The sequence below is a fragment of the Oncorhynchus masou genome, chromosome 3 (assembly GCF_036934945.1).
Source record: "Oncorhynchus masou masou isolate Uvic2021 chromosome 3, UVic_Omas_1.1, whole genome shotgun sequence".
NCBI classification, from domain to species: Eukaryota; Metazoa; Chordata; class Actinopteri; order Salmoniformes; family Salmonidae; genus Oncorhynchus; species Oncorhynchus masou.
The window spans coordinates 31,909,020-32,047,481 of NC_088214.1; the positions used below are offsets into that span (position 1 = coordinate 31,909,020).

The 138,462-nt window shown below is 42.7% G+C and overlaps 4 protein-coding genes and 1 non-coding gene across 10 annotated transcripts; 3 read left to right on the top strand and 2 right to left on the bottom strand.

Moving 5' to 3' along the window:
• Window positions 1–770: 770 nt before the first annotated feature.
• On the bottom strand, window positions 771–24,604 carry LOC135514714 (la-related protein 4B-like). Of its 4 annotated transcripts, none has more exons than XM_064938268.1 (17): window positions 24,145–24,604; window positions 21,119–21,252; window positions 12,810–12,969; window positions 11,955–12,122; window positions 11,547–11,625; window positions 10,773–10,909; window positions 10,404–10,507; window positions 6,469–6,579; window positions 6,182–6,235; window positions 5,618–5,854; window positions 5,183–5,292; window positions 4,707–4,979; window positions 4,388–4,415; window positions 3,888–4,055; window positions 3,460–3,638; window positions 3,095–3,206; window positions 771–2,892 (listed from the first exon to the last, which is right to left on the bottom strand). In XM_064938268.1, exons 2-17 carry the CDS (start codon window positions 21,197–21,199, stop codon window positions 2,569–2,571), a joined length of 2,325 nt encoding a protein of 774 aa, XP_064794340.1. In that variant the 5' UTR covers window positions 21,200–21,252; window positions 24,145–24,604; the 3' UTR covers window positions 771–2,568. The 4 variants fall into 4 exon arrangements, with proteins under 4 accessions (XP_064794340.1, XP_064794333.1, XP_064794327.1 ...); XM_064938261.1 differs by having other exon boundaries at window positions 3,894–4,055; window positions 4,388–4,436; XM_064938255.1 differs by having other exon boundaries at window positions 4,388–4,436.
• Window positions 24,605–40,144: 15,540 nt separating this feature from the next.
• Window positions 40,145–50,855, top strand: gtpbp4 (GTP binding protein 4). The gene is made up of 17 exons (XM_064938290.1): window positions 40,145–40,264; window positions 40,574–40,744; window positions 40,834–40,937; window positions 41,037–41,173; window positions 41,960–42,060; window positions 43,253–43,345; window positions 43,632–43,823; window positions 47,828–47,893; window positions 48,029–48,118; window positions 48,216–48,326; window positions 48,512–48,589; window positions 48,747–48,798; window positions 48,919–49,019; window positions 49,260–49,457; window positions 49,560–49,625; window positions 49,729–49,878; window positions 50,145–50,855. The coding sequence occupies exons 1-17, from the start codon at window positions 40,217–40,219 to the stop codon at window positions 50,295–50,297; spliced, it is 1,911 nt and encodes a 636-aa protein (XP_064794362.1). The 5' UTR covers window positions 40,145–40,216; the 3' UTR covers window positions 50,298–50,855.
• LOC135519075 (small nucleolar RNA SNORA81) lies at window positions 44,045–44,226 on the top strand. The gene has a single exon (XR_010452262.1). It is a non-coding gene; the product is annotated as a small nucleolar RNA SNORA81 (small nucleolar RNA).
• A 2,714-nt stretch (window positions 50,856–53,569) lies between the features above and the next one.
• On the top strand, window positions 53,570–76,047 carry LOC135514743 (WD repeat-containing protein 37-like). Of its 3 annotated transcripts, none has more exons than XM_064938318.1 (15): window positions 53,570–53,786; window positions 54,723–54,895; window positions 56,747–56,843; window positions 57,038–57,133; window positions 57,326–57,390; window positions 64,304–64,439; window positions 65,593–65,664; window positions 65,871–65,915; window positions 66,045–66,121; window positions 66,239–66,473; window positions 66,756–66,897; window positions 69,494–69,628; window positions 69,885–69,999; window positions 72,124–72,270; window positions 72,683–76,047. In XM_064938318.1, the coding sequence occupies exons 2-14, from the start codon at window positions 54,758–54,760 to the stop codon at window positions 72,253–72,255; spliced, it is 1,485 nt and encodes a 494-aa protein (XP_064794390.1). In that variant the 5' UTR covers window positions 53,570–53,786; window positions 54,723–54,757; the 3' UTR covers window positions 72,256–72,270; window positions 72,683–76,047. The 3 variants fall into 3 exon arrangements, with proteins under 3 accessions (XP_064794390.1, XP_064794372.1, XP_064794382.1); XM_064938300.1 differs by having other exon boundaries at window positions 53,573–53,786; window positions 66,236–66,473; XM_064938310.1 differs by lacking the exon at window positions 53,570–53,786 and adding an exon at window positions 54,483–54,621 and having other exon boundaries at window positions 66,236–66,473.
• A 3,363-nt stretch (window positions 76,048–79,410) lies between these two features.
• On the bottom strand, window positions 79,411–121,262 carry LOC135507124 (double-stranded RNA-specific editase B2-like). Its single transcript, XM_064926692.1, has 11 exons — window positions 121,160–121,262; window positions 89,846–89,935; window positions 88,971–89,623; window positions 88,464–88,871; window positions 85,715–85,832; window positions 84,178–84,346; window positions 82,062–82,213; window positions 81,700–81,868; window positions 81,253–81,434; window positions 80,656–80,894; window positions 79,411–79,593 (listed from the first exon to the last, which is right to left on the bottom strand). Exons 1-11 carry the CDS (start codon window positions 121,260–121,262, stop codon window positions 79,411–79,413), a joined length of 2,466 nt encoding a protein of 821 aa, XP_064782764.1.
• Between the last annotated feature and the right edge of the window lie 17,200 nt (window positions 121,263–138,462).

Sequence of the window (138,462 nt, forward strand, 5' to 3'; positions counted from 1 at the left end):
CCGAATTAAGTCCTCTTTTCTAAGCAGAGTACTCCAGGGTAGCTCCTTGTTGCAGGAAGACGTCAATGAGACACTAAAGAAGCACACAGGTTCCACTTTTTTTCTACTTAGAGATTTATACAAAGCACAGAGGGGAATTTGGAAGCTATATGGTTGTTGTATGGAGAGCCAGGTGAAATCTCCAGAAGAAAACCATGCTAAAATAAACTGGGCATTTCTACTGTATGGAGGGGAAGGTGTTGGAACAACCCAACAGTGCTGCCTGCTCGGCCTAACATTTGTCCAAACTGAAAGGACTCAGTGGCTGCTCAGGTTTACAGCATCCAAAACAGGTCAAAGGGAATACTCTGCCTGCTCACAGGGTGCAGTTTACTACTCACATTTTCTGAGTGTCACCCAATGACTAAAGCTATACCTTCATTCTAAAAGGGCTGCCTCATCTTTTACCTTAATATCTAACATTTGTAGTGAAGGAAAAACCCCACTTCTTCCTTTCAACCAATTCTACTTAATTGTAAATGTTTTGGAGCCACCAGGATTTCCTAAACTCAGTCCTGGGTCCCCTCTCCTGGGTGCACATTTAGTTTTTTGCCCTAGCACTACATAGCTAATCCAAATCAGCTGTGTAGTCCTAGGGCAAAAACAAAAACGTGCACCCGGGGGGGGGGAGGGGAGAACAGGACATAGTTTGGGAACCTTTGATCTAAGGTGTAAACCCACATTACAATTTGCTACTGTAATACTGAATAAACAAACCGCTTTATAAAAAAAAAATGAAAAAAACACCACATACCAGTGGTTTCATAATTCACTACCTAAAATGGAAAACAAAATCAAATAAAACACCACTGCAAAAATAAGCCATTGTTAGTGGAACTCCACAGGTTTAAATCAATGAAAGTGAGCACAAAAGAAAATAACTAAAGACTAAAGTTATTTTTATCCTGCACGGAAGTATGTCTAGTAGGCATTTACATGGCAGTAAACAAACAGTTTAACTCGTGTGAATTTCTCCATGTAGAGGTTAAATCAAATTAGTCAACATTTAGATCTTCTGAAACTGATTACCCTGCCACAACATTTAATAATAATGCACAAGTCAAATGAAAAGAAAAGTTGAATTCCAAGAGGGAGAAAACAACTACATTTGTTGTAGAACTGATATTTTAAAGGGCTTATAATGTGACATTCAGCAGTTTCAATATTCCTCTTTACATTTCAGACAATATGAAACTAGATTCACATGTTCCCTTTTTGCTTCTGTATGTCCAGAATCAAAACAAATAGTGCAAAGTTTAGTTGACGACATGTATCAAGTATTATTTTCTAAGTACAGTACCAGATTCATTGAAGTAACACGTTCCAGGTTCATCCTCTAGCACCATAGCTATCTGAAATAATGAAGTCACTGCACCCTGCCAAAACCCTACTGCCTACTCCTTATAGTAGCCCAGCCACCTCCACTGCCAACATGTGCCCGCTGAACTAGTCTTTGACATGCTCGTTTCACAGCTAAATTTAGAAGGAGTAGAGTCACCAATAGCCACCACGTGATGAATTTATGCTTTTTTTTCTGAGATGAAAATACATGTAGATTTCTAATGACACTGATAGTACCTCTCTCTAATAGGCCTAACTATCAATGTGCTTTATACGGCTAGGAAACAGACTCCTGTGAATGGGATAGCAGAAAACTACATTTTATTGTTTACCACAAGAAATACCAGATAAAGACTTTGGCGCTCTTAAAACCACCAGCACGCAACAACTAGAGGTACTTGTACCAACAATCAAAACCAGTATGCAAATAAATGTATTCTCCTCATATGCTGGTGTTACAATGACAAAGAGTTCCGTGTTGGCAAAAAGAATCTCAGAAATCCTTCAGAAAGTAAGTCTTCTGTGGATTTCAGTGAAGTCTAAAATGACACTAGACTAGTTGACCTTGCATATGAATGTAAATATGTAAAAACAATTATGGCTACGTCCCACATGGCGCCTTATTCCGTATGTCGTGCACTACTTTTGACCGAGAGTAGTACGCTACTTAGGGAATAGGGTGTCATTTGGGACGCCAATCTGATGACTGACTGATCATCTCATCCTGCAATGGAATCACATTACATCTTAGGACTGCATACAACATACAGAAACACCCCCCACAACTAACAAGATCTAAACCGCTATTCCGTTACTCATCCACTTCCTTTCATTCACTCACTGGGTGGCTTCCAGTCTACCTACTCTCACAATATTATCTTGGAAGGCAGTTTGGACATATGAATTTATCCCACTAATCTGAACAAGAGTTCATTTGACTGATTGACACAAAATAATGCAAAAAAAATCCAAATGAAATAAACCTCCCAAAAAATAAATAAGATGAACGGTTCTCTACATGCACACTGAGGTGCTATTGTCAGTAAGCCCTGATCCAGAAACACATCCTCTCTATGCTGTGACTGACTGATAATTTTGGGATAGGTTGTATTTCAATAGCCCTGACTTTTTCCAGATGTTTTTCCTCTCACACATTTGTTTTGAAATTGACTTTATTGCAGTTGGGGGTTACTGCAGGTACTTTGGGGGGGTGTTGAGATCTTTGCTGCTGGGACCCTTCCCTGGGTGGTGGGGAGGTGGTGAGGGCCACCGGCCGGTTGGTCTCCGGACCTCTCGGGGTCTGCCTGGGTTAGCAGGTTTGGAGGAGCCTGGGTATGTCTCTCGGGGGGCCTTGGGCTCGCCCCTGTCCCCTGGAGCTGCGTCAGGGCACTTCCTCTCCTCTCCTGCGGAGGCAGCGCTGCTGGCTGGCTTGGCCTCTTTAGGGGCCTGTAGTGTCGGAGCGTGGTCTTTAATCCTCTGACAGATCTCAGCGTAAGAGGGTTTTCGCAGTTCCTGAACACACAAAAAAAAGATAGATTGTAGATGATTAATTTCATAGGACATTGACTACGCACCCTGGTTTGACATGCATTAAAATAAGAAACACAGTCCTTACCAACCACAAGTCAGCATCTATACCTATCAAAAGATCTAGATCAGCTAATATCAATAATTGCACCTGGTTGTTTAAATGCTTTGGTGAACCAGCACTTACTGTAGCAGCCCCATTGACTTGAACAGATTTGCTAGCAGTGTATAGGGTGTCAGTGACCAGCTCCACAGAGACCCGGTTCTCCTTCTGCTTCGCCTCCGGAACTTTCACTTCCCTGAAACACACACAGTATCTCACAATTCATTCACAAAGACGAGTAGGGCATGAAATGCTGCTAAGTCAGTTCTGTTCATTTTTTTTCTACACCAAGCTACTGTATCTATCGTGTTTGGCATGTTTGATGAGGAAATAGAGACAAGTGTGAGAGAAAAGATACTGTATGATATGAAAAATAAAATAAGTTATGTTTTTGTAAATAGAAATAGTGTGTGTGTGGGGGGGTTGAAACACACGTGTCATATACTCACTCTGCGGGTTGGGAGGGAGTGGGGATAGGGGCAAGGCCCGAGGCTGGTGCTAGGGTCAGGGCTTGGGGAGCAGCAGTAAGGAGGCTCGGGGGCTGTGGAGATGTGAAAGTCCTCAGTGGCTCTTTGGGTCCTCCTGAAGGGAGGAGGGCGCCTGCACCGCTGGCATCAACACATACATTCTGGAACGGGGTGAGAAAAACAACACATCAGGTTCCTACTGACAGCAAAGCTGAAATGTTGAGCTAAGTGATTCACTACGTTGGCTTGGAGATGAGAGCTTGGCTGCATCCCAGATGGCACCATATTCCCTGGCCAGAAGTCTATGGGCCCTGGTCAAAAGTAGAGCACTACATAGGGAATAAGGTGCCATTTGGGACGCACAGAGTACGGTGGCCTGGAGATGACAGCTTGTGGTGGTAAATACTGACCCTGACCTTTGTGGCTCCTATTACCATGCTGGCCAGTCTGTTTTCAAACATGTTGTCAGGGGTCTTGAGGTGGCCTGCGGCCCCAGGCAGGGGGGGGAAGCTGGAGAGCCCCAGCTCAAAGCTGGGGGACGGGGGCTTTTGAGGAGGGGGTGACTGGGTGGCCACTCTCTATACAACAAAACAGCATCAAACACCGTCAGACAGGGTGGCCACTCCCTAAGCAACACCGGAGTCGGCACAATGCAGTGAGTCAGAGAAAACAACCTCTGCACCCTACTCCCTTCATAGAGCACTACTTTTTACCAGAACCTATATGGCGGGTCAAAAGGAGCGCAATATGTAGGCCAGGGTGCTAAAGCCAGCCTGGCAACCATACCTACAACATCCCTGCAATACAAACATTCAGTCAGGAGAGGTCAGTCTTCAGCATCAGTACTGATGGATCTTTCTCAAAGTCAAAGACTAATTTAAGAGGAGATATTAAAAAAATATGTACTTACTGTAAACTTGTTGTCATCCCTCTTTTTCCTAGAACCATAAATATTTGTCCTTTAAGAGAAAGAACATTTGAAAGATTCACTGACTTTTTTTATCTATTTGAAGCACAATTTAGCCTTAGATTTCAATTCCAAAACATGAGCTCCATGCTCCCTCTCGTAAAATTATAATACGTCCCAAATAGCACCATATTCAGCGCACTGGGTCCCATGGGCACTGGTCAAAAGTAGTGCACTAAATAACAAATATAGTACCATTTGGGACACAAACTATGGATGTCTATGGTGGTGAAGCTCATGCAGATAGTGGATGATCACTTACCTTCCACGGCCCATGCCCAGTGAGTAGTCGGTGCTGACGGGCTCCACCCGACCCGTACCGATGTCCCTCCTAGGGTAGGTCATGGTGGAGGGGGGTAACCTGGTTCTGTTCTGGCTCAGGAGCCGCGTCGTCTGGGGGGAACCCCGGGGCACCCCGTTCAGGATGCGCTCTGTGGGGAAGTTGAAGATGGTGGGGTTGTCCAGGAGCCCTGTGCCACGCTGATCTGCATTGGGTATTGTGGGCCTCAGGTGAGGTTTATTGTGAGTGTGATTCCTGAAAAATGCCACAAGAAACACTGATCAATAATGTTTAAAGATCCTACATCATTCCATAGAATTGGAATGAGCACACATTATGGAATTATTGACTTGAATGAGTAGAACAGGTATCCCCATTCACTTTCTATAATACAAGCACAGTCATGTGGACATTCTTGGTAGTATCGTGTACATTAGATGGAATGTCAGTGTACCCACCTATTCCTGGGAGAGTAGTGCCTAACACCAGCAAGAGGAGACGTCGCTGGTTTAAAACTATGGGATGTTGTAAATCCATTGATGAATTGGGTGTTGTGAAATGATGTAACCTGTTGAATATAGAAGGAAACACTAAATCAATTACTTTTATAGGAGTTCTAGTAGCATATCATACAGTGAAGTTATGAAATCTCTCATTTGATGTCTTGTAGGTTTGTGGGTGGTAGGTTTGAAAAATCCTGGTAATTTCTCAAACATTTTTAATTTGTATCTAAAATTCCCAGGTTTTCCAGAAACACCGGTGAGAAGATTCACAGAATCAGGAGAGAAAAGGCATAAAATCCATTAATTTCCCAATCAGAATTTTGGGGATTCTGCAACCCTAGTCTGTATTGTAGGTTTGTAGGTGGGTGTGTGCATGACTGTTGTCCTCACCAGTGAAGGGTCTATGAAGCTGTGGGTGGCTGACCAGGCCTGTGGAGTGATAAGGCTGTAGAGGGGGAACTGTTGCTGAGGGCTGTACACTGGAGGAATGTAGTACGAGGTGTAACGCTGTTGTTGTTGTTGCTGCTGCTGCTGCTGCTGTTGAGCATATGGGTTGACCTCCACCGGGCGGTAGCCATTCTTTGGCATAAAAGTGTTGATAGCAATTGCCTTCGCCTTTATCCGTGCCTGATTGGGGTTTAGAATTTAGAGTTCCTTAGAAAATTGATTTTTCCTCAAAAACAAATATTCAAAGTAGGCATGTTTCAAAGCAGTACACAGAGATTTGAATAAATTAGCCACATTTCTCCAGGGTATTATTTCACGTCAACTCTAAATGAACCCACACAAACACTGTAGATTGAATTGTTGTTATCATCCACTGGAAGTCGTTTGGGGGAAAGCATTAGTTGCTTTTATGTAGACAGAAAAAGGTTCTGAAGCCCCATACTCCAGAAAGTACAGTAAATGGGTGAAGTTAAGGTTAATTAACACAAAAAACACGAATTAGCTTACCTTAATAGGCTTCCCTTGGAAGGTTTTCACTTCTTCACGAAGATACTGATATGCCTAGAAAAAAAAAGGTTAAATGAACACTTCAGAAACAGCACAAAATATATCTTCAGTTTGAGAAGGACGTAAGCTCAAGGCCAGTATAAAACCCTGTATGGCCACAACTAGCGGTTGTAAACCAAACACAGACCAGCCCTACCATCCTAAAACATGCTATGACGTGCAGGGGAAAAGTACAAAATCAAGAGCTATGATCATGCAATGGTGCGACATTCCAGAATGTTCCTTACCTGTTGTGCATCTGCTTCTGATTCAAAGGTGATGAACCAGTTGTCGTTGTAGGCAAACTCAGAATTTATGAATTTGGGTAAGTTCTTTCCTTTAAAAAGAGCCTCGACCTCCTGCAAAACAAGAGCAAATGTCAAGTTTAAAAAGGGATAGTTCAGGATTTAAGTCTTCGGGTACAGCTAGCATATGCTAAGATAGTTAGCATTGGCTGGCAAAACTAACTTCTTTCATACTGGACACAGAGACATACAAAAATGTTATCCACGAGTTAATCTGCCTCTGGAGAAGCAGATAAAGGACTTCATTGTCAAAATCCTGATCTATCCCTTTAGTAATGCCAAAACGCCACAGAGGAAATGTGAGCAAGTTCCTGGTTTCGATTGAAAAGCTTAGGGCGGTCTAAGCCACTGCCTCTGGAGCACATTGCTCGAGCATTGGTTCCAATCTGGCACACTGCTTTTTCAACACTCTTGTATGTATCTGTATCCAAACAAACAAAAAACAAAATTGGCCCTATCAATGTCAAATATTGTCAATATTCCCCAATGGGAGTACAGTTCAGACTGAAATAACACCATTCAAATGTTCAGAATTATAAACAGCTAAAAACATCACCCTTTAATTTGTCACACTGCATTAATTTTGATAACCACCCACTTGCACAATAGCTGAAACCTCTAAACACTGTTTAAACAATGTGTCATTGTGTTCGGATACTCATACTAACTGTACTATTTGCGACGTGAATTGAGTATATAGTATGCTTATTTGTCATAGTATGGATATAGTTAGTATGCCAAAAGTTCCAGGATGTCGTACTAAATTCGCCAAAATATCAAGTACACAAGCAGAGGACACTATTTCCATACTTTAGGGACCATAATGCATTTCAGGAAATGGGCGTAGCTTCACATCATTTTCAGATTTGAAGAAATTGGTGGAAAATATGCTGCCAAAGTACAACGAGAGTGGATACAAATTCATTGCTTTAACTAATTATGACAAATGTTAAGAAAATGTTGAGCAAAGTAATGACTTTTCAAATAAGTTACCTTGCACATTATGTTGGCTGGCAATTTGTTAGTTACACGCTTACGAACCACAGTACATATCATTACAGCAGTATGTACCGGTATGTTGTTAACTAGTTACCTAACGTTAGTTGGCTACTAATACATCAAACTAGCCAGTATATTAACTATAGGCTAACTACCCAACGTTTATTGACTTGATTATTCCCATTATTCTTAGCTTAGCTAAATTGTATAGTCGTTCTCAATGGACATTCGGGTGCATTTGTAAATTCGTTCTGGCTATCTACTCCGATTTCAGAGCACTCTCGTCTGAGTGTACCAGAGAGCAGAATAATGCATTTTCGAGCGCTCAACACCTGTTGAATATGGCCGGTGTCAGTAAACGTCTGCAAAAAAAGCATAATTAAATTGTTGCCATGTGCATAGTTAGTCACCAACGTTCTGGTTAACCAGCTCTGCTCGGGCGAGTAAAATGGTCAGAGTGGTCTCATTTGTGTCGAAGTAGCTAGCAAGCAAGCCAACGTTAGCTTGGGTGCTTGACTGCCGTTGTAAGTAGAGGTTGACCGATTAATCAGGGCCGATTTCAAGTTTTCATAATTGGTATTTTTGGACACCGATTACATTGCAAACCACAAGGAAACTGCGTGGCAGGCTGACCACCTGTTACACAAGCGCAGCGTCAAAAGAAGCCAAGGTAAGTTGCTAGCTAGCATTAAACTTATATAAAAAACAATCAATCTTCACATAATCACTAGTTAACAACACATGGTTGATGATATTACTCGGTTAACTAGCTTGTCCAGCGTTGCATATAATCAATGCCGTGCCTGTTAATTTATCATCGAATCACAGCCTACTTCATCGTCGCCAAAATCGCATTTGCGGTGGGAAAAAAAAGCACATTTGTGGCACAAATGTACCCAACCATAAACATTAATGCCTTCCTTAAAATTAATACACAGAAGTATATATTTTTTAAACCTGCATATTTCATTAAATGCATGTTAGCAGGCAATATTAACTAGGGAAATTGTGTCCCTTCTCTTACATTCAGTGCAAGCAGAGTCAAGGTACAAGTTTGGGCAGCCTGGCTTGTTGCGAACTGTGTTTCCTCCTAACAAAGACCGTAATTAATTTGCCAGAATATAAAATTATGACATAACATTGAAGGTTGTGCAATGTAACAGCAATATTTAGACTTAGGGTTGCCACCCGTTCGATAAAATAAGGAACGGTTCTGTATTTCCCTGAAAGAATAAACGTTTTGTTTTCGAAATGATAGTTTCCAGATTTCACCATATTAATGACCTACGGCTCATATTTCTGTGTTTATTATATTATAATTAAGTCTGATTTGATAGAGGAGAATGACTGAGCAATGGTAGGCAGCAGCAGGCTTATAAGCATTCATTCATTCATTCTTTACTGCGTTTGTGAGCAGCTCTTAGCAATGCTTGATGACTTCAAGCCTATCACCTCCCGAGATTAAGCTGGCAATACTAAAGTGCCTATAAGAACATCCAATAGTCAAAGGCATATGAAATACAAATGGTAGTGAGAGAAATAGTCGACGCATCAGAATTCCTATAATAACTACAACTTCTTAACTGGGAATATTGAACCACCAGCTTTCATATGTTCTCATGTTCTGAGCAAGGAACTTAAACGTTAGCTTTTTTTACATGGCACATATTGCACTTTTACCTTCTTCTCCAACACTGCTCTTGCATTATTTAAACCAAATTGAACATTTTTCATTATCTATTTGAGACTAAATAGATGTTATTTGTGTGTTATATTAAGTTAAAATAAAAGGGTTAATTGTTCATTCAGTATTATTTGTATTATTACAAATAATAAAAAAGTAAAAATAAAAAAAGTTTTTTTTTTATAATTTAAAGAGATTTTTTTATTCATTATTTATTTATTTATTTTTAAATGGGCCTATTAAATCGGTATCGACTTTTTTTTGTTCTCCAATAATCGATATCGGTAAAGGCATGGAAAAATCATAATCGGTCAATCTCTAGTTGTAACGTCCAATGTGCCCCCCGAGAAGGAAACACTGAATTATAAACTGACAACGCTCTGAATTTACGAGCGCACTTTGGCACTCCAGATTGAATTTAAAAACACACCCGAAGTAGTAAAATGTCTTACTAGGAATTTGTTATGCTAACTAGCTAGTTAGAAGTCACATAGCAACAGCATCAACTTCCGGTAGACAGGCGAAAAGCTAGTATGCTCAACTGGAAGGATACTGTTAGTTTACAGTGTACTAAAATTAACTAATAGTATATACTCATTAAGTATGTAAGTGTATGGGTACTCGAACACAGCTCATAACATATTCAACAGGGTGTCAACATCGCAAGATGGAAGATGAGTAAAGAAATAAATTGACGGACATATACACCAGAATTACTTATGATTCCAAGAAAACGACTCAGGGTTGTAATCATTATTACAAACAGCTGCAAAATGAAATCTACTGTTTCGATTGGACAGGTTCAGCAAATGGAGGGACCTACCTGAATCTGCCCAATAGAAAGCTTTCGTTTGGAGTAATGATTACACCGCAGGTAGTGTGCTGTGCACTCAACAGGAAATTACCTACAAGGCCTTGGTTAATACACACATATAGCCTAGTCACATAAGAGCTTGCACGAAAATTACCTAGTCTTGCTGAAACTTGACTGATTTCTTTCCACTGTCTGCCATACTGGATACAGTCAGTCGAAGGTAAGTCATTGTTTTCTTTTAAAATGGTCCAGACAGAATGTCCCAAATGACACCGTTTCCTATGTGGTGCACAACCCTTAGTGTTCTGGTCTAAAGTAGTGCACTACATAGGAAATAAGGTACCATTTGGGACTCAAACGGAGGCTAGCCAGTGAACATACCTCTACAGGAGTGCTCTCAGGGACCTCTCTGAGGATGACGATGCAGCGGTTCTGGTTGGGTCTCACTTTCTCCCCCTTCTCATCTACCTGGACCAACGGCAGAGCTACAGGGGCAGGGCAATATTCAAGTCCAGTGAATTTATAATGAAAATCTGAGAACTTTATTGCCATGTAACAAATGTTGCTAGGAATTGGTGTTGTAGAAAGAAGGTTAACTAATACAACTGAAATCCATATGAAACCAATCCAAATGAAACATCTATTCCCAGCAATGTCTCTTTAGTCTCAATAACAAAAATTGCTGTTAGTATCAAGTTAATCAGAAAAAGTTCAGTGAACGATAGTTTCAAATAGAAGGGTATCACTTACATCGTAGGATATCAACGATTAACTCCACGTCCGTGCTGAGTTTCTTGACGTGGTCCAGGTTAGCTACTGTAACGATTGGCACATACTGGTCACTATCCATCTGAGAGATAAGGTACATGTCGCTGGCCAGGTTCTCCCTGTAAGTGAAAAGAGACAAGACAAAACGGTAAGTCACTCCCTGTAGCCTAAATCACTCCTCCCTCCTCACAGCACCCACCAGGGAATTCTTGACAGCATGAAATAAAGCTTTCATTTAGAACACGCCTCCCACAAAGGGCCAAAGAGAACTAATGAGTATGCGGCCATTGTGCAGCATCACAGTGACATATTTCACTGGCTGTATTCTAGCATGGGCAGCACTTGATTACTATCAACAAAAACTATGGCCCAGCATCGACACATACTGTATGGGGAACAGCATAATAAATGGAACAGTAGTGGTGTACATTACTCCCCTAGCTACCTCCCCTAAGAGCCAATTAAAGTTTGGTCAGGCGGGTTCTGTATTCTGTAATGGCAGAGCTGTGCCTCTGTGCTGCACGGCTGTAGATTATATGGTTTCTGCAGCACAGTGTGCCTAGTGCATTATTGGCTGTATTATAGTAGGCAATGTCTATGTCCCAAATGGCACCCTATTCCCTATATAGTGCACTACCTTTTCCCCAGGGCCAATTGACCAGAGTAGGACTGGTCAATTGTCGAAAGTTGTGCATTATATAGGGAATAGGGTGTAATTTGTGACACAATCAGTGTGTAGTATTGACTGTTACTCACCGGGACAGACAGAACTCCAGAGTCTTCTTCAGGTGTTCCCGGAGGTCCTCCTGACGGCTCTCCTGCTGGAGCTCACTGTCTGCTCATCGGGGGAACAGACAACACAACATTCACTTTCATGCCGAGACCCTTCATTTCATTCAACTCACAGGCCTTGTCCCAAATGGCACCCTATTCCCTATATAGTGCACTCTAATGACATTAGACCATTCATTATATTACACGCAGTCCCCTTTAGGTACAGGTTGTTTAAGTTAAAACAAACTCATTTATGCATACATTTCTAATATTCTAAAACACAATGTTGCAGTGCAATGAGAATACCATTTATATAATTGTGTATCACTTTCATAGACGCTTTGCTCAACTCAAGTGAATGGTCTCCACTCCAGTGGATGAGGATCCCACCTGTGTGAGTTGCCTCCTGGCCAGACTCTGGGTATGCAGCAGGGTCGGAGCCCTCCAGGGTGACGGTTGCGGCCATGGGGGCTGGCTCTGCCATCATCACCGGTGGAGGCTCATCTGGGTCGGCCAACAGGGGCTCCTCAAACACTTTGTCTTTGCTGGCTTCATAGCCTGGACAGAGCAAAACAGGAAACAACCATCCAAGCAGTTAACACCAAGCCACAATCTTCACTGGCTTCATAGTCTGGACAGACATAAAGGGACAACCAAGAAAGCCGTTAACACTAGCTAGTAATACCGCTATGGCTTAAGTTGAAGAAACAATAGGCCTACATGTTATGTAGTACTAGTAATACATTGATCTATACAAGGGGAAAGTGAGGTAAGTATCAAGATGTTAAAATGGATACCATGAACGTGACTACTTTAATCACCACAAATAACTTCACATAATGAGCTAGGAGTAAAATGTAGATGTATCAATCTGAATAAAACTGGTCCTAATTGATCACCTTCATGTCCCCACCAGTCCCTTGTTAACTGCCACGACGGCTAAACTTGGCTAATCTTAACGTCTGCACATAAAATGATTCTGCTTATTATGTGTTAGAAGGAAGGATGGGTTGGTAATATTTATAGCTCTCCCTCAAACTAAATTGAGTATAAATGATTCAACCCATGGCTGCGCCATGATGACAGGGGTCATGTCCCAAATGGCACTCCAATCCCTACATAGTGCACTACTTTTGACCAGGACTCTGGTCAATAGTAGGGCACTATGTGGGGAGTAGGGTGCCATTTGGGACACGACCCCTCTGTTACCGTGGCTATCTCCAGCCGGTACTTAAAATGGCTGACCTTCTGGCCCAGGGTCAGCCGAGCTGCTATCGCAGCCATCCTTCCATGGCTGGAGAGCAGGTGTGTTCGCAGTCCCAGTCGCAGTGGCGGTGTCCAGGTTAAGCATGTGATTGGCCCATGCTTTTGCATTGGGGTTCAGGTCAGAAAACTTGGCAGATTCCTGTGGCAGGACACAAGACAGGAGAGTATTATACAGTGCCTTGCGAAAGTATTCGGCCCCCTTGAACTTTGCGACCTTTTGCCACATTTCAGGCTTCAAACATAAAGATAAAACTGTATTTTTTTATGAAGAATCAACAACAAGTGGGACACAATCATGAAGTGGAACGACATTTATTGGATATTTCAAACTTTTTTAACAATTCAAAAACTGAAAAATTGGGCGTGCAAAATTATTCAGCCCCTTTACTTTCAGTGCAGCAAACTCTCTCCAGAAGTTCAGTGAGGATCTCTGAATGATCCAATGTTGACCTAAATGACTAATGATGATAAATACAATCCACCTGTGTGTAAGCAAGTCTCCGTATAAATGCACCTGCAATGTGATAGTCTCAGAGGTCCGTTAAAAGCGCAGAGAGCATCATGAAGAACAAGGAACACACCAGGCAGGTCCGAGATACTGTTGTGAAGAAGTTTAAAGCCGGATTTGGATACAAAAAGATTTCCCAAGCTTTAAACATCCCAAGGAGCACTGTGCAAGCGATAATATTGAAATGGAAGGAGTATCAGACCACTGCAAATCTACCAAGACCTGGCCGTCCCTCTAAACTTTCAGCTCATACAAGGAGAAGACTGATCAGAGATGTAGCCAAGAGGCCCATGATCACTCTGGATGAACTGCAGAGATCTACAGCTGAGGTGGGAGACTCTGTCCATAGGACAACAATCAGTCGTATATTGCACAAATCTGGCCTTTATGGAAGAGTGGCAAGAAGAAAGCCATTTCTTAAAGATATCCATAAAAAGTGTTGTTTAAAGTTTGCCACAAGCCACCTGGGAGACACACCAAACATGTGGAAGAAGGTGCTCTGGTCAGATGAAACCAAAATTGAACTTTTTGGCAACAATGCAAAACGTTATGTTTGGCGTAAAAGCAACACAGCTCATCACCCTGACCACACCATCCCCACTGTCAAACATGGTGGTGGCAGCATCATGGTTTGGGCCTGCTTTTCTTCAGCAGGGACAGGGAAGATGGTTAAAATTGATGGGAAGAGGGATGGAGCCAAATACAGGACCATTCTGGAAGAAAACCTAATGGAGTCTGCAAAAGACCTGAGACTGGGACGGAGATTTGTCTTCCAACAAGACAATGATCCAAAACATAAAGCAAAATCTACAATGGAATGGTTCAAAAATAAACATATCCACGTGATTGACTTGGCCATTCTAAGTCCAGACCTGAATCCAATCGAGAATCTGTGGAAAGAACTGAAAACTGCTGTTCAACAATGCTCTCCATCCAACCTCGCTGAGCTCGAGCTGTTTGCAAGGAGGAATGGGAAAAAATTTCAGTCTCTCGATGTGCAAAACTGATAGAGACATACCCCAAGCGACTTACAGCTGTAATCGCAGCAAAAGGTGGCCCTACAAAGTATTAACTTAAGGGGGCTGAATAATTTTGCACGCCCAATTTTTCAGTTTTTGATTTGTTAAAAAAGTTTGAAATATCCAATAAATGTCATTCCACTTCATGATTGTGTCCCACTTGTTGTTGATTCTTCATTAAAAAAAATACAGTTTTATCTTTATGTTTGAAGCCTGAAATGTGGCAAAAGTTCGCAAAGTTCAAGGGGGCCAAATACTTTCGCAAGGCACTGTATACATGAGTTCAGGTAGGCCTCCAGACTTCAGCAGACAAAAGAAAGGAGGGGTACTCAACAACAATAACAGGAGTACAGATGTATAAGAATACTATCAGTATCGCAGAATATAGGCTAAATCAAGGAATGAGAAGGTACTCTCCAAGAATTTGACAATAGTCATTATTTTTAAGGCTCTGCCATTAAACCTTGCGTACTGTTCATATATCCATCTATGTTACCCCTTGGCAGCGTTATCAGAAAGCATGGCATTGATTTTCACTGCTACGCAGAAGATACACAACTTCGTATTTGTGTCAGAGGATTTCAGCTGTATTAGTGATTTAAATACTTGGATGCTCACGACTTCCTCCAGCTAAATCAAGGTAAGACAGAGGTACCTATTGTTGGAGCCAAAGCACAGAGCGAATCTAATCACCCATTTTAATTCATGGGCAATAAAGCCAACACCAGGTAAAAATAAACAAACTAGGTGTTATTGTAGATTCTGAACTCAATTTTGAATCGCACACTTGGAACGTGACCAAAAAAGCTTTTTTACCACCTGAGGAACATTGCAAAGGTGCGGCCGTTTCTCTCAGGCTGATACAGAGAGACTCTTCCATGCTTTTATTACAAGCAGGCATGACTACTGTAATGCTCTCCTGTCTGGTCTACCCAAGAAAGCCAATGGTCAACTGCAAAACATGCAGAGTGCTGCAGCACGGATACTGACCAAGACCAGACGGAGAGCACATATTACACCGGTTTTAAGGTCTCTGCACTGTGAGCTTTAGAATACATTTTAAGATTCTTCTATTGGTTTTTAAAATCAATCCACGATTGTACACCTCAATACATGTCAGACATGCTTTTAAGTTATATACACCCAGTAGGTCCCTCAGGTCCTCTGGCACTGGCCTTTTAACTATCCCAAAGCCTAGCACCAAGAGGCATTCTTTCATGATTATGCCCCCAGCCTTTGGAATAGCCTACCAGAGAACCTGATGGAGGCTGAAACTGAGGACATATTTAAAAGATATCTTAAAACACATATTTTAGATTATTTTCCTTGGGGTGCTTTTTAGTCATTTAGTTTGTCACTCTTATGTTTATCTTATGTTTGTGTGTAGTAAATATTTCAACTTTTATTTTCATTGTTTGTTTGTTTTTTCCTGTAAAGCACATTGCATACCAATTCTGAAGTGAGCAGTATAAATAAAGCTGGTTTTGACTTGTGGTGTGATCATACAAATACCAAATGTGCAAATAGCAATGGCCAGTGGTCACAAATGTGTGTTCATCTCAGTACAGCAAAGCTGATAGCCAGTATGAAGAAACTACTATGCATGCAGACAATGATTGATGATATAGGCTACTTCATCTTGTCACACAGCAAGCAGACCATCCCTTCTGGGATTACTAGTTATCCCAGAAGTTGAATAGCCTAAATGTCTTTGAGTTGGCCTAGTCTTTGAGTTGAGGCAACAGACTCAGTGAGAAAATGCTTGTGTAACCTAAATGTTTCCCTGTCAGTTCCACAGAAGAAATCAAGGAAAATATACACAAAATGTTGTCAGAAAAAGGTTGACAAAGAACAAACTGTTTTATATAGCCATAGCTACATCATTGAGAAACTGGAGTTTATGATAAATGCATTAAGTAAAATCAACAATGATAGATATCTGGCATAAGAGATATCAAGACAACATACTTCAGACTGCAAAAATGACAGATTGAGCACCACTGCTTTGGGCAAAGAGAAGTCTGGACATACTCACAAGAGATAAGTAATTGTTCTGCCAATTCCTTACACAAGACTCACAAGCTACACGGCTGTAGCGAAGGGCTTTGGTAAAAGCCATACTAGAGTCCTGAGGCAAAGCGGCATGTCTGTAACAGTTACTCTCTGCTGCCTACAGTAAGAAAAGAGTCCAGGAGCGCATACAATCATGCCCTGCACACTCCGGGCTCACAGTCATTGCACCTGCTGCACACAGTGACAGTCCATATGGCACCTCAACCACATTCAGAGCCAAGCACAACACAGACTACTTGTATCACCTCTTGGATATTCCCAGAGCTTTCCGAGCACACCAACCAAGAGTCTATTATCCCCTGGTTATTTCCAGAGGTTTCTGATTCCCAGGCATCACACAGCGTATTCAGCATGCCCTCCTCGGGCTTCTGACTCCCATAGTCTTCACTGCTCTTTGATGCTTGTGAGGCTGTGGCTGCTTCTGTGGTCCGTCTGTGCTGTCAAACTGCCTCTGGGTCACGAGCAGCGACAGGTTGTCGGGGGAAGAGAGAAAATAAAAAAATGAGACACACTGCTGCCGAGGTGTCCGACGTGGCAGCCGCTGATTCGTCGCTGTCACTCATTCCCATTTAATGGAGCTTTGGTTTCATCACTGCTGCGGCTACCCTCTGAGTCATGCTCTTTCCATCAAAACATCAAACCCACGTCACCAACGAACAGACATACTGATGGCTAAGGTGGGTTATTGTTAAATCCACCTGAGCCAAAGAAAGAAGCTGCCTGAGGAATGGATTATCCAGTGTGTACACTAGGCTTCTCCTTTTGCCATCCACACCCAATAGGCCTTTAGGTTCATCTGACACCTGTGTTTAAGTAACATACCAATATCCATAACCTACATACAAGTGTCAGGGGTCACACTAGCTTTTAGAAATCAGCATTTTCAAAATGCAGACCATCCAAAAATGTGCATTTTAAACCATTTCACCAGAGTTGTATATTGAAAGTCAAGTGGTGGTTTGCGGTCAATAGTGGTCAGGTTCGTGAAACTATACATTTTCTTCACACAAAATAAATGAAAGCAAATATAATAAAAAAATTGCTTCGTTTTTAATCTGATGACAAAAGTGCAACACTATTTGGCTAGCAGCCACACAATTAGCTAATAATTAAAAAGCCAGGGCCTTTTGCATGTTCATCATAGAAAGAACGAAGCGAGCGACATTTCCTAATGTTTTGTATCATAGAAAGAATAAAGCGAGCTACATTTCCTCATGTTTTGCTTCAAGTTCATCTTGCATTTTAACTTGCTAACAGAGATCAGTCAGAATGCTGTCTGCCAATCCAATGTCGTTTGTGTATGAGGGAATCTGATTTCGCATGATAGCAAATATTTGTCATTGAGTGGAGAAGTGAAACTGAAAGACAACAGTCCTTTTACATTCATGATTTGGAACTGTGACTGAACCAGAGCAGAAATAACAATTAGATTTTTTTCTGCGTGAAAAATGCAGAATTCTGCATTAACATGACATCGTTGGTACAAAAAGCCTTAATGGAAAACTTGGATAGTTATGATTCTCTGCTGTGGGAAATTCAAGAGGCTGAGTATCCAAAGGGGAGACAAAGTAAATCCAGCTTTCTTCAGAGTGATATAATACATTGATGGAACAGCAACAAGGCCCTTTGCTTTTCACTGGGAGCTTCTGTCTATTTGCCCAGGTCTATTTATAAAAATTTAAAAAACTTTAAAAACACTGCATTAGGCTATAAACCCAATGGGCTGTCTGGTCAAGCTTACAACACACACCAAGACAAAACGCTACATCAAAACCAGAGAGCCACAATGAGACCACGGCAGGAGAAACAAAGAGCCTATAATCCAGTCATGCAATAATGTAATACCCTCCCACTCCCACATCTGACCTGGCTGCTATAGAAACTGGCCTGACATAACTGACTACCATGTCCAAAGCATTTCAGGTCCGCTTGACCTTTCCCAATAAAATGCCTTGGTGCTTCCATCCCTCACTGAGGGGAGTGATTCACCTTTCCCCAGTAGCCTGATTGGAAATTTTATTTTTGGGAAGCTGTTATTCATTATGAACTATAGACATTGGGGTCTGGGGACATTGTCATCGAGTGCACAGCATGTTTTCATTGCTCCTTTAGTCAGTCAGACAGCCAGGGAAGTGTTCATTTGTAAACAGGGATAGGTTAAAGTCCCTGAAAAGGATACTAAACAAAACACACAATTTGGACTGGTCCGTCTGGGAGGCTTCTGCCACGTTGAGCTCCAGACCCAGGGCAGACAAACAGTGGACTGGCAATGTGTTGAGCACCCCGGATTCAAACGACGGGGGAATGCTGTGTCCACAGGAAATGTTATACTTGTGCATCCTCACAAGCCTACAGGTTCTGGCATATAGCCTAGGTTACAACTAAAATGGACGTCTCATGGACTGCCAGATCCTGAAAACAATTATCTCCAACCTGACATAGAGCATTAACTAGTACTATACTAGAACCAACGACAGGCAGATTCCAGTGAGTGGCAGCAGCATTGGAGTCATTAATGTAACAGCTTTCACATTTGGATAAGATATGGCCAACACATAGCTTTAAATAGGTCATATGTGCTATTCATGAATGTTCATATGCCACAACATATGGCACAGTAGCGCTGAGCAGAGCAGCATAGAATAAGATGCTTAACATCACACACTACATGTTAACAAGGAACACATGGAAGTAAAGGTCATTCTTTAATAAGGCGAGTGGCAGGAGGCATACATAATTACCTTAACAACAAAAGTCCCTGGATTGAGACGTGAAAACGGCATACCTCAAGAATCCATTGGGGACTTTTTCCTGAAACCAATCTAGTTTCCAAACGTATGCCATGTGTTTAGCCTAAATGAAACTGGAAAAAGACAGTGTCTTTCCATTTCCTAATTTGGGAGAATAAGCTTTCCCTTTGGCCCTCATTTAGGCTATTCAACTTAACATTCTTTCCAACTCAAGAGATTGACGAAGCGGAATTGCAATATGTGTAGCCTACCTGCGTCCACACGCTTCTTAACAAAATGTAGCCTCCTACAGCATGCAAAGACAACATGCTCTTCATCTAATAAAACATACAAGCCTTATGACAAATCTATTGAGCGAGACTGCCAGCCACATAGCTGCACCATGCAAGGAGAGCACAGCACTCATGTGTTAAAATGAGGACTCCTCATGAGTGCTGTGCTCTCCTTGCATGGTGCAGCTATGTGGCTGGCAGTCTCGCTCAATAGATTTGTCATAAGGCTTGTATGTTTTATTAGATTTGTTAAGAAGCATGTGGTCGCAGGTAGGCTACACAAATGGCAACCTATGTAGGAAATAGGTTGCCATTTGGGATGTGACCCCAGAGACACACACATCTCCATTGTGTGAAAGAAGCGAGGAGTGTGTAGGGATACCAGTACAGGAGTATCTTGGAAACAGAAAAGACATGAAAGCTTGCAGCAGAACTATGACTGAGGTGTTAAAATGCCAACTAAAGAATGTCTGTCCCTATAAATATTGTATACTTAATTTTAAAAAATACACTTAGTGATGAAAGCAGCAGCAGGTAGCCTAGCGGTAAGAGTGTTGGGCCAGTAAGTGAAAAGCTGCTAGCCAACAAGTTGAGAGAAAAAACGGACGATGTGCCCTTGAGCAAGGCACGTAACCATAATTGCTTGAGGGTCGACGTTGATAATGACAGACCCTGGCTGTGACCACATTCTCCGGGGGCATCTCAGGGGGAGTTGGGACTTGCAAAAAATAAAACAATTCCAATTCACATGTGTATTAATACACACCTGTACATGTGTGAACTAGGACAAATATAAGCACCCACCAAAGTATTATTATATAAATGACCTCGGCGCCAAACAGCAACAGCAGTTCGCATTGAGGAAAAGTCAGCGCTTGAAATTGAGGAAAAGTTGGAGTACATGAAGCTACAATGAGTCAAAAAATTGGGTTACAAACACAATTACAAATAGGCCTAAGGAACTCACTAAGTGTCAGAAAACATGAAATCAACTCTTGCAGCGATAAAACATGCATTAAGTGGGAGAATATAGCCAATTACACAGGAGAGCAACCAACATCTTTTTTAAATAGAATTAGGCTACATCAGTGGGGAGGTAAGCTATGTTTACCAAACCAGTTCAGAGAAGAGAGGTTTCGCCTACTTTTGTAAAGCATACGATGAGAAAACACTGGTTCAGATGATCGAGAAGTATAGTTTTAGTTAAAAAGGCATGTGTTTTTTGCCTGGTTTCGTTTAGATTTCCCCGAAATTCAGTTTCTCCGTTTGATTTTGAGAGGGAACCTGAGAAAACCACACTTTAATAGAAAAACAACATTGAATGTTCGAAGTCCTCAACAATGTTTAAACCACCTTTGAGTTCGGAGAAAATTGAGAAATGTTGATTTGAGTGCAGTTGCCCTTTAATTATACTGTGCACCGAGCAAGAGGCTGTTGTTTAGCAGTGTTTTTGCAGCGCACATGTGATGGTAAAGTTAGCCAAACCAATACGAATCACTGATGCATCCTGTTAATGCCATGATAAACGTGTGCAAATTAATACATTTGTTACATTTAGTTGATTCCCTACATTTTGAATATTGTTGAAATCCGTTTTAAATGTACGGATTCCATCCGTGTTCTCCGCATTGGTGGAAATTCTAGTAGGCTAATACTCAGTACCTACCAGATGAGAGCTCTCTTTTGCTTCTTGTACTTGCTGCACCTGTGGTTCAGCTACAACTTTTGTATCCTGGTCAGAAGTCATGAGCCGTCTACTTCTTGGCTCCTCAGGGAGAAGTCTCTTTGTCACCAAGTAAGCTGCGGATAGAGAAACAAATATGTTTACCAGGGTTGTATTCATTAGTGCACCCCATAGCGGAACGTTTTGCAACGGAAAACAAAACCAAGTGTTTCATATTGGACAAATTCAGGTAGGTGGCTCCATTTCGTCACATTTGATTCCTTGTGAATATGCACAGAGAAAACACTGCAGCAACCAATGCTGCAGCTCACCATGGAAGTGCAAAAAAATATTTCATTAGTGATGTGTCAACAAAACATACATGCAATCTATAAGTATGAACACGATTGGAAATGTCCCTTTTCTATCCAGTAGGTCCAATTTGTAAAGAAGTGATAATCCCCCAACAATCGAATGCCTGTCTAACATGAGCTCTCGTTGTGTTCGTTGTGTTCGCAAACAAAGCAGAAAAATAATGGCATGGCTGTAAAGCTCACGACCTTTGACCTACATACTCATTACCACAGACAGTGTGAGTTGGGCTTAACAGACCATTGTAAAGAATTAAACAGATGCTTTTCCATCAAGCAAGGCACAACTAACTACAGTTATCAAAGCAATTGTTTCAACAAGTCAACAATTGTGCTCATTTCTTGCACAACTAATTCAGAGATCATAGCCAACAGTTAGAGGGTTCCCACACTAATCTTTAACTGTCATGTTTAATATTGTGTCATGGACCTATTTGACATATGGGCATAAATCGTTATTATTTAAGTGTTAACCCTGTATGTAATTGTCTATTCGTGCATTTCTGCCTATTCTTTGAGAAACAGAAGATGGAAAGCCCTGGCATAATCTAGCCCTGTTCCTGGAGAGCTCCCATCCTGTAGGTTCACTTCAACTCTAATCTAGCACACCTGATTGTAATAATTAGCTGGTTGATAAACTGAACCAGGTTAGTTACAACTGGGGTTGGAGCAAAAACATACAGGAAGGTAGCGCTCCAGGAACAGGGTTGGACACCCCAGAAATACGCCAAATATCGAAAAGTATTTTTGGAAATTTTGCAAACATTCAAATCCACTGCGGATTGGACAAACTAACAGTTTGTATTGACATAAACCTGTTGCAATTTTGCATTGTCACTTGAGGACTGTGCGGTTGTACAGGATGCAAGCAAAGTTCTGGTCTCCACAAAAATGGCAATTTAAGCAGAGTTCCAATAACTGTTCACTACAAGTGGTGACTGCAATACATGCCATCAGTGATAAATTACATGATAGGTTTGATATAGCCCACCAATGGCTGTCAACAGTTGACATGTTCCTATTGAATAGTCCCTACCTCAGCCAACTTGACAAATAGACAATTTTACTATTTCCATTGGTACTGCCCAACTTGTTTGCACTATGCATTATCATTTTTAATTTAGATATTCTTGGCACATTTCAGGAAAATTACTGTGGATAATATAGTAAGACACAGAGCAGGCCTGTTACTTCAGTCTCCAGCTGACAAGTTCGGCAGTGACCATGCGATGAGGTAAAGCCTGCAAGGAGCATTTCCATTGTGTGTGTTTTTTTATTTGTGAGGACAGGACAATGGTTAACCTAGCTACCAGATTAAGCTAGCTAGTCAAAACTTGCCAACTAGACAGTAGATAGTGGTCGATAGTGGCAGTCTGTTTCTGCTCTTTTGCTAACTAGCTATCTATGGAATTGTGGTAAGAGCCCAAACAGATCTGAGAGAAGGCTAGAATCATGGTGGTATGTGACTGCCATTTACAGTGATTCTGGCTAGTAAAATACTATAAAGTAATGCTGTGTAAAGCCCGTACAACTACAAAGTAAACCCAAACTGCTGGAAAAAGCAGAGTATCATCAGCATTCAGTGAAAGATGGTGACCTCCAGCATGATTCACCTCAATCAATCAAATGTATTTATAGACCCCTTTTTACAACAGCAATTGTTGATGGCAACTATTCCAAAGGCCAGCCAGCAGATCCTACCCGCTTGCTTACAGCTGCACTAGGGTCGGACAGGAATCCTTTGTATATTAAGACACTGGAGCCGGCGCGAGAAATTGCTCAAAACATACCTCAATCCAGGGATGCGAAATGCATTGTACCCTGAACTGCCCCAGTATTCCAACTATTACATCGAGAAGATTGCTAAACAACTAGCAGTTGTTCAATCATTGAATCTTCTTGGTGTAACAGTTGGGATAATGGGGCAATTCTGAGTACAACGTATTTCCCATCCCTGGATTGAGGTACGTTTTTCGAGCCGTATCTAGTTCTGCAGAGTCTTAATATACACAGGAATGTTGTCTGACCCTAGTGCTGCTGTAAGCAAGCAAGTAGGACCTGCTGGCTATTCCAAAGGCTAGACACCAATTATTATGTGCACCTGACGCTCCAGACAAGGCCATTCATAGCTCGCCAATTTAGCAAGTAACCTAGGTGGTAGTTAGATAGCAACGTCTGTAGCTACCTAACTCGGACGTCACTGCGGTGGCACATTGATTTGCTGACGAACAAAGTCACGAAACATTTAGCAACTAGCTATCTGTGCCAACGTTACCTGTCGAATAGTGAATACTGAGCTCGATAGCTGACTAGTTACCAATCAATCACGAGCTAAGTAGCTAACGTTAGCAAACGCAGCCACTTCCATATTCGTGTAGTTAAAGTTACGTAGCTAAAAGTAGCAAGATAACGTGGGGAGCTTACTAGCTAACGTTAGCTAGCTATGTATTTGCTAAAAACAACGCACAACAAGCAAACCGCGTTAGTTGGCTAACTTGCTAAATTAGTTTGACAGCCGCTTCAGTAAACTTGAATTTAAACCTTGCTATCGTATAGCTAGTTATACGATATTGTTATAGTTCTAGGCAGCTCCCGAACGACAGTTAGCAACAACGAATAAGCGAGCTGGCTCGTTACTAAGCAATGGGCGCTACTCACCTGTCAGCTCTCACTGCACGACGATGCAAAGACTTGTGGTAAGCAAGGCCTTGAATTGGCTTCCTGGCTGAATACGCACGATATTATCAAGCTAACGAGCACGCTAGCTACGATTTACTACAGTCTTCGAATGAGCAATAACAAGCTGCTGGGGGCTGGGATGGCAAAAACAAAAAGAATACCCGCCCTTTTAGCCAAATCTCAGAAAACAAAATACCGTAACGTTAGCTTTCCTAACTAGCAATGCTAGCAAATTAGCTTAAAAGTAGCTATTAACTTTGCACTTGTTTTGTGCAGTAGAATTAAAATAATCTGTATTATTCTTCGAATTTTACCAAGCGGGGGTTCTACTAGTAGGAAAGAAAATATGGAACATCAACCCAGAACTCTCAATGTGAAGCGTTCGTTAGCTAGCTGGATCACTCGAGGTAGCTACCAGTTGGGAATGGAGAAATTGCTGTTCCAGTTGTGTGAAGATAGCCACAATAGAGGATTCGTCGGTTCGCCTTCAAATTAACAGTCCGCCATTGAAACTGATACAAATAGTGGAAATAATGCCCTATTTGGAAGATATAATGCTAAACAAGTTTGGAATGTTGTTACATAACTTACAAATGAATGAATGCAATAATACATTAATTTGCCAATAAACAGTCAAACAAAAACAGAAATGGATGTATAAAAATTGTCACAGACTCTCGCCACCCAAGTTATACACGGTTCTTTCTGCTACCGCACAGCAAGCGGTACCGGAGTAGGACCAAAAGGTTCCTGAACAGCTTCTACCCCCAAGCCATAACATGCTGAACATTTAATCAAATAGCTACCTTGACTATTTTCATTGACGCACACATGCATATTGACACCACATACACACTCTCACATAGACACTCTCTCATACTCTTCACAAACGTTGCTGCTCCTCTGTTTATCTATCCTGATTGCCTTGTCACTTTTCCCCTACCTACTGTACATGTACACATTAGTCTACACCTGTTGTATTCGGCGCATGTGACAATTAACATTTGATTTGATTAGACTGCATAATTGCATTGGGGGCATACAGTACATACCGGTATACACTGTACATCCTTATCTATTGTATGGAGTGGGCACCCATGAAATGGGGTATCAGCCAACTCAGTGACATCCACAGATTACATTTCTGTAGAATTTACACAAATATTAGCATCATAGCTCTTATTGAAAGACTTTGACTTTGGGAAATCACCTCCATTGTCAGTCTATTGTGTGTATTGGACATTCATATTGGATTATAGCCTTGCCTATGGAGTGTGAGTAACAGGGTTATAAATGTCCCTGCTGAGTTGTCGTCCCTAGTTACCAAAGCCACAAAGTCAATAATTATGGATAAACCCTGCCTATTTCTACAATTTATTTTCTTAAAATCTCATTTTAAACCTAACCTTAACCACTCTGCTAAATAAAATTAAATCAAGTTTATTGGTCGCGTATACACAGATTTGCAGATATTTTTGTAGGTACAGTGAAATGCTTGTGTTTCTAGCTCCAATAGTACAGTAAAACCTAGCAATAAAAAACTATACAAACGTAGTTCCTAAACATAAAAAAATAAGTTAAATAGGATGAGCCATGACTAGAATAATATATATACATACAGTTGAAGTCGGAAGTTTACATACACTTAGGTTGGAGTCATAAAAACTAATTTTTGAACCATTCCACAAATTTCTTGTTAACAAACTATAGTTTTGGCAAGTCGGTTAGGACATCTACTTTGTGCATGACACAAGTAATTTTAACAACAATTATTTCACTTATAATTCACTGTATCACAATTCCATTGGGTCAGAAGTTTACATGCACTAAGTTGACTGTGCCTTTAAACAGCTTGGAAAATTCCAGAAAATGATGTCATGGCTTTGAAGCTTCTATTAGGCTAATTGACATAATTTGAGTGAATTTGAGGTGTACCTGTGGATGTATTTCAAGGCCTACCTTCAAACTCAGGGCCTCTTTGCTTGACAACATGGGAAAATCAAAAGAAATCAGCCAAGACCTCAGAAAACAAATTGTAGACCTCCAGAAGTCTGGTTCATCCTTTGGAGCAATTTTCAAATGCGAGATCAGTACAGGTGCATAAAATCTGGGACTGAGAGACTGAAAAACAGTTTCTATCTCAAGGCCATCAGACTATAAAACAGCAATCACTAACTCAGAGAGGCTGCTGCCTACATTGAGACCCAATCACTGGCCAATTTAGTAAATGTATCACTAGTCACTTTATACAATGAAATCTAAATAATGCCACTTTAATAATGTTTACATATCTTACATTACTCATATCACATGTATATACTGTATTTTATACCATCTATTGCACCTTGCCTATGCCGCTCGGCCATCGTTCATCCATGTACTTACATGTACATACAGTTGAAGTCGGAAGTTTACATACACTTAGGTTGTAGTCATTAAAACTTGTTTTTCAACCACTCCACAAATTTCTTGTTAACAAGCTATAGTTTTGGCAAGTCGGTTAGGACATCTACTTTGTGCATGATACAAGTCATTTTTCCAACAATTGTTTACAGGCAGATTATTTCACTTAAAATTCACTGTATCACAATTCCAGTGGGTCAGAAGTTTACATATACTAAGTTGACTGTGCCTTTAAACAACTTGGAAAATTCAAGAAAATTATGCCATGGCTTTAGAAGCTTCTGATAGGCTAATTGACATCATTTGAGTTAATTGGAGGTGTACCTGTGGATGTATTTCAAGGCCTACCTTCAAACTCAGTTCCACTTTGCTGACATCATGGGGAAATCAGCCAAGACCTCAGAAAAAAAAATGGTCGACCTCCACAAGTCTGGTTCATCCTTGGGAGCAATTTCCAAACGCCTGAAGGTAACGCGTTCATCTGTACAAACAATAGTACGCTAGTATAAACACCATGGGACCAAGCAGCTGTCATACCGCTCAGGAAGGAGACGCGTTCGGTCTCCTAGAGATGAACCTACTTTGGTGCAAAAAGTGCAAATCAATCCCAGAACAACAGCAAAGGACCTTGTGAAGATGCTGGAGGAAACAGGAAACAAAAATACCTATATCCACAGTAAAACAAGTCCTATATCAACATAAACTGAAAGGCCGCTCAGCAAAGAAGAAGCCACTGCTCCAAAACTGCCATAAAAAGCCAGACAACGGTTTGCAACTGCACTTGGGGACAAAGATTGTACTTTTTGGACAACTGTCCTCTGGTCTGATGAAACAAAAATAGAACTGTTTGGCCATAATGACCATTGTTATGTTTGGAGGAAAAAGGGGGAGGCTTGCAAGCCGAAGTACACCATCCCAACCGTGAGGTATGGGGGTGGCAGCATCATGTTTTGGGGGTGCTTTGCAGCAGGAGGGACTGGTGCACTTCACAAAATAGATGGCATCATTTTTTTTATTTTTTTATTTTTTTTTACCTTTATTTAACCAGGCAAGTCAGTTAAGAACAAATTCTTATTGTCAATGACGGCCTGGGAACAGTCATAAATTCACCCAACTTATTGTGTGAAGCTTGTGGAAGACTACCTGAAATGTTTGACACAAATTAAACAGTTTAAAGGCAATGCTACCAAATACTCATTGAGTGTATGTAAACTTCTGACCACTGAGACTGTGATGAATGAAATAAAAGCTGAAATAAATCATCCTCAACTATTATTCTGACATTTCACATTCTTAAAATTAAGTGGTGTTCCTAACTGACCTAAGACAGGGAATTTTAACTAGGATTAAGTGTCAGGAATTGTGCAAAACTGAGTTTAAATGTATTTGGCTAAGATGTATGTAAACTTCGGACTTCAACTGTATTCTCATTCACCCCTTTAGATTTGTGTGTGTATTAGGTAGTTGGGGAATTGTTAGATATTACTCCACTGTCAGAACTAGAAGCACAAGCATTTTGCTACACTCGCATTAACATCTGCTAACCATGTGTATGTGACAAATTAAATGTGTTTATTTTATTCCACCATTTGTACCCTTTTGGATCAGTAGCATTGGGGACTTTTATTTTGAAGGCAAGCTGCAAATTCCACTATTGTGGCTAGCTTCACACAGGTGCATTTTCCTTTTCGGAGGAAAGTGACCATTGAACTCAAAGCTGTCAGAAGAAAGGAACTCCCGCCTCCTACCACAATAAACAGGCTCCTCAGTTGGTCGAAATTCACAGTGGGCTCACGGATCCACTCGTGATCAACATTGTGGGTGTGTATCACAGGCCACGTGTGAATTGCTTGATTTTAGGGTTTGTACCTCACAATAAGGTTTTTGGACTTTATGAAAGATGTCCACAATCTTGTAAAAAAAACATATAGTCTAATGTATTGGTAAAAAAATAATATAACAGGACCCTATTAATTATTATATTTTTTATTTATCTAGGAAAGTCAGTTATGGACAAATTCTGAATCAATTGTGCGCCGCCCTATGGGACTCCAAATCACTAACGGTTGTGATACAGCCTGTATGAATGAGGTTATTGTGGTTGTGAAGTGTCTTCAACAACTGTCAGTATGGATTTAATAACAAGTATTATACCGGACATGCCTATCTTTTGTGACATGTTGTTACACATTCCCAACCTTACATATACACAATGTATGTAAGTTGATGCTTAGACGTTTTATTTATCCCTAATTTTACCAGGTAAATTGACTGAGAACACATTCTCATTTACAGCAACAACCTGGGGAGTAGTTACACGGAATGAATGAGCCAATTATAAGCTGGGGATGATTAGGTGACCATGATGGTATGAGGGCCAGATTGGGAATTTAGCCAGGACACCCCTAATACACCCCAACTCTTACTTGTAGTGCCATATAATCTTTAGTAACCACAGAGTCATGACACCAGTTAAATGTTCTATCCAAAAGACAGCACCCTACACAGGGCAATGTCCCCAATCACTGCCCTGGGGTATTGGGATATTTTTTAAATATTTTTTTTATACCAGAGGAAATTGTGCTTCCAACTGGCCCTCCAACACCACCTTCAGCAGCATCTCGTCTCCCATCCATGGACTGACCAGGGTAAACCTTGCTTAGCTTCAGAAGCAAGCCAGCAGTGGGATGCAGGGTGGTATGCTGCTGGATGCAGGGTGGTATGCTGCTGGATGCAGGATGGTATGCTGCTGGATGCAGGGTGGTATGCTGCTGGATGCAGGGTGGTATGCTGCTGGCTACAGGGTGGTATGCTGCTGGATGCAGAGTGGTATGCTGCTGGATGCAGGGTGGTATGCTGCTGGATTCAGGGTGGTATGCTGCTGGATGCAGGGTGGTATGCTGCTGGATGCAGGGTGGTATGCTGCTGGATGCAGGGTGGTATGCTGCTGGATGCAGGGTGGTATGCTGCTGGCTACAGGGTGGTATGCTGCTGGATGCAGAGTGGTATGCTGCTGGATGCAGGGTGGTATGCTGCTGGATTCAGGGTGGTATGCTGCTGGATGCAGGGTGGTATGCTGCTGGATGCAGAGTGGTATGCTGCTGGATGCAGGGTGGTATGCTGCTGGATGCAGGGTGGTATGCTGCTGGATGCAGGGTGGTATGCTGCTGGATGCAGAGTGGTATGCTGCTGGATGCAGAGTGGTATGCTGCTGGATGCAGGGTGGTATGCTGCTGGATGCAGGGTGGTATGCTGCTGGCTATTATGAAATTATCTGATTAGGGATTAGATAATGACCAAAAAGTCAATGTAAGTAGTATGTGCAAAGTATGATTTCACAAATGGACACAATTGACATTTGAGTAAGGCTCTCTCAGAAACAATGGTTAAATGGTTCTGTCTCTGATAAAAACATTGAAGTAAATTATTATAATGTATTTAGATGTGACAGATTGCAGAACGGGGGGGGGGGGGCATATGTAAAATATAATTTCATTGCACCCCACATGCCCATTGTTGTGGGGAGCTGCTATAGACCACCAAGTGCTAACAGTATCTGGATAATGTGTGTGAAATGCTTGTTAATGTGTGTGATATCAACAGAGATTTTTTTTTCTGGTTGAGTTAAATATTGACTGGATAGATGGAAATCTGTCTTTTAAAAACATATTGATGAGTTACTGTAGTTAAAAATGGGCTTATTTTATAGTAGAAAGCAGATTATTCAGTCGATGTTCCTACCGATCCTAGACTGTTGATATCATCTTTGTGAACGCAGCTACCACTTTATTAAAGCCATTAGATATTGCGCTATATTACAGGTGACAGGTTTCGTACTCATCAACCAGAAAGTTGGTTGGCCCTCTGATGTCACACAGGTTGATACATTGGTACGATTTCATTTATAAAGCCCTTTTACAAAAACTCCCACTGTACCTAACATCATTACTAACCTTTAGACATATGAGTTACCACAGCCTGTCTCATAGATGATTAACTCTGGAAATTCCTTTGGTCTCTACTGAGTTAGGTAAATTTCCTTCTCATTTTTTTGCACCATATTTGTAGAACACGCTTCAAAATGTTCTTAAATGTGATGTTTTGGTGACTTTCGGCAATCCAGTACCTTATTACTGATGAATGTGTTTGTTTTTTATGACCGTGTTTTCTTTCTGTTGCATTTTGTATTTATATTTTGATGTGTGTATTTCTATCATTTCTGTAATTCAGGGCTCATCTGTAAGAGACCTTGGTCTCAGTATGACTCACTGATAAAAAAAAGGTGAAATAAAAAGAAACAAGTGTGTATTATAAAGCACACATAAACATCCGTGGTTCCATCAGCCCCATGAAGTTGTGGGAGGATGATATGATGCCAATAGACTGCAGTATTCTAACATGGGGACCCAGAGGGAATGACAGTCAGCCTGTCTTTGTTATCTCAAATCAAATCAAAGTTAATTGGTCACTTACACATATTTGCAGATGTTATTTCAGGTGCTGCGAAATGCTTGTGTTTCTAGCTCCAACAGTGCAGTAATAATACCTAATATATGCAGTAATAATACCTTGTCTGCTTGAATCATTCAGGTTTAATATACTGTGTAGATGCAAACCGCCAGTGCTTTCTTCAATACTTTTCTATGGGACTCTAAAGTACTGGAGGCCTACTGTAATCGACAGTTGAAGTCGGAAGTTTACATACACCTTAGCCAAATACATTTAAACTCATTTTTTCACCATTCCTGAATTTTAATCCTAGTACAAATTCCCTGTCTTAGGTCAGTTAGGATCACCACTTTATTTTAAGAATGTGAAATGTAAGAATAATAGTAGAGAGGATTATTTATTTAAGCTTTTATTTCTTTCATCAGTCTATAAAAAGTGGTCAGATGAAGCAGATGCTAAACTAAAGGTGTCACACCCTGACCATAGTTTACTTTGTATGTTTCTATGTTTTGGTTGGTCAGGGTGTGATCTGAGTGGGCATTCTATGTTGGATGTCTTGTTTGTCTATGTCTGGCCTGATATGGTTCTCAATCAGAGGCAGGTGTTAGTCATTGTCTCTGATTGGGAACCATATTTAGGTAGCCTGGGTTTCACTGTGTGTTTGTGGGTGATTGTTCCTGTCTCTGTGTTTATTGACACCAGATAGGCTGTATAGATTTTCACGTTCCGTATTGTTGTTTTTGTATTGTTCGTTTTTTTCTTTATAAACATGTCTCAAGAATACCACGCTGCATTTTGGTCCGCTTCTCCTTCACAACACGAGAATCGTTACAAAAGGACTGTTTTGCTATCACAGACTGGAACATGTTAGAAGAGAGAATTATTTATTTAAACTTTTATTGCTTTCATTGTTCTATAAAAAAAGTGGTCAGATGAAGCAGATGCTAAACTACAGGACTGTTTTGCTATCACAGACTGGAACATGTTCTGGGATTCTTCCGGCGGCATTGAGGAATACACCACATCAGTCCCTCGCTTTATCAATAAGTGCATCGAGGACGTCGTCCCCACAGTGACTGTATGTACATACCCCAACCAGAAGCCATGGATTACAGGCAACATTCGCACTGAGCTAAAGGGAGAGCTGCCGCTTTCAAGGTGCAGGACTCTAACCCAGAAGCTTACAAGAAATCTTGCTATGCCCTGTGATGAACCATCAAACAGGCAAAGTGTCAATACAGGGCTAAGATTGAATCATACTACACCGGCCCCGATGCTCTTCTAATTTGACAGGGCTTGCAAACTATTACAGACTACAAAGGGAAGCACAGCCGCGAGCTGCCCAGTGACACGAGCCTACCAGACGAGCTAAATCATTTCAAATCAAATTTATTTATATTGCCCTTCGTACATCAGCTGATATCTCAAGGTGCTGTACAGAAACCCAGCCTAAAACCCCAAACAGCAAGCAATGCAGGTGTAGAAGCACAGTGGCTAGGAAAAACTCCCTAGAAAGGCCAAAACCTCGGAAGAAACCTAGAGAGGAACCAGGCTATGTGGGGTGGCCAGTCCTCTTCTGGCTGTGCCAGGTGGAGATTATAACAGAACATGGCCAAGATGTTCAAATGTTCATAAATGACCAGCATGGTCCAATAATAATAAGGTAGAACAGTTGAAACTGGAGCAGCAGCACGGCCAGGTGGACTGGGGACAGAAAGGAGTCATCATGTCAGGTGGTCCAAGGGTTCAGGTCCTCCGAGAGAGAGAAAGAAAGAGACAATTAGAGAGAACACACTTAAATTCACACAGGTCACCGAATAGGACAGTAGAAGTACTCCAGATATAACAAACTGACCCCAGCCCCCCGACACATAAACTACTGCAGCATAACTACTGGAGGCTGAGACAGGAGGGGTCAGGAGACACTGTGGCCCCATCCGAGGACACCCCCGGACAGGGCCAAACAGGAAGGATATAACCCCACCCACTTTGCCAAAGCACAGCCCTCACACCACTAGAGGGATATCTTCAACCACCAACTTACCATCCTGAGACAAGGCTGTGTATAGCCCACAAAGATCTCCGCCACGGCACAACCCAAGGGGGGGGGGGGCGTCAACCCAGACAGGATGATCACATCAGTGACTCAACCCACTCAGGGATGGTATGAGAGAGCCCCAGTAAGCCAGTGACTCAGCCCCTGTAATAGGGATAGAGGCAGAGAATCCCAGTGGAAAGAGGGGAACCAGCCAGGCAGAGACAGCAAGGGCGGTTCGTTGCTCCAGAGCCTTTCCGTTCACCTTCCCAGTCCTTGGCCAGACTACACTCAATCATATGACCCACTGAAGAGACGAGTCTTCAGTAAAGACTTAAAGGTTGAGACCGAGTTTGCGTCTCTGACATGGGTAGGCAGACCGTTCCATAAAAATGGAGCTCTATAGGAGAAAGCCCTGCCTCCAGCTGTTTGTTTAGAAATTCTAGGGACAATTAGGAGGCCTGCGTCTTGTGACCGTAGCGTACGTGTAGGTATGTACGGCAGGACCAAATCGGAAAGATAGGTAGGAGCAAGCCCATGTAATGCTTTGTAGGTTAGCAGTAAAACTTTGAAATCAGCCCTTGCTTTGACAGGAAGCCAGTGTAGGGAGGCTTGCACTGGAATAATATGATAAAAAAATGTTGGTTCTAGTCAGGATTCTAAGCAGCCGTATTTAGCACTAACTGAAGTTTATTTAGTGCTTTATCCGGGTAGCCGGAAAGTAGATCATTGCAGTAGTCTAACCTAGAAGTGACAAAAGCATGGATTAATTTTTCTGCATCATTTTTGGACAGAAAGTTTCTGATTTTTGCAATGTTACGTAGATGGAAAAAAGCTGTCCTTGAAACAGTCTTGATATGTTTGTCAAAAGAGAGATCAGGGTCCAGAGTAATGCAGAGGTCCTTCAGTTTTTTTTGAGATGACTGTACAACCATTAAGATTAATTGTCAGATTCAACAGAAGATCTCTTGGTTTCTTGGGACCTAGAACAAGCATCTCTGTTTTGTCCGAGTTTAAAAGTAGAAAGTTTGCAGCCATCCACTTTCTTATGTCTGAAACACGTGCTTCTAGCGAGGGCAATTTTGGGGCTTCACCATGTTTCATTGAAATGTACAGCTGTGTGTCATCTGCATAGCAGTGAAAGTTAACATTATGTTTTCGAATGACATCCCCAGGAGGTAAAATATATAGTGAAAACAATAGTGGTCCTAAAACGGAACCTTGAGGAACCCCGAAATTTACAGTTGATTTGTCAGAGGACAAACCATTCACAGAGACAAACTGATATCTTTCCAACGGATAAGATCTAAACCAGGCCAGAACTTGTCCGTATAGACCAATTTGGGTTTCCAATCTCTCCAAAAGAATGTGGTGATCGATGGTATCAAATGCAGCACTAAGGTCTAGGAGCACGAGGACAGATGCAGAGCCTCGGTCTGATGCCATTAAAAGGTAATTTACCACCTTCACAAGTGCAGTCTCAGTGCTATGATGGGGTCTAAAACCAGACTGAAGCATTTTGTATACATTTTTTGTCTTCAGGAAGGCAGTGAGTTGCTGCGCAACAGCCTTTTCAAAAAGAATTGAGAGGAATCGAAGATTCGATATAGGCCGATAGTTTTTTATATTTTCTGGGTCAAGGTTTGGCTTTTTCAAGAGAGGCTTTATTACTGCCACTTTTAGTGAGTTTGGTACACATCCGGTGGATAGAGAGCCGTTTATTATGTTTAACATAGGAGGGCCAAGCACAGGAAGCAGCTCTTTCAGGAGTTTAGTTGGAATAGGATCCAGTATGCAGCTTGAAGGTTTAGAGACCATGATTATTTTCATCATTGTGTCAAGAGATATAGTACTAAAACACTTGAGCGTCTCTCTTGATCCTAGGTCCTGGCAGAGTTGTGCAGACTCAGGACAACTGAGCTTTGAAGGAATACGCAGATTTAAAGAGGAGTCCATAATTTGCTTTCTAATAATCATGATCTTTTCCTCAAAGAAGTTCATGAATTTATCACCGCTAAAGTGAAAGCCATCCTCTCTTGGGGAATGCTGCTTTTTAGTTAGCTTTGCGACAGTATCAAAAAGGAATTTCGGATTTTTCTTATTTTCCTCAATTAAGTTAGACAAATAGGATGATCGAGCAGCAGTAAGGGCTCTTTGGTACTGCACGGTACTGTCTTTCCAAGCTAGTCGGAAGACTTCCAGTTTGGTGTGGCGACATTTCCGTTCCAATTTTCTTGAAGCTTGCTTCAGAGCTCGGATATTCTCTGTGTACCAGGGAGCTAGTTTCTTATGAGAAATGTTTTTAGTTTTTAGGGGTGCAACTGCATCTAGGGTATTGCGCAAGGTTAAATTGAGTTCCTCAGTTAGGTGGTTAACTGATTTTTGTCCTCTGGCGTCCATGGGTAGACAGAGGGAATCTGGAAGGACATCAAGGAATCTTTGTGTTGTCTGTGAATTTATAGCACGACTTTTGATGTTCCTTGGTTGGAGTCTGAGCTGATTATTTGTTGCAATTGCAAACGTAATAAAATGGTGGTCCGATAGTCCAGGATTATGAGGAAAAACATTAAGATCCACAACATTTATTCCATGGGACAAAACTTGGTCCAGAGTATGACTGTGACAGTGAGTGGGTCCAGAGACATGTTGGACAAAACCCACTGAGTCGATGATGGCTCCGAAAGCCTTTTGGAGTGGGTCTGTGAACTTTTCCATGTGAAAAGTCACCAAAGATTAGAATATTATCTACTATGATTACAAGGTCCGATAGGAATTCAGGGAACTCAATGAGGAACGCTGTATATGGCTCAGGAGGCCTGTAAACAGTAGCTATAAAAAGTGATTGAGTAGGCTGCATAGATTTCATGGCTAGAAGCTCAAAAGACGAAAACGTATTTTTTGCTATCGTAAATGTTAGCAACACCCCCGCCTTTGCGGGATGCACGGGGGATATGGGGTCAATAGTGTAGCCAAGAGGTGAGGCCTCATTTAACACGGTAAATTCATCAGTCTTAAGTCATGTTTCAGTCAGGCAAATCACATCAAGATTATGATCAGTGATTAGTTCATTGACTATAATTGCCTTTGAAGTAAGGGATCTAACATTAAGTAGCCCTATTTTGAGATGTGAGGTATTATCTCTTTCAATAATGACAGGAATGGAGGTCTTTATCCTAGTGAGATTGCTAAGGCGAACACCGCCATGTTTAGTTTTGCCCAACCTAGGTCGAGGCACAGACACGGTCTCAATGGTGATAGCTGAGCTGACTACACTGACTGTGCTAGTGGCAGACTCCACTATGCTGTCAGGCTGGCTAACAGCCTGCTGCCTGGCCTGCACCCTATTTCATTGTGGAGCTAGGAGTTAGAGCCCTGTCTATGTTGGTAGATAAGATGAGATCACCCCTCCAGCTAGGATGGAGTCCGTCACTCCTCAGCAGGTCAGGCTTGGTCCTGTCCCAGAAAGAGGGCCAATTATCTACAAATTATATATTTTGGGAGGGGCAGAAAACATTTTTCAACCAGCGATTGAGTTGTGAGACTCTGCTGTAGAGCTCATCACTCCCCCTTACTGGGAGGGGGCCAGAGACGATTACTCGATGCCGACATATTTCTAGCTGATTTACATGCAGAAGCTATGTTGCGCTTGGTGATCTCTGACTGTTTCATCCTAACATCGTTGGTGCCGCCGTGGATAACAATATCTCTATACTCTCTACACTCGCCAGTTTTACCTATAGCAAGCACCATCTTCAGATTAGCCTTAACGTCGGTAGCCCTGCCCCTTGGTAAACAGTGTATGATCGCTGGATGATTAGTTTTAAGTCTAATACTGCGGGTAATAGAGTTGCCAATGACTAGAGTTTTCAATTTGTCAGAGCTAATGGTGGGAAGCTTCGGCGTCTCAGACCCCGTAACGGGAGGAGTAGAGACCAGAGAAGGCTCGGCCTCTGACTCCGACTTGCTGCTTAATGGGGAAAACCGGTTGAAAGTTTCTGTCGGCTGAATGAGCGACACCGGTTGAGCGTTCCTACAGCATTTCCTTCAAGAAACCGTGAGAAAGTTGTCCGGCTGCGGGGACTGTGCCAGTGGATTTATACTACTATATGTACTTACTGGTGGCACAGACGCTGTTTCATCCTTTCCTACACTGAAATTACCCTTGCATAACGATTGTGTCTGAAGCTGGGCCTGTTGCACAGCTATCCTCGCCGTAAGGCGATCGTTCTCCTGTATATTATGAGTACAGCGACTGCAATTAGAAGGCATCATGTTAATGTTACTACTTAGCTTCGGCTGTTGGAGGTCCTGACGAATCATGTCCAGATAAAGCGTCCGGTGTGAAAAAGTTGAGGGGGAAAAAAACAAAAATATAAACGGTAATTAAAAAGTAAAAACCGTAAAGTTGTCAGGTAGCAAAATAGGTTGGCAACAAAACGCACAGCAACACATAAACAAGTCTGCAAGTTGTGACCGGAAATGACGTGTTCAAGCACCTGAACTCAATTTCACTTATATGCTCGCGTCGAGGTAAGCAACACTGAGGACGTGTGCTCTGGCATGTGCTGACCAACTGGCAGGTGTCTTCACTGACATTTTCAACACGTCCCTGATTGAGTCTGTAATATCAACATGTTTCAAGCAGACCACCATAGGCAAAGGCAACCTGCCTAAATGACTACAGACCCGTAGCACTCACGTCCGTAGCCATGAAGGGCTTTGAAAGGTTGGTAACGGCTCACATCAACATCATTATCCCAGAAACCCTAGACCCACTCCAATTTGCATACCGCCCAAACAGATCCACAGATGATGCATTCTCTATTGCACTCCACACTACCCTTTTCCACATGGACAAAAGGAACACTTATGTGAGAATGCTATTCATTGACTACAGCTCAGCGTTCAACACCATAGTACCCTCAAAGCTCATCACTAAGCTAAGGATCCTGGGACTAAACACCTCCCTCTGCAACTGGATCCTGGACTTCCCGATGGGCCGCCCCCAAGTGGTGAGGGTAGGTAGCAACACATCTGCCACACTGATCCTCAACACTGGAGCTCCCCAGGGGTGCGTGCTCAGTCCCCTCCTGTACACCCATGACTGCATGACCAGGCACGACTCCAACACCATCATTAAGTTTGCAGACGACACAACAGTGGTAGGCCTGATCACCGACAACGATGAGACAGCCTATAGGGAGGAGGTCAGAGACCTGGCCGGGTGGTGCCAGAATAACAACCTATCCTTCAACATAACCAAGACAAAGGAGATGATTGTGGACCACAGGAAAAGGAGGCCCGAGCACGCCCCCATTCTCATCGACAGGGCTGTAGTGGAGCAGGTTGAGAGCTTCAAGTTCCTTGGTGTCCACATCAACAACAAACTAGAATGGTCCAAACACACCAAGACAGTCATGAAGAGGGCACGATAAAGCCTTTTCCCCCTCAAGACCCTAAAAAGATTTGGCATGGGTCTTGAGATCCTCAAAATGTTCTACAGCTGCAACATCGAGAGCTCCCTGACTGGTTGCATGACTGCCTGGTACGGCAATTGTTCTGCCTCTGACCGCAAGGCACTACAGAGGGTAGTGCGTACGGCTGGGTCAAAGCTGCCTGCCATCCAGGTCCTCTACCCCAGGCGGTGTCAGAGGAAGGCCCTAAAAATTGTCAAAGACCCCAGCCACCTCAGTCATAGACTGTTCTCTCTACTACCAGTACCGGAGTGCCAAGTCTATGACTAAAAGGCTTCTCAACAGTTTTTACCCCAAGTCAAAATGACCCCTTGAACAGGTACCTGGACTATTTGCATTGTGTGCGCCCCCCAACCCCTCTTTTTACGCTGCTGCTACTCTCTGTTTACTCTCTGTTTATCATATATGCATAATCACTTTAACTATACATTCATGTACATACTACCTCAATTGGGCCGACCAACCAGTGCTCCCGCACATTAGCTAACCGGGCTATCTGCATTGTGTCCCACCACCCGCCAACCCCTCTTTTACGTTACTGCTACTCTCTGTTCATTATATATGCATAGTCACTTTAACCATATCTACATGTACATACGACCTCAATCAGCCTGACTAACCAGTGTCTGTAAGTATCTTCGCTACTTTTATAGCCTCGCTACTGTATATAGCTGTTGTTTTATTTATTTACCTACCTATTGTTCACCTAATACCTTTTTTGCATTATTAGTTAGAGCCTGTAAGTAAACATTTCACTGTAAGGTCTACACCTGTTTTATCCGGCGCACGTGACAAATAAACTTTGATTTGATTTCATCACATTCACAGTGGTTCAGAAGTTTACATACACTCAATTAGTATTTGGTAACATTGTCTTTAAATTGTTTAACTTGCGTCAAACGTTTAGGGTAGCCTTCCACAAGCTTTGGCCCATTCCTCCTGACAGAGCTGGTGTAACTGCATCAGGTTTGTAGGCATCCTTCCTAACATAATACCTGTTCAGTTCTGCCCACAAATGTTCCATAGGATTGAGGTCAGGGCTTTGTGATGGCCACTCCAATTCTCTTTGTTTTCCTTAAGCCATTTTGCCACAACTTTGGAAGTATGCTTGGTGTCATTGTCCATTTGGAAGACCCATTTGCGACCAAGCTTTAACTTCCTGACTGATGTCTTGAGTTGTTGCTTCAATATATTGTGGCAAACCTCTTCAAGGTTAGGAGCGTTTGTCACAAACTAAGTGGTAAACTGTCACCAAATCACCCAAGAATGAGAGTTCTTTTGAACAGGACAGTACCTGTGTGTTTGTTTCTCTGTCCTGGTCCACCCAGGCCGTAGCCTATCAGAAGCTTCTAAAGCCATGACATCAACCATGACATCTAAAGCTGTTTAAAGGCACAGTCAATTTAGTGTATGTAAACTTCTGACACACTGGAATTGTAATACATTGAATTGTATTGTAAAAATTGACTCCAACCTAAGTGTATGTAAACTTTCGACTTCAACTGTATGTAATTTTTGCATCCCTGACTTCATATGAGCACTAGAGGGCAGTGTAAAGAAAAGTGAGGACATGTATTTTCTCACGTGGAGTTCCTCTTGATGTAACAGCTTCACTTCCTCATCTTTGTTGTTTCGATCCGGTTTGGGTCCTTTCCGCTTTGCAGTCAGTGTCCAAACGTGTTCCGAAAAAATGGCACTTTATAATTTTAAGAAGATTATGGTGGTTCCCACCTCAAAGGTACGTTTTTACACGTTTTACAAGTTATTGATGTGTTTCTCCGGAAAATACCGAAACTACATTACGAAAACCTGCTGTTTATCTGGTTGGAATTAAATGTCTGCTTCTGGAGAGAGACACGTGTTGTGCTTGGGAAGGGAGAGAAGCCACGCATGACATTTATTTTTGGGGGGTCAACAGTATACATACAAATGCGTGTCGAACGATGTGAATTGTTTGTTATTGTGAAACACATAGTATTGACAAATACATTTTGTTTAAATTGTCCTCATTCAATGTGCTGATTGCCGTTCCCAATTTATTTCACAGGAATTCATTGACATCACTTTATCGAAAACCCAAAGGAAGACTCCGACAGTAGTACACAAGCATTATCAAATTCACCGCATCAGGCATTTCTACATGCGCAAGGTGAAATTCACCCAACAGAACTATCATGATCGGCTCTCCCAGATTTTGACAGACTTTCCCAAATTGGACGTAAGTAATGTTATTGCTTTGAAAGTCTTGTAATATTCAGACATTATCAAGTTCCACTTTGTGCTAATGAATAATATGGTCTTCCACAGGATATCCATCCTTTCTATGCAGATTTGATGAATGTCTTGTATGACAAAGACCATTACAAGTTGGCTTTGGGACAGATCAACATCGCAAAGAATTTGATTGACAAGTATGAAGCTTACTCTTCCCACTTATTTGTTGATGCTTACACTGATCATATATGTTGGTCAATTTGGAGTGGTCCCACTCAATTGTGTTCTTGTTGCAGTGTTTCCAAAGACTATGTTCGACTGATGAAGTATGGAGATTCCCTGTACCGCTGTAAACAATTGAAGCGTGCTGCTCTGGGTCGGATGTGCACCATCATGAAGCGACAGAAGCAAAGCTTGGAATACCTGGAACAAGGTGATCTTTTAGTTATTTACTTTGTTTGATGAAAGGCAAAGTATACTCTTAGATATGCGTCAATTCGAATCTGGTATCAGGATAAATATGACAATTAGTTACAGATTGTATACTATGTATTTTTTATTAGCTAAGCAATAAGTGGTAAATGCAATTTTCGTATATACGGGCTCTCTGTCCCACCTCGCAGGGCAAACAGAGAACTGACTTGTTCTTGACAAAGATATTATAAATATACCCTGACAGAAAAAGTTCCTGCTTCCGAGCCGGCCTGTCAGAGTAGAGACTGGGCGTGGTTAAACCAACCCAGCCTATCGTTGATTGTTGTCGTACAAGCTGGTACCAGCCCCCGGGCGCTCCAGTTGATAGATGTAACTTGCTGTGTCGAGTATCTATGCGCTCATGCTCGATACCGTTATCTCGCACCTGGCTCCTGTTATCTAACAAAAGACCGTTTGTTCTCGCAACACTACGTTCTGAATGTGCCTCCCTCCATCTCCTTGCACAGTTCATGTCTTCATGTTATTCTGTACTTTTCCATCATGAGAAAGGCCCATGGCTCTGAAAATGTTAACAATGTTTCAAAGTCAGCTATGTTGCAAAACACATGCATACATCCACACAAGCCAACAGCAGATAATATTCAATCACATATATGTTAACGGGCTATAGTGCATAACACAGAATCCTCATAATGCATGCCTGTAAATGGCTCTGGTGTACATATACTAAAGACATTAGCCTCCAGCTGTTGTTGTTGTTTACATTTTGTTATTGTTTTTACAGTGCGCCAGCATCTTTCCCGTTTACCAACGATTGATCCCAACACTCGAACTCTACTGCTTTGTGGATATCCTAATGTGGGCAAGTCTAGTTTCATCAACAAGGTATGCATTCCTGTTGTTATTCTTTGTCAGTTCAATGGTTGGTAGAACCTTTAGTGTCCAAATAAAATTGTATTGCTCACATGCGCAGAATACAACAAGTGTAGACTTTACAGTGAAATGCTTACTTACGAGCCCATTCCCAACAATGCAGATTTAACGCAGACAATTATCTGCCAAAATAAAAATAAAAGCCTATGGTAACACAATAACAAGGCTATATTCAAAGAGTACCAGTACCGAGTCAATTTGCAGAGGTGCAAGGTAATTGAGGTAATACTGTATGTACATGTAGGTAGGGGTAAAAGTGACTAGGCAATCCGGATATATAATTAACAGAGTAGCAGCAGCATGTTTGTGTTGTAGTATGTGTGGTAGAGTCTAGTGAGTGTGCATAGAGCCAGTGCAAGAGAGTCTGTGCAAAACAATTAAGATGAATAACTAATAATGGGGTCATTGTAAATAATCTGGGTAGCCAATCGATTAACTGTTCGGCAGTCTGATGGTAGGAGCCTTTTGGTCCCAGACTTGGCGCTCCGGTACCACTTGCCGTGCAGTAGCAGAGAGAACAGTCTGTGACCTGGGGGCTGGAGTCTGACTACATTTAGGGCCTAACTCTGACTTGGCCTGGTATATAGTCCTGTATTTGTCCTATATCCCAGCCCCCGTCCCCGCATAAGGCCTTTTGGTAGGCTGTCATTGTGAATAATAATTTGTTCTTAACTGACTTGCCAAGTTAAAGGCTAAATAAAAAATGAGGTCCTGGGTGGCAGGAAGTTCAGCCCCAGTGATGTACTGGGCCTCATGCACTACCCTCTGTAGTGCCAAGCAGTTGCCATACCAAGCGGGGATGCAGCCAGTCAAGATGCTCTCAATGGTGCAGCTGTAGAACTTTGAGGATCTGATGGCCAATGCCAAATCCATTAGTTTGGTGTGTTTTTACATAAAGTTTAAGCACCCATTGTTAGAGGCATTGTTTCTTGTCTGTATTGCTGCACGATGTATCAATCTTAGTCGGGTTGTTGTAAATAATGTTGTGACTGGCTTTCCTGGTAAAATAAAGGCAACTAGAAATAAATGGGTTGAGGTTCATTTGAACATCCTGGTACACATGCAGAGCATGGATAAAATGGTCATACAAAACATTTTAGTAGTGTGAGAAAAGAGTTCAGCTTTGTCAACATGTCCTCCCCAGGTCACCAGAGCTGATGTTGAAGTCCAGCCCTACGCCTTCACCACCAAGTCCTTGTTCGTCGGCCACATGGATTACAAATACCTTCGTTGGCAGGTAAGATGGCTTTAATGCACTTACACGCCAGCTATCTCTAGCTGGAATAGATTGGAACAGTTAAATATTTGATATTCATACACTTTTCCACCAGATTGTACTTGGTAGGAAAATAGATCACAACACAGATACATCAAGTACCCTGATGAGAAATCATGCACCACGCTGAACATGTGATGGATAACCCCTACCACAATATCTAGTTTCTCTCTCAATCACGAGTTGTCGAGTACAATTAACATCTGGACCATTTAATGTGTATTGCTAACTCCATATGTGGCCGCAGGTGGTTGACACCCCAGGGATCTTGGATCATCCTTTGGAGGAGAGGAACACCATTGAGATGCAGGCTATCACAGCCCTGGCCCATCTGCGTTCTGCCGTGCTCTACGTGATGGACGTCTCCGAGCAGTGTGGCCAAACCCTGGAGCAGCAGCTCGAGCTCTTCAACAACATCCGGCCCCTCTTTGCAAACAAGGTCAGAGGTCACGTTATGGAGGCACCATTGATTACTTTTTAAGACTGCATCACAAATGACACACCCTTTTATAGTGCATTACTGTCCTATGGACCCTGGTCAAAGGTAGTGGATTGTATAAGGAATAGGGTGTCTATTCAGACCATGTTTAATGGAAGCAGCATTGTCGATAGTTTAAGCTTGTGAGTTAGTCAACAGCTTGGTCAAAAGTCAAAACCTTTCCCTTCTTATAAAGCACCCTGCTAAAATTGTGGGGGTGAAGCCTCCGGGCTTGGCTCTTGCGGCCATGTAAGCATGGGTACACCAAGGAAGGATAGAAAAGGCCCAGAGTCGCAAGTGAGGCTAGGACGGACCTCTTTCTTAATGTCCAGTGTCCTTTGTCTCAAGGCTCTGTGCTACATTATTTCTCTGAAATGAGCAAGGCATGTCAAAAAAACATTTAAAAACTTTAGACCCCTATAGAATTCTGGAATGCTGCTTTAGATTAGTAATTTAAGATAAAACTAATTTTCTCACACAGCTCAAAAACAAATAACAAATGACAATTACAAGTTAACTTAGTTTTAAAGAACACAGCCTCTTATTTACTGACACCACATTCATGTCAATAGGAATAACACTCATTTTGTCTTCCATTGTGTAAAGACACTATCAGAAAACGATTAACTCAACACAACAAAAAATCTTAGAGTATTTCAATTGTAGTAAATCTGACTAAATTACTCACTCAATGTACCACGTTTAATATATTATACTTATAAATATTATTTTCATATAAATAAAAATATGATCTCAATTGGCCAGAAGACAATTCAGAAGTATTTCAAAACCGACACAGAGTAGGCTATTTGATTGACATCTATTCTTACTTCTGTAACATTGTAAAAATGCAGACAACTATTCATTTTCACGAAACAAATGTAGGTAACCTTTCAATAAGATTTAGTACAAACCAGGCCTGACACAAAATGTAGGTAACCCTTCAATAAGATTTAGTACAGACCAGGCCTGACACAAAATATAGAAATAGTAGCCTACTTGGACAACAATAATTATTCAATATTATTATTATTATTTTTAACCTTTATTTAACTGGGCAAGTCAATTAAGAAGAAATTCTTATTTATGTTGACGGCCAAACCCGGACGGCGCTTGGCCAGTTGTGCGTCGCCCTATGGGACTCCCAATCACGGCCTGATGTGATTTAGCCTGGATTTGAACCAGGGACTGTAGTGACGCCTCTTGCACTGAAACGCAGTGCCTAAGACCGCCGCGCCACTCAGGAGCTGCCAGATGGAGACAGATAAAGAGAGAAGATACAAAACACAACAAACTGTTCATAGACAATAAAAGATTTGTAGGACATTCATATTTCACACGGTCACTTTAGTGTTTTCATTTAGCCAAGAACGTCATGGAACTTCTGGAAGCACGGCCCCATAGAGCACCCAAAGGAGGTTTCTACACATCCCCCACTCTTTACACTGCCTCCACTCTGGATGCACATCACACACCCTCTTGCGCCCTTCAAAGTTAACCTGCTTTCAAATGAGTTTACAACTCGATCCACAAGTCCCACACTCTTGGCTCCTCACTTTCTACAATATCACAAAGGGATTGCCTTCAGGGACCAGCACTTGCGGTTTCTGGGAAGGGACCTTTGCAGGGTCCCCCAAACAATGTACGCATTTCTGATGGCAATGTTGAGCATCCCCCAAATCGCATACTTCCACCATTTTCTGCCTCGGTTCCCAACATTGTAATAGCTCCTCAGTTGGTCAAGATGATCAACCCCTAGAGGAACAGAGTAACGGAGGGAGAGGAGTAACAGATAAGATAATTGTGATCAATTGTCCACCGGTCTAAAGTTCATTGCTCGCGTTTCTTTGCCCAAGCAAGTTTCTTCTTATTATTGATGTCCTTTAGTAGTAGTTTCTTTGCAGCAGTTCGACCATGAAGGCCTGATTCATGCAGTCTATGAATATATCCTCCTAGCAAACATGACAAACCATAAACTAATCCCAACAGATAAACACATTACTCTAGCCTTCGTTTCGGTGGCTAATTATCTGGTTGTCTGTACTGCTAGCTATGGAAAGTGACAGCTGAGGTTGATACTTTGTGAGCGCAGCCCACATTTACCGCTACTCACAACATTTCTTGTCTGACAGACTAACTATACTGAACAAAAATATAAATGCAAAATGCAACAATTTCAACAATTTTACTGAGTTACAGTTCACAAAAGAAAATCAGTCAATTGAAATTGCCCTAATCTAGTGGATAATGGATTTCACATTACCGGGCAAAGGCAACAGTTCTCTGGCAACAGCTCTGATGGACATTCCTGCCGTCAGCATGCCAATTTTACGCTCCCCCAACTGCACATTTTAAGTGGCCTTTTATTATCCCCGGCACAAGGTGCACTTGTGTAATGATCATGCTGTTTAATTAGCTTCTTGATATGCCACACCTGTCATGTCGATGGATTATCTTGGCAAAGGAGACTTTCACTAACAGGGATGTAAACAATTTTGTGAACATCATTTGAGATAAATCAGCTCATGAAACATGGGACCAACACTTTACATGTTGCGTTTATATAATTTTGTTCAGTATAGTTAGCCAGCTACCTATAGCAAGCATCTTGGGCCGTTTCCATAAGAATTACATCGGTAGAAACAAGATAACGAGTTAGCTGACTATATACAGCTAAACCCTGCAACTTGAGCCCGAGAGCAATCATTTGAGCACCACTGCTGATGTGTCCGCCTGTACCAACCAAGTTATCATTTACATTTACATTTAAGTCATTTAGCAGACGCTCTTATCCAGAGCGACTTACAACCAATGAATGAGACAAAGTTATCTGTTGCTTCCTGTTTATGCCCAGTCTCTTGTCCTGTGGCATTTTTAGGCCTATTTCTTACACCAATCAAATGCTTTGGATAGTTGTGGAGTGGAGAGGAGAGGAGAGGAGGGGATGGGATGGGAGAGGAGATTCGAGAGGAAGATGGGATGGGAGAGGAAGAGAGAGGAGAGGGGATGAGAGATTAGAGAGGAGGACAGAAGAGAGGAGAGGAAGCTACTTTAGACTGTTCTTTCTGCTGACATTTCCTAAAGGACAAACTGAATTGATCCAGCTTCATAGCTTTTATAGCAATGTGTGTTTATCAATAAAATGACAATATGTTCAATGCGTTGTCTGATATCTCTTGGTCATCTGTGAGTAGAGCCGCGGGAAGTAGTTTGGGGGTGCTGAGGGGTTTTTCTGGTGGGGGACACAGATTTGTTTCCTCCCTACAAACAGCTGTACTGGGGATGCTGCATCACCTTCAGCTCCCTGCTTCCCGCGGCTCTGTCTGTGAGCTCTGTTTTATTCTTGAGTCTATTGTATCATCTAGGGCCAAAAGTAGTTCACTATGTATGGAATAGGGTGCCATTTGAGACAAACTCCTAGCTTCAACAGGTCTCCTAACAATGCTGCTGTTCTGCACTCATCAATCATAACGCTGAAGGTCGCCATAGACTGTATACACAACCAAGGCTATGATAAATGATGCGTGGGGTATTGGCACAACCTGGTGGCCATCCACTTGTTTGACACAAGCCGAGGCAGTCGGGAAAAAGTTGCCTTCCTGTGGATGGTAATGGTAGAGACAGAGTCAAATGGTAACACAATAAACGTTGGCAGCGGCACCACAGTGTCAGTTATACACATGACAGGACTTGTTCATCTGAGAGCTATTCCCCAAGTTTCACAGCATCAAACATCAACAACACCAAACATACATCTGCTGTTTACTTATTTCACTCACCTCAACATCGCTTTTCAAAGTGCAAGGACTGGTCCGAATCCATATCACCAACCAACATAGATATAGCCTCTTCCACAGTGAAAAGTCGTGTCCACTTCTGTGCTGTCATTTTGAAGACAAATGACGGCGTTCCCTGTTTCTGGTTTCACGCAAATATGATAATGTTATTGTATTTTTTCCCTCTAGCCTTTGCTCATTGTGGCAAACAAGTGTGATGTCAAGAAGATCAGTGAACTCACTGAAGAAGACCAGGTTCGTAGTTTTTTTTTAATGTTCGTTAAAATATTCTCTATCTTTACTTTGGCTGTATTTTTCGCCCCAGTTTACTTTGTCATCCTCTTCCAAGATGGGACTTGCTTATCAGGGTTTCCGACTTTGTTTCCTCAGAAAATCTTTGCTGACCTTACTGCAGAGGGCATCTCTGTCATTGAAACCAGCACTTTGACTGAGGAGGGAGTGATGACTGTGAAAACAGAAGTGAGGAGTCTCGTCCACTCTTCTGATTACTAACAATTTGCTAGTAGCACATTTTTCAAAATGTTCTACAAATAACTAATATTTTCTTCAATTTCAGGCATGTGACAAACTTCTAGCCCATCGTGTCGACGGCAAAATGAAGGGCAAGAAGGTGCATGATGTGCTCAACAGATTGCATTTAGCAGTGCCTGCAAAGAGGGACGAGAAGGTATGTTAAACACTGTACTCTCTGTGGATGTGTACGTCTTTCCACACTTTGTTGTTTGCCCAAGTTAAACATGTTTGCAAGTCATAAAGCATGATTTTGGTCATGTTAAAACAAATATGTAATGGTCTATATACATTTTGAATGTGAACAGTTGAAATTGAGTTGTCCTGTTTTCTCAACACTAGGCGAGACCACCGTTCATTCCGGAGGGAGCCAGGATTGGCAGGAAAACAATGGCGGTGGATGCACCCAAACGCAAAACGGTAGAGCCATATTAATAATAGTAACAGTTGTGGAAGGATTATCTTGGAAGAGCCTTGGATGTAATCCGTGTGGGTTTATGTTGTGGTAAACATGCATTGTAAAGATCTAGCTGTCTTACTAAGTATTATTTCACCAATTTCCATCATTGATTTTCAGGAGAGAGACCTGGAGGTGGAGATGGGAGATGATTATATCCTGGACCTCCAGAGTATGTATATTGACGTTGTCATCAACTTTATCAAAGGCTTGTCTGAAAGGATATTGTGTACATGGTTATCAGCAAACTTATTTGGTCCATTTTCTCATACTTGATGTTTCCTCTTTTCAGAATATTGGGATCTGATGAATCAAGATGAGAAATATGATGTGATTCCTGAAATATGGGAGGGTCACAACATTGCAGATTATATCGACCCTGATATCATGAAGGTGAGTAGGGGGGAGGTGAAACCACTGATCTTGGTGAACATAGTTATTGTTGATCGGTATGGATAGGATGGACAGTTCTGCCACTATAGCCGCCAACAGGGACTGAAAAGGGATCATTAACAGGAATGGGAATACCTCTCTAGTGATTTCATGGAATCATAGACTTAAATGGGGATGCCTTTTCTATTCATTCTAATTCTATGGCCGCCACCTCTCAACATCTCTCTCATGCCCATACAGAACCTGGAGGATCTGGAGAAGGAGGAGGAGCTGAAGGTGAAGGCAGGGGAGTACGAGACTGATGAGGAGAGCGAGGACGAGGAGATGCAGGAGATCCGTCAGCTGGCTAAACAGATCAGAGAGAAGAGGAAGCTGAAGATCGTTTGCTCCAAAGACAAGGATGTGCACGGCCCCAGACTACCCAGAACTGTCAAGAAGGTGACATGGACATCTTGTTTATATGCATAGAACTTTTAAAGTGAATCTAGTTTTATTTTCGGTCTTACTAAATCACTGGGCCAAAATGTTAAACATTTACAGGTTGAAAGAAAAACCCTGGAGAAGGAAATGGGAGACCTTGGTCTGGACATGACTGGCAAAGATGACGTAAGTTGCTTTTCATTTAGTTCTGTTTATGTCAAGTACAATGTCTTAATACAAGCTACAGACCGGATACTATATTCACACATTGCTGTTGATGTCCTTTCAGAGCCACTATGCAGTGAATGCCCGTAGATCCCGGAGCGTTGGCGTTGCCAAGAAGCGTAAGCGTGAGGCGTCTGTCGTTCCCATCTCTCGAACCCGCAGTCAGAGTGCCTCTCGTCCTCCACGCGACCAATCTGGTGTTCGCGATCCTAAGGTATGTGATGTAGGCTACGCTAGATCTTCCTGTCATCAGGTGAAATGGTTTGTGTTAAAAATATGCACAATGCATATTGGGGAAGTGTTAGTCCCTTGGCTTAAAGAAACATGCTTTTGGAGATGTTATGAAGATTAAGTTTGTCTGAAGTGGAACCCTATTATTGGCCCTGGTCAAAGTAGTGCTCTATATATGAATAAGAGTTCCATTTGGGACGCAACTTGTGTTTTGCTGAGGATTTACTGAAAGTATGTTTTCCTGTATAGATGGCGAAACAGGCCAAGAAGTTGATGAAGAACCAACAGAAGGACATGAACCGCCAGGGGAAGAAGGGAGAGGCAGACAGACATGTATTTGACCTCAAGCCAAAACATCTTTTCTCTGGCAAGAGGAAGTCCGGAACCAACGATCACAGATAAAGGCATTGATCGATGCGGTTTAATTTTTAGTCCAGCTTCTGTCTCAATTGTATACCTTTTCCTCTGGAGTAAAACTGAACATAATTCAGGAACCGCAAACATTTATTATCATTCATTATATTGAGGTATTGAGTGACACGGACGTGTCGTTCCTGGTTTTGAAAAGCTGCAGTGGAGCACAAACACAACATCTGACAAGGTATCAGCAAGCAATGAGATGTTGGTGGATTTTAGTGGTAGTTCAACTTGTCACTTACGTGAACACCCACAGTCATACCTTCCAATTGCTGTGGCCACCAATTGTTATACGAAAAAGGCTCAAATAGCATTCGAGTAAAGTGTACTTGAATTGTAAACTTTCATTAGAACATCTTGCCTTAACTCCTGGAATTTGTCACGAGAAACATAACATGAAGCTGCATGCACCGTAACAGCTAAACTCTCACTAAATGTGAGTTTCTTCTACAGTGTACACTGAAGTGGGGGAACTGATTAAATGCTAAATTGACATTTGTCTCTGTGATGCTTTATTAAAATCAAATATACTGAATACTTTAATATTGATCTTGTCCTGCCTGTTTATTAAATAGTGTGATCGAAAGATATAATAAATGATGTACCCGTTCAGGAAATGTTAGGAAACTCAAATATTGTGTGGTGCATTGAATAGGCCTGCTCAAAGTGGGATGTTTAAATCATAGCTTGGTCAACAATGAGAATCAGAGATCTGTATATAAAGACCATACTATGACTGAATACCAATACCTCGCAAAGCAACTGCTCAATGTATCCCCTCTTGATCACACAAAAAGAAACAGACCGGACAAGTAGCTGCACAATGGATTATGGTTATTGTAGTTAATTATCATGTTTTCTGCGCTGACCTATGTAGAACATTGGCCAGTTCTAAACAAAAATATAGATGCAACATGTAAAGTGTTGGTCCCATGTTTCATGAGCTGAAACAAAAGATTACAGAAATGTTCCATGCACACATTTATTTTACATCCCTTCTTCGTGAGCATTTCTCCTTTGCCAAGATAGTCCGTCCACCTGATAGGTGTGACATATCAAGAACCTGATGAAACAGCATGATCATTACACAGGTCCACCTTGTGCTGGGGACAAAAGGCCACAAAAATGTACAGTTTTGTCACAACACAATGCTACAGATGTCTCAAGTTTTGAGGGAGCGTTCAATTGGTATGCTGACTGCAGGAATGTCCACCAGATCTGTTGCCAGAGAATTGAATGTTCACTTCTCTACCATAAGCCATAAATGTTGTTTTAGAGAATTTGGCAGTACTTCCAACCGACCTCACAACCGCAGACCATGTGTATGGTGTCATGTGGGCAAGCGGTTTGCTGATGTCAAAGTTGTGAACAGAGTGCCCCATGGTGGCAGTGCGGTTATGGTATGGGCAGGCATAAGCTACGGAAAAGAAACACAATTGCATTTTATTGGTGGCAATTTGAATGCTAAGAGATACAGTGACGAGGTCCTGAGGCGCATTGTCATGTCATTAATTTGCTGTCGTAGCCTCGTGTTTCAGCATGATAATGCACGGCCCCATGTCACAAGCATCTACACAATTCCTGGAAGTTGAAAATTACCCAGTTCAACCATGGCCTGCATACTCACCATACATGTCACCCAGTGAGCATGTTTGGGATGCTCTGAATCTACGTGTGCTCCAGCGTGTTCCAGTTCCCTCCAATATCCAGCAACTTCGCACAGCCATTGAGGCAAATGGTCACACCAGATATTGGCTGGTTTTCTGATCCACGCCCTTAAAGTATCTGTGACCAACAGATGCATATCTGGATTCCCAGTTGTGAAATCCATAAAATTGACCGATTTCCTTATATGAACTCAGTAAAATCTTTGAAGATATTGCCTTTATATTTTCCAACTACATCACACAGTTCGGGCATGATCTGATTTATCTCCCAATTGACATCTGTCGATTAGTTATTTAAAAACAGAAAAATAACCAACATTTCGGTTTATCGCTCAGCACAAATAAAAACTAGTTTCTGGACGATGCACCATGCTGCCTTGTTGTGACAACATAACCGAGCAGCGCAGATTACTGTTCATTTGAGAAGGTTGGTCCTTCTTTCCCCGTTTCGCCAGATGATGTGACGGGACGTTGCCCAGTTTAACACGGGCCAGCGCAATATAACTACCACAATGGGGGTTCAAAATAAGCCCATAGAAACCCACTGTGCTTATTTTTGGACAGATTTTGACGAGAGTGAAACCCCTCGCTTTGCCTCTTCCTCTGCTAGAATGGAGAATGCCACCCGGAATTAGGCATAATTTCCTTTGGTGGCCTCAGACTATTATAGCTAATCATTCTAAACATGTACTCTGCTTCCTCCTTTACAGTTTCACATAGGCCTGGATGAAACAAGAAGGCCAGCAAAGATTATGGATATACTGACAAGATACACGTCTCTGCCATAACAGTGGGAGTCGTTGTCCACAAAGTGGCACAGCTGTCTTGCTCCAGCCTATGCTTTCTTTGAATTGGTGGATACATCTCATTATTGTGATCCATTTTTGAATATTCGATGAGGGTTGTTCAATTTCAACTGCCTGTATTCAATGGAGAGAGATGCTATGCTTACTAGCCTCATACCATGAATATGCATAGCCATCTCGATAAAACTCCGATATAAAATGTATTTTCTTACATTTGCCAGGATGTCACGTGGTCCTACTTATATCAGTACACTCGTAACAATTTAAGCATGAGACAATTTATATTTGGTTAAATAAATCTCACGTACCAAATAAGACACTCAATTGATTTCCTCACAAAAACTCATTGCTTGTTGGGCAAAACAGCGCCACCTGCTGGAGGGAGACAGATTTCCTGGGTTTGTTGGGCCTCTCTCTTCGTCTTCCTGTCTGAGGCCAGTCAAACCAGTCAGCTTTCCACTAGATAGCATAGCCACAAGTGTCAAATATCGTAATAATTCATGAACACAAAAAATAGCTATTTCGTTTAAATGTAAGGTTAGGCATAAGGTTATCAGTATGGGTTAGGTTAAAATCACATTTTAAGAATATGAATTGTGGAAATAGGCATGGTCTATGACTTTGTGGCTGTGGTAACTAGACGACTGTGAAGCTGCTGGCTAGCTATCTGTTTGACAGAGACGGAAGAGGAAGCGAGACACCCCACTTGCTGTTTTGTGTTTGTCTGTGTTTTGGTTTCGGTTTTCTTTCAATGGGGCCCAGTGAACTAGTATTGCATTGGCGTCTATGGGAGACACACCCAGTTAAGTTGACCGGAACTGAACATTTGTTTTCAACGGTAAATGGCCTGGGTGATCTTAATTTATCCACCATCTTTGATGGGGAGAAGTCAACAAGGATCCCAGTAACGTTACTTTTCATTTAGAAAATGGCAAAATGGTCTGTCGCAGAATAAATTTCAGAGCAACTTGGAACAAATACCTGGATTTCTAGTATTGTATGTAAGTATGCTGACGTTTCTTTCATAGCAAGTTAGCTTGCTAGTTACGTACATTTAGCTAGTTTGTTAGCTTCACATACTCAGTGACTATCTACCTTAGCTAACGTTAGTTAGCTTCGTAATAGCTGACCTGGCACCTCCTTGCCTATTTCTTTTTTTGCCTATTTGAGTGTATAGTTTGTGCAAAAACAAGTAGCTAGCTTGTTAGTTCACATACCTCGTCCTGTTACTAAAGTAACATCAATACTTTTTTGTCAGCTTTGGTAATTCGCATTGGTTAACTAGCTAGATATGTTTGACAGCTATCGTCTTTAGCTAGCTAACGTTAGTTTGGTTAGCTAGCCAACTAGCTAACGTCAGGATCAAGCAGGGTGGCTTGACAGTAATGGTGCCTACAACAGAAATGGTTAGCTTGCAGTAATGAGTAGTTATGTATTGTTTCACATTCGTTGAACGTTTTCTTTGGAGACATCAGACCTTCACACTCCTTCCAAGGGCAAAATGATACCAAGCTTGTCATGCTGACATCACATATCATATTAACATGCATTTCAGATATTACGTCTGTTTTATGATGACTGACATGCATGAATGTCAGACATACTCAAGAGTTGTCAATATGTCCCTAAATTAATAACAATGTCTTGGTTCCCCTGGGAACTATTCAGATGTGAAGGAGAATGTGAGCAATACTGTCTGTCAGCGTGTTGTGGTATTTGTGCACCTGAACACCTACCACCGCCCAACATGGGGTCTGGTGTAGCCATACCAGAGAGGAGGAGGTGACAGAATATACAACATTTGTCCATACTGACTCAGAAAGACACTATTTCTTAGTAAGTATGGCTCGGGCCTTGTGTAAAGACTTTTTTTAGGAATAGCTTCAGACTATTATAGCTAATCATTCTAAACATGTACTCTGCTTCCTCCTTTACAGTTTCACATAGGAAAGTTGGGGGTCTATGAGGAGGGATGCCTGTCGAAAGTGGAAGCAGTGTATCCTCCCGCCAGGCCAAGCAGAAGCGCAAGTCCCACAGCCTGTCCATCCGTCGGACCAACAGCACTGAACAGGAGCGCACAGGTTTACAGAGGGAGATGTTGGAGGGACAGGTGTGGACTGGGCTGGGGAGAGCCTGAGAATAAGTGGAGCTTTTGTCCAGTTGAATGTTGTCACCATAACTAGAGAAATGTTTTCCTATCTGAACACAAGCCAGGATAATTGTATGATTGCATAAGTGGTATAGAATGAGGCAATCCACAAATGTCTGTGGTTGTTTGTTAGGTTCTTACCTTGAGTGCACTTATGGCACTGTGGTTTGCACTGTTAGGCTCACTAGTTAAGTAGACCTAAGCCAATTACACTGATCCATCAGTTTAGAGAGCATGAGAATGTGAGGTGCTGTTCAACCAATAGAATTGATGCATGCGCTTCTCTCCCAGTCCATTTGACACAAATGGACTCAAGTTAATCTTGTTCAACATTACTTAGTTAAATCAATCATGTGAGATAAAGTATATGGATGCAGTTAGAAGAACATAATATGTTCAGTTGATGGTTGGGGAGAATTTGTAGTTATGGATTAGGCTACATGAGATGAAATAAATATACTTAGTAGACAGTTGTTGTAATCTAGGTAGTTAGTTCATTTAGTTATTGTTCATTCAATGATCTTATTTCCTGTGCTTGCATCACATTGTGTTAGCTAGGTTTTCTATGATAGAATTTATCTTAATCTGGTCTGGTTAATAAGGGGATGCCAATTGAACAGTTTACTGAGAAAGGGATCACCGTAGAATGCCACTTGTCTTTTTGAGTATGCCTTTTTCATAGAGTATGTTTTCAGGTCTTCTCTGCTATTATGGTGGTAGCATGTGTTGTTACTTCAGAGCAACAATACACACTTACTCTTAAATTATTTGGGACATGGGGCAAAGCACTTAATCCAACTTTTTTGTTTTCACTCTGGCTACTTTGAGTAGTCTAAGTCTGCTGATAATCTGCATCACTATTTGAAACCTGAGGTAAGTTGGGTGTTTAGAAACAGTGTCAGAATGTAGAGTACCTTCTCAATAGCGTACTAAATAGTTTAGTTGTAATGTTTTAGTGTTTTTTCTAGTGTGTTCGTTCACACACAGTACTTTTCCATTCCCCTTGCCAAATGTCTCAGCTCTATTAAATCCACAGGAAGCTTGATTCAACATGCCCTGTGCTCCTATCCAGAAAATCTGTTTCAGTATTGCAAATCTCTCTATGCTATACAGGTTCCATCAAATTCCCCCCTGCACGATAGCCAACTCTGTAAACTACACCACCCCAGCCTGATTTGCTGTTACTTTGTGCATTGTGGTGTACTGGTACTCATCCTTTCTCCAGCTGCATCATGACTTGTTACTGTTAGCCTATGAATGCAAAGAGCATCTCTACTGAACTCCTTAGAAAAAAAGCTGGACCTGCAAGCAAGTGTACAAAGGGCCTGTATGTGTTTGGCCCTGGACAGACTGTGTTCTTGTGGCACTAGGCCATTCAGCTCACATCAGTGCTCTGGTAGAATAAGCATTTCTATGTTAAAAGGAATGACTTGGGTAGATTTTCCATCTGGTTTGTAACACAGAGAGTCGGGGACCATTTTGTCTCAACACTTATTGTCCTTGTGTAGTGGTAACACAGTTGATATTTAGTTGTCAGTGTTAGTTTCCCTGTCTTCACCCTTGAATGTTTGGTTGTATTAGTAGCCTCGTTTCCTATTAGCTTACAGTCCCCTGAGCACTAGTAAATCATTTGTTTTTCAGTGTCCTAGCAGGAATATTATGCTAAATAGTTTGTTATTATTGCACTAGGTCCAGGCCCACCCATTTGGGGTTTGTGTTCTTGGTCTCATTATAAACCAAAGGGTGAATTATTCTGTTATCTCTTCCCTATTGTCCCCTAAAATCTTAATATCCCAATTTATGCATCTGCAGGATTCCAAACTACCATTGTCTTTGAGGAGCAATCTTTTGGACCTCTTTGGCCAGATTGAGAGGGAGTTTGAAAACCTCTACATTGAAAACATTGAGTGTAAGTACAGCACACACATTGGTGGATAACATTCCTATAGGTGAATGTGCACAGCCATCATTGGAGTGGATGTCACTTAATATGATTTCACCCCATGTACAGCAGTAACAATATGTGAAAATGTTTTGATTGATATCTGCTTGATAACCCCATTGCTGTCACTATCCCTCAATGTGATTTCTATTAATTTGCAGTGCGTAGAGAGATTGAAACCTTGAACGATCGATTAACAGCTGAAGGACAAACTATCGACGGGGGAGACTTGACTAAGGGGGCACTTAAAGCGAAAGGTTTGAGACAGCAGAATTCTGTTTGACATGTTAGAAAGTTTAGCATTATTTCTGTTCAACACATGTTAATACTGCTGTGAAGGGCCTTCATGCCAAATGGAGTAAATGACATAGACCCGCAATATGTTGATTAGAGACTTCACTGGCTTCTTATTCTGTTCTCATAATGTGCTCTCTCCTCTTAACTCACAGCAAGTCATAGCACAAGTCAACTTTCTCAAAAACTGAAGACAACTTATAAGGCATCTACAAGCAAGGTAAAATCTCTTGTCTTTATCTGACTTGCATGATGATATGTCATTTAAAAAATAATATTGTTGTGTAACTTACAACCTAGTTGTTTGCTCTAATAATAATAATTTCAGCGAAGGGATGACTTAGAAGGGACACAGTCCACTGTTCTATTAAAAAAACACAATCTTATACCAAAATTGTATTCATTTTTAGGGAAATGTATCCAAGGCTATATTCTTTAAAATACAGTTGGTTTCGGGTTTGTACTAAATGTTCATTGAAAAAGAGATATGAAAGTGGTCGTATGGTCAGCGGTAAATCTATTTCTATTTTTTACCATAGCGCTCACATTCTTTCCATGGCAAAGTAGGTGGTGGACCTCTTCCCACCTTCAATGTGGGGAACATTGTGGAGTTGTGGGGTGGAGACTCATGGGTAACAGGTTCTTCATTTCCCCCGTGTCCTCCCGCCATTATGCATGAGCAGCCCAGCCATGGGGCTGATGCACCGTCTCCAAGACACTTGGTGATTGAAATGTATGACTTGTTGTTTTATAGACTAATTTACAGTGAAACATATTAAATACACTAATTGATATCTCTCACTAACAAAAGCTTTCTAAGAATTTTACCGTACACAATTTTTGGGGGGTTTGTTTCTGCACTCACTAGAATGGAAGCACTTTGGATTTCCAGGCTGTCACGCACTTAGGCCGAAAGGCTGACGAGATCTCTGTGAAATGCCTTGAGCTTCAATGGCTTAATGACAATGGTTTGAGTTGAAATGGCAGTTGTGGGCTTTCCTTTGTTTCACAGAGGGAGTCAGTGCAATGAAAGATGACGTTGTGCTCTTTCTATCTTTATGTTTTAGTCATTTAGTAGGGGAAAAACAACACTATATCACAGTTACTGCAAGTAGACTCTTCGAAGTAGCTGCTATCATGACAACAGTGTGGTGGTCTGTTTGGATGAGCTTGGTTTTACCTCATTGAACATCAACCCTTTGTATGACTGCAGCTAAAAAAAAACAATCTTACCATAAAGAACTACCCTATTAACACACATTGCTAACAATTAGTTAGGATATTTCCTTGCTCTGTTCAATGTATGCTTCTTTTCATGCTTCCATTCGATTTTAACTTGATGATCTACGCAACCGTTCAAAAGTTTGGGGTCACTTAGAAATGTCCTTGTTTTTGAAAGTACATTTTCTGTCCATTTAAAATGACATGAAATTGATCAGAAAAACAGTGTAGACATTGTAGCGTGAAACGGCAGATTTTTTGTGGAATATCTCCATAGGCGTACAGAGGCCCATTATTTGCAACCATCAGTCCTGTGATTTTAAAAGGCTAATTGATCATTAGAAAACCCTTTTGCAATTATGTTAGCACAGCTGAAAACTGCTGTTCTGATTAAAGAAGCAATAAAACTGGCCATTTTTCTCCCCTATTTCGTGGTATCCAATTGTTAGTAATTACTATCTTGTCTCATCGCTACAACTCCCGTATGGGCTCAGGAGCGATGAAGGTCGAAAGCTCCGAAACACAACCCAACCAAGCCGCACTGCTTCTTAACACAGCACGCATCCAACCCGGAAGCCAGCCGTACCAATGTGTCGGAGGAAACACCGTACACCTAGCGACCTGGTCAGTGTGGACTGCGCCGGGCCCGCCACAGGAGTCGCTAGTGCGCGATGAGACAAGGATATCCCTACCGGCCTAACCCGGACGACGCTAGGCCAATTGTGCATTGCCCCATGGACCTCCCGGTCGCGTCCTGCTGCGACAGAGCCTGGGCTCAAACCCAGAGTCTCTGGTGGCACAGCTAGCACTGCGATGCAGTGCCTTAGACCACTGCGCCACCCCTGAAACGGGCCTTTATTTAGACTAGTTGAGTATCTGGAGATTTGTGGGTTCAATTACAGGCTCAAAATGGCCAGAAACAAAGAACTTTCTTCTGAAACTTGTCAGTCTATTCTTGTTCTAAGAAATGAAGGCTATTCCATGCGAGAAATTGTCAAGAAACTGAAGGTCTTGTACAACGCTGTGTAAAACTCCCTTCACAGAACAGCGCAAACTGCCTCTAATCAGAATAGAAAGAAGTGGGAGGCCCCGGTGCACAACTGAGCAAGCAGACAAGTAAGTTAGTGTCTAGTTTGAGAAACAGATGCCTCTCAAGTACTCAACCGCCAGCTTCAATAGTCTCAACGTCAACAGTGAAGAGGCGACTCCGGGATGCTGGCCTTCAAGGCAGAGTTGCAAAGAAAAAGCCATATTTCAGACTGGCCAATAAAAAGAAAAGATTTAAGATGGGCAAAAGAACAGACACTGGACAAAGGAAGGTTGGAAAAAAGTGTTATGGACAGACAAATCTAAATTTGAGATGTTCCGATCGCAAAGAAGAACATTTGTGAGACGCAAAATATGCTGGAGTGCTTGACGCCATCTGTCAAGCATGGTGGAGGAAATGTGATTGTCTGGGGGTGCTTTGGTGGTGGTCAAGTGGGAGATTTGTGCAGGGTAAAATGGATCTTGAAGAAGGAAGGCTATCACACCATTTTGCAACGCCGTACCCTGTGGACGGCACTTAATTGGAGCCAATTTCCTCCTACAACAGGACAATCACCCAAACCACAGCTCCAAACTATGCAAGAACTATTTAGCGAAGAAGCAGTCAGCTGGTATTCTGTCTATAATGGAGTGGCCAGCACAGTCACCGGATCTCAACCCTATTGAGCTGTTGTGGGAGCAGCATGACCTTATGGTACTTAATAAGTGCCCATCAAGCCAATACAATTTGGGTGCTGCTTCAGGAAGCATGGGGTGGAATCTCTTCAGATTACCTCAACAAATTGACAACTAGAATGCCAAAGGTCTGCAAGGCTGTAATTGGAGGATTCTTTGACGAAAGCCAAGTTTGAGGGACACAATTATTATTTAAATAAAAAATCATTATTTATAACCTTGTCAATGTCTTGACTATTATATTTCCTATTCATTTTGCAACTCATTTCATGTATGTTTTCATGGAAAACAAGGACAATTCTAAGTGACCCCAAACTTGACAGGTAGTGTATATAATTTTCAGAAATGGCACTTGAAGACTTCAAGCAAACACTAATCCTTTCTTGAAATGCTGATGTTCACTGATGTAAAACGAGCAACAATTTGATATGCACATTGCAGACCATGCACTGTCACAATAGCCTATATCCCATAAACTGCTGGGTGCATTAGATATTTAACCAGCTTTGTGTTATCTAACACACTTCCTGTTGCCTATTGGTTAAATGTAGCATGTTACGCCAGTTAGGGTTGCACATTTTGGGGAATATTCAGAGGTGGAAACTTTCCGTGGGAATTAATGGAAACATATGCCTATTAATACCATTTCAATGTAGATGTTTTTTGTATTGGATATATGTACTATATCATATGGAGACAAACGTAAACCTTTTACCTTATCGTAAGTAGACATAATTGCAAATTATTAAATCCTTCCAATATAAATTAAGAAAACAACAATTTAGTTACAAATATAGCTTTTAATTGAGTTGACTCTTCACATGGGATGATTTCACTGAATAACAAAAGGGAATATTGAATGATCCATCGCATCTCCCAAAAACGTAAAATGATAGTCTAGAAACTAAAGCTTTAGTTGTCTTCCTCTCAGGCTTCCATGTCTTCTCCCTGGACTTCCTCAATGTCCACGTCTTGAACATCAGACTCTGAGGCCTCATCTTCACTGTCACTTTCCAACCTTGTTGAGGATGGTTCGTTGTCAAGCTCAAAAAGCCTTATTTGCCCAGATGGCCACAAACTTTTCAACCCTTGTACTGGTCAGCCTGTTGCGTGCTTTGGTGTGTGTTCCCAAACAAGGACCAGTTGCGCTCTGAGGCGGCTGATGTTGGTGGGATTTGGAGGATGATGGAGGCAACGGGGGAAAGAGCCTTCCACCAGGTGGCTGATGAGATATGTTGGCACGACTTCCATATTGCATCTCCATCCCAAAGCCCTTGCTTGGAAGTGTACAGACTCCCAAGAACCTTGCTCTCATCCAGGACAAGGCGGCGAGACATGGTTGTGATGACACTAGACAGGATGCTCTTGCCAGCATACTTGGGGTCCAACATGTACGCTGTGGCGTGTATGGGCTTCAGGCAGAAGTCTTCATGCTTTTTGATGTATTTCACAACTGCAGTTTCCTCTGCTTGGCGCAACAGTGAAGTGGGCAGGGCAGTACGGATTGCTTCTCTTACCTCTGCAAGCAGAGTCTGAACATCAGACAGGATGGCATTGTCTCCCTCAATCCGTGCAATGGCAATTGCTATTGGTTTCAGGCTGCTTACCACTCTCTCCCAAAATATATAATGCAGGAGGATCCTTTTGATGGGGCTGTCCATATTGGCAGGCTGTGATATGGCCATTTCTTGGAGAGACTCCTTCCCCTCCAGGCAACTGTCAAACATGATGACAATACCACCCTAACAGGTGCTGCTGGGCAGCTTCAATGTGGTGCTCTTATTCTTCTCACTTTGCTTGGTGAGGTATGTTGCTGCTATAATTTGATGACCCTTCACATACGTAACCATTTCCTTGGCTCTCTTGTAGAGTGTATCCATTGTTTTCAGTGCCATGATGTCCTTGAGGAGTGGATTCAATGCATGAGCAGCACAGCCAATGGTTGTGATGTGAGGGTAGGACTCCTCAACTTTAGACCAAGCAGCCTTATGTTCGCAGTGTTGTCTGTCACCTATGCAAATAGCTTCTGTGGTCAAAGGTTATTGATGACTGCCTTCAGCTCATCTGCAATGTAGAGACTGGTGTGTCTGTTGTCCCTTGTCTGTGCTCTTGTAGAATACTGGTTGAGGGGTGGAGATGATGTAGTTAATCATTCCTTGCCCACAAACATTCGACCACTCATCAGCGACGATTGCAATATAGTCTGCTTTCTCTATGATTTGTTTGACCTTCACTTGAACTCTGCATCCAGCAAATTAGTAGATAAAGCATGTCTGGTTGGAGGGGTGTATGCTGGGCGAAGAGCATTCAGAAATCTCTTCCAATACTCATTGCCTGTGAGCACCAGAGGTGAACCAGTTGCATATACAGCTCGATCAAGACATTCATCAACATAATCAAATATTTTCGCCCCACCTTGCCTCAGACACTGTAGTAGTGTGGGCTCAATAGCATCTCATTTGTGTGCAAGATCTTGAGAATCAGCTGTACATGTGATGGAAGAATGCACTGTGCATGCAGAGGGTTGCAATTCCATTGAATTGGGGATAGTTTAACCAAAATATGCCACAAGACCTAGAATTGCCTTATTTGTATCCCACAAAAAAGATCCACTGTTATAAGCATTTCTTTTTAATGAATTTAAGCAAAATTCCCCAAATTCCGGGGCTTAACTTTCCATGGAAAATTTCCGCAACACTTCTGACCCTTTGCAACCCTAACGTCAGTGTTCTATTGAAACTAGTTCTGTAACCCTTAACAGCCCTTTTAAGAGTATAAACGGCAGTGCCATCTCTCGTGTGGCCATCATTCACTACTTCCTGTTGATAGCGCTTCATTTATCTTATACCACAGTCTATGCACACTTTAACTTAATGTGGCTCTTTGTCTTTCATAGGACACTGTATTAAATCAGACCTGGTAACATTTAGAAAGCCATACAATTCTATCTATGTCATTCCTGAATTATTTTTTTTCTGAAATGATTTGATAGTAATTATTTTATTGCGCCGTTGCATGCATCTCGCACCACAGCCTCAGGCTGTGTCCCAGATGGTTCTGGTCAAAAGAAGTGCATTATATAGGGTGCCATTTGAGACACACCCTCAGATACTGTATCTGCAGATGTTTTATATGTGCTGCCCAGAGAGATCCAGAGCTGCTGCTGTTATGTGTGGATAGGCTGCTGCGGCAGGCCTGCTCTGTGCTTACAACCAACCAACCCCTGGCTCAGCAATCACTGAAAATAAACTGCAACTCATCAAAGTTGTGGATAGCATTTTAGTCTTCCATGATGTTATTATGCTTTAACTAGGCCTGTGTGTTTACTATAAGTTTATACATAGTATTGATTTTTTTTTTCCACTTTCATTTCCATATTTTTCTGAAGTATGATTTTCTGTTTTTTTGTATTTGGTTGCAATATTCTGGTTTTCCCCAAAATCCGGTAGTAGGATTTTGAAATTCCTGCTTATTCCCTCCTGATTCTGGGAATCTTCCAACTAGAATTTTTGGAAAACCTGGGATTTTTTTGGAGATGTACTGTAATTCTGCAATCCTATTTTTGAATGTTGTTGAATTATTTTGGTGAGATATCTGACCTGCTTATTTGTCCCCTCTTGCTTTTACAGTGGGAACTTATTTAGTGGTTTGTTTCAAACACCTGCCCCTCCCAGAAGTCCAACTTGTTTTATCTCCATTTTAGATGTAAACATGGATACTGACTGATGATAATCATTTGACTATTATTATTTAAAGTATTTTTGTTTTATTTAACCTTATATAGGTTCATATATATTCTTTATCCCCTCTTTCTTTCACAGCTTTGCATTTAAAATCAGTTTTGATTAATGCAGCATATTAATTGTTGTGTCCAACATGATACTAAGGTGATGTGAATAAATAAATAATGATGATTGTGTTCCAAATGGCACCCTTTTCCCTATTTAGTGCACTACTTTGTTTTGTATCACGGAATAGGATGCCATATGGGATGCATTGTAAAACAACCCAAGCTTCTTAGCCATTGCAGAGGTATCATGCTGACTGTCTGGAGCCCTAATGACCCCCACCCACCCACCCAGTGCTGCTGTCCCTCCCTGCTTCCTCCCCAGCTTCCGTTATGCTTCTTCCTCTTCATTCAATCAGCTGTGTGTAAACACCATCTCTTGTCTCTGCTGCCTGCCCTTCAGATCGTCTCCAGTTTTAAAGCCACCACGTCCAGAGCCGTGTGCCAGCTGGTCAAGGAGTATGTAGGCCACAGGGATGGCATATGGGACCTGAGTGTCACCAGGACACAGCCCGTGGTGCTGGGCACAGCGTCAGCAGGTTAGAAAGCTACAGTGCATTCCAATGCCCTCCTGATAGGGTTGCAAAATTCCAGTAGCTTTCCCCAAATTTCCTGGTTTTCCAGAAATCCCAGTTGTAGGATTCCTGGAATTGGGAGGTATTAAGTATGAAATCTAGAACCCTCCCACCAGGACTTCTGAAAAACCTGGACATTTTGAGAGGTTACCTTAATTTTGCAACCATACCTGCAGAACATCCTAACAGGTGTCATACCCATGGGGGGCACAGGGGAATGCGCCCCCTCAGATTTGGCCTGTTTTTTAAAATATTTTTTACATATAATATTTTTGATTTGTTCTCTCTGTAGTATACTACTAGCCACCTAGCAATGTTATGAAGTTGTCTTCAGCTAGATAGATTTCCAATCTCTCAACCTCATAACTAGCTACCAAGCTTTTTCAGGCTGTCAGTCAAGTTAGAGTAGCTTGTCCAACTGTCTTAGCTGGCATACCTGCTGGCAAGGTTGGTCAACTTTTAGAAAAGCAAGCAATTACTAAATGTACTTAAGTAAAGATAATGATTATGGCTCTAGATTGCAGGAGAAATCTTTTTCAGATGTTTGAAAAATGCAAAACTCCAACTTTTGGACCACCTCCCAGCCACCCATGCGTACTTTGTGCCCCCTCAGATTTCCCCTCAGATTTTTGGGGTGCATGACTCCCCTGCATCCCAATGTCTTGACTACTGGCCTTATTTTCCTCCCGGCCCAAGACAAACAATCGTGTTAGTGAGTCACATTTTAAACTGGTCGTCCGTAATGTTCAGCCTGATGGCTCTTTAAAATGCACTGCAGACTTTGGTTTGATATTCAATGAATTGAACTGTCAACAGGTGCGTGTTAAGGTTGTGATAAAGCCATCATAAGGTCTGGTAATTAGGGATTGCTTTCAGACCAGAGTGCTTATTGTGCTAAGAGGGGGCAAATGTAATTTGGCAATGATTACAGTATGAACGTGGAGTGTACTGAATGACTCATGAGTTAAATCTCGAATGGCACAATATTCCTTATTTCGTGCACTTTGTAGGTGTATGGAATAGGCTACCATTTTGTACGTAAACAATGATTACAGTGATGTATGAAGGGGGTGTGGCCTGAGCTGAATGTGTGTACACCACGTGTCTCTCCATACAGATCACAGTGCTATGCTATGGAGCATCGAGACTGGGAAATGCCTCCTGAAGTATCTAGGTCATGCAGGATCAGGTGAATTGTTCTCTTCTTTCTGATCCATGCAATGTGTATGAAGGAATGTATTTGTCCTAAATGATTCATAGGGTGCGTCCTAAATGGCACTGTGGGGCCCTGGTTAAAAGTAGTACATTGTGTAGGGAGTAGGGTGCTTTTTGGGACAGGTCCAAAGTGTTATTGTGGAGGCTATTCATCAAAAACATATGTTTGTCACTTTCCAGTTAACTCTATCAAGTTCCATCCCACGGAACAGATGGCTCTTACAGGTAAGGATCTCTTTCTGAATGGCCACAATTGTCTGAAAAACACGTTTGAGTCCCATGTATGTTCAGATGTCTTTTGGTTTGGGGTGTTGTGAGGTGTTTTTGAGGCCTCTATCTCTGCTCTGTCCACAGCGTCTGGTGACCAGACAGCCCATATCTGGAGGTACACGGTGCAGTTGCCCACCCCACAGCCTGTAGCTGACATCAGTGTAAGCTTCTCAAAAGCATGTCTCTTATAACCCACTGCACCTAGATGTCTAGGTCCTTTATGCTGGTGTTTGTGTGTGTGCGCGCGTGTGTGATGTCTGTCTCTGTTTTCACAGCAGACGCCCTGTGACGACGACATAGACTTCTCAGATAAGGACGAGGCTGACGGGGACGGTGACGGCCCTAACGAGTGTCCCTCCATCCGCGTCTCTTCCACTACCCTCAGGAGTCACCAGGGGGTGGTCATTGCTGCAGACTGGCTGGTGGGGGGCAAGCAGGTGGTCACAGCCTCTTGGGACCGGGCTGCCAACCTGTACGACGTGGAGACCTCCGAGCTCGTCCACTCACTCACTGGTACGTCCATTCCCCCCCACACACTTTTCGTACGTTTACAACATCAACGTAGAGAAATAACAACACATGAAGGAGAAACGCACACACAGTAAAAACTAAACAGAAAAACCTTCATGTGTTGTTTCTGTGTTTGTAGAGTGGGCATTGCATTGGTTGTTATTTGTCATAAGGGCTGTTTTGGATTACGTTGCCAATGAATGCCCGTTATGTAACTGTTCTGGACTCTATGTCCTATTCCAAGTGACTCTGCCTTACCCCTCTGAGCTGTGTCTGTGTCCCCAGGCCACGACCAGGAGCTGACCCACTGCTGCACCCACCCCACCCAGCGTCTGGTGGTCACCTCATCCAGAGACACCACCTTCCGCCTGTGGGACTTCAGAGACCCCTCCATCCACTCTGTCAATGTGTTCCAGGGACACACTGAGTGAGTCACACACACACTTTCCATCTGTGTGATTTCAGTGATCCACTCTATCCAGGGACACACAGTCAGTAGCACCCCTACAAAATTCATGCAGAAAGCATATCGCCACCCATAATGTGGCATTAATTATCCATCAATTAGCATTAATAAGCCATGTGTCCATTTAGATTACGGGGGCTAGATTTGGTCTGCCCACAGTCGCGGGTGAGGGCACAGCTAATCAGCCAATAGCATCCAGAACAAATGATACTGTGGTACATGAGTCAGTCAAGAGAATGAAGGAGCTGGTGACCTTCAGGCCTTGCCATTTTCCCATCCAGACGTCATGTGTGTTGTAGACTGCTTCGATCACGTGGATTATTGGGATATGTTCCGTATTGCGTCAAACAACAACATTGATGAATACGCTGATTCGTTGAGCGAGTTCATTAGAAAGTGCATTGAAGATGTCGTACCCATAGCAACGATTCGGACCCATAGCAACATTCCCAAAACAGAAACTGTGGATTTATGGTAGCATACGTGTGAAACTGAAAGCGCCAACCACTGGCAAGGTGACCAGAAACATGACCGAATACAGACAATGTAGCTATTCCCTCCACAAGGCAAACAAACGAGCTAAGCGTTAGTATAGAGTCAAAGTAGAGTCGCAATTCAACGGCTCAGATACAAGGTATGTGGCAGGGTCTACAATCAATCACGGATTACAAAAAGAAAACCAGCCCCGTTGCGGACCAGGATGTCTTGCTCCCAGACAGACTAAATAACTTCTTTGCTCGCTTTGAGGACAATACAGTGCCGCTGACATGGCCCGCTACCAAAACCTGCGGACTCTCCTTCACTGCAGCCGACGTGTTAACCCTCGCAAGGCTGTAGGCCCAGACTGCATCCCCAGCTGCGTCCTCAGAGCATGCGCAGACCGGCTGGCTGGTGTGTTTACGGACATATTCAATCAATCCTTATCCCACTCTGCTGTTCCCACATGCTTCAAGAGGGCCACCATTGTCCCTGTTCCCAAGAAAGCTAAGGTAACTGAGCTAAACGACTACCGCCCCGTAGCACTCACTTCCGTCATCATGAAGTGCTTTGAGATACTAGTCAATATCACCTCCACCCTACCTGACACCCTAGACCCACTCCAATTTGCTTACCGCCCAAATAGGTCCACAGACGACGCAATCGCAACCACACTGCCCTAACCCATCTGGATAAGAGGAATACCTATGTGAGAATGCTGTTCATCGACTACAGCTCCGCATTTAACACCATAGTACCCTCCAAACTTGTCATCAAGCTCGAGACCCTGGGTCTTGACCCCGCCCTGTGCATCTGGGTACTGGACTTCCTGACGGGCCGCCCCCAGGTGGTGAGTGTAGGTAACATCTCCACCCCGCTAATCCTCAACACTGGGGTCTCACAAGGGTGCGTTCTGAGCTCTCTCCTGTACTCCCTGTTCACCCACGACTGCATGGCCATGCACGCCTCCAACTTAATCATCAAGTTTGCGGAAGACACTACAGTGGTAGGCTTGATTACCAACAACAACGAGACGGCCTACAGGGAGGAGGTGAGGGCCCTCGGAGTGTGGTGTCAGGAAAATAACCTCACACTCCACGTCAACAAAACAAAGGAGATAATCGTGGACTTCAGGAAATAGCAGAGGGAGCATCCCCCTATCCATATCGATGGGACAGTAGTGGAGAAGGTGGAAAGTTAAGTTCCTCGGCGTACACATCACGGACAAACTGAATTGGTCCACCCACACAGACAGCGTCATGAAGAAGGCGCAGCAGCGCCTCTTCAACCTTAGGAGGCTGAATAAATTCTGCTTGTCACCAAATGCACTCACAAACTTCTACAGATGCACAATCGAGAGCATCCTGTCGGGCTGTTTCACCGCCTGGTACAGCAACTGCTCCGCCCACAACCGTAAGGCTCTCCAGAGGGTAGTGAGGTCTGCACAACGCATCACCGGGGGCAAACTACCTGCTCTCCAGGACACCTACACCACTCGATGTCACAGGAAGCCCAAAAAGATCATCAAGGACAACAACCACCCGAGCCACTGCCTGTTCACCTCGCTGTCATCCAGAAGGCGAGGTCAGTACAGGTGCATCAAAGCGGGGATCGAGACTGAAAAACAGCTTCTTTCAAGGCCATCAGACTGTTAAACTGCTGCCAGCACACTGATTCAACTCAATAATGGAAATTGATGTAAAAATATATCACTAGCCACTTTAAACAATGCTACTTAATATAATGTTTACATACCCTACATTACTCATCTCATATGTATATAATGTACTCTATATCATCTACTGCATCTTTGTAATACATGTATCACTAGCCACTTTAATCTATGCCACTTTGTTTACATACCCTACATGCAAATGTACAGTCCTGCTAATAAGGCCTTGGTCCCTAGAATGCTACTTTGATGTTGTCCTGTCCAGGAAGCATAACGTGTTTCGCTGGTTCATAAATCTCTTTTTACAGCAACCGTTGTCACCTAAGTGCTTTACAGTAACCTGGCCTAAACTGCAAGAAAAGTGGGTTAATGACTAACTCTCTTTTCCACCATGTTGTATGTGTCCAGCACGGTGACGTCAGCTGTGTTCACTGTGGGGGACAACGTGGTGTCTGGGAGTGACGACCGCACCGTCAAGGTCTGGGACCTCAAGAACATGAGGTCACCCATAGCTACCATCCGCACAGACTCTGCCGTCAATAGGTGAGAGGGAACTGTATCACACAATTTATTCTGGAAACCTCTTATTAGGTAGAGTATGTGTGTGATTTAGAAAAAGAAACAGCTGGGATTAAAAGATACATTAAAAAGGGGTGATTTAAAGCCTCGTTGTTTACTGTACTTTGAACTTTTTACAGGATAAGCGTGTCGTACTAATTAAATATTGATTTTAAGAGGGATGTTAAGTATCAATGTTGTGTTAGAAAATGTAATTGATTATCTGTTTAACCGCTCACAGGATAAGTGTGTCAGTGAACCAAAGAATCATTGCTCTTCCTCACGACAATCGTCAAGTCCGGCTGTTTGACATGTCAGGAGTGCGGCTGGCTCGTCTCCCACGTAGCAACAGACAGGTAATCAGAACCCAACAGTGGGGCTAACACTGGACTGTAATCACAACCTATTTCCATATTACTTCTCATGACCAGGCTGCTCAACGAGTACCAGACATGACTAGGCTGCTCAACCAGTACCAGACATGACTAGGCTGCTCAACCAGTACCAGACATGACTAAGCTGCTCAACCAGTACCAGACATGACTAAGCTGCTCAACCAGTACCAGACATGACTAGGCTGCTCAACCAGTACCAGACATGACTAGGCTGCTCAACCAGTACCAGACATGACTAGGCTGCTCAACCAGTACCAGACATGACTAGGCTCCTCAACGAGTACCAGACATGACTAGGCTGCTCAACCAGTACCAGACATGACTAGGCTGCTCAACCAGTACCAGACATGACTAGGCTGCTCAACGAGTACCAGACATGACTAGGCTGCTCAACCAGTACCAGACATGACTAGGCTGCTCAACCAGTACCAGACATGACTAGGCTGCTCAACCAGTACCAGACATGACTAGGCTGCTCAACCAGTACCAGACATGACTAGGCTGCTCAACCAGCACCAGACATGACTAGGCTGCTCAACCAGTACCAGACATGACTAGGCTGCTCAACCAGTACCAGACATGACTAGGCTGCTCAACCAGTACCAGACATGACTAGGCTGCTCAACCAGTACCAGACATGACTAGGCTGCTCAACCAGTACCAGACATGACTAGGCTGCTCAACCAGTACCAGACATGACTAGGCTGCTCAACCAGTACCAGACATGACTAGGCTGCTCAACCAGTACCAGACATGACTAGGCTGCTCAACCAGTACCAGACATGACTAGGCTGCTCAACCAGTACCAGACATGACTAGGCTGCTCAACCAGTACCAGACATGACTAGGCTGCTCAACCAGTACCAGACATGACTAGGCTGCTCAACCAGTACCAGACATGACTAGGCTGCTCAACCAGTACCAGACATGACTAGGCTGCTCAACCAGTACCAGACATGACTAGGCTGCTCAACCAGTGCCAGACATGACTAGGCTGCTCAACCAGTGCCAGACATGACTCGGCTGCTCAACCAGTGCCAGACATGACTCGGCTGCTCAACCAGTACCAGACATGACTCGGCTGCTCAACCAGTGCCAGACATGACGAGGCTGCTCAACCAGTACCAGACATGACGAGGCTGCTCAACCAGTACCTGACATGACGAGGCTGCTCAACCAGTGCCAGACATGACTAGGCTGCTCAACCAGTGCAATATGGACTGCCACTTCTGTCTTACCCTTAGCCCTGATGGGTTTTCCAAAGGGTATGTATTTTAGTTTTTATTGTGTTTACTATTTTCTTGTGCGTAGTGTATTTATATGAATTGTGTCAAATAGTTCAGCATCGGCTGCCATTGATGCTTTCTAATGTTGAATTTGAAATAAACCATTCCATTCTATATATAGACTGAGTGTACAAAACAATAGGAACACCTTTCTAATATTGACTTGCCCCCCTTTTTGTCTTCAGAACCGCCTCAGTTGGTCGGGACATGGACTCTACAAGGTGTCAAGTGTTCCACAGGGATGCTGGCCCATGTTGACTCCAATGCTTCCCACAGCTGTGTCAAGTCGGCTGGATGTCCTTTTGGTGGCGGACCATTCTTAATACACACGGGAAACTGTTGAGTGTGAAAAACCCAGCAGCGTTGTAGTTCTTGATACACACAAACCGATGTGTCTGGCACCTACTACCATACCCTGTTCAAAGGCATTTCAGTCTTTTGGGTTGACCATTCACCCTCTGAATGGCACACACACACACACAATCCATGTCTCAATTTATCAAGGCTTAAAAGTCCTTCTTTAACTAGTTGCCTCCCCTTCACCTACACTGATTTGAAGTGGATTTAACAAGTGGCGTCAATAAGGGATCATAGCTTTCATCTGGTCAGTCTATGTCATGGAAAGAGCACGTGTCCTTAATGTTTTGTACTCTGTGTATATAATCAGTCAGGTTAGGTACTAATGTTACTGTTGCTTCACAGAGTTGTGTTCCTTGTTGTCTATGACCTTTGTTTCTTGTGATGGTTTTTCAGTGAAAAGTGTGTTTACATAAATGAAATGTATTGTTATTATTCCCAGGGCCACCGGCGCATGGTGTGCTGCTCAGCCTGGTGTGAGGATAACTCTTCTTGTAACCTGTTCAGCTGTGGCTTCGACCGGCAGGCCATCGGATGGAACATCAACATACCCGCGCTGCTGCAGGAGAAGTGAGCCCAGGCAGGACAGGTTAGTTTTCCCTCGTTTACTTTTATTCTATGTTTTCTTTTGGTTTCCTCTTTCAGGGACGGTTTTCCGGGCACAGACTAAGGCCTGTCCTAGACTCAATGGAGAATCTCCATAAAGATAGCTTTATAGTCTTGGACTAGGCTAAACCTGTTTCCGGAAATCCACTCCCTAGTGTTATTCGCAACTTTTCATTAGCAATTTTTGGACATTACTCGTCTATTTTTTTTCTATAAATTTCTGAAAGGGGAGGGGCTTTGGAAGCCTGTTTTTGTAATTTTTTTACCCTTCACTGCACATGTACTTTTGTCTTTTAATTCTCTGTAACTAAGTCGCTGTACATAAAAGCGTCTGCTAAATTACCTAAATTTCATTGTTTTTTTTGTCTTTTTCTTGTGTGCAAATTTAAAAACAGGTCCAGAGTCAGCTTTGAGCCACCCGCTTGGCCCATCTGCTAATTGAGCCCATCTTAAGAGCTGATCCCTGGTCAGATCAGTCATATACCGTGACCTTCAGGCCGGGAGGGGAGAAGATCGATCGAGGACGCCCACCCCGACTGCTCTCTCTTTGTGTCAAGTCCTATATTCTTTTGACACTCCAAATGTGGTCTCAGTCTGGTCTACATGGTCTGAATATACATACCATAATACATACATGTGTGACAGTGTGTGTGTGGTTGATTTCAATCTTGCCCATGTACAGAAAATGTGAAGGACTACTCTCTGCTTTGTTGTTGGGCTTGTCTTGATCCGTTTATTCATCAAATTGCTGCTGAAGATAAAGAGCACAGTGTCAAACAGGAGGTATTGGGGGGGGGGGTAGGTAAATGTAGTGTGCCTAATTTTCAGTTCAGAGCAAGTCTGTCCCATGTAGATGGTGTAGCCTTAGAATATAATGATGATGATCAGCATTTCATGGAGACTTGTGTTCTGAAATTCCACACATCTGCTTTCTACCTATCTAACCTGCTCAGATGTACAGCAAGCCAAGCTATATAGCTGTCATTTTGGCAGAGCCACACCTTGAAGAAGTCTACAGGTCCATGACAGTCTACTGCTGATTAACTGAGCTCTGCTTCGTACAATACAATGAGGCTACAGTACAGTGAGTTCTTGTGGCTCTGTCATGCAGAGCCACAAGAACCAATATCTGTTACAGTTTTAAAACCAATATCTGTTACAGTTTATTTTGTTGTGTAACACTTTTTAGACAAAATCTCATTTCAGCTTTTGTACAGAATGTTAAGAAGCCTACTCTGACACATTATGTCGTACCATTGGAATAACTTGTGTAAACAATCCATGTTTTGGTGGTGGAGGTTGATCGTCTTCACCATTTCAATAGGCACTTCATTTGTGTGTAATATTCCTAAATGAGTCTTAGAAAGTAAGACGTTCTGAAATTGCTGTTTAGATATAGAGTTTACAAGCAATATTAATTGGTAAAGTGTATCTTTAAAATATTTTAGCAGTGCCATTAGTCAGTATTGAAAACCTGTTACAGGGATACATAGACCAGTCCTAGTGGAATCTCATTAAGAGCATTCAAATGCAATGGCTGTAACATGCTTGTGTGGTCAGTGATCATGGCGTTAATGTCTGCTTCCAAAACAACAAACTGCAAAGAAAACTAAAAGAAGAGATTGTTGTGATGTGTTGGGGGGAGGGGGGGGGGTAGTGTGATGTCACAAAGTACCTGTGTCTGTTCTTGTTTTTAGATGAAGAGAGTCGATGTTGGCCTCTAAAACATTTGGGACGTAATTGTCTGCAGGAGTCACTTGGCAGGCAGCACAGTTGACTAAATTCTTGCTGAAGAGCAGACGAATGCTAAAAAAGGATCTATGTATCTCAATACATGAGACCAGACAGTAAAGGCTTCTCTAGAGACTTTTAGATATACGTTGTGTTTTGCCAATGTATAACAAAGTGATGCTCATTAATATTGATACAGTAACAGCCACATTGAACATCTTATATCCCATATTGAATAGTTATCGTGACAAGTCAAAAAAAAAAACATGAAGCCAAGTGTAGAAGAAGCCCATGGAGCATAACTTTCCTTTCACAATAAATCTCACATCTGGTGCAAATTAAATGTAATATATTCCGATATATTCAAAGTGGCCAATTTGGCTTAATGATGTCTCACTGCTGCAGATTTTATAAACCTTTTTAATGTTATGAGGTGCTCTTTTCATTTCTACTAGTTCTTCATCCTGTGCAGTTAAATCAGTTGGATCTCTTTAGGTTTCATTGACTGAAGTATTGTTGCTTTAATCATAGGGGTTTGCATAAATCTCAAATACTGATTTAGTTGTAATTCTCACGTTTCATTTACATCCGGGATGTCTTCGAGGGCGACGGCTAGCCTGCTCCCAGATCTGTTTGTGCTCGAGCCAACTCCATTGGTCTTTATCAAACCAAACAATATGACATTGGGTGGATTCCATTATGCTGAGCTGTGGGGTACCGGTCTATGGCCCACGGCGTGAAAGGGCAAAAGCGGTGGGGGAGGAGCACCCTTCTCAAATTAAACAGTAATCTGTACCACTTGGTCATGTCAACATCTCTTTTCTATAAATTTTTAGAATTTTCAGACTAGTTTTCATTGGAAAGGCTGATTTTTTTTAAAGGGTTGTTTATCAAAAAATATCACTTTTGCATGCGAAAACGGAATCCAACTCATCACTCCACGTGCTTCGTTACGTCACTTTTGTTTTGAGCCGACTTCGCCTTGGGCTTTGAACGCGGCACCTGGCCCCAAAACAAATCGCAATCAACTTTCACCCGGTGCAAAACACGCCTACCAGGGCGCCCGGGCCAGATGAATCAAATCCCCTCAATGAGTGACAAGGAGTTGGCATGATGGCACAAACAGACTGGCACTCAAGCTAGCTACTGCATATTTTGTTGTGCAGTCCTATGCATGATGTAGTACTAGATGCATTTATTCAGTGATTATAGTAGGCTGTTAAATGGGTTGGTAAAATAAGAGGTGCCTCTTGGACCATAGCCGTCCAGGATTGTCATCATCCCTGATTGAAGAGAAACAAGACTTGTTTGAATGGCAAAAATATCAAACGTGTGGCCTCACTGGCCTGTGAATGTGTCATTTTAGAATGGTTTTCCAGTATTTTCTTATTTGCAGACAGTCTATCTACAGAGATGGATTTGATTGCACCTGAACTCAAGCCACATCCCAGATCTGTTTGTGTTCTTGCCAACTCCACTGCTCGTTTGGCATTTGTTACAATAAGTTTGCATGATGGCACAGACTGGCACTCCGGCTACCTGAACTCCTTAATCACACATTCTGAGCCACCATGTTTAGCTAATTGACCATGTTTATCATCAACTTTAATAGTTTTGTTTATTATTTGATTATTTACATTTCAGTCTCATGGTTTTCTCCCTCATAATATAAATCTGGTCCTGTGGTCCTGCTCTTTTGTGTTCCAAATGGCACCCTATTCCCTTTACAGTGCACTACTTTTGACATGAGCCCTATGGGGCCTGGTCAGAAATATTGCACTACTAAAGAAGTAATGTGCCATTTGGGACGTATCCCTCATTACATCACAAATTTAGCAACAGAAATCAACTGTGCAATAGCTTTAGTAAAAATGTGTTTGTTTTTTTACCTAGCTAATGATATTGTAAGTACATAAAGCTCAACATTAAACAGTTTTTGCTGACAGCGGTGTTGTGCGAGTGAGAGAGAGAGATGTATAAGGAACAACAGCTTGTGAAATAAAATGTTGTACCGTTTTATTCCCTCAGATTGTATGCTCTTTGTGTCGTAGTTCAGCCTTGCTTTGAGTCAGTTGCTAAATTGCCATTACATCGCTTCAGGAGTATGAGGATAGTATTTAATTAATTGTTCAGTCTGTTACCACGCAGTTGTCAGAAAACACCCAGTGACCAATCACTTTACCCTGCCTTCACGTACATATCTACCTCAAATATCCTATACCCCTCACATTGATCTGGTACTGGTACTCCCTGTATATAGCTCCACATTAACCTGGTACTCCCTGTATGTAGCTCCACATTGATCTTGTACTCCCTGTATATAGCTCCACATTGATCTGGTACTGGTACTCCCCGTATATAGCTCCACATTGACCTGGTACTGGTACTCCCCGTATATAGCTCCACATTGACCTGGTACTCCCTGTATGTAGCTCCACATTGATCTGGTACTCCCTGTATATAGCTCCACATTGATCTGGTACTCCCTGTATATAGCTCCACATTGACCTGGTACTCCCTGTATATAGCTCCACATTGATCTGGTACTCCCTGTATATAGCTCCACATTGACCTGGTACTCCCTGTATATAGCTCCACATTGATCTGGTACTGGTACTCCCTGTATATATCTCCACATTGACCTGGTCCTCCCTGTATATAGCTCCACATTGATCTGGTACGGGTACTCCCTGTATGTAGCTCCACATTTATCTGGTACTGGTACTCCCCGTATATAGCTCCACATTGATCTGGTACTGGTACTCCCTGTATATAGCTCCACATTGATCTGGTACTGGTACTCCCTGTATATAGCTCCACATTGATCTGGTACTGGTACTCCCTGTATATAGCTCCACATTGACCTGGTACTCCCTGTATGTAGCTCCACATTGATCTGGTACTCCCTGTATATAGCTCCACATTGATCTGGTACTGGTACTCCCTGTATATAGCTCCGCATTGACCTGGTACTCCCTGTATGTAGCTCCACATTGATCTGGTCCTCCCTGTATATAGCTCCACATTGATCTGGTACTGGTACTCCCTGTATATAGCTCCACATTGATCTGGTACTGGTACTCCCTGTATATAGCTCCACATTGATCTGGTACTGGTCCTCCCTGTATATAGCTCCACATTGATCTGGTACTCCCTGTATATAGCTCCACATTGATCTGGAACTGGTACTCCCTGTATATAGCTCCACATTTTTCTGGTACTCCGTGTATGTAGCTCCACATTTACCTGGTACTGGTACTCCTTAAATATAGTTCCATTCTTGTGTATTTTATGCCTCTTGTGCTACTATTTATCTTTGTATTATTGTTTAACTCTGCGTCATTGGGAAGGGCTCGTAAGCAAGCATTGCGCGGTTAAATCTACACCCGTTGTACTCTGCGCATGTGGAAAATACAATTTAATTTGGAAAACTGGCAAAGACCAAGTGGAGGATTCTAAAAATGCTAATTTACTGCCTTTTAATAAAAATAGTAATGACTATTTTACATTTGACATTCAATGATATTGATACAAAATACTTTGACATGACTATTTGCCTTGTCGTTTCAGTCTGTGAGATGGTGTTGTGCAGAGATGTCTTTTGTGTAGAAATATATATCTAGCAATAAAGTTGCTTGCAGAAAGAGGAAATACATTAAATTAGCTATATGACATGTCTATATATGCAATTGTAATGTAGATAAAATAAAAACGAGTAAATTACTGTCAACTTAATGTACTCTTTGAGCCACTAGATGTCACTGCTCTTTCATGTTTCTCATGGCCAGTTTCACATACTATCACCAGTCACATACTATAGTCTACTGACTCCCCAGTACTACAATGACAATTTTCTCTCAAAACTATTTAATAACATTCAATGTAAAAAATGAACAAGACAATACATGACAGAATGGTTGAAAGGAAATGTTGTTTGCATTGCAAGGAGACACCAAAAATAAGGGGAGCTCAAGTGAGTAACTCAACAGGTGTGGATGACGGATTACTAAAGGGGAAATGGGATCATCTTTGGGCTACTATTGTTATATGATTTCACAGAGGAGGCGGAATGAAAGCAGGACTACAAATTCATTATAGATAAGCAAATAGTGCACAGAAGCAATCCAGGGACCTTTAGCTAGCCAAATTCCCTCACACACCCACCTCACACTGCCAAAATAAAGGAAACCCCAACACAAGAAATGCCATAATTTGCTGGTGGTAAACGCTGTCTCAGGTGCTGCTCCAGAATCTCCCATAATTGTTCAATTGGGTTGAGATCTGGTGACTGAGATGGCCGTGACATATGGTTTACATTGTTTTCATGCTCATCAAACAATTCAGTAACCACTCGTGCCCTGTGCATTGTCATCCTATAGGGTTATAGTACAGGTCTTCATGGGTGTACCCGAAAACAAATACCCGATACCCGACCGCGGTCCACAATTATAACTTTTCCCTTGGGTCCTGTTTGATTGTCATCGGGTTTGGGTCTAGGTACTACAGCTGATAGACCCGCGTTGACCCGAATGGCTCTGCATAGCCTATAGCATATTTATTTTACACTTATAATGTGAGTTTATTGACTTTACAGAAGGCCTAGCCAACATATAAAGGCCTATTTGTTAACCAGAAGAGCAACTTAGTTGCAAATTTAAAAAAATATCTCTGATTCAATCAAGGGTCTGGTCTAGATCAGGAACTGTTAGGGTACAGGTCAGGTCTAGGTCTGGGTGTTGTCGGGTCCATTTATGCTCGGGTCTGATTGTTGTCAGATTCGGGTCCCCTTTGAAAAATTATTTTAAAAAATTATGATCTATCCGTTCGTGTCCATGTCCACATTTTTGGACCCGAGAAGACCTCTAGGGTTTTTCATTGTTGGACATAAAAAAAACTGTAAAAGCACCAGGAAATCAGTCCAAAGTGATTCTAATTTGGGAAATGTGTTTCTAAGTATTCCATCACATAATAGAGAGATACATGATCGTATAAAAATGTAAGCAAGGTTTGAAATTACTACGTTTTAGTCAAATAGATCTGTTTTGGGCTTCTTGTGGTCAATTTACCTAGAAATGATCTGTAATTATGTTCCGCCCCCCTGTTCCGCCCATGGCTGAATCTAGTTGATAATCCATGCTTTCCTCCTCCAGCATTTCTATACATGACCCTAAGCATTATAGAATATTAACGGCTTAATTAACTCGGCTTTCAATATACTTTGTATCCTTCATTTACTCAAATGTTTCCATTATTTTGGCGGGTTACCTGTACATGTGCTGTCCCTATCATGGTAACATTGTGTTACAGGACCTCTATGGTCTTAGTGACCATGATAGGAAGAGCGCATGTGAGTGTGTGTGTGTGAGGGAATTGCTTCTTCTATAAGAACCCCTTACACGCTGCTCTGGAAGTGCTCCTGCTCTGGTGGTTTCCTGTTCCAGATGCCCAGGCCTGCATCCTGCAGTGAGAGGACAAACTTCTGCTTGGCTCTCTGGTAGGCCCCCGCTGTCATCTTAGCTCCACAGTACGTCTTTATGGCCTTCTCGTCACCCAACACTTGTCCTGGCCTGCTCAGCTGAGGAGAGAGACAGCAACAATAGGAAAGGCTCGGGTTAATAAAACACCACCCAGACAGAATAAAAACTAATGAGCCAACCCAAATTGCAAACTTCAACAGCTGGGCTATCTTCCCCCATTTACATCTCACCAAACAAATTAACATTCCACGGGCTTTGCTTTATTCTCTCTCTCTCTCTCTCTCTCTCTCTCTCTCTCTCTCTGCCTCTCTCTCTCTCTCTCTCGCTCTCTCTGATTCTCTGTCTCTCGGCCTCTGCCCCGCTCTCTCTGTCTGTCTCTCTCTGTCGCTCTGTCTCTGTCTGTCTCTCTGTCTCTCTGCTTCTCTCTCTCTGCCTCTCCCTCTCTGACTCTCTGTCTCTCTCTCTATTTCTCTCTGTTTATGTCTCTGCCTCTCTCTCTCTCTCTGACTGTCTCACACATATTTAATGGAGTACAGCCAGGATGTATAGTAGATGACTGTTTATTCTTGCATGTGATATTGAGTGCAGGAAGCCTTTTCTGCTATTCAAATGCTTTTCTAAATAATTATGTCTCTCTACTGTCATCAAAATGGAACCACTGACATTTTGAACAATGGAACGCATCGGCATACATATTTAATTTCACAGTGGAAATGTAACTGTACTTTAAAAACATATTCATAATGAGGAGTGTTAAATGGAGACAGAAATGCTTGGTGAGCCAGCAAAGTGCAATTGAACAAATATGGATGGCATCTCTATTGTAAGTTTGGCCTTTTCCACTGTCAGCAGTAGGCAAATAGTTTGTTAATACCTCTCTCCTCACTGCAGTAATACGAAAGACCACATGCCTTAGTTCCAACACATACATTAGAGCTTCTGCTTACAGCATAATGGAAGTATCAATGGGTGGCATTGTAAAACAGAAGTATCAAAGTGTGGACTCAGGGTTGCCAGTGTGGGTTGCAGGCAGTGGTGGCTGGTGGCTCAGAGGACAGTCTCACAGTAATGTCTGGAACGGAATTAATGGAACGGAATCCTGTTTGATACCCTTCTATTTTTGCCATTCCAGCTATTACTATGAGCCGTACTTCTCTCACCAGCCTCCACTGGTTCTGGGTAAAGCATACTGAATAGCTCCCCTGTTCATGACTAACCTGGTGGTGTAGTCTCTCCCAACGAGTGAAGAGGGATCTCTTGCAGAGTCTGGATGGTGTCCCTGAGCCTTTCCTCCTGCCTGTAGAGGTATCCAGCACCTCTAGCTCCCCGTCTCCAGCACTCCAGTTAACACTGAACCTGGGGGACTTCCCTGGCTGCCGACCCTCACTGCTGCTGAGGCCTGGAGACCACACAGAGACCAGACTGGGGTCAGGAAGGAGAGCAGAGAGGTACAGGTACGTACTTAACATGCACTCTTCAGATACCACATCATGAGCCAGCACAGAGGCATAGTGGAAGAGACAGGACCACGAGGACCATCTGGAGGAACAAGGTGTTTATCCTTCACGCTCAGGTGGTCCTCAACGTACCTCTCCACCAGGCAAGGTAACAGAATGCCCTCATGACCTTTCTTCCTCCTAACATTTCTCTTTGTCAGGTCTTTAACGCAAATGACTCCTGGACAAGTAATGTGAACCTAAATACTGTATCTGAAGTAACCATATCATATTATCATCTCTTAGATCTGGGTGACTTACAGCCGAGGAGTAGCCTGTTGTGTCTATAGGAGGAGGACGTGGGGCTGATGTGCCCCATGCGTCGTGCCATGGTCCTTCCCAGGTGACCCGTGTGGCACAGGCTGCCCACAGTGAGGCTGTGGAGGTACACCGGCTCCACCAGGTGAGACAGGAGAGAGCCCTGGAGACCTAGAACATTCCACCTGGAGACACAAGCAATAAGGCTAGAGATCAAGCAGGACTAGGATCTGCGTCCCAAATGGCACCCTGTTCCCTATATTGTGTACTACTTTTGACCAGAGCCACTGGGTCCTGGTCAAAGTTAGTGCACTATATAGGGAAAAGGGTGCCATTTGAGACACAATCCTGGAACATTACCGTTGGAACAAAGAGAGAGAGACAAGCCCCCTTTGTTCAGTATGTTATACGTGACTCAGTGAAAGTCATCACTGTCTAGCTGGTGCTCACCTGGCCATTTTATCTGTGCAGGACATGGTGACCGGAGGTTCCCTCGGCAACCCCCTGTCCCATTTCTGATTGGCTCTCCGTACACTGACAGGAAGTGTACCCTCACCACCTTCCATCTTCATCCTCAGATGGCAGCGTAACTTCCTTACAAATCTGTGCCAGCTGTGGTCTGAGGGAGTAGACAACTGATGCAGCACCAACAAATGCAAACCTGCTCTACGAACCACAGTACAGGCAAATCCTTTTAAAGTAGAGCATTTTAAAACCTTGGTTTAATGTAACTGTAGATTCTGCTTAATTCAGTCTTGTCGACTGCGAGTATGAATGGTATAAATTGAAATAAAAATGTTGACATTTCTTACGTGTAGCTGTTACCTCGTAGGGGCAATTGAGGCGTGCGTCCCCACAGGGCGATGAGCTCACATACATATGGAACAGAATACCATCTCTCAGTCTGTACCCAGACTCTTTGTCTCGCACAAAGATGGACTGCTCCAAACTGTCTGGCCGGTTACTAATAAAGGAAATTATGTTGTTCTGATCATTCTGAGTATGAACTTTCAAATAAATTGTCACGTGTTGCCTAATCACCCAGATACATCTACACTATATACACAAAAGTATGTGGACACCCCTTCAAATGAGTGGATTCGGTTATTTCAGACACTACCGTTGCTGACAAGTGTATAAAATCAAAAACACCCATGCAATCTCCATAGACAAACATTGACAGTAGAATGGCCTTACTGAAGAGCTCAGTGACTTTCAATGTGGCACAGTCATGGGATGTCACCTTTCCAACAAGTCAGTTCGTCAAATTTCCACCCTGCTAGAGCTGCTCCGGTCAACTGTAAGTGTTGTTATAATGTGAAGTGGAAAAGTCTAGGAGCAACAACGGCTCAGCCGCGAAGTGGTTGGCCACACAGCTTCACAGAACAGGACCGCCGAGTGCTGAAGCATGTAGCGAGTAAAAATCATCTGTCCTTGGATGCAACACTCACTACCAAGTTCCAAACTACCTCTGGAAGTAACGTCAGCAATAGAACTGTTAGTCGGGAGCTTCATGAAATGGGTTTGTGGAAGTGTGTTCTCTGGAGTGATGAATCACGCTTTACCATCTGGCATTCCGACGGACGAATCTGGGTTTGTTGGATGCCAGGAGAACGCTACCTGCCTCGATTCATAGTGCCAACTGTAAAGTTTGGTGGAGGAGGAATAATGGTCTGGGGTTGTTTTTCATGGTTTGGGCTAGGCCCCTTCGTTCCAGTGATGGGAAATCTTAACACTACAGCATACAATTACATTCTACACCATTTTGTGCTTCCAACTTTGTGGCAACAGTTTGGGGAAGGCCTTTCCTGTTTCAGCATGACAATGTCCTTGTGCCCAAGCAAGGTTAATACAGAAATGGTTTGTCGATATCGGTGTGGAAGAACTTGACTGGCCTGCACAGAGCCCTGACCTCAACCCCATCGAAAACCTTTGGGATGAATTGAAATGCCGACTGCGAAACAGGCCTAATTGTCCAACATCAGTTGCTGCAAGTCCATGCAGCAATGTTCCAACATCTAGTGGAAAGCCTTACCAGAAGAGGGGAGGCTGTTATAGCAGCAAACTCCAACTCCATATTAATGCCCATGATTTTAGAATGAGATGTTCGACGAGCAGGTGTCCACATGCTTTTGGTCATGTAGTGTATTTTGAGATGAAAAGGGTGTTTTATGTTAAACATTTCTATACTTCAGTCATCCTTGTGCACTTGACGTTGATGGGAACACGTTTAGTTATTCAAGGCTTTTAGTACGATGTGTTAATCAAGAATCAAAATTGATTCTTGAGTGATGGGGAACGGGCATAAAATAACATTTACAAGTGGCTCTTTTTAAAATGGAACCAAAATATCAGTGCAGATAGGTAACAGCTGATATAAAATGTTTCACTTGCAACTTCAATGTAAAAGTATACAAGCAAAGATTCTACATCTCCGTCCTCACGGTTGAGGCCTTGGCTATGTCCCAAATGGCACCCTATTCCCTTTATAGTGCACTTATTTCTACCAGAGCACAGAAACCTGTTCAAAAGTAGTGCACTATATAGGAAATATGGTCCCATTTGGGATGCATTCCCTTGTGTAAAGATGCAGTATATGACAGTATATTACAGTACAGTATATAGTATATTATTAAGCAATAAGGGCCGAGGAGTGTGGTATATGGCCAATATACAACGGCTAAGGGCTGTTCTTACATATTACGCAACACGGAGTGCCTGGACACAGCCCTTAGCCGTGGTATATTGGCCATATACCACAAACCCCCAAGGCGCCTTATTGCTATTATAAACTGGTTACCAATCTAATTAGATCAGTAAATAGAAATGTTTTGTCATACCCGTGGTATATGGTCTGATATGCCATGGCTGTCATCCAATCAGCATTCAGGGCACAAACCACACAGTTTATAATATACAGTATATTACCAGAGAAAGAGCTCCAGTTGGGTGTAGAGAAAGCGGAGGAATGCCCTCCTTGTGATGACCTCAGCATGGCAGTCATTAACCGTCCATCCCTGGTCACTGACACACACTCCACTGAAACACTTGGTCCCTGTCCCCAGAGACACCACCTGGCCTCGTCTAACGTCAAAACCTGGGCAGGGAACAACACACAATGTTTCTTACTAACCAACATAAAACAAAACTGCACAGTACACTTATACAACAGATTTGAGAGTGTTGTCCGTGTCCCAAATGGTACCCTATTCCCTATATAATGCCTTTTTTTTATTACTACTTTGGAGCCCATGGGTCCTGGCCAAAAGTAGTGCACTGCATAGGGAATAGAATAGGGTGCATGCCAACGCTTGTCTTTTGGGATATCAGTTACAGTAATTTGGCCTCAAACAGGAAATGTCCTTACAAACAACTTCATCTAATTACATTTTTTATTTATCCTTTATTTAACTAGACAAGTGAGTTAAGAACAAATTCTTATTTTACAATGACGTCCTACCCTGGTCAAACTTTCCCCTAACCCGACACTGGGCCAATTGTGCGCCACCCTATGTGACTCCCGATCACGGCTGGTTGTGATACAGCCTGGGATTGAACCAGGGTCTGTAGTGACGCCACTATTCCGGAGATGCTGGGCCTTAGACCGCTACGCCCCTCAGGAGACCAAAATTAAAATTTCACTGTAATAGACTAAGATGGCTAAATAAATGATTCTGAGTAAGAAATGACTAATGGGACAGAATATAACACACCAGTATCCTACTATTTGATGTATTTATTTAACCTTTATTTAACCAGGTAAGACCCAACAGCTATGTTGTTGTCTTACCACAGCAAAGAATGTAATGACTGTCTTATCTCATCAATGGTGATGGTATAAAGTTGCATCTTGTGTTGCTGAGCAACTGCTTATTTTCTTGTGAGGTATTCTATATGAATGAAAGTCTGGGAGGGATTCCTATTGGATTCACTGCCTTTTGGGACGGCAATACCTGTGAAGCGCTGTGCCCATAGCAATAGAATGAATAGAACTCCTTGTAATTCTATGGTTTTGCCCACTCTCTCATCTTAGTTATTCTGTAAGATCCAAGGAGCTCTACTGTCTAATGAGAGTTTCCTAGATGTTCAGGTTTGCGAATAACTAAACCATGCTGGCTTCAACTGAATTCACTAATATACACTCTCAGTTGACTGGCATACTGTTGATGTGGGAATGTCACATGCAGGCCTATAAAGGCCTGTATTCAAAGGCATTTGAATCATTTACGACGTAACATACATTTTGATGCTGGTATCTACAGTTGTATTAAAGAGAGATCCACCATTTCTCTTTCATTTTTACTTGTAAAATATTTAAATGTCAATGAAAAGTGTAATTATGGTTGCCTTCCAAACGGCACCCTGTTCCCTATATAATGCAATACTTGACCCGAGCTGGTTAAAAGTAGAGTACTAATATACGTACAGGGAATAGGGTTCCGTTTGGATGGAGTCCAAAGCCTACCTCTGGTCATTACGATGCCTGCCAGTACTTTGTGACGGCTGTGGGAGGTAGGGCAGTAACAGTCAGCTAGCTGACTGTGTTTCTCTCTCACCAAGTGGAAGATTGACTCTGCAAAGCACTGCAATCACATACGTTAACGGATGACTTCCTAATCAAACAGGCAATGGTCAAGATAACAGCTGTATTCACATCTACATAAACAGACAGTAGAGCAAACAAACGTTTGCCCGCTAGTTGTTAAGTCAATATCACAGTCACCAAAACAACCAGATAATAGTTGCCATGCGTCATCAGGTGTGGCGGACGTGCCGTAAGCCTGCGTCCCATATAGGTTTTGGTCAAAGGTAGTGCATTACATAGGAAATAGTGTGTCATTTGGGAAGCACACTGTGGCAGTGCTTTCAATGACTCTGACAGAGGTTTCTTCTCTGTCAACTCTCCCTGAGACATACACTATTAGATTAGCATTATATTGAGAGTATATCTGGGAATGATGAGACTATATTGACAATATTTAGTAGTTAATTAAAAAAAAGGCTAACTCATCCACTAAATTGACATAATATATACGATACATGATCATTGAAGTTGTCATCCCACCCGTGCCCTGATATCAAGTTTGGAGAGATGACTAGAAAGGGGAAAGGATATTGTCTAAATGGTGATGGGACAAGGTCATGCGCAATGATGCGTAATGAGCGTATTAAATAGTTATTAATATGCTCTTCACACCTCCTCTTAATTTCATCTCCTTCAGTCTGGGGCTCCTCCTTGATCACCAATATGCTGCGATGATAATGGTCACCCTACAGTCTCACTGTGACACCGGCGAATTTTGGACTTCTAACCCCTTTGAAACATTGTGTGTTTTACTCCTGGGTTGTTGCATTGGATTCGCCTATTTATTCTGAATATGCTGATACCAACCACTCGTCTGTGTGATTAACAGGGGCTGAGCCAGAGTGGTGTTTGTGAGACAATGGCGTATCCCGAAAACGGTTCTTCTTACAAAAATGTATGGAAAGTCCGAACGGTTTGAGCTACAAGCTATTGTAATCCATCTCTCATGGAGACACGTGTCATTAGAAGGTACTCTTTGAAGAGTACCTTAAATAACTCTCCAGGCGCCCCCGACAAGCACTGATTTTGCTGATAAATACTTTGTTGAGGGAAAATGTACTTGACACGATTGAGATATGTTGTTGTCTCACCTAGCTATCTTAACAAGAATGCACTAATTGTAATTCGCTCTGGATAAGAATGTCTGCTAATTGACTAAAATGTAAAATGTAGAAGGTAAGGGGTTCTTCTACATAGAAGGTCATAGGAAATCCCAGGATTTGTGTCTATAATACCGTAATAAGTTCACACAGTTGCTGTAACAAACTCCAAATCCACACAGCTGTCACTGAGCAAACAATTTATGTACTTATGGCCTCTGTATTTTTTTAGCAGGTTTTAGCTTGGCAGACCTTTTTTTAATTGCCACTTGTCAATACAACTCATGAATAAAGCTGTTAATGTTCTATTGCCTTCTACTTGAACCCCGGTTGTCCTGAAAATAAAATGGTAAAACACTTCAATGTGAGACTAAATATGAGGGCAGAGCAAGCAAATATAAAAAAAAAAACATTTTTTGGAGGGAAAAAAAGAAGAGTACAGATAATTCAATGGGTCGGGCGCACTAAGAACAAATGTTTTTGAAAAAGCTAATTTGAAAAGAAAAAATGTTTGTTAAGTAAATGTGGTTTCTTTTCATTTTTATAAGAATGCAATGAATGTTATTTGTTGCAATTGAACTATTTTTTTATTTTACCCCTTTTTCTCCCCAATTTCGTGGTATCCAATTGTTTTAGTAGCTACTATCTTGTCTCATCGCTACAACTCCCGTACGGGTTCGGGAGAGACGAAGGTTGAAAGTCATGCGTCCTCCGATACACAACCCAACCAAGCCGCACTGCTTCTTAACACAGCGCCATCCAACCCGGAAGCCAGCCGCACCAATGTGTCGGAGGAAACACCGTGCACCTGGCAACCTTGGTTAGCGCGCACTGCGCCCGGCCCGCCACAGGAATCGCTGGTGCGCGATGAGACAAGGATTTGTCACAAGGTCACAAGAAATTATTGGTAAAAATATTTGGCCCTCAGAACATCGGGCAAAAATAGTTTTGGCCCCCACTAAAAAAGTCTGAATACTACTGTTCTAAAGTATGGCAAAAGATGAAGAGCAGATTTTCTGAGGCCAGACAGACAGACATAACAGGGTTGTGAAGCTGCTGTGGTTGGGCATGCAAGCCAGGATAGCGTTTAGTCCTGAGGCTCCTGGACATGAAATGCATATTGGTACGATACACTCCATTTGGTGGCAGTCTGAGCACCTCTTAGATATATTCAGTATGACCATTTAGAAGATGGGATGGATGGTAATGCTGCAGCTACAGAGGCAATGGACGGGGCATGTTCAATAACCCTGTTCGATCTGGGCACTTCAATGAGGATGTGAATGAAATGAAGGAATCAAAACCATGATGCACTGTGATTGTTATATCCAAATTACAGCAAATTGAAACACTGCATCTCAACATTGTCATTGTTTTAGGAGAGACATTGAACAAGCAAGCAAGGCTTGGTACTGATTGCAAAATTAATTGAGATTGAATAATTCTCCCCCATAGCTAGACAAAACAGAGTTAGGAATATGGTTAAACTCAGAACTCATACAGTAAATCAGTGAAGGTAAGGTACCCACCTGAGGTAGCTGAGAGCTCTTGGCCCAGCTGGCAGTACGACTGATGCTAGTCTCAGGCCCCAGACTGATGTTAAACAGGTCCTGTAGGGCTGAGGTAGCTACCTGGGCTTGAGCCAGTCTCTTACTGCGCCCACAGCCCTCAAATATCCTTCCATCCACCCTCACTGCCATCACAAAGCTCCTGATCGGCCTGCCCCGCACTCTCTCCATCAGGCAGACGTACCTCAGGCCTGGCCTTAACTCATTGAGCAAAGCCACAGGCCTCAGCTCCTCAACAATGGAGGAACCGATCCTCTGCCTCTTCTGATTGGCTGAGGACATCAGGTCAAGGGTCAGGCATACTAGTCTCCCATGGTTACAAATGCTGGAGAGCAACTCCTGTCCCTTTCCCCCTGTCCTGTGGCTGTGGTATAGGAGTTGTGTATCTCCCTGCGCTGGTGGCTCCTCAAATTGCAACTCCTTTCCGTCTGTCCTGTGGTAAAGGAATTGGTCTTTGTTTGCTTCTGGCTCAAACTCCTTGAAGAGCGTGTCAGGGATGAGAACGGCCTGGTCTGAGGTGAAGTCTGTTGGTGCTGTGGTGTTGATAAAGTTGAGGTTTCCCATGGTGATGTGAGCTTGAGGGGCATTGGGGAACTGGATGAAGGACCTAAGAGCCATCTCTGCTGCTCTCATCTTAGCCTTCTTCTTGGTGGGGCCTCGGCCCTCGAACCTGAGACCGTTCACCTCTACTCCTACAGTGAACACAGGGGCGTGAACTGGCCCTGTCCAGGATGCTATCTCATACTGTAGACCTGGTCTCAGCTCGTTCAACTGCACCAGGGCGTTCTTCTTTGTGACAGACCAGGAAGTCCTCATTGTCTTCCGACAGGTTGCGTCACTCCCGCGTGATGCTCCTCCCTCAACTGACAGTGCAGATGGAGTTGTGGTGCTATCTGTAGTAAAGCAATGGGCCGTCCTCTTACAGATCAACTGGAGTTCATAGAGAAGACTGTCTTTTCCTTCCACCAATGGCTGCTTCCTCTTTAGAGCAGTCGTCCTGGAGAGCTCTCTGGAGATGTCAGTGTAAAGAGCTGGTTGATGATGTGAAGGTTGTCGTATGGTGGAATAGTCCACTTGGTTTGTGCTATGACGATTCTCCTTCACCTCAGCGCTGCTGCTATCTGTTCCCCAATTAAGACAAGAACAAACATAGTTGAGGAAACCGCTATTAAGTTTCACATTATGTTGATGAGATTTTTAAGAAAAGGCCAAACTACCGAAATGGGAAAGCTTAGCAAAAGGTGTAAATTGAAAGTATAAACTGATAAATTGCTGGTGTGCTACTCTGATTGAAATGTGGTGTGAGTGAATAGCATGGAAAGGGAAATACAGGAATCAATTACTTGAAGTGTCTCCATTGTCTTTTGATGTTGTTGTCCCACTATCTCTAATCTTCATAGGGCTGATGAAGGATGACAGCATACTGGTTCTCTCTGAAACACAACAAAGACAGACAGTTACTGGGGAATCCACGCAAAACATTAGAAAACCCCATGTGAAACCCCAGACATGTTTATTTATTCATTTGTATTTTTATTTTTGAAGACTTCCTGCGGGGACGGGAACTGGGATAAAATAAAAAATAAAAAATTTAAATATAAAAAATAAAGATAAATATGTAAATATATTTATAAATAAATAAATAAAAAATAAATAAATAACATATAAATAGAGGACAAAACACACATCACGACAAGACAGACAACACAAAACTACATAGAGAGAGACCTAAGACAACAACATAGCATAGTAGCAACACAACATGACAATAACATGGTAGCAACACAACATGGTAGCAGCACAAAACATGGTACAAACATTATTGGCACAGACAACAGCACAAAGGGCTAGAAGGTAGAGACAACAATACATCACGCAAAGCAGCCGCAACTCTCAGTTAGAGTGTCCATGATTGAGTCTTTGAATGAAGAGATTGAGATAAAACTGTCCAGTTTGAGTGTTTGTTGCAGCTCATTCCAGTCGCTCGGTGCAGCGAACTGAAAAGACAAGCGACCCAGGGATGTGTGTGCTTTGGGGACCTTTAACAGAATGTGATTGGCAAAACGGGTGTTGTATGTGGAGGATGAGGGTTGCAGTAGATACCTCAGATAGTGGGGAGTGAGGCCTAAGAGGGTTTTATAAATAAGCATCAACCAGTGGGTCTTGCGACGGGTATACAGAGATGACCAGTTTACAGAGTATAGAGTGTAGTGATGTGTCCTATGAGGAGCATTGCTGGCAAATCTGATGGCTGAATGGTAAAGTGCATCTATCCACTCGAGAGCACCTTTACCTGCCGATCTATAAATGATGTATCCATAACCTAGCATGGATAGGATGGTCATCTGAATCAGGGTTAGTTTGGCAGCTGGGGTGAAAGAGGAGCGATTACGATAGTGGAAACCAAGTCTAGATTTAACTTTAGCCTGCAGCTTTGATATGTGCTGAGAGAAGGACAGTGTACCGTCTAGCCATACTCCCAAGTACTTACGGTGCCTTGCGGAATTATTCGGCCCCCTTGAACTTTGCGACCTTTTGCCACATTTCAGGCTTCAAACATAAAGATATAAAACTGTATTTTTTTGTGAAGAATCAACAACAAGTGGGACACAATCATGAAGTGGAACGACATTTATTGGATATTTCAAACTTTTTTAACAAATCAAAAACTATTCAGCACCTTTACTTTCAGTGCAGCAAAATCTCTCCAGAAGTTCAGTGAGGATCTCTGAATGATCCAATGTTGACCTAAATGACTAATGGTGATAAATACAATCCACCTGTGTGTAATCAAGTCTCCGTATAAATGCACCTGCACTGTGATAGTCTCAGAGTTCCGTTAAAAGGGCAGAGAGCATCATGAAGAACAAGGAACACACCAGGCAGGTCTGAGATACTGCTGTGAAGAAGTTTAAAGCTGGATTTGGATACAAAAAGATTTCCCAAGCTTTAAACATCCCAAGGAGCACTGTGCAAGCGATAATATTGAAATGGAAGGAGTATCAGACCACTGCAAATCTACCAAGAGCTGCCCCTCTGTCCCGAGCTGCCCCTCTGTCCCGAGCTGCCCCTCTGTCCCGAGCTGCCCCTCTGTCCCGAGCTGCCCCTCAGTCCAGTGGGGTTCTGGGTGAGGACTACTAGGCCATGGTCGGCGGCGAGGGTGGACAATCCTAGGACGCGAGGAGGGGGGACTAAGACATTCATAGAGTGGGTTCCACGTCCCGAGCCGGAGCCGCCACCATGGACAGACGCCCACCCGGACCCTCCCTATTGTTTTTGTTGTGCGTCCGGGAGTCCGCACCTTAGGGGGGGGGGTACTGTCACGCCCTGGTCTATATTTACTATGTTATCTTCATTTATTGGGTCAGGCCAGGCTGTGACATGGGTTTATTTGTAGTGTGTTGTGTCTTGGGGTTGTGTGGGGTGTATAGATTAGTCTATGGCTGCCTGAGGCGGTTCTCAATCAGAGTCAGGTGATTATCGCTGTCTCTGATTGGGAACCATATTTAGGTAGCCTGGGTTTCACTGTGTGTTTGTGGGTGATTGTTCCAGTCTCTGTGTTTGTTGCACCAGTCAGGGCTGTTTCGGTTTTCGACGTTTGTTGTTTTGTATTGTTCTTGTTTTTTCATCATTAAAGATGTATTGAACGAACCACGCTGCATTTTGGTCCACCTCTTCGTCAGAGGAGGAGTTGGAAGAAACCCGTTACAAGACCTGAGACTGGGACGGAGATTTGTCTTCCAACAAGACAATGATCCAAAACATAAAGCAAAATCTACAATGGAATGGTTCAAAAATAAACATATCCAGGTGTTAGAATGGCCAAGTCAAAGTCCACACCTGAATCCAATCGAGAATCTGTGGAAAGAACTGAAAACTGCTGTTCACAAATGCTCTCCATCCAACCTCACTGAGCTCAAGCTGTTTTGCAAGGAGAAATGGGAAAAAAATTCAGTCTCTCGATGTGCAAAACTGATAGAGACATACCCCAAGCGACTTACAGCTGTAATCACAGCAAAAGGTGGCGCTACAAAGTCTTAACTTAAGGGGGCTGAATAATTTTGCACACCCAATTTTTCAGTTTTTGATTTGTTAAAAAAGTTTGAAATATCCAATAAATGTCGTTCCACTTCATGATTGTGTCCCACTTGTTGTTGATTCTTCACAAAAAAATACAGTTTTATATCTTTATGTTTGAAGCCTGAAATGTGGCAAAAGGTCGCAAAGTTCAAGGGGGCCGAATAAACCCTAAACCCTCAGCGGTAGTAATCACACCCGTGGGGAGAGGGGCATTCTTCTTACCAAACCACATAACCTTTGTTTTGGAGGTGTTCAGAGCAAGGTTAAGGGTAGAAAAGGTTGTTGGACACTAAGAGAGCTTTGTTGTAGAGCATTTAACACAACATCCAGGCAGGGGCCAGCTGAGTATAAGACTGTATCATCTGCATATAAATGGATGAGAGAGCTTCCTACTGCCTGAGCTAAGTTGTTGATGTAAATTGAGAAGAGCGTGGGGCCTAGGATTGAGCCTTGGGGTACTCCCTTGGTGACAGGCAGTGGCTGAGACAGCATATTTTCTGACTTTATACACTGCACTCTTTGAGAGATGTAGTTAGCAAACCAGGCCAAAGACCCATCAGAGACACCGATATTCCTTAGCCGGCCCACCAGAATGGAATGGTCTTCCACATAAAAAGCTTTGGCCAAGTCAATAAAAATAGCAGCACAATATTGCTTAGAATCAAGGGCAATGGCGACATCATTGAGGACCTTTAAGGTTGCAGTGACACATCCATAACCTAAGCGGAAACCAGATTGAATACCAGAGAGAATACTTTAGATAAAGAAGGCCAGTCAGTTGATTATTGACATGTTTTTCCAACACTGTTGATAAACAGGGCAAAATAGAAATAGGCCTATAACAGTTAGGATCAGCTTGATCTCCCCCTTTCAATAAAGGATGAACCGTGGCTGCCTTCCAAGCAATGGAGAGACAGGTTAAAAAGGTTGGAGATAGGCTTGGCGATGATAGGGGCAGCAACCTTAAAGAAGAAAGGGTCTAAACCATCTGACCCAGATGTTTTTTTGGGGTCAAGCTTCAGGAGCACCTCGGACTCAGTGACTCCCTGCAGGGAGAAACTTTGTAGCGGGGCAGGGGAAAAAGAGGGAGAAGCATCGGTGATAGTCGCATTAAAAGGGGTGGGAGATGAGGAAATGTTGGACAGGCAAGGAGGCATGGCTGAGTCAAAAAGGAATCCTGACTTAATGAAGTGGTGATTAAAGAGCTCAGCCATGTGCTTCTTGTCAGTGACAAGCACATCATCAACATTAAGGGACATGGGCAGCTATGAGGAGGAGGGTTTATTCTCCAGGTCTTTAACCGTTGTACAGAACTTCTTGGGGTTAGACCCACAGAGAGAGAACTACTCCTTAAAGTAACTAACTTTGGCCTTCCGGATAGCATGAGTGCAATTTTTTCTCATTTGCCTGAACGAGAGCAGTCAGCCAGAGTATGCGTGTGCAGAGCCTTTCGCCAAATGCAACTCTTGAGGTGGAGTAACTCTGCAAGATCACAGTCGAACCAGGGGCTGAACCTGTTTTTAATTCTCATTTTCTTTATGGGGGCGTTTGTTAACAATACCACTGAAAATATCAAAAAGAAGGTCCAAGCGTCTTCGACAGAGGGGATCAAGCTGATTCTATACCATTTTACAGAGGCCAGTTCATGAAGGAAGGCTTACTCATTAAAGTTTTTTAGCAAGCGTCTATGACAAATCAGGACAGGTCATTTCACTGAGCAGCCATTTCGAACACAGGCTGTAAAACAGTGATCACAAAGGTCATTACAGAAAACACCAGACTGATACCTATCAGGATTATTTGTGAGGAAAACATCAAGAAGAGTAGCCTTTTCTGTGTGTTTGGAGTCATACTTTGTGGGATTGGTGATAATATGAGAAAGATTTAGGGAGTCCCATTGCTTTAGGACTTGGTCTGGTGGTTTAAGCATGTTCCAGTTTAGGTCACCTAGCAGGACAAATTTGAACTTAGTATAAGGGGCCAGGAGAGAGATTTGGACAGGTAGGGTACAGGCTGGTGTCAATGGAGGACGATAGCACCCAGCAACAGTCAACAAAGAGCTATTTGAAAGTTTAATACTTAAAACCAGCAAATCAAATTGTTTGCGGACAGACTTGGTGGAGATAACCGAGCACTGAAGGTGATCCTTGGTAAAAGAGTGCCACTCCCCCACCTTTGGAAGATCTGTCTTGCCGAAAAAGGTTATAACAAGAAAGGTTAACATCAGTATTCAAAACACTCTTCCTTAATTAACCACGTCTCGGTAATGACCTACACATCTGGATTGGAGCTCTGAACCCACACTTTCAATTGATCCATTTTAGGTAATACGCTTCTAGTGTTAACGTGCAGAAAACCCAGGCTTTTACAGGAGCAGAAATCAGTGAAGCAGATATCAGAGCACAACTCAGAATTGGGGCTAGCAACAGTAGATGGGCCAGGGTGTACATGCACATTTCCAGATATCATCAACAGTAATACAATCAAGGCACGGCATAGTACAGGGAGAGCTCAGCCGTGCTGATTTATGACATCTGAATGTGCATCAGATGGCAACAAGATCATAGTGTACAGCAATTTTATCAGGTAACATGAATCCAAAGCCGGCAAGAGGTGTTTGGGATGGTATGGGAGGCCAAAAGTCAGTGTAACCAATAGAGAGTCAGAGTCCCGAGTGTGGGAACAAACATAGTCTGCCCCACAGTTGGGTAAAGAAAGTTCATAGTCAACAAAGATTGCAGGAGTCATGAGGCAAATAGCAAAATAGCAAAATGCACAACAAAAAAATCGAATATTTAATGACTTGGGGCTAGCCATTGTAAGTTCAGAGTCACTCGTCCCAACAGTGCATGGGGGGGACCCAGTCAGGGGGAGACTGCCAAGGGCAGACGATGAACAGATCTCCAGGTGGAATCCAAGCAGCAGTGCAGCAGGCAATGGGAGTAGGTGTCACACCCACTTGGGAGAAGCTTTATTTCTGGAGGCAGATTTCTTGTAGAAAATGCCAGTGGATGGTCTTTGGAAAGCAGGAAGGGGCTTCAAGGCCTCTTGATCTGGGTGGGGGAGCCTGCCATTTGTTGGGCTCAAAGACTTCGACAACTCTCGCTTCACACGTCAGTGCTAATTGAAGTTGTATCTCTTTGTCCGAGCATAGCTTGGTAGCCTGAGCATTCAGTCCTTATTAAGTAAAATATATAATTGTAATGTATTTTTTCTTCTTGGCTTTTGAAAGTAAAAAAATGCGTCAGACTAAGTATTACTCACTCAACTCCAGATTATATGGTGTTTTCAGGTCTCCACTTGTTTGCCAGAGCATTTGATGTAGAGTTTGGAAATAATAATCCTTGAGTGTAGGAAGCATTCCAAGTAATTCCATCCAAAATCATGTTGTAGGTTTGGAGTTTTGATTTGGAGTGAAAGTTATGTTGTTTAGGGTAGCATCCTGAATATGTCCCTCCCAAAAAATGTAAGTTTGTCTAACTCTAAATCTATCTATATGTAAAAACATCTCTCTCTGGGGATCCTGTGGCAATGTGTTAACCCACATTAGAGTATATTACGCAACCATTATGTCAACTCCAAATAGTTTTTGTGATGATGGAAGAAGGTTGGATATAGATTCATATAATGTACATACAGTGCATTCGGTACGTTTTAAAACTCCTTGACTTTTTCCACATTTTGTTATGTTACACCCTTATTCTGAAAATGGATTAAATCTACACACAAACCCCATTATGACAAAGCAAATTTTAGCAAATTTATAAAAACACAGTGGCCTCCATCATTCTTAAAAACTTATTAGGGCTGAGATCCCGTTAACGGGATCGATATGACAACAGCCAGTGAAAGTGCAGGGCGCCAAATTCAAAACAACAGAAATCTCATAATTAAAATTCCTAAAACATACAAGTATCTTATACCATTTTAAAGGCAATCTTGTTGTTAATCCCACCACAGTGTCCGATTTCAAATAGGCTTCACAGCGAAAGCAGCACAAACGATTATGTTAGGTCAGAGCCAAGTCACAGAAAAAGACAGCAATTTTTCCAGCCAAAGAGAGGAGTCACAAAAATCAGAAATAGAGATAGAATGAATCACTAACCTTTGATGATCTTCATCAGATGACACTCACAGGACTTCATGTTACACAATACATGTATGTTTTGTTCGATAAAGTTCATATTTATATAAAAAAATCTCAGTATACATTGGCGCGTTATGTTCAATAGTTCCAAAAACATCCGATGATTTTGCAGAGAGCCACATCAATTTACAGAAATACTCATTATAAATGTTGATGAAAATACAAGTGTTATACATGAAACTTTAGATAAACTTCTCCTTAATGCAACCGCAGTGTCAGATAAAAAAAAGCTTTACGGAAAAAGCAAACCATGCAATAATCTGAGTACGGCACTCAGAGACGCAACAAACCAAAAAGATATCCGCTATATTGTGCAGTCAACAGAAGTCAGAAATAACATTATAAATATTCACTTACCTTTGATGATCTTCACCAGAATGCACTCCCAGGAATTCCAGTTCCACAATAAATGTTTGATTTGTTCGATAATCTCCATCATTTATGTCCAAATAGCTACTTTTGTTAGAACATTTTGTAAACAAAAAGTCACAAAGCGCGTTCACTAGAAGCAGATTAAATGTCAAAAGGTTCCGTTACAGTCCGTAGAAACATGTCAAACAATGTATAGAATCAATATTTAAGATGTTTTTAACATAAATCTTCAATAATGTTCCAACCAGAGAATTCCTTTGTCTTCAGAAAAGCAATGGAATCCAATCTACCTCTCATGTGAATGCGTGTGACCAGCTCATGGCTCTCTGCCAGACCACTGACTCAAGAGCCCTTATGAGCCCCTCCTTTATAGTAGAAGCCTCAAACAAGTTTCTAAAGACTGTTTACATCTAGTGGAAGCCTTAGGAAGTGCAACATGACCAATATCCCACTGTATCTTCAATAGGAAATGAGTTGAAAATCGACCAACCTCAGATTTCCCACTTCCTGGTTGGATTTTTTCTCAGGTTTTTGCCTGCCATATGAGTTCTGTTATACTCACAGACATCATTCAATCAGTTTTAGAAACTTCAGAGTGTTTTCTAATCAAATATACTAATAATATGCATATATTAGCAACTGGGACTGAGGATCAGGCAGTTTACTCTGGGCACCTTATTCATCCAAGCTACTCAATACTTCCCCCAGCCATAAGAAGTTAAATGGAAGAAGCTTGGAACTACCAAGACTCTCCCTAGAGCTGGCCACCTGGCCAAATTGAGCAATCGGGGGAGAAGGCCTTGGTCAGGGAGGTGACCAAGCACCCGATGGTCACTCTGACAGAGCTCCAGAGTTCCAATGTGGAGATGGGAGAACCTTCCAGAAGGACAACCATCTCTGCAGCACTCCACCAATCAGGCCTTTATGGCAGAGTGGCCAGACGGAAGCCACTCCTCAGTAAAAGGCACATTTTTTTTTAAATTTTACCTTTATTTAACCAGGCAAGTCAGTTAAGAACACATTCTTATTTTCAATGACGGCCTGGGAACAGTGGGTTAACTGCCTGTTCAGGGACAGAATGGCAGATTTGTACCTTGTCAGCTCGGGGTTTGAACTCACAACCTTCCGGTTACTAGTCCAACGCTCTAACCACTAGGCTACCCTGCCGCCCCATGACAGCCCACTGGTCTGATGAAACCAAGATTGAACTCTTTGTCCTGAATGCCAAGTGTCACGTCTGGAGGAAACCTGGAATCATTCTTACGATGAGCATCGTGGTGGCAGCATCCTACTGTGGGGATGTTTTTCAGCGGGAGGGACTGGGTGACGAGTCACGATCGAGGGAAAGATGAATGGCGCAAAGTACAAGCTTGTACTTGTAGCGTCATACCGAAGAAGACTTGAGGCTGTAACTGCTGCCAAAGGTTCTTCAACAAAGTACTGAGTAAAGGGTCTGAATACTTATATAAACGTGATATTTCAGATTTTTTATATACATTTGCAAAAATTTCGAAAAACCTGTTTTTGCTTTGTCATTGTGGGGTATTGAGTGTAGATTGCTGAGGGAAAAAAGCTATTTAATCCATTTTATAATAAGGCTGTAATGTAACAAAATGTGGAAAAAGTCAAGGGGTCTGAATACTTTCCGAATGCACTATATCTGCATACCCAGTCATGAAATCCATAGATTAGGGCCTCATGAATTTATTTAAATTGACTGATTTCCTTACATGAACTGTAACTTCAGATCTGTAACATCTTTGAAATTGTGGCATGTTGGGTTTATATTTTTATTCAGTGTGTGAAATACCTGTAACGACTTTCTTCCATCGAAGGAGAGGAGGACCAATATGCAGCGTGGTTCGAGTTCATGGTTTTTAATAAGAGAAACTAAACATGAACACAATTGCAAAAATAACAAACGTGGCAAAACCCGAAACAGTCCTATCTGGTGCAGAGAACACAAAGACAGGAAACAACCACCCACAAACCCCAACACAAAACAAGCTACCTATATATGGTTCCCAATCAGAGACAATGACTAACACCTGCCTCTGATTGAGAACCATATCAGGCCATACATAGAAATGGACACACTAGACACACAACATAGAATGCCCACCCAGCTCACGTCCTGACCAACACTAAAACAAGGAAAACACAAAAGAACTATGGTCAGAATGTGACAATACCTGTACTGTATATTATTTATATTCAACTCTATATATTCCAAGCCCAACTATTACTTCCAGAAAAAAATCTAATAAAATGGACTGAAGTAAACACTTTCATGGTAACTGTTATGTACTTGAGTGAAGACCCAAAAGCGGTTTTAACAGAAAACAGAGTTCTTTAATGAAAAACAGGAATGGCATAAATCCTCTTCCAACGTAGTCAATGGAACAAAAGAACGTAGTATAATGCAGGATGCACCTGCCAGGCAGACTCCGACAGGATAGGACAAGGTGGAAGCAAACGGGACGACAGCTTGCTTCTGGCATCAAAAACACAAACAAGAATCAGACACTGAAAGTAGCAGGAACAGAGAGAGAAATAGAGACCTAATCAGAGGGGGAAGAGAGAACAGGTGGGAACGAGTGAATGAGCTAGTTAGGGGAGATGTAGAACAGCTGAAGAATGAGAGACAGAGAAGGTAACCTAAAAAGACCAGCAGAGAGAGACAGAGTGAAGAGAAAGGACAGGAACAGACATAACAAGACATGACAGTACCCCCCACTCACCGAGCGCCTCCTGGCGCACTCGAGGAGGAACCCTGGCGGCAACGGAGGAAATCATCGATCAGCGAACGGTCCAGCACGTCCCGAGAGGGAACCCAACTCCTCTCCTCAGGACCGTACCCCTCCCAATCCACTAGGTACTGATGACCACGGCCCCGAGGGCGCATGTCCAAAATCTTACGAACCCTGTAGATGGGTGCGCCCTCGACAAGGATGGGGGGGAGGGACGAGCGGGGGCGCGAAGAACGGGCTTAACACATGAGACATGGAAGACCGGGTGAACGCGACGAAGATAGCGCGGGAGAAGAAGTCGCACTGCGACAGGATTAATGACCTGAGAAATACGGAACGGACCAATGAACCGTGGGGCCAACTTGCGAGAAGCTGTCTTAAGGGGAAGGTTCTGAGTGGAGAGCCATACTCTCTGACCGCAACAATATCTAGGACTCTTGGTCCTACGCTTATTAGCGGCCCTCACAGTCTGCGCCCTATTACGGCAAAGTGCCGACCTGACCCCCTTCCAGGTGCGCCGCAACGCTGGACAAAAGCCTGAGCGGAGGGGACGCAGGACTCGGCGAGCTGAGATGAGAACAGCGGAGGCTGGTACCCGAGGCTACTCTGAAAAGGAGATAGACCGGTAGCAGACGAGGGAAGCGAGTTGTGGGCGTACTCTGCCCAGGGGAGCTGTTCTGACCAAGACGCAGGGTTACGAAAAGAAAGACTGCGTAAAATGCGACCAACAGTCTGATTGGCCCGTTCGGCTTGACCGTTAGACTGGGGATGAAAGCCGGACGAGAGACTGACGGAAGCCCCAATCAAACGGCAAAACTCCCTCCAAAATTGAGACGTGAACTGCGGGCCTCTGTCGGAAACGACGTCAGACGGAAGGCCATGAATTCGGAAAACATTCTCGATAATGATCTGAGCCGTCTCCTTAGCAGAAGGGAGCTTAGCGAGAGGAATGAAATGAGCCGCCTTAGAGAATCTATCGACAACCGTAAGAATAACTGTCTTCCCGCTGATGAAGGCAGTCCGGTGATAAAATCTAAAGCGATGTGAGACCACGGTCGAGAGGGAATGGGAAGCGGTCTGAGACGGCCGGCAGGAGGAGAGTTCCCAGATTTAGTCTGCGCGCAGACCGAACAAGCGGCGACAAATCGACGCGCGTCACGTTCCCGAGTGGGCCACCAGAAACGCTGGCGAATGGAAGCGAGCGTACCCCGAACGCCGGGGTGGCCGGCTAACTTGGCAGAGTGGGCCCACTGAAGAACGGCCGGACGAGTAGGAACGGGAACGAACAGAAGGTTCCTAGGACAAGCTCGCGGCGACGGAGTGTGAGCGAGTGCTTGCTTTACCTGCCTCTCAATTCCCCAGACAGTCAACCCGACAACACGCCCGTCAGGGAGAATCCCCTCGGGGTCGGTGGAGACCTCAGAAGAACTGAAGAGACGAGATAAAGCATCAGGCTTGGTGTTTTTGAGCCCGGACGATAAGAAATAACAAACTCGAAACGAGCGAAAAACAGAGCCCAACGAGCCTGACGCGCATTAAGTCGTTTGGCTGAACGGATGTACTCAAGGTTCCTATGGTCAGTCCAAACGACAAAAGGAACGGTCGCCCCCTCCAACCACTGTCGCCATTCGCCTAGGGCTAAGCGGATGGCGAGCAGTTCGCGATTACCAACATCATAGTTACGTTCTGACGGCGATAAGCGATGAGAGAAAAACGCGCAAGGATGGACCTTGCCGTCAGAGAGAGAGCGCTGAGAAAGAATGGCTCCCACGCCCACCTCTGACGCGTCAACCTCAACAACAAACTGACTAGAGATGTCAGGTGTAACAAGAATAGGTGCGGATGTAAAACGATTCTTAAGAAGATCAAAAGCTCCCTGGGCGGAAACGGACCACTTAAAGCACGTCTTAACAGAAGTAAGGGCTGTGAGGGGAGCTGCCACCTGACCGAAATTACGGATGAAACGACGATAGAAATTAGCGAAGCCCAGAAAGCGCTGCAGCTCGACGCGTGACTTAGGAACGGGCCAATCAATGACAGCCTGGACCTTAGCGGGATCCATCTTAATGCCCTCAGCGGAAATAACGGAACCGAGAAAAGGGACAGAGGCGGCATGAAAAGTGCACTTCTCAGCCTTCACATAAAGACAGTTCTCCAAAAGGCGCTGGAGGACGCGTCGCACGTGCTGAACATGAATCGAGAGAGACGGTGAAAAAATCAGGATATCGTCCATGTAAACGAAAACAAAAATGTTCAGCATGTCTCTCAGGACGTCGTTAACTAGTGCCTGAAAGACAGCTGGAGCGTTAACGAGGCCGAAAGGAAGAACCCGGTATTCAAAGTGCCCTAACGGAGTGTTAAACGCCGTCTTCCACTCGTCCCCCTCCCTGATGCGCACGAGATGGTAGGCGTTACGAAGGTCCAATTTGGTGAAAAACCTGGCTCCCTGCAGGATCTCGAAGGCTGAAGACATAAGAGGAAGCGGATAACGATTCTTAACTGTTATGTCATTCAGCCCTCGATAATCCACGCATGGGCGCAGGGACCCGTCCTTCTTCTGAACAAAAAAAAACCCCGCTCCGGCGGGAGAGGAGGAGGAGACTATGGTACCGGCGTCGAGCGAAACCGACAAATAATCCTCGAGAGCCTTACGTTCGGGAGCCGACAGAGAGTATAATCTACCCCGGGGGAGTTGTTCCCGGAAGGAGATCAATACTACAGTCATACGACCGGTGTGGAGGGAGAGAAGTGGCCTTGGAACGACTGAACACCGTGCGCAGATCGTGATACTCCTCCGGCACCCCTGTCAAATCGCCAGGCTCCTCCTGTGAAGAAGAGACAGAGGAAACAGGAGGGATAGCAGACATTAAACAGGTCACATGACAAGAAACATTCCAGGATAGGATAGTATTACTAGACCAATTAATAGAAGGGTTATGGCGCACTAGCCAGGGATGACCCAAAACAACAGGTGTAAAAGGTGAACGAAAAATTAGAAAAGAAATGGTTTCGCTATGATTACCAGAGACAGTGAGGGTTAGAGGCAGCGTCTCACGCTGAATCTTGGGGAGAGAACTACCATCTAAAGCGAACAAGGCCGTGGGCTCCCTAACTGTCTGAGAGGAATGTCATGTTCCCGAGCCCAGGTCTCGTCCATAAAACAGCCCTCCGCCCCAGAGTCTATCAAGGCACTGCAGGAAGCAGATGAACCGGGCCAGCGGAGATGGACCGGAAAGGTAGTGCGTGATCCAGAAGGAGAGGCCTGAGTAGTTGCGCTCACCAGTAGCCCTCCTCTTACTGATGAGCTCTGGCTTTTACTGGACATGAGGTGACAAAATGACCAGCGGAGCCGCAGTAGAGACAGAGGCGATTGGTGATTCTCCGTTCCTTCTCCTTGGCCGAGATGCGTATACCCCCAGCTGCATAGGCTCAGCATCCGAGCCGGCGGAGGAGGGTGGCAGTGATGCGGCAGGTGGCAGTGATGTGGAGAGGGGAGCAACGGAGAACGCGAGCTCCTTTCCACGAGCTCGGCGACGAAGATCAAACCGTCGCTCTATGCGAATAGCGAGAGCTATTAAGGAGTCCAGACTGGAAGGAACCTCCCGGGAGAGGATCTCATCCTTAACCTCGACGAGGAGACCCTCCAGAAAACGAGCGAGCAAAGCCGGCTCGTTCCAGTCACTAGAGGCAGCGAGAGTGCGAAACTCAATAGAATAATCCGTTATGGATCGATTCCCCTGACATAGGGAAGACAGGGCCCTGGAAGCCTCCTCCCCAAAAACAGAACGGTCAAAAACCCGTATCATCTCCTCCTTAAAGTCCTGATACTGGTTAATACACTCAGCCCTCGCCTCCCAGATTGCCGTGCCCCACTCACGCGCCCGTCCGGTAAGGAGAGAAATGACGTAGGCGATGCGGGCTGCGCTCCTGGAGTAAGTGTTGGGCTGGAGAGAGAACACCACATCACACTGAGTGAGGAATGAGCGGCACTCAGTGGGCTCCCCAGAGTAACACGGCGGGTTGTTGATCCTGGGCTCCGGAGACTCGGAAACCCTGGAAGTGGGCGGTGGATCGAGGTGGAGTTGGTGAACCTGTCTTGTGAGGTCGGAGACTTGGACGGCCAGGGTCTCAACGGCATGTCGAGCAGCAGACAATTCCTCCTCGTGTCTGCCTAGCATCGCTCCCTGGATCTCGACGGCGGAGTGAAAAGGGTCCGGAGCCGCTGGGTCCATTCTTGGTCTGATTCTTCTGTTATGTACTTGAGTGAAGACCCAAAAGCGGTTTTAACAGAAAACAGAGTTCTTTAATGAAAAACAGGAATGGCATAAATCCTCTTCCAACGTAGTCAATGGAACAAAAGAACGTAGTATAATGCAGGATGCACCTGCCAGGCAGACTCCGACAGGATAGGACAAGGTGGAAGCAAACGAGACGACAGCTTGCTTCTGGCATCAAAAACACAAACAAGAATCAGACACTGAAAGTAGCAGGAACAGAGAGAGAAATAGAGACCTAATCAGAGGGGGAAGAGAGAACAGGTGGGAAGGAGTGAATGAGCTAGTTAGGGGAGATGTAGAACAGCTGAAGAATGAGAGACAGAGAAGGTAACCTAAAAAGACCAGCAGAGAGAGACAGAGTGAAGAGAAAGGACAGGAACAGACATAACAAGACATGACAGTAACAATGCAAATCTGATGAGTAAAGCTGAAAGTCGATTAGATTTCTGCTGGCTGAAGGGATGGAGAGAAAACAAACACAGAGAGGGAATGCTTAGAAAACTAGAGTAATTGAAAGGTGTGGCAGATAAGACCAGAATATTCCACACAGGGGCATCCTTTTAATGGAATCCATTAAAAGAAATCTGCCAATCTGACTAGTTCTATGTAACCTAGTTGTCTCCTAGATGTTTACAGAATGTATGGACAGCCAAGACAGTTTGTTCTTTTGTTTAATCAATGATTTTATGCCAATAGACAAAGAGCTGTCAATCAGTTCACACGTCTTTTGAGCAGATGTGTTATTTTTACCCGATAGAAGGAAGAATAACATGCTAATGGAAATTGCGAGTCACCTTAGTGACCAATAATTCAAAGTAATGAACTTTCACGCTTCCATTGCACTTAAAACCAGGCGGAGGTAAAAAATAACTGGACCATTAGCCAGTTACCATGGTCCACTGTGCATACATTGTATGTATGTATTATATACAGTGTACATGTACTATATCGATCTGTATGATAATAATGAATCCGAATGTCCTCAAATGATTTGAACTGCTTCTGATCTAGAGGAATGGCGTTGAGACTATTGTCACTACCGTCAGCTAGAAACTATCCAAGTAGTTCAGCATTTCTCTTGCCCTTGAAGAAAGACAGTACGCATTAGAGAAAAATCACACCACTTTTTATTAATTATGCTTAGCAAATGAGATTATGCATAGCTGTCAGGCCTCACACATTGGATGGGAAGGGGGTGCTTTTCACTTTCCTTGCCATGCCTAATTTCATTATTCTATTAAACATGCTTCATTAACAATGACGGAATTAACCAATTTGCCTCTGGAGTATTAAAAGAGTCACACTAGAATATGATGATGTGATATCAGATTTTACCCTTAGCATGTAATGTACATAATGTGATTCTCCATGTCTAATAGGCTTGGGTTTGGGGTAGCCGTGATCATGTGATATTAAATGATAAAAAGTGTCAAAAGTGCACTAAAATAAGAGCAAACAGTGACATTTCATGAGGTTGAGAAGGTAATGCATGGGAGAGAGAAAGTATGTCAACTCAGCCTAATAGTTAACTATAAGTATGGGACTCACTCTAGTACTGACTCACTCTAATAGGGGGTCCTGTCTCAGTATCTGAGGTAGTGGTATTTGACAGGTGGAGGAAAACTACAATTATCAACTGATATGTCTCTACTTCAAGATGGTGAGAGATGTTATTTACCTTCCGGAATACAGTGTCTTTAGACATATTGTATTACACAGAAAGGAAATGTTCATTTGAAATATGTCTGTATTTGCCTTGCTTTCACTCGACTGTATTTAACAGCATTAAGCTTAAACTCTTACAGAAAGCTTATACAGTTCAGTCCTTGTTTCCTGTGAGGGTATAGTCAGATTAACCTGAATTAAAGCTGAAGGCACATTCTAATGAACATCTTGCTAATGCACATGTAATCCACCCAGAATGGGGATGAACTAAATACCGAGGCAACTGTCGGCTTGTAATGTTCCTGCTTGTCAAGTCTTCAATACTAACCTTCTATCTCGCATCTTTGGCTTTCAAACTGATAAACTGAGGCTTGTTATGTGTAAGCGTTCTCTTCTATCAAGTCAGATAATTCTTATGGAGTTCAGAGAAGGAGACAGATATTAAATCTAGCTAAGCAGCTATGGAGGTGTGGTAGGGTTAGGGGAAAATAATAAAGATATTTTTAAATATATGCGGGATTGGAAATTATGCAGACAATTACATTGTTAGAACCCACAATCTATCTGCAATATTAAAGCTAATCTACCCCCTAAAAAATACAATAATAATCAAATTTAAAAAAGCAGCTGCGTGACAAAATACAGTTATTTGTTTTCGTTTCCAGAGTAAATTACATCATTAGCTGGAAGAATACGGGCCAGGAAAGAGCAGGAAAGAGCTTCCCGTGCCGCTCCAGTTTAAAAGCCTTATAATTACATTGTTTGGTTCCCATCTCATTCTTTCTGCATTTAATATACTCAAATATTCAAGAGAACAGCAAAGTGTAAAGTCACAGTAAAGTACAGTGCTTTCAGAAAGTATTCACACCCCTTGACTTTTTCTACACTTTGTTGTGTTACAGCCTGAATTTAAAATGGATACAATTTAGATGTTGTGTTCCTGGCCTACACACAATACCCCATAATGTCAAATTGGAATTATGTTTTTATAAAAGTTTAAAATTCATTAAAAATTAAAAGCTGAAATGTCTTATTCAACCCATTTATTATGACAAGCCTAAATAAGTTAAGGAGTAAAAATGTCCTTAACAATTCCCATAATAAGTTGCATGAACTCACTCTGTGAAATAATAGTGTTTAACATTCTCGAATGACTACCTCATCTCTGTACCCAACACATACAATTATGTGTAAGGTTCCTCAGTTGAGCAGTGAATTTAAAACACAGATTCAACCACAAAGACCTGGGAGGTTTTCCAATGCCTCGCAAAGAGGGGCACCTATTGGTAGATGAGTAAAAAATATAAAGCTGACATTTAATATCCCTGGTGAAGTTACAAATGGCACCCTATATATTTTACTACTAGTACACTATATAGGGAATAGGGTGCCACTTGGGAACAGGGTGCCACATCTCTGCTGCTCGGTGGGGGTGAGGCAGCAGATACATCTCAGTGAAATTGGTGTCTGTGGGTTCAGGGGCCAAAACCCAAGCACATTACACAGTGCTGCACCAGTAATGTGTTAAATGTCACTGTGGGACTACAGGGAATCTCCTGAAGATAGGACCCTGGATGAATAATGGACAATAGTACAAAAATAAAGTATTTTATAAAAATCTATTTCTGTTTAAAAATAAAATATTTATGTTTTATTGCCACATACACCGGATAGGTTCAGTTAAATGTGTTGTTTTACAGGTTCAGCCATAGTAGTACGGCACCACTGGAGCAAACTAGGGTTAAGTGCCCTATAGTGTACTAATTTTGACCAGGGCCCATAAAGTAGTGCACTAAATAGGCAGTAGGGTGCCATTTGGGATGCACCCATGGCTTTCCTACTCTCCATGTGCCTGAACTGAATGAGAATCTTTCGGCTTCCCACATTGCATTATTAAGACAACCAGTAGGTATAGATGTCTACAAGTTCAAGAAAACAACTGTTTCAATTATTTGTATTGCTTTGTAAGAAGTGAGGCAGAAAAGGGATAAAACATCCTGTGTACATGTTTGTCTGTACTTCTCTACTTTGTCAAACTGGCAATGAAGTGTGTAGACACTGAAGTAGGTAATGATAGGAAGGTGGTTTCATAGTGTGGGTAGTAGCCTACTGTGCATAACATAAGACAGTGATGCAATCATAAACTATTACAGTCACCAGTACTATAGAGGGTTTTCCTTAAGATGGCAGGTAGCTTAGCAGTTTCCGTTGGGAAAAATCTGTTGATGTGCCTTTGAGTAGGGCACTTAACCCTAGTTTGCTCCAGTGGTGCCGTACTACTATGGCTGAACCTGTAAAACAACACATTTAACTGAACCTATCTGAACCTAAAACATAAATATTTTATTTTTAAACAGAAATAGATTTTTATAAAATACTTTATTTTTGGACTATTGTCCATTATTCATCCAGGGTCCAATCTTCAGGAGATTCCCTGTAGTCCCACAGTGACATTTAACACATTACTGGTGCAGCACTGTGTCATGTGCTTGGGTTTTGGCCCCTGAACCCAGAGACACCAATTTCACTGAGATGTATCTGCTGCCTCACCCGCACCGAGCAGCAGAGATGTGGCACCCTATCCCCCCCCCCCAAAAAAATGATTCAGAACCTTTAGTACTTTGTGGAAGCACCATTGGCAGTGATTATAGCCTTGAGTCATACTGGGTATGATGCTACAAGCTTGGCACACCTGTATTTGGGGAGTTTCTCCAAGTCTTCTCTGCAGATCCTCTTAAGCTCTGTCAAGTTGGATGGGTGTGTCGCTGCACAGCTATTTTCAGGTCTCTCCAGAGATGTTCGATCGGGTTCAAATCTGGGCTCTGGCTGGGCCACTCCAGGACATTCAGAAACTTGTCCCAAAGCCACTCCTGCGTTGTCTTGGCTGTGTGCTTAGGGTCGTTGTCCAGTTGGAAGGTGAACCTTCACCTAAGTCTGGTGCTGCCACCACCATGCTTCACCATAGGGATGGTGCCATGTTTCCTCCAGTTGTGACGCTTGGCATTCAGGCCAAAGAGTTCAATCTTGGTTTCATCAGACCAGAGAATCTGTCATGTGCCTTTTACTAAGGAGCGGCTTCCGTCTTTGCTACACTTCCCCAGATATGTGCTTTGACACAATCCTGTCTCGGAGCTCTACGGACAATACCTTCGACCTCATGGCTTGGTTTTTGCTCTTGTGGGACCTTATATAGACAGGTGTGTGCCTTTCCAAATCATGTCCAATCAATTGAATTTACCAAAGGTGGACTCCAATCATGTTGTAGAAACATCCCAAGGATGTTTTTCATTATGGAGTATTGTGTGTAGATTGATGAGGAAATATTTTTATTTAATCAATTTTAGAATAGGGCTGTAACGTAACAAAATGTGGAAAAAGTCAAGGGGTCTGAATACTTTCCGAATGCACTGTACAGACACATTACTTTATTTAGCACAAACATCAAGACCACAAATATTTCTCCAGTTTAAAATGTGCATATTTGCATTGTTATCATCTTTGCAAAATGAGTTTGATGAGGCAAACATTGTTTCAATATACATACATTCAATTTCCACAATTCAATCCATTTAGTGGATCAAATAAGCATCTCACATTTAATGGTAACAAATTGGGCATAATTTGTAGAATCCGCTCAGCAGGGCCAGGTTGGAGTCTGGCTGGGGGAAGGGGAAATGAGGCGAGAAATAAACCATCATGCATCCCAAATGATACCCTATTCCCTATACAGTGCACTACCTTTGATCAGGTCACACAGGGGATGGAGAGGGGATGGTGGACAATAGGGCCTGGTGGGTGAAAAAGGTCAGTCACTACGAACACTACCAGTGTATTCTGTTCACCAAGGGGGAAATGGCCACAGTGTTGCAAAGACGGCGTTAGACTTTCCATTTTGAGCTGTGCACTTCACAGAAAATAGCGCTGGCAGTTGGGCTAAAGGTCCAGGAGTGTGCCCAAAATATTTTTGCTATTTTCACTGTGGGAATTATGAGTGCAATAGCAGTTGGTGGAGCGAAAGGGCTGGGCTTTGAATAATACATAAATTATACATGTGAGGAGGGCCCTCACTGTCCAATCAGCACGTTTCATGGCTTAATACTGCATGCAGTTATCTTAAGTTCTGTAGGTTATTGACGGTCTTTGCATTGTCTTCTCCAATTCGGCTGGGGGCACAATTCTCTTCCTAGTCCATTGTGGATTGATACAGTTTGTTAAATAGCATAGGCCACAGTAATGAGTAATTAGCAGCAGTTAAAACACATCCAGTGCTCAATATGTGTAGAATGTTGAAGTCGATATTGTTGTACATAGCTTCAAGGTGTATAGGCCCATTTACACATGGCACTTATCCTCAAATTTAAAAAACTAGGCTTCTGCTCCTCTGCTGTTTGTGTGAGGCACATATCGTTGATATGGTGTCATAGGACTGAATCATTTGTATATGTTTGGAGGTGCGCGATACAAGCTGAATGGAGTAGCCTATGCACTGCAGGTAGGCTGACGTGAATTCTGAAAAATGCTAAATCATGAGCGACCATTTAGAAACCTGTAATGGATAGGCTACTTGGCTAATGCATGGTCAGGATAAGAAAGACTCAACAAACGCATTGCTGTTGAACCAGCTTTCATTATAGTAGGGTAAGGGTAGCCTATAAGGGCTTGTTTTTTAATATAACTAAACAGAGAAAAAAAGCAAACAATTAGGTAAATGTTCCTCAAAACGAGTGTCACCGGATTATCTCATCTCTTATTCCATGACGGACATTTTACGCATATCCAAAATAATAACAGGTGCCGGCTAAAATAATGTACAATAGAAAGGGGATTCTCCCAAACCTGATATTTTTGCATATGGGCACTGTGCATCAAGGCTGTACAGACTGCCCTTCCCCTGTCAAAAACTATTCCATAACCAAACTCGTTACCATGGTCTTAAATATCCGCACCAGCGCTGCCTGAAATTGGCACTTTGGAGAACGTTTTTAAGGAAGAACACACCTCCGATATTGCCAAACCTTCCACCTCAGCGCAAGAGAGCTCATATAAGACAGGTAAAGGACAAATCCTTTGCGAGGGTTTGAAAATAGGAGAGCACCGACTTTAACACGCTAACCTTTACCGGATCGGTGTCTCTAAACCGGGACGGTTGTTGCTCAATATGCGATAATGTGACTAGAAAATGTTAGATACAACAGTCAACTTTCTGGGACATGTCTTATATGGGCTGAAAGCTTACATTCTTATTAATCCAATGGCAGTGTCCAATTTACAGTAGCTATTACAGAAGAAAAAAATATCATGCTATTGTTTGAGGATAGTGCACAACAACAAAACACTTTTATCACAGCAACTGGTTTGATTCATTCACCTCTGAAGGTAAATAATGTACTTACATTCAGTAATCTTGCTCTGATTCGTCATCCTGAGGGTCCCAGAGATAAAATGTAGCATAGTTTTGTTTGATAAAATACTATGTGCAAAGTACTAATTTTAAAAAACACTAAAATACTACTAATACTATATTCAAATGTATCAACTGGGTTCTATAGTTTGACCCAACTGCTGTCTCTGGCTCAAAATATTGTGTAGTGAGATAATTCTTCTCTGGATCAGTCTGAAACTTTGCACACACACTGCTGTCATCTTGTGGACAAAATCTAAATTGCATCTGGGAACCTATGTTAATGTATGGCCTTTCTCTTGCATTTCTAAGATGATGAAAAAAAATAAGATTTATTTGAATAATCTTTTTCCAGATCTAATGTGTTACATTCTCCTACATTATTTTCACATTTCCACAAAGTTCAAAGTGTTTCCTTTCAAAAGGTACCAAGAATATGCATATCCTTGCTTCAGGTCCTGAGCTAGAGGCAGTTAGATTTGGGTTTGTGGTTTTAGGCAAAAATTGAAAAAAAGAGTCCAATCCTTAAGAACCCGGCAAACAAAATTGCAAATGAGCATGTGATCATTGCGCTGGCTTATTGCCAGCTGAAAACAAATAGAGCCCGGTGTACCCGACAAAACTTCAAAACAACTTGGACCAATTTTGAATGTTTTTCTCAATCCAGTTGGTATTTTCCCATTGTAGTGAGGGTTTGAGATGTGTATCTCTATCGAACCAGAGAGAGGTGATGGAACAATCATCTGACAACCTCCTTTAATTTACCTGTGAACCGCCTCTCGGAGGAAACCGGCACACCCATGTAACGCGGATGAAACTATGAAACTGACACAATTGGCTAGGCTCCTGTCTGCCAAAAGTCTGCATCTCTACTGAGAAAGTGACATCAAATGAAGATAGCAGGGGGAAACAGCCTGTCATGGTTAGGAGCCAAAGGGAGGTCTGTGGGCTTCATTTGATGCCACTTCTCCCAAACTCATTTTATAACTAATACATAATATGCTACAAACTATTCATGTAGCTGTGATGTTTGGAGTTCACAAGCAGGTTGTTCCCATCTGCAGTGATCAGATAAACAGGAAGAGAACTTCATAATTATATTCTCAGAGAGGAGGAGCCAGATTACCACACACATCAACAAAGGACTCTATTAAATCAGTTTGAACAGGTTGTTATGCAACAGACATTATACAATGAACATAATGAACCTTGAAACCTCAGAGAGAAAAAAATGTCTTTCCAGTTTAGTGTGTACTTAAGAGAAAAATCAGGGTCCGTATGTATTAAGTATCTCAGAGTAGGAGTGCTGATCTAGGATCAGGTATCTCCTTGTCCATGAATCTTATTAAAAGGCTAAACTGATCCCAAATCAGCAGTCCTACTCTGACACATTTCATACATAAGGCCCTGGATCTTCTTAAAAACAGCCCACCCATCTAATCTGCAGTCATATCTTTGAACTATAGATGACAATATCTCATAAACTCCACTCAACCAGAGGCTCAGAGCCAGTCAAGCTGTGAGATATCTGATATCTGAGCACAAATCCATGACAGTCACACGCATCCCGTCCACTGTGATCACACGCATCCTGTCCACTGTGGAGGAAAGTGGAAGCCTTCCACTTGACTCCCTATTGCTTGGGTGATAGCCTTTAGCAGAGACATCTAATCAAATTACTCACACAGTACATCAAATCAAATAAACACAGACAAAAGCTGTTCAAAAACTAAACCCAAAGCTGACAATAAATACTTGCTTGGAACTGAATGATTAAAATATTTCCGAAAACATATGGTAATGTGAAATAAATTGCAATTGAGGATAATAACAATGGCATACTGTGGCACAAATCTGTGGCTCTCCGATGATACAACAGCTGTGAAAATGTCCCCATTTCAACTAGTAGCACCATTGACTGCTTGTCTGCCTCTTCATCAAACCAAATACTATATTTCCTCTAATCTATGTTGCCTTGTAGTAGAGTGATTCTCCTGACAAACAGCATCTTTTCAGTGGAATCAATGAGAAGGGCTTAATTAAACCTTTTTTTCTTTTTTGCTAAACAATAGCACTCTGTCAAATTATCTACTCCCTGAACATATTGAAGATATTGTTCTGGGTTTCTTCACTACAGCTTATGGTTCATGAATACTACAACATTAAATACAATAAGAGTCATAGTTTCAGTTATCGTCTCTCGACAGTGTTGCTGTGCAGTGGACTGTAATAATTGCTGCTTTATTATATTGGTGTCAATGTGGATTTAAAGTTGACTAGTTTCCCTGACACATTAAATGAGATTAAAACATTCCCTAATGCTGATTCATAGACAGATCAGGCAGTCTGTCTGTCTGGCCATCAGTCTTTAAAAAAATGTCATGTCTGGTTTCAATGCAACTTAACAACCAACAAAGATAAATGCAGACCTGACGTTTCTACACTGCATTAATATAAATAAGCCTTTTTCTTCCTGTCTGTCTAGACCTGAGGCACTCGCTATACATGCTACACATCTGTGAATAATGCCGAAGTAAAATTGCACATTGACTTGCTCTAGCAATGGTTATATGTTTGTAATACAAATGTAGGATCTTAATTTGATCACTCCTTTGCTGCTGAGAATTCTCCTGCAGTGTTGGAAATGCAGGTGAGCTTTGTAATTTACATACATTTACTGAAAACCCACACTAACACATGGTTATATTAACAGTATTGCACATTTAATGTAGCCTACATTTTGGCCAGCTAATAGCCTAGCCACTAATAAAGCAACAATATGGACTAACTGTTCAAAACCTGTTGCTGCATGATTATTTTGCATTTTATGTCAAATTAAGATCCTACATCTGTAATGTAACTTTATATCAAAATAACAATCAAATCAACAAATATGGATACAAATCATCATAATACGTTTTGCTGAAAACAACAGATGACAGAAATGGTCAACAACAGCTGTTGTTCCATGTTGGTTCATCATGTTAATCTGTCCTGAATAAAGGACAATATTGCGCAACTTTCCCAAATAACCAATTACAGTATACTGTACTGAAAAGTCCACTAGTCTCTGCACAAGGTAAAGCACCAGTCAAAAGTTGACACATCTATTCATTCCAGTGTTATTCTTTAATTTTACTATTTTCTACATTGTAGAATAGTAGTGAAGACATCAAAACTATGAAAAAACACATATGTAATCATGTAGTAACCACAAAGGTCTTAAAACAAATAAAAATATAATTTATATTTGAGATTCTTCAACGTAACCACTCTTTGCCTTGATGACAGCTTTGCACATTCTTGGCATTCTCTAAATCAGCTTCATTTCTGGAATTTCTTTCCTTCTTAATGTATTTGAGCCAATCAGTTGTGTTGTGACAAGATAGGGGAGGTATACAGAAGATAACCCTATGTGGTAAAAGACCAAGTCCATATTATGGCAACAACAGCTCAAATAAGCAAAGAGAAATGACAGTCCATCATTACTTTAAGACATGTATGTCAGTCAACACAGAACATTTCAAGAACTTTGAAAGTTTCTTCAAATGCAGTAGCAAAAACCATCAAGCGCTATGATGAAACTGTCTCTCATGAGGATCGCCACAGGAAAGGAAGACCCAGAGTTACCTCTGCTGCAGAGGATAAGTTCATTGGAGTTACCAGCCTCAGATTGCAGCCCAATTTTGGCCCATTCCTCCTGAGTCAGGTTTGTAGGGCTCCTTGTTCGCACACACTTTTTCAGTTCTTCCCACAAAGTTTCTATAGGACTGAGGTCAGGGCTTTGTGATGGCCACTCCAATACCTTGACTTTGTTGTCCAAGCCATTTTGCCACAACTTTGGAAGTATGTTTGGTGTAATTTTCCATTTGGAAGACCCATTTGCGACCATGCTTTAACTTCCTGACTGATGTCTGACGATTTTTCTTCAATATATCCACATAATTTTCCTTCCTCATGAAGCCATCTATTTTGTGAAGTGCACCAGTCCCTCCTGCAGCAAAAGACCCCCACAACATGATGCTGCCACTCCCGTGCTTCACAGTTGGGATGGTGTTCTTCAGCTTGCAAGCATCCCCCTTTTTCCTCCAAACATAACGTGGTTACTATGGCCAAACAGTTCTATTTTTGTTTCATCAGACCAGAGGACATTTCTCAAAAAATTACAATATTTATCCCCATGTGCAGTTGCAAACTGTAGTCTGGCTTTTTTAGGGCGGTTTTGGAGCAGTGGCTTCTTCCTTGCTGAGCAGCCTTTCAGGTTATGTTGATATAGGACACGTTTTACTGTGTATATAGATACTTTTGTACCTGTTTCCTCCAGCATATTCACTAGGTACTTTGTTGTTGTTCTGGGATTGATTTGCACTTCTCACCAACGTACGTTCTCACCAACGTACGTTCATCTCTAGGAGACAGAAGGTGTCTCCATCCTGAGCGGTATGACGGCTGCGTGGTTCCATGGTTTTTATACTTGCGTATTATTGTTTGTACAGATGAATGTGGTACCCTCAGGCGTTTGGAAATTGCGCCCAAGGATGAACCAGACTTGTGGAGGTCTACAATTTGTTTTCTGAGGTCTTGGCTGATTTCTATTGATTTTCCCATGATGTCAAGCAAAGAGGCACTGAGTTTGAAGGTAGGCCTTGAAACACATCCACAGGTACACCTCCAATTGACTCAAATTATGTCATTTAGCCATTTCAGAAGCTTCTAATGCCATGACATTATTTTCTGGAATTTTCCATGCTGTTCAAAGGCACAGTCAACTTAGTGTATGCAAACTTCTGACTCACAGGAACTGTGAAATAATATGTCTGTAAACAATTGTTGGAAAAATGACTTGTATCATGCACAAAGTAGATGTCCTAACCGACTTGCCAAAACTATAGTTTGTTAACAAGAAATTTGTGGAGTGGTTGAAAAACAAGTTTTAATGACTCCAACCTAACTGTATGTAAACTTCTGACTTCAACTGTATGACTGGTGGAAATCTGTACTTTGGTCTGTCTTTGTGAAACACAGAGTAGTACCTGAATTCTGCTTACAAGCTAAACTACAGCAGGAAGCACCAGTGACTCGCTCAATACGGAAGTGGTCAGATGGCTAGGATGATACGCTACAGGACTGTTTTGCTAGCACAGACTGGAATATGTTCCGGGATTCATCCAATGGCATTGAGGAGTGTACCACCTCAGTCATCGGCTTCATCAATAAGTGCATCAACAACGGCGTCCCCACAGGGACTGTACGTACAAATCCCAGCCAGAAGCCATGGATTACAGGCAACATACGTATCAAGCTAAAGCCTAGAGCTGCCGCTTTCAAGGAGTGGGACACTAATCCGGATGCCTATAAGAAATCCCGCTATGCCATCAGACGAACCATCAAACAAGCAAAGCGTCAATACAGGATTAAGATTGAATCCTACTACAGCGGCTCTAAAACTACTACGTACTACAAAGGGATCCCAGACATGAGCTGCCCAGTGATGTGAGCCGACCAACGTGCTAAATGTCTTTTTATGCTTGCTTCAAGGCAAACAAACACTGAAGCATGCATGAGAGCACCAGCTGTTCTGGATGACAGTGTGATAACGCTCTCGGTAGCCGATGTGAGATGTGAGCAAGACCTTTAAATGGGTTAATATTCACAAAGCCGCGGGGCCAGATGGATTACCAGGACGTGTACTCAAAGCATGCGCAGACCATCTGACAAGTGTCTTCACTGACATTTTCAACCTCTTCCTGACTGACATTTTCCTAACACCTATGTGAGAATGTCGTTCACCCTGGGACTAAATATCTCCCTCTGCAACTGGATCCTGGACTTCCTGACGGGCCGCCCCCATGTGGTAAGGGTAGGCAACAACATGTCTGCCACGCTGATCCTCAACACTGGGGCCCCCCAGGGGTGTGTACTTAGTCCACTCCTGTACTCCCTGTTCACCCACGACTGCGTGGCCAAACACGACTCCAACACCATTATTAAGTTTGCTGACGACACAACAGTGGTAGGACTGATCACCGACAACGATGAGACAGCCTGTAGGGAGAGAACTGTCAGTGTGGTGCCAGGACAATAACCTCTCCCTCAATGTGAGCAAGACAAAGGAGCTGTTCGTCCAGGAAAAGGCTGGACGAACAGCCCCCCCCCACCCCCCCATCATCATCATCATCATCGGGGCATCATCGGGGCTGTAGTGGAGCGGGTCGAGAGTTAAGTTCCTTGGTGTCCACATCACCAACAAACTATCATGGTCCAAACACACCAAGGCAGTCGTGAAGAGGGCATGACAAAACCTTTCCCCCTCAGGAGAAAAGGTTTTGCATGGGTCCCCAGATCCTCAAAAAGTTATACAGCTGCACCATCGAGAGCATCCTGACTGGTTGCATCACCATCTGGTATGGCAACTGCTCAGCATCTAACCATAAGGCGCTACAGAGGGTAGTACGAACGGCCCAGTACATCACTGGGGAGAAGCTTCCCGTTGTAATCCAGGACCTATATCATAGGCAGTGTCAGAGGAAAGCCCATAAAATTGTCAGAGACTCCAGTCACCCAAGTCTGACTGTTTTCTCTGCTACCGCATGGCAAGAGGTACCGGAGCGCCAAGTCTAGGACTAAAAGGCCCTTTAACAGCTTCTACCCCCAAGAAATAAGACTGCTGAACAATTAATCAAATGTCCACCCCCACCCCCGCCATTTGTTTTGTACACTGCTGTTACTCACCGTTTATTATCTATCCATAGTCACTTCACCCCTACCTACAGTCATGGCCAAAAGTTTAGAGAATGACGCATATATTAATATTCACAAATTCTGCTGCCTCAGTCTTTTTTTAGATATTTTTGTCAGATGTTACTATGGAATACTGAAGTATAATTACAAGCATTTCACAAGTGTCATAGACTTTTATTGACAATTACATGAAGTTGATGCAAAGAGTCAATATTTGCAGTGTTGACCCTTCTTATTCAAGACCTCTGCAATCCGCCCTGGCATTCTGTCAATTAACTTCTGGGCCACACTGATGGCAGCCCATTCTTGCATAATCAATGCTTGGAGTTTGTCAGAATTTGTGGGTTTCTGTTTGTCCATCCCACCTCTTGAGGATTGACCACAAGTTCTCAATGGGATTAAGGTCTGGAGAGTTTCCTGGCCATGGACCAAAACTATTGATGTTTTGTTCCCCGAGCCACTTAGTTATCACTTTTGCCTTATGGCAAGGTGCTCCATCATGTTGGAAAAGGCATTGTTTGTCACCAAACTGTTCTGTGATGGTTGGGAGAAGTTGCTCTTGGAGGATGTGTTTGTACCATTCTTTATTCATGGCTGTGTTCTTAGGCAAAATTGGGAGTGAGCCCACTCCCTTGGCTGAGAAGCAACCCCACACATGAATTGTCTCAGGATGTTTTACTGTTGGCATGACACAGGACCGATGGTAGCGCTCACTTTGTCTTCTCCGGACAAGCTTTTTTCCGGATGCCCCAAACAATCGGAAAGGGGATCCATCAGAGAAAATGATTTTACCTCAGTCCTCAGCAGTCCAATCCCTATACCTTTTGCAGAATATAAGTCTGTCCCTGATGTTTTTCCTGGAGAGAAGTGGCTTCTTTGCTGCCCTTCTTGACACCAGGCCATCCTCCAAAAGTCTTTGCCTCACTGTGCGTGCAGATGCACTCACACCTGCCTGCTGCCATTCCTGAGCAAGCTCTGTACTGGTGGTGCCCCGATCCCCCAGCTGAATCAACTTTAGGAGACGGTCCTGGCGCTTGCTGGACTTTCTTGGGCGCCCTGAAGCCTTCTTCACAACAATTGAACCGCTCTCCTTGAAGTTCTTGATGATCTGATAAATGGTTGAATTAGGTGCCATCTTACTGGCAGCAATATCCTTGCCTGTGTAGCCCTTTTTGTGCAAAGCAATGATTACAGCACGTGTTTCCTTGCAGGTAACCAACCATATTTGACAGAGGAAGAACAATGATTCTCAGCACCACCCTCCTTTTGAAGCTTCCAGACTGTTATTCAAACTCAATCAGCATGACAGAGTGATCTCCAGCCTTGTCCTCGTCAACACTCACACCCGTGTTAACGAGAGAATCACTGACATGATGTCAGCTGGTCCTTTTGTGACAGGGCTGAAATGCAGTGGAAATGTTTTTTGGGGATTCCATTCATTTGCATGGCAAAGAGGGACTTTGCAATTAATTGCAATTCATCTGATCACTCTTCATAACATTCTGGAGTATATGCAAATTGCCATCATACAAACTGAGGCAGCAGACTTTGGGAAAATTAATATTTGTGTTATTCTCAAAACTTTTGGCCACGACTGTACATGTACAAATGACCTCTAACCTGTACCCATCCCATCTGGTTTGCACTTAGTGGGACTATCATTTGTTTTTCAACAGGACAATGACCCAAAACGCATCTCCAGGCTGTGTAAGGGCATTTTGACCAAGAAGGAGAGTAATGGCGTGCTGCATCAGAGGACCTGGCCTCCACAATCAACCCAATTGAGATGGTTTGGGATGAGTTGGAGAGTGAAGAGAGAGAAGGAGTGAAGGAAAAGCAGCCAACAAGTGCTCAGCATATGTGGGAACTCCTTCAAGACGGTTGGAAAAGCATTCCTCATGAAGCTGGTTGAGAGAATGCCAAGAGTGTGCAAAGATGTTATCAAGACAAAGGGTGGCTACTTTGAAGAATCTAAAATATATTTAACACTTTTTTGATTACTACATGATTCAATATCTTTTATTTCATTTGTTTTGAGGTCTTGACTATTATTCTACAATGTAGAAAATAGTAAAAATAAAGAAAAAAACATTTTTTTCAGTAATTTACCAAATGTATTCTGTTCATGATCAAAACATTATTGTGTTTAAAGAAAACTTTCATGATATCCAAGAAATGTTCCAAGTTCATATATTTGTCTCATCATTTGAATGTTTATATAGCCTACTCAAATGTTTACCACATCCCACATTCAAAAGAGAAATATACAACTCTTCTGTCAATATATCAATTCAAAATAACCTTTTAGTTAAATCATTACAACAAACCTCCTCAAAAGAAGGCCACTGATTCTTTTGAAACCAAGTCTGCACTAAACGCAGTGCACTAATGGGAATCGGCTAGCATTTGGGGCACATGCAATTCATTCACTGTAACGTTATACACTCTCACATTGAGCAGCAAAAGGCCAATAGGTTGTACATAGCATGGAAAAGGTTTAGGCACTTTGAATAAGCATAGGTTTTAATACAAAGCCCCTCATGAAATAATCTGCAGCATTTTCCGAGGATTAGTGTGTCAAGAACAATGGCAGTGCAGTGTAATCCTAAAACGTTGACCTGTTGCCAAGAGGACAATAGAAATTATTGTCAGGGCTTTCATGATAATGAGAGTGAATTTAAATAACAGGAGATAGAGGGAGGGAACTATCAAAAGCCATTTAAGTTATTGGTCAAAGCATTCCATTGATTGGAGTAAGCCTATTTTATAATATCCTTACGAATCAATTCAGGACCAAAGGCACTTACAGTTCAATAATATGAGAATCAAAATTCAACACAGTGCATTTTCTCTGTTGCCTCCAATATGAAGAGATCAATTAATAAACAATTGTATCACTTCACTCCTTGCAGAAATAAGTTGAGCATGTGCTGCACAGGTACTTGGTTTTACAGTGTGGAATTATCATATTTGTAATAATGTAGGCTACATTTTATGACCACTGGCAAACCTTACACCTCCAAAATAAAGTAAAGATATTTTCCAATAACGATGCAGTGACAAAGTATTCCTACGTTTATTTCAGGCTGTGTGATTTTATCTTACATAGTAACCCTCAAGGCAAACTTAAATCATCTCAATGAAGGGTACATTCTGTGACCTTCTGTCCACATTTAACTCATGGTGACAACTCGTCATTTGACCACAACAAGTTGTCTACTGACCTTTTCTTGTCGACCTCCTCCTCTTTCTCCTTCTGAAGTGGCTTCTCAGCTCACAATCTGAAGTTCCCGTAGTTCGGGTGCTGTTTCCAAGTACCGCAGCCATGAGGCACACGAAGACACTCCTACAGTCTTCCTGGAATGCCTTCCCCTGGTTGATAACCGGTGAAATGAGAAGCAGAGACTATCCAAGTAAAGTGCAGGACTATTTTACCGGAGCGCCTTGGTGACAGTGTGTGAGGTTTACTGCGGGAATCTCCCTGCTACTGTGTTTGGGTGCCACCTACATTCTTGCTGACAGTCTTTTTAGAAAGTGACATCATTTAGACTAGAGAGGAGAACCACCACACGCCCCATGGGGACGAACCGCTGTATGTTGCTCTTATGCAAAGTGATGCATGCTTTCTTCCCCGATTGAAAACAAACAACATGCAAAGACACCAACAGACAAAGACTTTTACGCACAAGAAGGCAACACGTGTATGCTGTCTTTGGGAATGGAATGTGCGCAATTGTGCATGTCTTCGGGGGAGCGCAAATGTAGCGTATTGTCTTTATTTGCCTGAAATGTCATTTATTTCTCTCACTACAATCAAGTGACCATCCATCTATTCAATTATCTCATGAAATGTAAGAAGGCAACTGTTTTATTTAGTAGTAGCCTAGTGTTTCAGCGTGTATAGCCCCTCTTCCAGTCAAATTCTTTACATGGAAACTCATATGGCAATCATATTTGCTTTTCTGCCTGAATGATGATGCATTCCAAACAGTCATTATCCTAATGGTAGAACATTTACCTGCTATCATTATCCGCAGCTTTGAAACCCACATCCATGAAGGTTGCTGAAGCAATGGCTTTTCAGTGGACGCATGTTAGAAGGCAGTTCACGCAATCCACAAACTCCGGTCATTTGTTTCATAATACCTATTTTGCATAATCCTCCCAATAAATACCATTTCAACTTTACTTTTAATTAACTGGTGTTTAATCCCTGCCAGTCACATACCATTGTTGTCCCCAGAAGGATCATTATCATAAATAATATTCCAATTATGATTCCAATTTATGGCACACGTTGTACACAGGGATGCAACAATACCATATCAATATCTTGCTAATTGTGGCTGTCATATTTGTTTCAGTTCCAGCTGTATGGAGAGGAGAGATGCAGGTTCAGGTTGTTTGTGTCCTTGTATTTCTAAGGCGGGCCGATTTGAACTATAAGCCTCCTCGAGGGGATCAGTTTGATACTGTAACCTCCTTTATCTATGATTCCAATGCTGTGTCTGGGGGATTGTGTCGAGCCCGTTGGGATCCCTTCTTCCAGATAGCCTTTCACCTCACTGCCTCTGTGTGTTTTTTAGCTTCTACCCCACAGCTACTTGAGATTATGAGTCCCAAATGGCATCCTATGACCTATTTAGGCACTACTTTTGACGCTTCACTCTGGTCAAATGGTGAAAAGTAGAGCACTATATAGGAAGCATCCTGGTAGTAACAAGGTGTACTTTCATTGTTTGTCTGATACAAAATATGTTCTTAGAAGGCCTTAAGATAAAGGAATGAATTTGGGAAAATTCTAAATATATTTTTTTACAGAGACTCATTCACTACACTATGTTAATTAATGTCACCAGTGGTAAATGTCCTCTATTCATATCACATGAACAGGTTTATTACTGTAAAAAGGTACAGTATAATTAATAGCATCCTTTCAGGATTCTCCGAGACACATTGCTGCTGGTGTTAAGTTCCCTACATGTATATTGTGTAAGAGGAATATATCATTGGTGGTGGGCAGAGTACAAAAAAATAAAAATCCAAACATGATTTAACACTTTAACACACAAACTGTTTTGATTCAAAATGGAAAAAAAGAGGAAATTCCAGCAATGTAACTGTTACCATTCAGTGGATCAACCTGCTGTCATGTTTGTGCATCTCTCCATTTTGTAAACATTTGTTTACCACACACAGCACCTTAACTCCTAATGTGATCTTGAGAACCATCTCATGCAGCCCTTTTTCAAGGGTTTTCTTTGGGCAGTATCTAGAGGCATGCACCTGCTTGAGCTATGACCTGTGTCCCAATTGGAATCCCTATTTCCTGCACTACTTTTGACCAGTGCCTATAGAGAATAGGGTCACATTTAGGACACAGATATAGGCTACAGCTAAAATAATCCTCATGGGTGGGAGAAAACCCCACTGGGTTTAACATTGACTATACTCATGCTCTGTCACACCGTGTCATGTGGAATAACTTTAGGATTTAAGGATACATCCCAACTTTGGGATGGAAACGGAGGGACAGGGTTAGATGAAACATGGCCTGCGTCCCAAATGGCACCCTATTCCTATATAGTGCACTTCGTAGGAAATATTGTTCCATTTGGAACACAAGCCAGTGATGTGACCTCTTTTCACCTCAGTTCAGGTTGAGTTTAATATAATTTCAGCATTTTGTTGGCATAAGAGAAAATCCAAGTCCTCATTGTGTCTCACAAGGAACAGATAACACATGCTCCAGTCAGTGGCTGAGAGCCCAGGGGGCAGGCAGGGGGAATGAGCTGCTGCCTAAATGATCCTAACACAGGCCACTCAGATAGGATACAACATTTTGTATGTGTTCTCCTGAGGCCAGGCATTAGAGAAAACAGATCTGACCCTATTCCACTGGAAGTATCTCTTCCTCCAATACATGTGGAAAAATGTGTATTTTTAAAGTGACGTTTGACCATATAATATTTGGCTCTCTATTCTCTCTTTGTTTTCTTCAATCAGATTTGGCATCAAATGGAAATGTGATAATGATTGTCACACTTTCTATTTAGTTGAATGCAACATTTGGCATGAAACCAGGCTCTCACATTTTTCATATGTAAACCTGCAACAGTTGTCAGCATCAAATTTTGACATTGTCCCTCATATTTTGAATGGAGACGGGCGTCGGGGGTGTTTTTTGGTATCTCTGAGACACTAGTCAACTAATCCTGTCATGCTTGATTGAAAATTCCATACTAGGATCTTTCATTAAGACGTGTAATAAACATAACATTATGGTTAACTTGATTCGATTTCCGGAATATTTGGAAGGCATACCAAATGGCTAACTAAATATTTACTGGCAGTTTAAGTATAGTAGTGTGGGGGTATCATTTAATATCTCACAAACTCCTTACTGTATCTCTGTCACTATCACATGATGACATCAGCTGGATACAGTTACCTAGAAGTTCTTGTTCTTCTAAGGCATGATCAAATATGTCTTTCATTTCAAGTATTTTCTTTACAAGAAATCATTTACAGCCATGTCTGAAACAATATATACAATTTATGGTTGATAGGTTGGGCCCTGAGTTTTTCCTGACCACGTGACCTGACGAGTATAAACTCAGGCAAGGGCCCAAATTTTGTTCAGTCCTTCATGCTCAGAGTAATAGTAGATCCTTGTAGCAGAAGTGGACCTTAAATTGTCTGCTTTAGGCGAAACACTGAATGTCAGCTGAATATAGATGTGCAGATTTAGGCATTTTGATCAACTTGACATATTCACTAGGAACCTACTTGAATTGGTCCAATAAGAAAAGCTTGTTTTCGTTTTTCCCATGCAAAATGTTTTGCTACACTGTGCACGAATGAATATAACCCTGGGTTTGGGATGATTAGAACATTGCATGTAACTCAAATTAAGCAAGTGAACTTTATGTTGATTATAGGACAAAGATAATCTTTTAGATGTAACATTTCCAGCCAACTATCTATGTAAAGAATGATCATAATTCATATCCAAAGCCTGGTGGCATTGACATGTCATCAAATTATAGACCAACTTTGAATCGTTGATAAGCCAGGCTTACATGCGCTGTGTGTAATAACCTAGAAATGAGGTTAGTGCATCACTGTCACTATAGCTATCAGTAGAAAATAATCAAGTCATGGGTAACTGCAACTCAACATGGCTGCCGGACACCGGTGTTTTAACATAAAGGGGCGTATCAATGCAAGTGGGTGTAATAGAAAAGCTAATTGGGCAGATTTGTTGCCACCCAATGCTGCAACTATGAGAGCATTTTAGCTATGCCTAACCCTTTACCTTACCTTAACCTCATTCTCCTAACTTGCTATGCTAATTCTCATAACCTGCTACATAAACAAACCATCAGACCCGACCAACCATCAGTATCACCACACAGGAACTGACCAATGAAACGTGTTAAAGGTCCAATGCAGCCATTTTTATATCAATATCAAATCATTTCTGGGTTACACCCATCGCTGATGATCCACCCACTTCAAATCCAAGTCACATTAATATTGATTTAATAATTTAAACCTAACCTGACCCATCACCTTATATATTATAAATATAAATAAAAAACAACATAAATGGCTCATAGCCTCCCATGCTTCCTTTCTGTCCCTATCACTAAAACTGAATAATATACAATTAAAAGGAAATATCTGTTTACCAGAGGAGGCTGGAGGGAGGAGCATAGGAGGAGCATAGGAGGATGGGCTCATTGTAATGGCTGGAATGGAATAAATGGAACGGCATCAAAAATTTGGAAGCCATATTTTTTGTTTTGTTTTATTCCAGCCATTAAAACGAGCCCATCCTCCTATAGCTCCACCCACCAGCCTCCACTGCTGTGTACAACTACAACTAAATAAAAACGTGTAAATCAGGTCTGAAAACTAACCTCAAATAAAAATTGAAAAACAAATTGAAATAAAAATGATTATAAAATACAAATCTATAATACCATTAATAGCAATGTGCTGTAATGGTGGCCTGGCCACCAAAACAACATAAAATGTACCTTGTGCTTATATCCATTGCAGGTTCTTGTGCCACCTATTACGAGATAATGAGGTGGGAAGTAGCGCTGCGTGGGTAAAATCACTGGGGAAGCCAGAAAAAAAGCCATATTACAACCTATGTGTTGTGATATAATTGCGTTGTTTTCTTTATAACCGGTTAGTTCATATGCTTTGCAACTGTGATGTATATATAACCCTAAAGGCCAAGACAATAAGAAAACACAGTGGCAGAATACATTCAACCAGGCCTTTGTTTCATCACAAAACTGGAGAGCAACCTCTGTCCGGTGAAGTCCACAAAACATATTGCATGTAACACAGTTACATGACCTGCAGCATGGTCCAGCAAGTTAATGATTCCGACATTTTCAGACTACTAAACAACTATTGATTTAGAACCAGGGAGAGTTACAGCAGGTCGCAAGGAAAACAGGAGCTACCTCCACTATTTCAGCACCATTTCAATTTCAACATTTCAACATTATCAAATCACCTCTGCTTAGTCTAATACAGTGACAACTAAAGATACCAACAACAATTTAGTTGAATCAATTTAAGCTAAATATGATGTGGCTGCCCATGGTTCTGATTTCTGTGTGAGTGTGTGTGTGCACGTTTGTGCAGGTAGAAAAAACATGTTGCATCACCCTACTTTAAGAGAATGCCATTCTCCTCTCTCTCATGTTGACGAAACGTTCCCTCTCTCTGTCATACAGTACACACTTTTATTTTTTGTTGTCCTAGGCTACGTGGCTACAATGCTTGCTCGCTAGCCAACCTTCCTTTCATGGGCAGCGTTAGCTAGTTAACAATCGCCTGCTACATCAACCTAAATATTGAACTTCGATCCTCTCTGGCCAGGGGCACAGTGTATGAATTAATGGTTGGATCAGATTCGCTATTTTAATCATTGGCCAGTACGGAGAATGTAGTGAAACCCTAATCTCATCTCCAATTTAGGAAAGGGGCCATTTTAGCTAGCTAGCTAGCCACCGGAGGACAACAACACAAGAAGAAGGAACAATTCAAGTTGTTTCTGTCAATGATTTATGCTCTCAATGCGATTTGATAGGAGTGATGCCAAATCCAAACTGGCTTCTGCTCACTCAGTTTATCTCAACACTGATTGGCTAATATGTTGTACTTTTTTTGAATCAATGGAGGCCAAATGCTCGCTGGCTTCCCTTGCATTCAATTCTATGGGCGGCAACAATTTCATACTCTTTTGGACCAGACAGCATCAGATAGATGGCCTACACATACAGAGACAGAGGAGCGCTGTTTCGCTGGCACAAATTCTTTCTCCAGTGAGATATATTCAGCCTCTTGCGAATTGAAGGCCAATTCTGAAACACAGAGAGACTAAATATGAATGTTTTGTTCTTGGTCAATGTTTTGGGGAAGCCTGGCTCCCTTGGCATCCATGAATACACGCCACTGGAGGCGGGCATATCTCTCAGGCTTACCTGAGAACATAGTGGACACAATCTTGGAGAAACATGCAAAGAAGGGTCACCAGATGAGAAACCGGTTAATTACTCCTGTATTAGTTCAGGTCCTTGGAATACAAAGTGCATGCATGGCCCTATTACATGTTTGAGTCTAGAAGAGTAGAATAAAAACAGAATTGAATTCCACCCACCTGGTCTAGAGTGGCTGCTATAGCCCCATTATTTTCATTAATCACCCGGTCTAGAGTGTCTGCTATAGCCCCATTAGTTCCATTAATCACCTGGTCTAGAGTGTCTGCTATAGCCCCATTGGTTTAATTAATCACCGGGTCTAGAGTGGCTGCTATAGCCCCATTAGTTTAATTAATCACCAGGTCTAGAGTGTCTGCTATAGCCCCATTAAGTTTAATTAATTTCTCCAACATCATCAGTTTTTTACTGAAATGGGCAGGGAGTGCACTTTGTTATTGTTTCTATTGCTGATTGCCACTTTATATGAATTATATGAATATGCATGACTTGAGACTGATGCATTTGTTTACTGAGTTCTATTGTTTTCTTTCTTTTTCTACATCTAGATGAATGGTCGAGAGTGCATGCAGAGGATGAGAGAGACATTTGCACAAGAGTTAATGCGGACCTGATGAGTGATGAGGAGGATGGCCTGCAAACCTAGATCCCACGGACCCCTCAACCCTCACCACAGTAACCCCAATGGAGGCTGGCCCGAAGCCAAGCTGGATGACTCCTGGCAGTACTGTGCTTGATTGTTTTGAACACTTTTGTTGATCTTTGAATTTTGAATAGGCTCTTTCATATTGAGGTATACCCCCCACCCTCTTTAACCCATGTAAGCAGGTAAACACCACATTTGAAATTCGAAGATTAACAAAAGGGTTTTCAGAAGAATGAAGCAGAGTATAGGCAGTAGTTCTCCAGTTTGGCCCAGGGCTAATCTCCATAGGGCGTCCTTCAGTTTCGGGCCCTGCTTAGCCTAAATGCAGATACTATTACTTACTTTCTCCTGCTCTTCTGACATGAATTGTCATCCTTCAAGAAGTGAATTTCTGTGTTTTATTCCATTAATTGTCATCCTTCAAGAAGTGTATTTGTGTGTTTTATTCAAGGGACTAAGAATTGCTTTAGGAAAGTGATGTCATGAGGTGCTGGAAAAACCTTGATAGTGGTGCTTGAATTTGATTTCTGAAAAGGTGTAGGAACCCCAATGTGTGATATTAATAACATTAACGTGTTCATCCAGTCATTCATAACTCACTGTAATTCATTAACACTGACATTTATTGGCGAGTCGTTGGCGGATGTGGACGAAGATGTTTTGCATCTCCAGTACACGTCAAAGGTGTTGATGAAAATTATCCCGCTGAAGGGATGGGTGCGTCAAGAAGTTAATTGAGGTAATATGTACATGTAGGTAGAGTTATTAAAGTGACTATGCATAGATAATAACAGAGAGTAGCAGCAGTGTAAAAGGGGGGGGTAGCCATTTGATTAGATGTTCAGGAGTTTTATGGCTTGGGGGTAAAAGCTGTTTAAAAGCCTCTTGGACCTAGACTTGGCGCTCTGGTACCGATTGCTGTGCGGTAGCAGTAGCTGGAGTCTTTGACAATTTTTAGGGCCTTCCTCTGATACTGCCTGGTAAAGAGGTCCCGGATTGCAAGAAGCTTGGCCCCGGTGATGTATTGGGCCGTACGCACTACCCTCTGTAGTGCCTTGCGGTCGGAGGCCGAGCAGTTGCCATACCAGGCAGTGATGCAACCCGTCAGGATGCTCTCGATGGTGCAGCAGTAGAACCTTTTGAGGATCTGAGGACCCATGCCAAATCCTTTCAGTCTTCTGAGGGGAAATAGGTTTTGTCGTGCCCTCTTCACGACTGTCTTGGTGTGCTTGGACCATGTTAGTTTGTTGGTGATGTAGATGCCAAGGAACTTGAAGCTCTCAACCTGCTCCACTACAGCCCCGTCGATGAGAATGGGGGCATGCTCAGTCCTCCTTTTCCTGTAGTCCACAATGATCTCCTTTGTCTTGATCACGTTGAAGGAGAGGATGTTATCCTGGCACCACATGCGAGGTCTCTGACCTCCTCCCTATAGGCTGTCTCGTCATTGTCGGTTATCAGGCCTACCTAACTTAATGTTTGCTGATGTTAGAGTCGTGCCTGGCCATGCAGTCATGAGTGAACAGGGCTCCGTAGATGGGAACATCACGCACCGCTCCCTAGCATACTCCGCGCCAATGTCCAGTCTCTTGACAACAAGGTAGACGAAATCTGAGCAAGAGTTGCCTTCCAGAGAGACATCAGAGACTGTAACGTTCTTTGTTTCACGGAAACATGGCTCACTCAAGACATGCTATCGGAGTCGGTACAGCCACCTGGTTTCTTCACGCATCGCGCCGACAGAAAAAAGCATCTCTCTGGGAAGAAGAAGGGCAGGGGTGTATGCCTTATGATTAACGAGACATGGTGTGATCATAACATACAGGAACTCAAGTCCTTTTGTTCACCTGACTTAGAATTCCTCACAATCAAATGCCGACCGAATTATCTACCAAGAGAATTCTCTTCGATCATAATCACAGTTGTGTATATTCCCCCCCCAAGCAGACACATCGACAGCCCTGAAAGAACTTAATTTGACTATGTAATCTGGAAACCACATATCCCGAGGCTGCATTTATAGTAGCTGGGAATTTTAACAAGGCTAATCTGAAAACAAGGCTCCCTAAATTCTATCAGCATATCGGTTGCGCGACCCGGGCTGGCAAAACCCTAGATCATTGTTATTCTAACTTCTGCGATGCATATAAGGCCCTCCCCCACCCTCCTTTCGAAAAAGCTGACCACAACTCCATTTTGTTGCTTTCAACCTATAGACAGAAACTAAAACAGGAAGCACCCGCACTCAGGTCTGTTCAACGCTGGTCCGACCAATCGGATTCCACGCTTCAAGATTGCTTCGATCACGTGGACTGGGATATGTTCTGCATAGCGTCAAACAACAACATTGATGATTTCGCTGATTCGGTAAGCAAGTTAATTAGCAAGTGCATCGGTGATGTTGTACCCACAGTGTCTATTAAAACATTCTCCAACCAGAAACCATGGATTGATGGCAGCATTCGCACAAAACTGAAAGCGCGAACCACTGCTTTTAATCAGGGCAAGGTGACCGGAAACATGACCGAATACAAACAGTGTAGCTATTTCCTCCACAAGGCAATCAAACAAGCTAAGTGTCAGTATAGAGACAAAGTAGAGTCGCAATTCAACGGCTCAGACACGAGAGGTATGTGGCAGGGTCTACAGTCAATCTACAAAAGACTACAAAAGAAAAACCAGTCCCGTCGCGGACCACGAAGTCTTGCTCCCAGAAAGACTAAACAACTTCTTTGCTCGCTTTGAGGACAATACAGTGCCACTGACATGGGCCCGCTACCAAATCCTGTGGGCTCTCCTTCACTGCAGCCAACGTGAGAAAACATTTAAACGTGTTAACCCTCGCAAGGCTGCAGGCCCAGACGGCATCCCCAGCCGCATCCTCAGAGCATGCGCAGACCAGCTGGCTGGTATGTTAATGGACGTATTGGGACGTATTGAGACCCTGGGTCTCGACCACACCCTGTGCAACTGGGTCCTGGACTTCCTGACGAGCCGCCCCCAGGTGGTAAGGGTAGGTAACAACATCTCCACCCCGCTGATCCTCAACACTGAGGCCCCACAAGGGTGCGTTCTCAGCCCTCTCTGTACTCCCTGTTCACCCACGATTGTGTGGCCATGCATGCCTCCAACTCAATCATCAAGTTTGCAGACGACACTACAGTGGTAGGCTTGATTACCAACAACGATGAGACGGACTACAGGGAGGAGGTGAGGGCCCTCTGAGTGTGGTGTCAGGAAAATAACCTCACACTCTGTCAACATAACAAAGGAGGTGATCGTGGACTTCAGAAAACAGCAGAGGGAGCAGCCCCTATCCACATTGACGGGACAGTAGTGGAGAGGGTGAAAAGTTAAGTTCCTCAGTGTACACATCACGGACAAACTGAAATGATCCACCTACACAGACAGCGTGGAGAAGAAGGCGCAGAAGCGCCTCTTCAACCTCAGGATGCTGAAGGAATTCGGCTTGTCACCAAAAATACTCAAACTTTTACAGATGCACAACCGAAAGCATCCTGTCGGGCTGTATCACCGCCTGGTACGGCAACTGCTCTGCCCATAACCATAAGGCTCTCCAGAGGGTAGTGATGACTGCACAACGCATCACCGGGGGCAAACTACCTACCCTCCAGATCACCTACACCACCCGATGTCACAGGAAGGCCAAAAATATCATCAAGGACAACAACCACCCAAGCCACTGCCTGTTGACCCCGCTATCATCCAGAAGGTGAGGTCAGTACAGGTGCATCAAAGCAGGGGACCGAGAGACTGAAAAACAGCTTCTAACAGCCATCACTAACATTGAGTAGCTGCTGCCAACATACTGACTCAACTCTGGCCACTTTAATAATGGAAAAATTGATGTAATAAATGTATCACTAGCCACTTTAAACAATGCCACTTTATATAATGTTTACATGCCCTACATTTCTCATCTCATATGTATATACTGTACTCTATACCATCTACTGCATCTTGCCTATGCCGTTCGGCCATCACTCATTCATATATTCTTATTCATTCCTTTACACTTGTGTGTATAAGGTGGTTGTGGTGAAATTGTTAGGTTAGATTACTTGTTAGATATTACTGCATGGTCGGTACTAGAAGCACAAGCATTTTGCTACACTCGCATTAACATCTGCTAACCATGTGTATGTCACAACTAAAATTATATTTTGATTTGAGGACAGGAGGGGACTGAGCACGCACCCGTGAGGGGACCCCGTGTTGACGATCAGCGTGGCAGATGTGTTGTTACCTACCCTTAGCACCTGGGGGCAGCCCGTCAGGTCCTGGATCTAGTTGCAGAGGGAGGTGTTTAGTCACAGGGTCCTTAGCTTAGTGATGAGCTTTGAGAGCACTATGGTGTTATAAACCAATCTTTGTCCCCCTCCTTTAAAAAAAAATCTGACACAGAAAATTTTACTTATTTGGGGGGCTGTTTTAGTGTTGTTCTGTTGTTTTTTCCCCCCTGCGAAATCATGCTGTTTTAGTATCAAATGATAAGCAACTCAGGTTTTCCTGTCTGACTTGATTGAGTCTTTTTCTTTGGTTGGAGCGCCCCTTGCTGGTTAGAAAGCAGAAGTACATTCATAGAAGTTCACAACAGCCTGCAGAGATACAATATGCCACTAGATGTCTCTCTTGACTGACAGTAACCAAACAGATGCCTTCTCGAACCAAATCAAATCACATTTTATTTGTCACACGCGTGATTAGCAGATGTTATTGCGCGTGTAGCGAAATGCTTGTGCTTCTTGCTCCGATAGATATTACTGCACAAACAAGTAATAATATCTAACAAATTACACAACATATACAAGTAGGAATGTATTAAGACTATATACATATGGACTATTGACGTCAGAGCGGAACAGACTAATATACTGTAGAATAGTATAGAAAACATTATATACACGAGGTGAGTTATGCCAGATATGTAAACATTAAGTGACTTAGATAGCATAGAATACAGTATCTACATATAAGGTGAGTAATGACAGATATGTAAACATTATTAAAGTGACTAGTGTTCCATTCCTTAAAGTGGCCAGTGATTCCTAGGCTATGCCTATAGGCAGTAGCCTCTAATGTGCTAGTGATGTCTGTTTGGCAGTCTAATGGCCTTGAGATAGAAAGAAAAACTGCTTCTCTCGGTCCCAGCTTTGATGCACCTGTACTGACTTCACCTTCTGGATGATAGCGGGGTGAACAGGCAGTGGCTCGGGTGGTTGATGTCTTTGATGATCTTTTTGGCCTTCCTGTGACATCGGGAGCTGTAGGTGTCCTGGAGGGCGGATAGTTTCCCCCCAGTAATGCATTGGGCAGAACGCACCACCCTCTGGAGAGCCTTGCAGTTGCGGGCGGTGCAGTTGCAGTACTGGGCGGTGATACAGCCCAACAGGATGCTTTCAATTGTGCATCTGTAAAAAATTGTTTTAGGTGACAAGCCACATTTCTTTAGCCTCCTGAGGTGGAAGAGGCTCTGTTGCGCCTTCTTCACCACACTGTCTGTGTTGGTGGTCCATTTCAGTTTGTCAGTGATGTGTACACCAAGGAACTTGAAGCTTTCCACTTTCTCCACTGCGGTCCTGTTGATGTGGATAAGGGGGTGCACCCTGTGCTGTTTCCTGAAGTCCACGATCATCTCCTTTGTTTTGTTGATGTTGAGTGAGAGGTTGTTTTCCAGGCACCACACTCCCAGAGCCCTCACCTCCTCCCTGTAGGCTGTCTCGTCATTGTTGGTAATCAAGCCTACTGTTGTGTTGTCTGCAAACTTGATGATTGAGTTGGAGGCGTACTTGGCCATGCAGTCATGGGTGAACAGGGAGTACGGGGTGGGGTGGGGGTGGGGGTGGGGGGCTGAGCACGCACCGTTGTGGGGCCCCAGTGTTGAGGATCTGCGGAGTGGAGGTGATGTTTCCTACCTTCACCACCTGGGGACGGCCCATCAGGAAGTCCAGGACCCAGTTGCAGAGGGCGGGGTTCAGACCCAGGGCCTCAAGCTTAATGATGAGCTTGGAGGGTACTATGGTGTTGAATGCTGAGCTGTCGTCAATGTACAGCATTCTTACGCAGGTATTCCTCTTGTCCAGATGGGACAGGGCATTGTGCTGACTGATGGCGATTGCATCGTCTGTGGATCTATTGGGGCGGTAAGCAAATTGAAGTGGGTCTAGGGTGTCAGGTAAGGTAGAGGTGATATGATCCTTGACTAGTCTCTCAAAGCACTTCATGATGACAGAGGTGAGTGATACGGGGCGATAGTCATTAAGTTCAGTTACCTTTGCCTTCTTGGGTACAGGAACAATGGTGGCCATTTTGAAGCATGTGGGGACAGCAGACTGGGATAGGGAGAGATTGAATATGCCCGTAAACACACCAGCCAGCTGGTCTGCGCATGCTCTGAGGACACTGCTAGGGATGCCGTCTGGGCCCAGCAGTCTTGCGAGGGTTAACACGTTTAAATGTTTTACTCACGGAGAAGGAGAGCGAGAGCCCACAGTCCTTGGTAGCGGACCGCGTCGGTGGCACTGTGTTATCTTCAAAGCGTGCAAAGAATTTGTTTAGCCTGTTCCGAAGAAAGTCATCGGTCTCGGCGACGTGGCTGGTTTTCCTTTTGTAGTTCGTGATTGTCTGTAGTCCCTCCCACATACGTCTCGTGTCTGAGCCGTGGAATTGCGACTCCACTTTATCTCCACACTGACGTTTTGCTTGTTTGATTGCCTTGCGGAGTGAATAACTACACTGTTTATGTTCTGACATATTACCAGTCGCCTTGCCATGGTTAAATGCGGTGGTTCGCGCTTTCAGTTTTGTGCGAATGCTACCATCTATCCACGGTTTCTGGTTAGGGTAGACTTTTCTCATTATCAAACAAACACCCAAATGAACCGGAATTCTATGACAAAAACTATTTGAAATTTGGAATTCATGGGCACATGTTTAAGTAGTAAAACAGTACATTTAAGGAAAACGGTGATACCTTTTTTTCTTTACTTGTTTGACAAATCATTTCAGACACAGTGTTTAGACAACTTGCATGCCTGCATGTGCTTGCCCTTTTGGATATGGTTAAACAACCAACCAGTTAGAACCCTTAGAAACAAAGGAGATGTTTACGCAACATGATTGAGCAACTCCCGGCCAGTTAAGGCTGTCAATGAGGGACTATTTTTCTCACGAATTAAGCCAGAAAAACGCACAAAATTTGCTGAAATGCATTTTGTACATATATGCACAAATTAATTGTGAGACTGTGTTGCGTGGTCACATGCAGGACCAAACCTGCTCTGTGCTGTATGTGCAGTATCAGACTTTTACACATGGAATAAACAAACATACAGTCAATAACACAAGAGAAAAGTCTATATACAGTGTGTGAAAATTAGGTAGGATAAGGAAGGTAAGGCAATAAATAGGCCATAGTGGCGAAATAATTACACTTTAGCAATTAAACACTGGAGTGATAGATGTGCAGAAGATGAATGTGCAAGTAGAGATACTTGGGTGCAAAGGAGCAAAAATATAAAATAAAAAAAGTATGGAGATGAGGTAGTTGGATGGGCTATTTACAGATGGGCTATGTACAGGTGCAGTAATCTGTGAGCTGCTCTGACAGCTGGTGCTTAAAGTTAGGGAGATATGAGTCTCCAGCTTCAGTGATTTTTGCAATTCGTTCCAGTCATTGGCAGCAGAGAATTGGAAGGAAAGGTGGCCAAATGAGGAATTAGCTTTGGGGGTGACCAGTGAAATATACCTGCTGGAGTGCGTGCTACGGGTGGGTGCTGCTATGGTGACCAGTGAGCTGAGATAAGGCAGGGCTTTACCTAGCAAAGACTTATAGATGACCTGGAGCCAGTGGGTTTGGTGACGAATATGAAGCGAGGGCCAGCCAACGAGAGCATACAGGTCGCAGTGGTGGGTCGTATTTGGGGTTTTGGTGACAAAACTAATGGCACTGTGATAGACTGCATCCAATTTGTTGAGTAGAGTGTTGGAGGCTATTTTGTAAATGACATCGCAAAAGTCAAGGATCGGTAGGATGGTCCGTTTTACAAGGCTATGTTTGGCAGCATGAGTGAAGGATGCTTTGTTGCAAAATAGGAAGCTGATTCCAGATTTCATTTTGGATTGGCGATGTTTAATGTGAGTCTGGAAGGAGAGGACACCTGGGTATTTGTAGTTGTCCACATATTCTTAGTCAGAACCGTCCAGAGTAGTGATGCTGGATGGGTGGGCAGGTGCGGGCTACGATTGGTTGAAGAGCATGCATTTAGTTTTACTTGCATTTAAGAGCTGTGTCTGAGCCTGGAGGTCTGAGACCCGATGATGGTATTATTACTTAATAATAATGACTATAATGACTATGGCCAGAGCTGTGTGCACCCCCCCTCACCTCCAGTGCTATGTGCTCCTCCCTCCTCCCCGCCCTCTCCATCACCTCGAGCACAAGCCTGACTATATTTAGAACTTCTGCATCACTGCTTATCATATTGACTCGGAGAATAACATACACATAAAATGAGCTACTGTTCCCCACCTGCCCTTTCATTCATATTCAAGGAGAGGCTTTCAAGGAAGAATACTGCATTCTACTGACATACAGTGCCTTGCGAAAGTATTCGGCCCCCTTGAACTTTGCGACCTTTTGCCACATTTCAGGCTTCAAACATAAAGATATAAAACTTTATTTTTTTGTGAAGAATCAACAACAAGTGGGACACAATCATGAAGTGGAACGACATTTATTGGACATTTCAAACTTTTTTAACAAATCAAAAACTGAAAAATTGGGCGTGCAAAATTATTCAGCTCCCTTAAGTTAATACTTTGTAGCGCCACCTTTTGCTGCGATTACAGCTGTAAGTCGCTTGGGGTATGTCTCTATCAGTTTTGCACATCGAGAGACTGAAATTTTTTCCCATTCCTCCATGCAAAACAGCTCGGGCTCAGTGAGGTTGGATGGAGAGCATTTGTGAACAGCAGTTTTCAGTTCTTTCCACAGATTCTCGATTGGATTCAGGTCTGGACTTTGACTTGGCCATTCTAACACCTGGATATGTTTATTTTTGAACCATTCCATTGTAGATTTTGCTTTATGTTTTGGATCATTGTCTTGTTGGAAGACAAATCTCCGTCCCAGTCTCAGGTCTTTTGCAGACTCCATCAGGTTTTCTTCCAGAATGGTCCTGTATTTGGCTCCATCCATCTTCCCATCAATTTTAACCATCTTCCCTGTCCCTGCTGAAGAAAAGCAGGCCCAAACCATGATGCTGCCACCACCATGTTTGACAGTGGGTATGGTGTGTTCAGGGTGATGAGCTGTGTTGCTTTTACGCCAAACATAACGTTTTGCATTGTTGGCAAAAAGTACAATTTTGGTTTCATCTGACCAGAGCAGCTTCTTCCACATGTTTGGTGTGTCTCCCAGGTGGCTTGTGGCAAACTTTAAACAACACTTTTTATGGATATCGTTAAGAAATGGCTTTCTTCTTGCCACTCTTCCATAAAGGCCAGATTTGTGCAATATACGACTGATTGTTGTCCTATGGACAGAGTCTCCCACCTCAGCTGTAGATCTCTGCAGTTCATCCAGAGTGATCATGGGCCTCTTGGCTGCATCTCTGATCAGTCTTCTCCTTGTATGAGCTGAAAGTTTAGAGGGACGGCCAGGTCTTGGTAGATTTGCAGTGGTCTGATACTCCTTCCATTTCAATATTATCACTTGCACAGTGCTCCTTGGGATGTTTAAAGCTTGGGAAATCTTTTTGTATCCAAATCCGGCTTTAACTTCTTCACAACAGTATCTCGGACCTGCCTGGTGTGTTCCTTGTTCTTCATGATGCTCTCTGCGCTTTTAACTGACCTCTGAGACTATCACAGTGCAGGTGCATTTATACGGAGACTTGATTATACACAGGTGGATTGTATTTATCATCATTAGTCATTTAGGTCAACATTGGATCATTCAGAGATCCTCACTGAACTTCTGGAGAGAGTTTGCTGCACTGAAAGTAAAGGGGCTGAATAATTTTGCACACCCAATTTTTCAGTTTTTGATTTGTTAAAAAAGTTTGAAATATCCAATAAATGTCGTTCCACTTCATGATTGTGTCCCACTTGTTGTTGATTCTTCACAAAAAAATACAATTTTATATCTTGATGTTTGAAGCCTGAAATGTGGCAAAAGGTCGCAAAGTTCAAGGGGGCCGAATACTTTCGCAAGGCACTGTATTATCCTGGTGTTAATTCTTCATCTTCCTTATCCTTTCTACCAGTGTGTACCACTCTCTCTTTTCTAGCCATGCAAATTATGCTTCACATAAATATTCTATAACCGCCC

Coding starts and splice junctions, on each gene's coding strand:
- LOC135514714 (XM_064938255.1), bottom strand. CDS start 21,199: ATGACTTCTGACCAGGATACAAAAGTTGTAGCTGAACCACAGGTGCAG. Junction 4,980..5,182: donor CACTACTCTCCCAGGAATAG/GTGGGTACACTG, acceptor GGCATTTTTCAG/GAATCACACTCACAATAAAC. Junction 4,437..4,706: donor CTGGGCATGGGCCGTGGAAG/GTAAGTGATCAT, acceptor TTTCTCTTAAAG/GACAAATATTTATGGTTCTA.
- gtpbp4 (XM_064938290.1), top strand. CDS start 40,217: ATGGCACTTTATAATTTTAAGAAGATTATGGTGGTTCCCACCTCAAAG. Junction 40,938..41,036: donor GCAAAGAATTTGATTGACAA/GTATGAAGCTTA, acceptor TTCTTGTTGCAG/TGTTTCCAAAGACTATGTTC. Junction 41,174..41,959: donor CTTGGAATACCTGGAACAAG/GTGATCTTTTAG, acceptor TTGTTTTTACAG/TGCGCCAGCATCTTTCCCGT.
- LOC135514743 (XM_064938300.1), top strand. CDS start 54,758: ATGCCTGTCGAAAGTGGAAGCAGTGTATCCTCCCGCCAGGCCAAGCAG. Junction 66,122..66,235: donor AGCCTGTAGCTGACATCAGT/GTAAGCTTCTCA, acceptor CTGTTTTCACAG/CAGACGCCCTGTGACGACGA. Junction 70,000..72,123: donor TCCCACGTAGCAACAGACAG/GTAATCAGAACC, acceptor TATTATTCCCAG/GGCCACCGGCGCATGGTGTG.
- LOC135507124 (XM_064926692.1), bottom strand. CDS start 121,262: ATGGCTGCGGTACTTGGAAACAGCACCCGAACTACGGGAACTTCAGAT. Junction 82,214..84,177: donor CAACTGGAGCTCTTTCTCTG/GTAATATACTGT, acceptor TTCCTTTATTAG/TAACCGGCCAGACAGTTTGG. Junction 81,435..81,699: donor TGCACAGATAAAATGGCCAG/GTGAGCACCAGC, acceptor TTGTGTCTCCAG/GTGGAATGTTCTAGGTCTCC.